This window comes from Haliotis rufescens, unplaced genomic scaffold, assembly GCF_023055435.1.
Source record: "Haliotis rufescens isolate VD_foot unplaced genomic scaffold, xgHalRufe1.0.p SCAF_138, whole genome shotgun sequence".
In the NCBI taxonomy this organism is placed as follows: domain Eukaryota; kingdom Metazoa; phylum Mollusca; class Gastropoda; order Lepetellida; family Haliotidae; genus Haliotis; species Haliotis rufescens.
This window is the reverse complement of record NW_025963822.1, coordinates 268,919-401,605: the sequence shown is the minus strand read 5'-3', so window position 1 is coordinate 401,605 and position 132,687 is coordinate 268,919. Positions and strand designations below refer to the sequence as shown.

General features: G+C 40.5%; 4 protein-coding genes and 1 non-coding gene across 22 annotated transcripts; 2 read left to right on the top strand and 3 right to left on the bottom strand.

Annotated features, from left to right (window-relative positions):
- Positions 1 to 5,891: 5,891 nt before the first annotated feature.
- On the bottom strand, positions 5,892 to 16,170 carry LOC124137846 (replication factor C subunit 2-like). Its single transcript, XM_046504320.2, has 9 exons — positions 16,063 to 16,170; positions 15,048 to 15,159; positions 13,465 to 13,571; positions 11,326 to 11,427; positions 10,594 to 10,694; positions 9,661 to 9,818; positions 9,186 to 9,251; positions 8,295 to 8,489; positions 5,892 to 6,908 (listed from the first exon to the last, which is right to left on the bottom strand). Exons 1-9 carry the CDS (start codon positions 16,155 to 16,157, stop codon positions 6,789 to 6,791), a joined length of 1,056 nt encoding a protein of 351 aa, XP_046360276.1. The 5' UTR covers positions 16,158 to 16,170; the 3' UTR covers positions 5,892 to 6,788.
- A 205-nt stretch (positions 16,171 to 16,375) lies between these two features.
- On the top strand, positions 16,376 to 16,449 carry Trnai-aau. Its single transcript has one exon. It is a non-coding gene; the product is annotated as a tRNA-Ile (tRNA).
- Positions 16,450 to 24,490: 8,041 nt separating this feature from the next.
- Positions 24,491 to 77,576, bottom strand: LOC124137847. 18 transcript variants are annotated; one of them, XM_048395015.1, is made up of 38 exons: positions 77,465 to 77,576; positions 69,273 to 69,479; positions 68,609 to 68,653; positions 67,823 to 68,029; positions 67,138 to 67,179; positions 65,611 to 65,847; positions 63,432 to 63,689; positions 62,349 to 62,621; positions 61,582 to 61,878; positions 58,740 to 58,958; positions 56,209 to 56,901; positions 54,915 to 55,160; positions 53,935 to 54,150; positions 52,414 to 52,665; positions 50,649 to 50,867; positions 47,941 to 48,183; positions 46,894 to 46,941; positions 46,286 to 46,333; positions 42,962 to 43,012; positions 40,705 to 40,758; positions 39,713 to 39,757; positions 38,304 to 38,354; positions 36,684 to 36,734; positions 34,548 to 35,930; positions 34,291 to 34,341; positions 33,952 to 34,005; positions 33,462 to 33,515; positions 32,712 to 32,765; positions 31,952 to 31,993; positions 31,340 to 31,390; positions 30,974 to 31,015; positions 30,494 to 30,547; positions 30,136 to 30,192; positions 29,209 to 29,256; positions 28,065 to 28,286; positions 27,183 to 27,245; positions 26,672 to 26,681; positions 25,880 to 25,964 (listed from the first exon to the last, which is right to left on the bottom strand). In XM_048395015.1, coding segments are annotated over exons 1-38 (6,285 nt in total). In that variant the 5' UTR covers positions 77,562 to 77,576; the 3' UTR covers positions 25,880 to 25,963. The 18 variants fall into 18 exon arrangements, with proteins under 18 accessions (XP_048250962.1, XP_048250963.1, XP_048250968.1 ...); XM_048395005.1 differs by lacking the exon at positions 26,672 to 26,681 and having other exon boundaries at positions 24,491 to 25,964; XM_048395006.1 differs by lacking the exon at positions 26,672 to 26,681 and having other exon boundaries at positions 24,491 to 25,964; positions 30,136 to 30,189.
- A 351-nt stretch (positions 77,577 to 77,927) lies between these two features.
- On the bottom strand, positions 77,928 to 86,840 carry LOC124137893. Its single transcript, XM_046504369.2, has 4 exons — positions 86,689 to 86,840; positions 80,379 to 80,741; positions 79,631 to 79,687; positions 77,928 to 78,528 (listed from the first exon to the last, which is right to left on the bottom strand). The coding sequence occupies exons 1-4, from the start codon at positions 86,720 to 86,722 to the stop codon at positions 78,296 to 78,298; spliced, it is 687 nt and encodes a 228-aa protein (XP_046360325.1). The 5' UTR covers positions 86,723 to 86,840; the 3' UTR covers positions 77,928 to 78,295.
- A 29,398-nt stretch (positions 86,841 to 116,238) lies between these two features.
- LOC124137848 lies at positions 116,239 to 129,862 on the top strand. The gene is made up of 5 exons (XM_046504322.2): positions 116,239 to 116,692; positions 119,143 to 119,297; positions 120,140 to 120,228; positions 121,417 to 121,609; positions 127,881 to 129,862. The coding sequence occupies exons 1-5, from the start codon at positions 116,398 to 116,400 to the stop codon at positions 127,995 to 127,997; spliced, it is 849 nt and encodes a 282-aa protein (XP_046360278.2). The 5' UTR covers positions 116,239 to 116,397; the 3' UTR covers positions 127,998 to 129,862.
- Positions 129,863 to 132,687: the final 2,825 nt, after the last annotated feature.

The window sequence follows — 132,687 nt, the reverse complement described above, 5'->3', positions numbered from 1 at the left end:
ACGGGTCACGTAAATAGCGAGAACTAAGATCTGATTTTAATGAGATTAAGGTCCCATTAATTTATCGAAGTTGGAACACAGATGCATAAACACCTAAATAGATAAAACCTCAGATCTCTGATGACTGTGTCATGATTTTACATAAGGTAATGACATATTGCTGTAATAGGAACATGTGCACATTATCTTGAAGTACCCACAATTTGATGACCTCACACCAAAGAAAGCATGACAAATTACACATAACACAGGGATTAGTGATGTAGTGTGGTACATTAAGCTTACAGGTATTGAGTGTGTTCAAAAATGATGAAACAGGTTATTGTTTGTCGGGCACAAATTTGAAATCTTTTCACGTGCACTTGGTGCATGTAGACATAAATGTTAGGTTGCACTTATCAATAAATGGTTGCACTGGTGCATGTTTTAAGTAGCCCCGAGGTTACACAATTGATTGTTGATTTACGGATGTTTTTTATATTAACCAAAAAGCTAGATGCGGTTAAAATAAAAATATAAATTTGTGTAGCTCAGTTTATGCTACACACAAGAAGTTGAACACCCAAATTTGTTCCTTTGTAGTAGTATGTGAGTGAGTATGGTTTTACGCCGCTTTTAGCAATATTCCAGCAATATCACGGCGGGGGACACCAGAAATGGGCTTCACACATTGTACCCATGTCGGGAATCGAACCCGGGTCTTCGGCGTGACGAACGAACGCTTTAACCACTAGGCTACCCGACCGCCCCTCCTATGTAGTAGTATGTACTATCATTAATGTGTCATGGTCATGATGATATATTTTATTGTATGTTGCATAAAGTGTTATGGTTAGTAGGCTTATATGGTATAGTGGGGAGAGTGTGAGTTGGGTTTAACGCCGCTTTTAACAGTATTCCAGTTATATCGCGGCGTGTCAGTTTAATGTGGGAGGAAAGCCCGAAGTGATGCAGGTCTCAGACGTTTTCCACTTCGGTGAAACCCACGAGCACAGGTATGGTGCTGACAAACCTAGAAACATAATCGTGGCGAACTGGGATTCAAACCCAACATCATAGGTTTCTGGCGTGCCCAAAGGGCACTCTGCACAGGGAATCACAGCGCCTAAGACGACTGGGCCACCGGTGCCCCCTATAGTGGGGAGAAAGAATGCTAACATTGTTTCGAGTGTAGGATGTTAACAATAATCTTTCGATGTTACAAGAAATTCATCTCTTAATCACTTTTTACCTTGTGTTCTACTACTGTTTTCTAATCTATCAGAGATGAGTGGTATTGCCAAAAAAAATTTAATTTAGCTTTTGATTTTGGTTTTTGAAAGAATATGCCAATCTAAGTTCACCCATGGTTAGGACTCAAAGGACCAGCATAGGCGGATCCATGGGGGTCCAGTAGGCTCTGACGCCCCCTCTTTCGAAAATCAAATGTATGTTGAAGGCAGTACAAATTGACTGAGAGAGGATTTTGATATTTTGGACCCCTCCCTTTTTAAAATGCTGGAGGGGCGGTTGGGTAGCCCAGTGGTTAAAGCGTTCGCTCGTCACGCTGAAGATCCGGGTTTGATTCCCGACATGGGTACAATGTGTGAAGCTCATTTCCGGTGTCCCCCGCCCTGATGTTGCTGGAATATTGCTAAAAGCGGCGTAAAACCATACTCACTCACTCACTAAAATGCTGGATCTGCCCTTGGACCAAGGAGTTCACAGGTTCCATTTGAATACTGAATCTTCACTTCGTATGAATAAAATAGTCTTTTTCATTGTATGCTGTGTGTTAAACACACCACACACATTTACACATCCTGTTGATGAAGCAGAACAGTAGAATGGAGTACTGGTTACTGCTGTGTTCAGTAAATAATTGTATGTCAACACGAGAGTCAGAGTGAGGTGTCAGTATGTGATATTCTCATTACACTGGTAAATAATTGTATGTCAACACGAGAGTCAGTGAGGTATCAGTATGTGATATTCTCAATACACTGGTAAATAATCATTTTTTCTCTGGGGTTCATACAAATTTTCATACCCTATGTATGCTTCCATTTTTATTTATTCCCTTATTTTTTTATCAGTATATTTATATTGGACTCCGATCTATGGACTGTATTTGGTATATGGCTAATAGGCTAATTCAGAATATTATTTTGGTGAAAAAAACAGAGTTGAAGGATATAGTTCATAGTTTATGCTGACAGCCTGAAATGTTTATATTACGACAGATATATTTTTGCAGAATTTAATTGCCCATATTTAAGGTGCATATAACACACAAGTGTATATTATACGCGAATAAATAAGTCCAGTGTACATTGATCAATCGGAAGGGGTGTTAACTGGGATTGTTCACTTGCCAATATATTGGCAAATATCGCCGTGGGCGCTTATTGTCGAATACGGTATGTTTTTTAAAGTTTATGAACTCTATTTTTTCCAGGTGCTAAATAAAATCTCAATTAATGAGTAAATAAAAAAATATCAAATGTTTTTGGCCTTTACTATTGCAGCCCTTGAGCACTAAAATTACACTATGTGACCAGATTTACAACCACCAAAGAACCGTCAATGCAAAAAATCCTCAAGCCAAGAAAATTTGCCATGTCAATAGCAGTGGAAACAGTTCTAACACGCAGTCTCTTTTGAACAATTATATCATGTCACTGACACTGTTAATTTTTTTTTTAATGAAATATATTAACAGACAAGGACTTTTCTTTATATTTTAGTTTTATTCGACGTCGTGAAATTTAGTTCAGATCCAGCAAATAGACTTAGGAAATATGCCCAATATCCGAGAATCCTTCATGGGTCGGAGTCCTCCCATGGATCTGTGCGTCATGTTCATCTACTGTCTTTTGTCATCTTCCCGAGGCAAGAGAGTTAACGGACTTTCAAAGTCCAGTTTCCACCCTTGCCGAACTAGGCTGGAATTACTGGGTTAAATCGTAGCACCACCCGTGGCTATTACCAGTTATGTCCCTTCTAAGCCTCTCCTATGGACCAATCAGATTCCACTTCTCGTATCACTCGTGTTTGCTTCACACAAAATGGTGGCGCCCAGTCAGGACGATCTGATCGATAATAAAGATCTATATTGTGATAAAACGGGTCTTACATCGCGAAATGCATCAAATCACGTGAGCACATTGATTAAAAACATGAAAAGATTTGGAAAATATCTGCTGACAACGAGTTGGCGGTGCACATGCTTTGCAAATCCTGCAGTCAACTGAAATCTGCACGACAGTTTACGAACCGGATTTTGATTTCGGTGCGCGATTTTGATTGGACTATGCATAGACTCGTTAGCCCAGCCAAAATGTAACTCCATAATACCAGCCTAGTTCGGCAAGGGTGGAAACTGGACTTTTAAAGTCAGTTAACTCTCTTGCCTCGGGAAGATGGTCTTTTGTATGGGAGAGCTTGACACTGTCTCATTCAATATACTCCATCTCTTGTGTACAAGCTCCCTCTCTGCCTATCATCTCCACATATTATATAGTGTGTTCTGATTCTATTTATTCCTGTTTGACATGCTGAAGTTGTGTTATGATTATAAATATAATTTGGTGTGTGAATGAAGGAGAGTAATTTGCAATAATTGTATCATATGCATGACTAATATCTTATAAAGCTGACACAGGATGGAGGTTGGAGTTTAAGTTTATTCAATTGAAGGCCATTTTTTTTTTTTTTTTTTTTTTAAATTTTTTTTTACAAGCAACAAGAACTAATGATAATAGCACTTATGTTTTCAGATTTAAGACAATTACAGGATCAAGGTTCATTTGGCTGAAAAAGTAACACCATATTCGGTTCTTGAGCAGTCTCATTACTATCAGACATTTGTACCACTATGCCCTGATTTTAATGAGATTGGTTTTGATATTTGCAAAAATTTGTGTAGGCAGATAGGTCAAATCTTAAGGGTGAAAAACTTCCAAAAAATCCCTGAAGGTAGAGAACACAAAGAAAAGTTGATGAATAAAAAGTAAAATAATCAAGGCCTGCAATCATGTCAATAACCATATTTGGGGGTGGGGGGGGTAATTTTTTATGAAGAGTAAACAAATTATCAATTGGTTGGCATAAAGAAGAATAATGCATTCTTGTTAAGGATGGAGTAAGTCCTTGCTACGAATACTGTATTAATAACTACCCCATCAGCATCCAGTAGGCTGGATCTGGCCTTCAGCTTTATGTATAGTATTCGTTAATCAGTAGGCAGTTGGGGAATATTAAGGCAGGAAGTACATGTTGACCAATGCTCGTACTACAGATCTGAAACCTGTTTGTCATGGACCCTGTGTCATTGTTGAAGGTTTTGTATACTTGGTCTTGTTGGATAGTGACAATGTCAATCTAGGATTGGTGCTATTGTCCGATTCATTCTACTCCATCTCAGCTGTTTTCATTTTCTTTTGTCTGTGATACTTTCAATACCACAAAGATGGCCTTAGAGCGCACCAAGATGCTATGTCCCAGGTATCCTTCAATAAAACCCTTCAACCATTCACTCGCCTTTTTGTTTCTGTATCTGTGTTTGTTTGTTGTTTAACGCAGCACTCAGCAATATTCAAGCTATATGACGGCAGTCTGTAAAAAATCGAGTCTGGTCCAGACAATCCAGTCACTAATAAACCTACTGGCTGTTTGTGTAACTCGATATGGAGTTTTTGAAATTGTGGTAACACCTCGTAGGAGGTATTACAACGAATGTAACACCTCGCAGGAGGGCTTACAATCATTGTAAACCCTCAAAAACAAAAACTACGAGACGCACGTGCAGATTTCGTGCCATTACGAGACGCACGTGCAGATTTCGCACCGTTGCGAAACCCGCGTGCTGAGGTCACCGGTTTCACTGAACCGAGTTCACGACTGCAGGCGATATTTCATCTCCGATACAGGTTATACATTTGAGAGTTTTTATTACAGTTATTTAATTAAAAACGTTGTCTACTTCATGGGAGGGTTTACAATCTCTAGTAATCCCTCGGAGACATGGTTTCTCCTACACTGAAATCATGATCATCGATCTACCCCTTTGGGATAGGATGACCAGTTTAAACCAGATCTTCAAGGGAAGTTTCTGTATCCAATCAGTGTCAAAACAAAGACATCACTTGTAGATAGAAGTTTGATCATCTGAGGCATCCAGATCTGTTTGACCTGACAACTCATTCCATGAAGATCTGGGACAGAACTGGTCTTCAGGGGTAGCCGAGTGGTTAACGCTTGTCACACCAAAGATCCAGGCTAAAATGTAAAATTTCTGGTGTTCCAGCCATAATATTCCTGGAAAATCGCTAAGCGTGGTGTAAAATCCAACTCACTCACACCTTTGAGAGAGATCCAGTATTTCAGCAAGTGGTGAAGGTGAGTGTGTGAGGGAATGCGGTTTACGCTGCTTTTAGCAATATTCCAGCAATATCACGGCAGGGGACACCAGAAATGGGCTTCAAACATTGTACCCATGTCGGGAATCGAACCCGGGTCTTCGGCGTGACGAGCGAACACTTTAACCACTAGGCTACCCGACCAACGTGAAGGTGAGGTGAAATGGGGTTTAACGTTGAGTCCAAGATTATAGCACTTATATAGCGACTTGATGCCTGTGCTTGTTCTAGTCCGGACTGATGTCGATTTTTAAGTGCTACCCACTGAGATACCATGCCGCAGGTTCACATGAATACCCCACTAAGACACAGTATACTGACTCCGAGCCGACCAGTCCTTGTTTTGACCCTTCTTTAACAGATTAACAACAAGTACAATCTTTTAACGTCTTTTGGTATGACACGGCCCGGGATCAAACCCAGGACTCTCCGGGCAGATGCTCTACCAATAGACCATGGAGGCCTCCATTTCAGCAAGTACAAACACAATCCTGGAAATGGTACATGTTTACTAAGAATGAGCATTATTTACAACAATGATAACAATATGACAAGTACAGAATTACATCAACATGTGGGTTGTACATGAACTTGACAGATGTCTACAAATCTCTTAAGATGTAGACGAGATGTTTACAGATCATTTTGAGAATGTTAATGAAATATTCATGAAAAGTAATTTTTCCCATCGTATGGACCATTCACGAAGAGGCTGATGTTACATGTAACCATGGTAACTAGTGGTGGGACGATACACTGATGCATCGGTGGATCGTGATTTTTTACTTCTCGATACAAGTATTGATCACAATTGCACACAAGTAAAATGTATCGATTCTTTCTTAAATGTATTCTTTAATAAATCTTACACCAAACACTAATTACTGGAAATGAGCAGTGAAAACAATTATTTTCATACATTGTGACATACTTGACACTGCTAAATATAAATTGTAAATGTGCCAGGTATTTGGCCATCCTGTGTATGACAAAGATGGCTTACGCATCACAGAGCACATGCAAGAATCGTGACACGTATAGGATCGTGAGCAAGGTATCACGATACGTATCGGATAGCACAGTTGGTGTATCGTCCAAGCCCTAATATTAACTCCATTGTGCAACATAAAAAGACAGAAGCTGGAAACTGTAAACATAGATGATCAAATGTAAACAAGCATTCTTTTGACCTCTCATGAATTTGATCAGTTTGTAAATCATGATACACGTCTGCAATTTGGTTACAATCATGATACAAGTCTGCAATTTGGTCACAATCAAAGTTTTCTATCACAAGCATACAAGTTCTTCCCAGAGCATTATCCTTGTGGTCCCATAACCCAGCACTAGGGATGCTGTCTGATGTGAGAGCGTTGTTGCTGATGCAGGTCACTGTCCCACTGCCGTCCCTGGAGTTGCAGATAGTTTACACAGCCTGGCCAGCATCCCCGCCATCTGCAGCAGCGAGTCCACCCCCTCCACTATCCGCATGTGGGTGTAGCCGATCTCCTGCAATATCAAATACATGTAATAGGCTTATCAAAATAAAAGAATTGGTTCACAGGCAATGTTTTTTGAAAACATACTGCAGGCGTATGGCATCTTTTTTTTCTGTTGTTGTTGAAACTCGTATGTAACCAAATAAACATTTGTGTATCTAAATAAAAAGCTGTGAACAATAAAACTGGAAAAGGGTCTCCCTACATAAATGTATTCCTTGATGAGTAAAATACTGGAATACAGTATTTGACTCTAGTTGGACTTGGAATATTTAAGGATTTTTCGGGTTTTTTAGAAATGGAAATAAAAACAAAATGTGCTGCGGACTTTAAGATGACGCAGGCGGTGCCTGATAACCAAGATTATTATTTTTTTGTAGTCATAGGTATCATTTTTCAATGATTCAAAGAATACTGTCGTCGGTTACATCAGGAGTAATCCCACCAACCTCCCCTATAATCTGCATCTAGGTTGCTGATGCTGGATTGGACAGACGTGAGGACTAACTTCCCCGAGCAGGAAGTTATTTCAGTGCTGTGTTGAATGTGAATGAATAGTAGCAATATAACAAGCTTGAATATTACATCCTTGACAAGGCTTAAAAAAATAAAAGAAATGGTTCTCAGGCAAAGGCTTTTGAAAATATGGTGCAGGCGGGCGGGTGGGTTTTAGGGGGGGTTGTTCAAACTAGAACCAAATGAATAGTTGTTCCTGGTAACCTGGGAAAGGGCCTACCTACATAAATGTATTCCTTGATGATTGGTTGGTTTGTTGTTTAACGCCACACTCAGCAATATTCCAGCTATATGAAGGCGGTCTGTAAATAATCGAGTCTGGACCAGACAATCCAGTGATTAATATCATGAGCATCGATCCACGCAATTGGGATCGATGACATGTATCAACCAAGTCAGCGAGCCTAACCACCTGATCCTGTTAGTCGCCTTTTACGACAAGCATAGTCACCTTTTACGGCAAGCATGGGTTGCTGAAGACCTATTCTACCCCGGAATCTTCACGGGTCGTATTCCTTGAGGAATAAATACTGGTTTACAGTATTTGATGACCGTTGGTCTTGGAATATTTAAGGATTTTGGGGGGATTTTTAAAAAAGGGAAATAAAAATGAAACATGAGGCAGACTTAATGATGCACAGTGCCTGAGAACCAAGACTATTTTTTTTTCAGCCTAAATAGTGAGGACAATATTTGATGGTTTTGAGGACTGAAAGGCTTTCAAGTTTTCTTGTGACAACTTTCAAATTGTAACCAACTTTCAAATTGTAACCGATTCAGGATCAGAAACTCCCTACCAAATTACAAAAAAAATATCTTAAAAAGAAAGGATGAGAACAAACAATTAATCTTCTGTAGCTTAGATTCTGTTTGCCCTTACTTTGATGAACTCGAGTTTAAGAAATTCCGGCATGTTCTGGTTCTTGCAGACCCTGAAGATGATGGTGATGATGTCATGGGGGGAGTACCCGAGCCCCCACAGGTGCGCCATCATCTTGTACGCCTCGTCCAGGTTGCCTGTGACGCAGTGGTCCAGCATGTGCTTGATTGTCACAGGGTGGGGCTCGTCACACACCTGCATCAGAGAAACACCTCACTATTGTGCGTGTTGTTAAATGCTGCTTTCGGCAATGTTCCACCTATGTTATGGTGGCCTGTAATGCCCCCATTTTACTACGACTCTGAATATCCCGAATAGGAAATTTTTCATGTTCGTGGATAAATCTCAATCATTTCTTGAAGTTCTTAAATGAATCTTATTTGATCCCCAAACATTCGTACAGTCCGCATGAGTTCGTCGAATCCGCGAGAAAGTTTTTGTTTGTAAAAACCTTTTGTGGAAGGGTCTACGAATTGCAATTTATTCGTAATCCATTCGTAATCCATTCGTAATTAATTCTTATGTTCCTTACCAGCTTCGAAGATCGATTCTTTTGCATTCTTGGCTATCTTAGCGATTCGTGGCCACAAAAATTTCTTGTCCTCAACCAAAAAACATCCCGAAACAGCCACAATATTTTAGCAATATTCCAGCAATATCACGGTGGGGGACACCAGAAATGGTCTTCACACATTGTACCCATGTCGGGAATCGAACCCGGGTCTTCGGCATAAAGAGCGAACGCTTTAACCACTCGGCTACCCGACCACCCACCACTGTACAGCGATGCAGGGAGGAAGGGGGAGGGGACATAATTTGAACAGGAGGAAAATCCCTTCACAATTAGCTCAGTATTCTTAACCTAGAAACAGAGAGACAGTTTTCTGGTACCTTAAATACATTTTCTGTACTGACATGGCCAAACCCCTGGAACGTTGACTGTAAGTTGTTGATAGCCTGCAGGAAAAACAAAATGAAGTTAAACACAATGTTATTTTCATCTACTATTTAGCATCAGAAACTGTCTAGAATACAGCTAGACAGGTAATGACAGTCATCTAATGACGAAATGACCAAATACTTGACACAGCACCAGAAAATAACAAGTCTTACAGAAATAGCCAACAAATCAGAGTGTTCAACACATTTCTCTCACCAAACCACATGTAAACTACACATAATTCTGCCTAGTGCCATCCTTTCTTTCTGGAAAGAAACTATCATCAGTGCACTAGACTTGTTTTTTTTCACAAGCCAGTCAGACAATTTAAGTTTAAAATGACTGGTCCTGATCAATATCGACCAGCATTGGTCCAGCAGGCCAGAGCGTTTTTTGAGCGAGGATCTCCTGGACCCCCTGACTCACCTGTCTCATGTCCCCCTGGGCGGTGAAGATGATGGCCTCCAGCCCCTCGTCATTGAAGCTCACCCCCTCCTTGTCACACACCTCCAGGAGACGCGCCAACAGCTGGCCGTCTGACAACTTGGAGTAGCGCAACACCGCACACCGCGACTGGATGGGTTCTACAACACAGGAAAACATACTGAGGAAATGGCCATGTCGTCCTCTGGGGAGAGGTGAGGAGGGGGAGAGGTGGGGATGGGTAGGTGGGGATGGGGGGGGGGGGTGGGGGGGGGGGGGGGGAAGAAAGAAGACTGTCACTACAAGCTTTTTCTTCTCTGAATCTGAAAACAGTAGGTGATTAATATTCTACGTCAGGGTTTGAAATTGTACTGGTCTGGACTAATACCGAGTTTATAATGCTAGCCCACCGGACTAATACTGAGTTTATAATGCTAGCCCATTGAGATACCATGCCACAGTTTAACAGGAGTATCCCACTCAGACACTATACTGATTCCGAGCTGACCAGTACTTGTTTTAGTCCCTTCCTGCCAAGGTCCAGGCAGGGTAACAACAAGTACCATATTTAAACTTCTTTTGGTATGATGCGTCCAGGGGTCAAACCCCTAACCTTCTTCTCCCCGGGTGGGCGCTTTGCCCCTAGACCACAAAGGCAGTCATCACTTGAGGACAGGTATGGGCAGGGTTGGGCTCCTTTTCTAGGACACTGACTTATTGTAACCCAAAATTTCCAATAGATATTTTTCAAATTTGGTAGAGATACAGAAGAATGTTCTATCAAAAGTTATTGAAGTCATGAAAACGTCCTAATTCCTTTTGTCACGGGCAATCCCTGATGGACCAGTTCATAAGCCAAGGGACGCAACTCTTTTCGATGTCCAGCACTTTGGGCCTCACATCACAGCTGTGGCTGAAGGTTCAGCCTGTGCTCACCTATTATTTTTTCGGAAGAGTTACAGGCCAGTGCAAATCTGGTTGTTTTTGAGTAGATCTCCATAGTCCTCCTCAAGGCCTGCTGGGCTCCCTCGGTCATACTGTATAACACACAGGACAGACATGCTGTAGAACGCTCAGATTAACATCCACTGACACAGCTCCAAATCCACGACAGTGTTCCTGATTATTGGTAATTACCCGTCATTTACTTGTAAAATTAGGCTTGGACTGGTAATTAAAAAAAAGTACCTTATAAATCTTTAAACATAAACATGATAAGCGCCCGGGGCGCGCTCAAAATTAGAAATGGGGGGCTCTTATTAGAATATTATTTTGGCGGAAAAAACAGAGCTGAAAGATAAATTTTGTGGTTTATACTGACGGCCTTAACTGTTTATATACGACAGATATATCTTTCCAGAATTTAATTGCCCATAATTAAGGGTACATATAACACACGAGTGCGTATTATACACGAATAAATAAGTCTTGTGTACATTGATCAATCGGAAGGGTGCTAATTGGGATTGTTCACTTGCAAATATCACCGTGGGCGCTTATTACGTTGAATACGGTAAGTGTAATTTTTTAAACAAAGTCAGCTTGTCTGTTACCATCAGGGTTTCCCTTGTGTATTATTAGTGCAAGAAAATATCAATTTCGCATTGCTACCTACTGGCTATCTGTTGGTCCCTGTCACCTGAAACCAGTATGTAACTCCATCCCTACCTGTCAGCTTCATCCAGGATGATGACTTTGTGTCTTCCTTTGGGGAGTGTGACTTTCTGCTGTGCAAACATCTTGATTTTATTTCTCACTACGTCAATACCTCTGAAACCACAACACATCATCTTCATAATGATAACTGTATTAATACATCTCTTGTCTGTACAGTGTCTGAAGTATTTGTAACTTCTATAACAGGTGGAAGAGTCACCAAAAAACATGACAGTCTCTGAGGAAGGGTCATAAAAAATAACATATATTTAGTAGGGTTGTGATAAAAATGTCAAAGGAGTGAGTGAGTGAGTATAGTTTTACGCCGCTTTTAGCAATATTCCAGCAATATCACGGCGGGGGACACCAGAAATGGGCTTCACACATTGTACCCATGTCGGGAATCGAACCCGGGTCTTCGGCGTGACGAGCGAACACTTTAACCACTAGGCTACCATCGCCCCAAATGTCAAAGGAAATGGGTCCTCCAAAAATATGACAAGCATTTGGGGCTGGGTCATTATTTTCAGTGCATTAGAGCATTATAAACCTGTAGTTTGTTCGTTTGTTGTTTAACGCAGCACTCAGCAATATTCCAGCTATATGACGGCGGTCTGTAAATAATCGAGTATGGACCAGACAATACAGTCACTGACATCATGAGCATCGATCCACGCAATTGGGATACGATGACATGCATCAGCCAAGTCAGTGAGCCTGACCACACCATCCCGTTAATCACATCTTACGGCAAGCATGGGTTGCTGAAGACCTATTCTACCCCGGATCTTCACGGGTACCAACCCTGTAGTAAATGATAGGTCCCCAGTAATTTTGTGCAGACCTCTCCCAACAGAAATCAGACCGGTGACAGCAAGAAGGCATCTATCTGAGACACTGCGACTGTAATCAGTTTGACTATTCTTTGTGTTCGCAAAATGTTTCTTGCAGTTTATTTACTCTACTATGGGCGTTCCTGAAAAGTCAGAATGTTACCTAAAATTGGAATATTACGACACTGATTGATCATTCAGAGATTGAAAATCACAATAACCATCTCTGCTGCACCTTCGGTTCCAAATTCAATTTATCAAGGATAGATCAACAGGCAACCTAGTTCTACATTGAAAACACAGTTTGTTTATCTCCAAAATCCACAAACGCATTTGGTAGTGATTGATATCACAAACATGACAAGCCACGCCCTACTCTGTCAGAGTACATGGACACAATGGAGTCACCGGATCTAACCACCAGATCCAGTACGTTGCCTCAGATGACAAGGATAAGAAGCTGGGGACCTATTCTAACCTGGAAAGTCTACACAGCATGTCTGTATCATGTGGGAGGAAAGCCAGAAGTACCACAGGGCAACATTTCATGACTCCAAGATAAGTGAATCCTGGCACAACTAAGGGGGGTAACTCTGCAAGGTAACTGCATCTAAGAGGGACAATCCACCCCTGCCATACTCAGGGATTTACCTAGGCTTCAGAACTAATACATCAGGAATAAATCGTGATATTTTCAGATTTGGATATTTTTACTCTTATTTTCGTAAATTCTGAGGAATTGGAAAATTTCCAATTAGGAATTTTTACTGTCATTTGCTTCAGACTCAGTGCAAGTCTAGATAAATCTCTGTCCTACCTGACCAACCTGCGACTTTAGCCACTAGTGCGGAACCTAAGTAAAGCAAAATTTCTTCTGGTCTGGTAACATAAGTAAGATCACATTATACTAATCCATAAACTAAGACTAAAATATACCAAAAATTATGTCAAACTACATTTTCCCACTAGTAGACTCAAGGTTTTGGGGACAGACTGCCTAGCCCAAGTACTTTTGTTTGTTTGTTTGTTGTTTAACGCCGCACTCAGCAATATGACGGCAGTCTGTAAATTATCGAGTCTGGACCAGACAATCCAGTGATTGATATCATGAGCATCGATCCACGCAATTGGGATCGATGACATGCATCAACCAAGTCAGCGAGCCTGACCACCCGATCCCGTTAGTCGCCTTTTACGACAAGCATAGTCGCCTTTTATGGCAAGTATGGGTTGCTGAAGACCTATTCTATCCCGGAATCTTCACAGGTGTCCCAAGTACTGGATACAGATGCAAAGATAACACCTGCTTCTGACTCACCTGTCATTGGAAGCATTGAGCTCCAGCACAGCATCTCGGAATGAGGTCCCCAGTAGAGCCCTGGCCAGACAGAGGATGCTTGTTGTCTTGCCTGTTCCTGGAGGACCCTGTAACCATATCAACATATCAGTAACTATAGTAACACAGTAATATGTGTAGTAACTTCATGCTATGATAATAAAAAGAATAGCAAGTGAATCAGTATTCGAAATGATAGCGGGTCCTTGAGTGTTTCTCCTGTGGTATTTGAATCTATATGAACTATGGACTCATAAACAGAGCTCCAGATAAGCTGCGTCTCTGCGTGAAATACGCATCAGAAATGCAGAAATATGCAGTAAAATATAATCCAAGCGTATCAAATACGCAACGAACATTACAGATACGCTACAAAATAAAACTTATGCGTATCATCAAAATATTGTGAAGTAACCCTACGTATTCGATTAGCAAATAAGCAACTTATTTTGAAAATATAAACAGGCATTCCGTCAACCTTGCCAAACTCCACGATGACAGTTACATCATGATCTTTTTCCATCACACTTTCTTGTGGAAGTATCGTGGTATTTTTGAGTCTTATAAAGCTCTCGAACCCACACGACACCAGTTTGCAGGGACTAGATGAATAGTGTTTTAAATATTTGACTTAAATACCCACATGTGTAAAAACTAGTGGGTAACAGAAATTTGAATACGCAGATAGAATTACTGATACCCAATGATTTTAAAATGCATGGGTAAAATACCCACAACACCAAAAGCTTATCTGGAGCTCTGCATAAATCTTTGACATTAAGCATGAGGATTATGTTTGTTGTTTTATGTCTCATTCAGCAATAACAGAGACCAGACAATCCAGTGACTGACATCATACACAATTGGGATACAATGGCACGCATCACCAAGGTCACAAAGCCTGACCACCCAAACCCATTAGTTGCCTCTTATCTGTTTGATTGTTGGTTGACGCCATGCTCAGCAATATTCAAGCTATATGACAGCAGTCTGTTAATAATCGAGTCTGGACCAGACAATCCAGTGATTGATATCATGAGCATCTTATCTACACAATTGGGGTACGATGACATGCATCAACCAAGTCAGTGAGCGTGAGTACCCGAACAAAGGGCAATAACTCTAACATTTTACAAGTCCGGAGGGGTTGTAATGACTTGCGTAAAGTCAAATTATCATAAACTTTAAATTGACCCTGCATTGACCGTAATAATATAACAAAAGCTAAGCGTTGTCTATATTATGCTGTATTATTGCACATTAAATGTGAAAATTAGGGATTACACTCACTACAGTAAGCTTAAATTGACCAAATAAATAACTGACTACAGACTTTGAAAACACGGTCCCAAGCCCCCTCCCTCCCCTCCCCCCATCAGGACCCTCAAGCATGGTCTAGTATCAGGAAATATTGGGTACCTGAGTCCGAATCTGGTTTGAGGTGATGAGTACTCGAGTCGCATTCGTTTTACCCATTAGAGCCCTAATCCCCATTATCCACTACTTTACAAGTTTGGAAGTTGTGGCACTGAACCATTGCCATGACAGCAATGTAGATTACTTACTGCGATAATGACGTTTGGCACATTTCCTTCTTTCGCAAATACTGAGAGTCTGCTGATTGTCTCTTCATTGCCGACAATTTCGTGCAGTTTAGTTGGTCGGTACTTTTCTACCCTGAGCAACAACAAAAGTGACATTCATTATTTTTATGTGTGGTTTTGCATCAAACAAACATAACTGATCCTCTCTTTGAGGCACATAAACCAATATTCTAGGTGACATGTTAATCATAAGGGACTGGGAATTTATCATAGTGTGTGTGTGTGTGTGTGTGTGTGTGTGTGTGTGTGTATTATAGGAAAGAGATGAGGGATTTGTGTGAGTGTGTAAATATATTCTAATTTTTAACACTATTTAATGAATGGACTCTTAACGGTTACCGATCAAATACGTATCACAATACCATGCTAACGATCCGATATGTACGTATCACTATCACTGTACTTGCATGTGCTTTTATCTGTGGTGCAGGCACAGTGACGATTTCAGTTGACAGTATTAATTGTGGCACAATGGATGAAAATATTTACGTTTTCACTACTAATTAGTGTTTGAAGCAACAGTTATCATAGCAAACATTTAAGGTAAGAATCCTTTTTTACTTAGTGTGTGACTTGATCGATACTTCGATACACCAAGGCAGTTGTCACATGTGTAGCTGTACAATGCAGTGATTTTGCTCATCGCATCATAAATTGTAATTTTCATTTTTGGTAGGACATTCTTCGCATGTTATTGTTGAAAAGGAAAGTTGCACTCAGCAACTTAACCGGTCTGTCCCTCCCTGGTTTACTCAACGCACGGTGAGACGGTCGGATGGCGTGTATGGCAGGGTTGATAGGTTGTGTGGACAAAATTAGGCCTCGGCGACATGGCTCTAGATTTTTGTAGTTTTAGTTTAGACATTTGATGGTGAACGAAAACAGGTCAAAACAAGCCGTCGGACGCACTGTCTGAATAACAAGACGTGATATAAGATGTAATCACGTGATAAGTTCCACGTGAGTTAAAACTAACCATGGCATTTCATAACCAGTTGATTTGACATTTTCTTTTGCAGGTTTCACTGGAGTTGCCACAGCTTCCACCTCCATAGCTTCTACACCCGCCATTTTCTTAATTCCCGCGATTTTGCGCCATCTAGGGGAAGGGAGCTAACTCTTCGTTCCATAAGCGTGGAAGGACAACATAATTTGCTTGTTTACAAAAACAAATTTCCCAATGTGAAGTTAAACATATTAAACACTGATATACACGTGTTCAAAAAGCAGTAAAATGGACAATAATTATATTACCTAAAATACTATTTTTTTACCCAGACTTATCAGTTGGCCGATTAGCTCAGCTGGTTAGAGCGCCGTGCTAATAACGCGGATGTCATGGGTTCGATCCCCATATTGGCCACGGAAATTTTTGTTCTCTCAAACCTTAAAGTGCTTTTTTTTCTGGTTGCAACAATCCATGTCTACATTATGCTTGTGAAACTGAATTATATTTTGGTGTATCTCAAGATGTAAATATTGTCAATTATATATCACTGGTATCTAGATCTCGTATCCAGATGGCAATGAACTCAAAGATATGATCAAGGGCTTTCAGAACAAATGGAATTTTCAAAATGTGCTGAAGCAATAGATGTGACTTATATCCCAATAACTGCCCCACATCATTGTCACTATGATTACGTAAATAGAAAAGGATGGTATTCAAAAATACTCAAGGCTGTTTTTGATGACAAATATAAATTAACAGATATTTGCGTTGGGCACCCGGGTCTCGTACACGACGCAAGGGTGTTCTCAAACTCAGCTTAACGTACGACTGCAGATAGTTGACATGTTCTCAGACAATATCCCGAATGGAACATACCAGTTGGTATTCCTGCTTTGTTTGTTTGTTGTTGAACGCCACACTTAGCAATATTCCAGCTATATGACGGCGGTCTGTAAATAATCGAGTCTGGACCAGACAATCCAGTGATTGACATCATGAGCATCGAACCACGCAATTGGGATCTATGACAGGCATCAACCAAGTCAGCGAGCCTGACCACCCGATCCCGTTAGTCGCCTCTTACCACAAGCATATTAGCTTTTTACGGCAAGCATGGGTTGCTGAAGACCTATTGTACCCCGGATCTTCACGGGTCCAGTGTTATCGTGAAGGCGTGGCTCAACATCAAGTCTATCATCACCTTCTTCCTGGTCATGTCATTGGTCATCTTCTATAACGAGATCAGTGTGAACCTCTGCAGCGCCAGTATCAGATGAATTGTCAGTGGTTGATTTACTGGCTTTGATTGTCTTTTCCAGGTGACGTTGCCGGTCTTGTATTCAATATTTCATTTAGCTTAGCAGATAACTTTCTTAGTTTCCTAAACTGGCCACTGGGTGCCATTGTATCCCCGAACTGCCCGTTGGAGACTTTTTCAGTGTTTTCATACGTTCTTTGCTTTGGATAGACGTTTTATCACAACCCTTGTGTTCCTTTGTCTTGCTGACTTTAATAAACAGCAGTGTCTGCTTTGGACGTTCTGTCCAGCTGTGTGTGGATATATAACTCTTGACCAAATGCGTGACAAGATTTACCTTCTCGGGTCAAATTTAGCCCCAGTGGTAAAGGGTTGCATATAAACAAGGCTTTAGGTGTGACGTCCCATATTTACAAAAGCAAATACATGTCACAGGGGATGAACAAAATACAGTCCGATTGGATGACGATGTGGTTCATGACAAAAGTTGATGCTACAAATAATTTCCGAGAGCTAGAAAACCGTGTAGAGGACTGAGAGAGACGGAGCATGAGACATGACAACATTATTGAGGGTATCCTAGTCTGTCTTACAGACCCTGATACAAATATAAATCAAATACAGCCCATGCAAGTCTAATGTTTGGCAAGTCTAGATTACTGCAGTATAATGAAGAGAATCACTGGGCGCCCTTTTTATTATATTTTTATTAAGATAACTGAGCAACTGTTTTTTTTCTTTACGATATGTTCATTTCAGAGACTAGATGTTAGTCTAAGGGTATCCCAGAAGGTACAAATAAATCCTACAATACATACAAGTCATAAGACTAGAAGTTATGAATTGTTTGATTGTCTTTTTCAGTAAAAAAATAGAATCTCTAGGGTCAAGTTCTCGTATCTCCCAGACTCCAACCTTCCAGGTGCGACCCCACATCTAAAATGCGCCTGTGCTCGTCTGTTTTTTCGAGTCATATTGCGCATAAAGGTCACAGGGTAACTGCTCTTAAAGTTCTGTATAGAAGTACAGTAAACTACGGTTATAACGAACACGCTTATAACGAACTGACGGATATAACGAACTTACTGTTTGGTCCCGACTACTTGCTGTAGTCATGCTGTATATGTACTTATAACGAACAACGGTTATAACGAACTAAAATTAGTAGTCCCTTTGAGTTCGTTATAACCGTAGTTTACTGTAGTTTGTTCCCCCCCCCCCCTTCCTCCTTGTCCACTCTCCTTCTCCGACTTGCTTCCACTCAATGTTATTCTTCCTCATTTCCGCAAATACAATTTTCAGACCTATATGACGCTTATCGTGCTTGCGTTCGATTTGAAAACCGTTGATGACCCAGAGTTACGAGGGGCGTTCAATAAGTTTTGCAACTTCAATATAAGACCAAGTCGCAGAATACCTTTTGCACTTTTATTTTTCAATATAATCTCCATTCACCTCAATACACTTATTCCATTTGTCCTTCAAGCTTTTAACACCTCTTTTGTAGAAATCCGCAGATTGGCCCTCCAACCACGCCTCTGTGGCAGCCTTTATGTCCTCGTCATCCTGGAAGCGTCTTCCACGTAGGGCAGATAACATTTGCCGGAACAGTAAATAGTCACTGGGGGCTAAGTCTGGGCTGTAGGGTGGGTGATTTAACTGTACAGCCAAGACTGAGCCCCCAGTTGCCCACACCTACTGAACCCCAGGGTGCGGTACTCCCGTTAGCAGCCTCCAAGTGACGTCATCAGTAAAGAAAATTAGTTTAATTTCGTGATTCACTCATATAAAAGCATATTATTGACTAAACGTAACTATAGGCTATATGTTTTCTGTTATGCCTCAAGGAAATTTAACTTTCGATTGTTGATATAAATACTTTACAATTAATTATGCAACTTTGATGATGGTGTTGCATGTCGTTTGATTTTACAAGCCTTTTTTAAACTTTCTTTTTGTTTAATATGCATGAACCTCTCATAGTTATGTGTTGTTGCACATGCCTGTTATGTTTCTCCGTCTCCTGCAACTGACAGCCATCATTGTATCTTAGGTTGCATTTTATGCGTTTTATTTTAGATACTGCCTGAGTTAACTCAGGTTAAATCTCGTAAACTCTGGTTGCCAGAAATGCCGCGACCTCGACTGACTCAGGTCACTCAAATTTTTATACTCGAACGCACCTAGTAACGTACATTAATATTTAAAAAGTGGGACACTTATGGAATACTACAAGGGACGTTGTTGCGTTGTCGCATTGTCTCATTGTCGCCCTTCCAAAAAACAAGCAAAGAGTGCCAAAATTAGCCAAAACGGGACAATGCGACATTTTGGCCATTTGTCGCATTGTCGCAAAGGTCGCGCTTAGAGTAATCTTTTTTCTTTTACAAAAACGCGATAATGCGACAACGCGACATTTTCCAAGGTCAAAATATGTCGCGTTGTCGCATTGTCGCCCCATCCAAAATGTGTAAAAAAGGCGTTTAAATGCGCGACAGCGCGACACCGCGACATTTGAGAATGTTGCATTGTCGCGTTGTCGCCCTTTTCGATTAATGGTGCGCATGCGTAGTAAGTTAATTAATCTACGCATGCGCCGAAATGGTTATACTCCTTTTCAAACTAAACTGGTCATTTGTCAGTTCCAATGGTTCTAAAACCAAAGTAGCAAAGGCAATGTGGTTTGCTTTTCTCAAAATGAAAACAAATCCTTCATCGTTGCTTCAGACATAAGTTCATATACCGTTATTGTCTGTGTCGGCTTTCATAAACCAAACGGGTTTTTTCACAGCAAAAAACAAACAAATGTTCTTTACTGGTGTACACACATGCATCCTGAAAGGTCAACATGGAACAACAAAACTGTGGTTAGTAAACACGGAATTAATCTATTCCAAGACAAGTTATTAGATATTGTAGAAGATGCTGGAGATACAGCTTGTGTATTAGGTGGTGAGTTTAATGCAAGGACAGGTAGAGAATGTGAAGATGTAGAAGAATATATTTTTGAGTACTCAAGGGTAATAAATACGGATTTTGCGATTTGCTTCTAAATACGTTTGATTAACTGCGTTAATATGCATTTGTTATTGTTAAGTTTGATCAATTTTGATCTTTGAATGGCATTTACAAGTGAAAGACATAAGGAAGAGAATTTATGGATGTCAACTTCTTTATTATGCAGAACACAACGTTTCTAAGTATATACTTACTCCTTCATCAGGTAAATAAATGCTATAAAGCAGAGAACATATACATGCACTTTTAAGAACAAAAGAAAGAAAGAAATATGGTAACAAAGGTAGAAACTTAACATGGTAAGGCAACAGCTAATGGGCCCTGATAGGTGATTAGCAAAGGACAACTGGAAGCCAGAACTTAAATTATCACTGATTGGTAATTCAAATTGAAACCTTTGGAAATGATCATAAAGAAAGTTATTTTAAATTTAAATAGGATTATATAATGGAATGAGTTCTGCTAGATACTTTTTTTATGAATCACTATTTTTTTATATCATAACCAGAAATAAAAAGAAATATATTTGTTGAAAGAATAAGCAACTGTTCTTGGTTTTTTAAAAGAATTTTAGACATTCTAGAAACCAGTATTTCACCTTCAAGGAGTTTTGGACAGCACCGAAAAAAAACACGAAATATAAATGCTATCGATATAAAAAAAATGGTTTAATTTTGTACTGTCATTATATGCCTGAAAACAAGCACCACCAATTCTTTGTTTTCTTCGCGAATTTATTTTGGAAATATCTACATATGACATAGATCTCGGTTTGATAGAGGCCTATGAAACAATCGGTACCTGCCGTTAGGTTGGTACAAGATCACTGTGTGTTTCGCCAGATGGCCACAGGTGCTGCGTCAAATCGTATGATTTGATATAAGGGACGCATTTGAAAAGTCAAGTAGTTATTGCCATTGCACAGCTACAAAACATCTCATTAGACAATCGATTTCGGTTTCTGTGTTTCAATGTGATTCATTTTCATGACACAACGGGTTTGTTTCGTCAGAAAAATATTACAGGATGCGTATTTAAGGACCGTTTTGCTTACCCTTTTCGCGAACACCTGGTGTCATTACTGACTTTTAGTGATCCATTCATGTACTTTTCACTGCTATTTTGCCTTTTACGCCCAATGGAATCTGTTCGTCGGATAATTGAGACTGGTTCTTCTCTGGTTTTGACGTTATATATTTATATGGAAATATATAGTAAATGAACTTTCTTCAAGGCTTCTATTTAAGCACATGTATTCGGTGTTGCGAGGGGCAGCCTGCAGGAGTAGCTCCTGTCGTGGTCCCCAGTGCCTCTCGCGAGTCTCACCCATACGACCTGTTCATTGGAATATTTTCCGTCCAATTAGTGAGTGAGTTGGGTTTAACGCCGCTTTTAACAGTATTTCAGTTATATCGCGGCGTGTCAGCTTAATGTGGGAGGAAAGCCCGAAGTGATGCAGGTCTCAAACGTGTACCGCTTCGGTGAAACCCACGAGCACGGGTATGGTGCTGACAAACCTAGAAACATAACCGTGATTCGAACCAACAATCATAGGTTTCTGGCGTGCCCAAGGGACGCAACTCAGCACAGCGAATTGCGGCGCCTTAGACGACTGGGCACCCGTGTCCCTGATACAAGAATGAAAATATACGACCTGTTCATTGGAATAGTTTTCGTCCAATTAGTCCTTGAGTGATTCTAGGGGGAGTTTTCCCAAATCATGGAATCACATTCGACTGATTGGTATTGATTGGTTGGTTAATGGATACATGGAAGGATGATGGATGGATGTATTTAAAGGTTCTACAGATTCGAGTGATTTCTCCGATCCATAACATGTTATGGATTGATACATAATTTGTTTATGATTTTCAAACCGCCTCCGTGGTCTAGTGATAGAGCGTCCGCCCGGAGAACGGAAAGTTTGAGGTTCGATCCCTGGCCGCGTCATACCAAAAGACGTTAAAAAATGGTACTTGTTGTTACCCTGTCTGCCGCTCGGCATTAAGGGGCTTAAACAAGGACTGGTCGGCTCGGAATCAGTATACTGTGTCTGAGTGGGGTATTCATGTTAAACTTCGGCATGGTATCTCAGTGGGCTAGCACTATAAATCGGCATCACTCTGGATTAGTACAAGCAGCCACACACACACATACACGTGCATGCACGTCGCTATATAAGTGCAATAATCTTGAACGCGACGTTAAACTCCAGTTCACCTTACCAATAATTTTGAATATGTCCTGTGGTTGCGTCAGTGTTACTTGTAGAAATGCACGTTCAGAATGGCCAGTGAATTATTTGCCATGAATCTGATATGACGAGGGAGGTTGCTTGGAACAGCCTCGATTGTGGTCCTCAGTGTCTCTTGTGAGTCAAACACACAGTGCGACCTGTTCATTTGAAAATGAGGTGAGGCGAAATGGAGTTTAACATGAATACCCCATCCAGACACAGTCCTTGTTTTAGCCCCTTCATGCCGAGCGTCAAGCAGAGTAACAACAAGTACCATCTTTTAACGTCTTTTGGCCAGGGATCGAAAGCGGCCAGGGATCGAACCTCCGACCTTCCGCTCTCCGGGCGGACGCTCTACCACTAGACCACGGAGGTGGTCCTTTCACCTTAATATTTCCCGTACAATTAGTCACTGAATGATTCTAGAGGTAGTTTTCCCAAGTCATGGAACATACAATACAAACAAAGAAGAAACAATAGGTCGTTTGTTTTGATATTGATCCGTTGTTTGGTTGGAGGAATGAAGGTTGGATGGATGAATGAATGGATGGATTGATAGATAGATTCATCTATAATTATGTAATGGAAAAATCACTTAAATCTGTTGTTTCCGGAAGACGAATCGAGTTATTTCACCGACTTGTTATGGTTGATATGTAATTTCCCTATAATGTTGCATAAGGACACGTAATTGCATCAGTTTTTTTTGTTTAAAATGCATGTTCAGAATGGCCAGTAAATTCTTGGCTCAGAATCAACCGCAACAACAACCGCACGACGTCATCATGATTGTTTAACACTGGGGTAACGTTTGTTCCTGCCCTTTTGCATCAATTTCAAGATAGGTTATTAATATTTCATTGCCCGTCTACATTTGATAGTTTATGGTCATTGTGTATTATCCCATACAAAGTCACAGATCTCAGGAGAACTCCCCGCACGAACAAAACAATTGTCTTCATAATGACAGAACCGAGGAATCCTTTGAGTATAATAAGCTTTTAGCGTCGCTTTACATACGCCTTCAGAAACATGCTGTTGCCTCTAACAACGGTTCCCCATACTGGCCATGTCATCGATTTCCAGGATACATTCATGTCAAGGGTATTCTATCTATGGTTGGATGAAGAAGCTGATAGGAAGGAATTAGTGAGTGAGTATGGTTTTACGCCGCTTTTAGCAATATTCCAGCAATATCACGGCGGAGGACACCAGAAATAGGCTTCGTCCATTGTACCTATGTGGAACATCGAACCCGGGTCTTCGGCGTGACGAGCAAACGCTTCAACCACAAGGCTACCCTACCACCCCTGATAGGCAAGAGCAACCCTTAGTACAACGACGTAACAATCGCATACACACATGCTGAACTGGGTCAGGTGAGGAAAGGTGAAATGGGGTTTAACGTCGCGTCCAAGATTATTGCACTTATATAGCGACGTGCATGTACGTGTGTGTGTTTGTGTGGCTGCTTGTACTAGTCCGGACTGATGCCGATTTATAGTGCTAGCTCACTGAGATACCATGCCGCAGTTTAACATGAATACCCCACTCAGACACAGTATACTGACTCCGAGCTGACAAGTCCTTGTTTTAACCCCTTAATGCCGAGCGCCAGACAGGGTAACAACAAGTACAATCTTTTAACGTCTTTTAGTATGACGCGGCCGGGTCACGAACCCCGGACCTTCCGCTCTCCGGGCGGACGCTCTACCACTAGACCACGGAGGCGGTCGTGAACTGGGTGAGATACGAATACGACTGTCTGAAAGTGTATCAGTTGTATGTTTTCAATAAAGTCTGGTCATCAATGTATTAATGATCAGCGTTATCGGGGTGACGTGATGACGCTCAGTCACCAATAACTGTGATGGTCAAATGATAAGTAAAAACAATATTCAATCTCATCTGAATGAAATCAAGAAAAACATAACACATAATATTATTCAATATTTTTATACAAAAGTTAGGATAAAACTATACAATGTAAAAAGCAAGTAAAAAAACTAACAAAAACAATACTTCACAAGCAATATACAAAGTCATGGCTTCATATTGAAACACAGTGTTGTCGTCATGGTTCACTAAATTCAAAATCTTAATCGTGTATACATGCATACAGATCATAAAGGAAAAGATAAACTAGTTTGAAAGGTGCCCCTTGAGACGGTAACCCAGGTCAGCATAATACATCATCCAATCTCATTAAAATCAGATCTTAGTTCTCGCTACCGCTAAACAAAGATCTGAGGACATCCCATTACGGGTCACGTCAGACCGACCTTGGGCGAACTTTGACCGACCAATGGAACGACCAATCAGAAGGCAGCTTTCTCGTGCTTTACGGCACTAATTTCAAATTGGCGACTACGCTTCGAAACATATTTTGACAAGTTCTCGATTACAAATTTGAAACCTGAACAAAAGAACATTCTGGAATGTTACTATCGTTTGGAGTTAAAGTTTTCGAGGCTGCATGATCAGAAATCACATTCCGACTGTCACTTTCATAATCTGGTAAGCGATGCTCTGATTGGTCGAATGAAAGATCGTTCTGACGTGACCCGTAATGGGATGTCCTCAGATCTTTGTTTAGCGGTTGCGAGAACTGAGGTCTGATTTCAGTGAGATTGTACATCTTCTTACCTTTTGTACTACACAACACTATGTATGTACCCGTCTCTTATTTCTTTATATTTGCCAATTTAAAGGATATGCACCTCTAATTTAACCACACAACATGGAGCTATCTTAATACTGCTTTGACACAAGTCCAGATCCCAAAGAGCCCCTTCAATTACAAGAGATATATTTTGAGATTATATCGTCAAATCTTAGGCCACTATGCATTTTTCAGGAGTTTGGTGTGTAAAGTTCTTCAGCATCCTCAGACTGTACCAATTAGTCGTTTCCTCCATAACATAGAGGATCATCCACGATCTGTATAAAAAGCTGCAGATTATAGAAAAGCATTCACTCTTTGAGGATGTTGTGGGACTATTCAGTAGATTGTTTTTCCTTTGTAGAAAAATAAAGAATACTGAAGTATGTTCTGTATAGTCACCAACGCTATAGTGCACAACACACTTGGTAAGTTGGAACAGGGTTATGTCCCCTTCTTCAAGGTCGCGTGTCAATGCACTGGACCTTATAACGTCACATATCGCGTTAAACTTCACAGAAACCCGTGGAATCCCACAACCCGAATTTGAATGGTCGTCGTCGACGTGGTTTAGTCGTACCGAATACAGACCACGTTGTCGCTGTAATCACATGTCTTTTTCTCCATGTTGTACGCAAGGTCCTTTGGACATGTCAACACCATGGCGGAAAAGCGCGCGCAATACAAAAACTTGGAACAGGAAGATGGATGGGGGAATAACCCGTCCGACTCAGGGCACGGGGGGACTGGTTCTGTCAAAAGAAAAACAACAGTTTTAGTCAAATGAAAAAAAATATTAAAAAATGATCTCACGTTCAAATTACGACAATCTGTTATGTGATTCCTTGAATGATGAAAACATAAATTTGTTTTCCAAAAGTAAATGATTTTGGGGTAGAACAGTTTTCACTTTAAACTTATCATTGAAGTCTTCAAATAATAACAATGAGTGATCGAGTGAGTTAAATTTTAAGGTTACATCGACCATACATAAAACAATATGGTATGTTTAAACTTATAACACTCCCGAAAGAGCAAACAAATAATCAGTGAAATGTATATAAGAAGATATGGATCATCTAACATCTTATTATCTAACTTGTACAAATATCGAACGTGAATTTCAGAGATTCCATTGGGCGTGAAAGGCAAAATAGCGGTGAAAATTATATAGATGGTTCACTGAAACTCCTTGAAACCACCAGTTCCAAACCAAGGCGTATAAGAATCAGAATGCCTCACTCCCTCTGAACTGTTATATACATACACATCTGTACAAACCCACCATATAAAGAGCAGAAAGAGCCTGGATATATAGGTAATCACCAAGTTATAGAGGGACATTGTATGTGACGCTTGAATACATTGCCTGTTACCAATATCATCTTAAAAGGACATTTTACAATGGCAAAAATTCCCAAACACAATCCCTGAATACCAGAAATTGCTTTGTACTTACCAGTCCTCCCCTGAAAAATTATGGTTTGATCAGCATATATTAGAGATTTCAGTGTGACTTGTCAGTATTATACGGATGTGATCCTCACTCCCCGTTCCCCGTGGTACCTTTTCGACTAGAAATATACACCTTTCCCCTACCCCACCAATCCTCCCCACACACACATCACCTAACGGTTTTTCTGCCTGATACACTCTTCTTAACAATTACCAACAGTCTGAATGGTATCTGATTGCTTTTTGTCTATTGTCTAACGCCACACTCAGCAATATTCCAACTACACGACGGCGGCCTGTAAGTCTTGACCAGACAATCCAGTGATCGATGTTATGAGCAGCAACCATCGCCATCAACTAAGTAGCCGAGCCTAACCCGGAAGGGGTAGCAGGAATTGCACAAATGCCTGGTAAGTTTATGGCTATTCCCCAAGTCATGGTCTCAGCACGGTAATGGGAAAGAAAGTTTTTTTGAGCTTCCAGCATGTTATTCCCGTAGGATGACACCAACATACCTGCAGTCACAACAGCCGAGACCTCAGGAACCATCATTGGTTCATCTACTTCTTCTGGTGCATCTGAAATACAACCGTGGTTCCTTTATTACACTGTACTGGTTACACCAGAAGTCACCATACTCTAGTTGCTACCCTAGGGATAGAACTGAATGCATTATAGTCAATATAGGTCCTTAAGTTCGTGCCATTATTATCGGAACTCACAAGAGAATTCACAACTAAAGAAAAAAGTTATACTGCCGGGCAAAAAAGTACAAAACCATGTTTGATGGTGACTCAAATGAAACAGCAAGAAATGTTTAATCGAGCGTGATATATTTGATATGGGTATCACAGTTGTGTTGTGGACGTGTTTCGGCGACTGTTTTTAGCCAAGTAACGTTTGGATAACTTTTATACTTATTTTTATCAAATCCAATTTTTCAAGTGTTTCTTTTGCCTGTCAGTTTATGTTAGAGTGAGTGAGTGAGTATGGTTTTACGCCGCTTTTAGCAATATTTCAGCAATATCACGACGGTGAACACCAGAAATGGGCTTCACACATTGTACAGGGGCGGTCGGGTAGCCCAGTGGTTAAAGCGTTCGCTCGTCACGCCGAAGACCCGGGATCGATTCCCGACATGGGTACAATGTGTGAAGCCTATTTCTGGTGTCCCCCGCCGTGATATTGCTGGAATATTGCTAAAAGTGGCGTAAAACCATACTCACTCACTCACACACTGTACCCATTCAGATGATCGAACCCAGGCTTTCGTCGTGATAAGCAACCACTAGGCTACACCACCGCACCCAATAATATAAGCGTTAATGTATGAATAATAGGCACAAGATACGTATATCTATATCCAGTGGATGAAAGAAGAACCTTTGACATCGTACCATTGCCCGCCTGGGAAATCCTAAGGCCGCTTGATGTACACTCGGACACCTTCTCCTTGAAGTTACAGATGAATCGTCCATTGTCAAAGAATGTCCCGGAAGGACAAGTGAAGGAATACTTCTTGTCCCCCACACACCTGTAGAATCTCTGGCAGTAGATCGGATCCCCATAGAAACCGTCAATTACTGGAGGACATACAAACCCAGTATCTCCTTGCATTACTGGAAAGAAACATTGGTAGAAAATAAGATCATGGCTACTGGAGAGTTGGCACCTTTGTAAGGTCTGATTGTTGGCATTTTGTTCTTGTATTTACATTGCTTGCATTTGTACTGTTTCTTGCATTGACAAACAGTCTTGCATCTTCATTAAATAGAGAAGGAACATTCTTCATTCAATATCAGAAAATGATGATTTTAAGAGTCATGTAGCTGCTGAAAAGGAATGAGTTAACGCCAACCACTGTAGGAGTTTAAGGAACATGAAAGCAGGCGTATGTACCAGAACCGAAATCAATAACGAAGTACACCATCTGTGAAAAGAAAAGGGTAACAAAAACATTGGAAGTCAGGTTATATGTAGGTAGGCATGATCAGACTGCAGTACATTGACCAGCTGCTGACAACTCAGCCACCGATGGTGAACAAAGATGAGCCACCGTTAAAATAGAGGTATATCAAACCAGTAAGCAATATCCATGTATATATCACCTGTCACGTTCCATATCATCTGTTACGGGTCATAGCACCTGTCCTTGGTCAGAACACCTGTTACAGACCATATCATCTTGTCATGGGAAATAGAATTTGTCACGCGCCATATTACCATGCCATGGGCCATAGCACCTGTCAGACCATATCACCATGTCACGGGAGATTGCATTTGTCACGGGCACTATCACCATGTCACGGGAGATTGCATTTGTCACGGGCACTATCACCATGTCACGGGAGATTGCATTTGTCACGGGCACTATCACCATGTCACGGGAGATTGCATTTGTCACGGGCACTGTCACCATGTCACGGGCCATGATCGCTGTCTTATATAAAACCAAAAGCTAAAATGAACCATGGTATCTGTTCTCCGTATACATATGCACCTTCCCCGAATATACCACAAAGGCAAGTGTGTGGATCTTACGTTCTCCTCCTGTCTTTGTCTCTGTCTCAGACACTAAACCCGCCTTTGCTAAAAGAGAACATGATTTCATCTAAGTTATTCAATTCTGTATACTATAGTATAGTACAGTATAGCCTCAAATAATCCAGTCTGTACAAGACAATCCAGTGACTGGCATTATGAGTATCGATCTATGCAATCGGGATATGATGACATACATAAATTAAGTCAACGACTCTGACCACCCGATCCCGTTGGCCGACTCTTACGACAAGCACAGTCGCCTCTTGTCACCGCGTATCAATTATTCAATGCATTTCAATATATTTGATGACTTACAACGTTCACCACAAAGCACGCTTTATCATTTTCAATAACCCGTTCTGGTTATTAAGCTGTAAAAAACATACTAAGGTAATATAGGTCACAATACAAACTCTCAGACAAATCCAAGCCAAAATCATGCAGCCACCAAACTTATCCATAAGGATCAATCTCCTCGAATGATAAGGTCAATAGGATACCACTACCAAGGAGAGTCAAGTTCAATTCCCAAACTGTTTGTCTTAAACCTCATCAAAACAACCATCACATTTCCAAAACCATGTCCTGGTACCGCATCGTATTCTTCAATGTGGAATCGTCAGTTGTCCCCCTCCAAAATGTTCCATTACAAGCTTTTGGATAGAGGAGGTATAGCTCACGTGTTTTTACAAATGAGAACCCATCAGATAACAAACATTGGAAGGATGAATTGAAGAAGATGACGGTATTATGATTATCTGATGAATAACAGATGGAGAAGAACGTTGATGTTATTTCAGCAACGTTTAAGTACAACGTTTTTGTTTTTTTTACGTTTGCAAAACTGGTGTGAGTATCCAATGTTTAGCCTTTCTGATGGATAGGGGGATATACAATTTATTCCACAACCTAAAAACTGCTTACAGACTGTTTCCTCCCCTCCTTGCTTCTCGGAGCCGGTAGATACAGCTGGTTCACCTGCTGGACCAGGAGCGACAGATATACAACACATCCCCGTGAGGTCGTGATGCAAAGGTCAGTCACACAAAGGGAATTACCTGAACACTATTTACATGTGGACTTTACAAACAACAAAGAAGTTTGAAAGTTTTGCTAACTTTGCACCTGGAGTTGGTTATTTTAAAATGTTTGTTTATAAGTTATCGAACTTACAAAAACACTCCATTAGGCGATCCAGAGGGATTATCAATTGGGAAATGCATCACTGAAGGTAATGACAATTAGTATTGCTTATAATCCAGACGGTGAAGCGTTGTCTTACTTTTCACGTTGCTTTCAGGTGCAGATCCAGAGATTTTGGAGTCAGCCCCACCAGCTGATGTACAAATGTAATAGATGAGATATATATCTCTTGCAAAACATACATATTGCAATCGCAAGATGATGCACAAAAATAGCAGATGAGAGATTAGATATATATATACCGGAAGTGCCGTTGAGTGGCGAAAGATCTTGTGTGAATAATGGAGTTTTGACAAGCACAACTATCTGGACTCTAGTATATCTAAAGCTTACACCTGAAGATATCACTTGCATATATATATTTCAATGAAACCTACGTATTGCGGCATTAATTATTTCTGTCATTGCTTTCTTTTATAGGATTACTTTCAATCAGCTAATTAAACATACATTGAAATGGTATGCTCTCCATGTTGATGGTCATGTCTCAGTATATTAACCCTAATGAAATAATATAAATAACATTCTTCCCTTGAAAGAGAAATGATGTTATTCTTACATTCGGGTTCCCATTTCGCTTCGCTATTATTTTCTCCGTCAGCTGAAATATAGCTTCGTGAAATTACTCTATGATGATGTGACATTAGATGTAGATTATATTACTGAACCATACTATGCACTGAACCTTGTCAAAAGAATGTTTGCATATATGATTTTATAGTCATGTTCAAAGACACATTTACATGTATCGCCAAATTAATATGCTTTTGCTGCACATATGTTTATATCTAAAAGATCCTGCAAAAAGGACCATTAAATATATGAAAAGAGTGGTTTTACGTGAAGTATATGTTCATAAACATTGGTGCACTGATTACAGACTTCAAAAATATTAACCTAGGTGGGTAATGGTAACATTTCTTACAGAGTTTTTCAGTTTCCTCTGCGTCCCAGGTACTGTCATACTCTTCCTCAGCTGATGAACATAAATATGTTTGTAAAATGTTCCTTCTGAATTAACATAAACATGTTTGTAAAATATTACTTCTGAATTAACATAAACATGTTTGTAACGTTTTAATACCGAATTAACATAAATATGTTTGTCAGATTAACTACTGAATTAACATAAAGATGTTTGTTAGTTTTTCGAATGAATTAACATAAAGATGTCTGTCGGGTTTTCTACTGAATTCAGACAAAGGTGAGTGGAAAAGTTTTACCACTGAATTAAATACAGATTTTCGTAAAATGTTACAAATGAGTTACCATCAAGATGTTTGTGAAATGTTTCTACTGAATTAACATAAAGATGTTTGTAAAGTGTTACTACTGAAGTCTTCTTTTCGGTTCTCCAAAGCAGGTAATCTATTGTAATCTATTGTTCCCGATACGGGTATGATAGTAGAAATTCGAAAGACATAGCACACTGTTTAGGTTTCAATTATTACATCATTTCATTGAATAAACGTACGTACGAAATATATTTACAAATAGTATCCCATGCCATGTAATGAAATAGTCAAGATAAGCTTACTTTCTTCATTATCACTTTCGATGTTAGAGTCTGTTCCATCAGCTAAAAAGGATGTTTACAAAACGTGAGCAGTAATATACGTGTATGCAACATGCATGTCAGATTTCTTATTTACAACATCACCTTTACTGCGTGGTAACAATGCAATGAAACCTCTTCAACTCGAATACTTCGAGTTAGAAAAAGCCCAACCATTGTCCAAAATGAGTAGTGCATGCTTTTTTTTGGATATGTCATCCGTTAGCATACAAAACCACTATAGGTCGGGCTCTCTACATTAGGCGTGATATCTTGAAAGTACAACATAATACGAACATGAGACAAACAAAACACAGCTTCTTCCATTTACTCGACTGAGGTAATGTCCAATACTGCTCTATAATTAGTATGGCCCCATAACCGTAAGTAACATACACCAAGCCTTATGTGGTGTTGTCATTGTGAACGAGTGAGTTGGGTTTAACGCCGCTTTTAACAGTATTCCAGTTATATCACGGCGTGTCAGCTTAATTGTGGGAGGAAAGCTCGAAGTGATGTAGGTCTCAGACGTTTACCACTTCGGTGAAACCCACGAGCACGGGCATGGTGCTGACAAACCTAGAAACATAATCGGGGAGAACCGGGATTCGAACCCACAATCATAGGTTTCTGGCGTGCCTAAGGGACGCAAATCGTGATTACACAAGTATTATTATAAGGCGAGACATAAATTACTGTTGTCAAATATATATAATGATAGACAATATGGTTATGAACTTACAAGCAGCTGGAGCTTTCCCGTCATCTGAGTCACTACCTCCACTGCCCTGACCAGCTGAAGACACCACATACCACGTCAGACAGAATACAAGGACATTGTCGTACGTGTCAAACGTTTGTTTGTTTGTTGTTTAACGCCGCACTCAGCAATATTCCAGCTATATGATGGCGGTCTGTAAATACTCGAGTCTGGTCCAGACAAGTGAAAGACATCATGAGCATCAAGCTAGGCACTACCATAAGATGACATGCATCAACCAAGTCAGCGAGCCTGACAACCTGATCCTGTTAGTCGCCTCTTAAAACAAGAATTGGTTGCTGAAGACTAATTTTCACGGAACTATGTCAAACGGAGGCATAATTTATTCAGCAATTAATTCAGATATTCTATTTGAAACAACATGGAATTATAATCAGGGAATAGGAAAAAAAAACATTCAGAAAAAAAGTTGGACATGGGAATTTTGCACTGCGGAAATCCGTCCTGATGGGATTATAATCAGGGTGGACTGTAACCAGGAAGGACTGTATGTTTATTGAAATAATCGACCCAACCCAATCTATTATATACAGATTGTTTGATATTGGGTCTATAATACATCATTGATGAAACGTGGTGTCCATCTGGAAGTTGGAATTAATTGAACGAAATTACTATTTTGCTTTTCAATAACTGATGTACTTTGATATTCGCCAGATATTTCTGTGATTTAAGATGCTCCCTATGAAACCATGGATATTACAAGCTTACATTTCCCGTCACTGTTGCTCCCGGGTTCACAGTCTTTGGGATCTACTTCAGTGGCTTAAATGCAAATGGATCGGGTGAATATACATTATTGTTAATCAATCTTTCTCAATTGTTCACGAAATTACTTAGAATACATGAGTACAGTAAATTACGGTTATAACGAACTCAAGGGACCACTAAGTTTAGTTCGTAATAACCGTAGTTCGTTATAAGCATATATACAGCATATATATAGCAAATGGCCGGGACTACAAACGTTCGTTATATCGGTCAGTTCGTTATAAGCGTGTTCGTTATAAACGTAGCGTACTGTACCTTAAGAAGGTGTTCAGCATGTGTAGATTTCTTCCAATTCACAAACAAAAGTTTAAAGGATAACTCAGTGACAGTTGTTGAAATTTAACACATTTTTACACGAGGACGTTTATGAGTGTTATACTGCTTAATCATAGTTTATGATTATGATGTTATTGCATATGACTATGCTTACATATTCCACCATCCTGACCATCGGATCCACCGCTGCTTGAGTCTGTCTCAGCGGCTGTATCAGATAAGACATGTAGTCTTAATAGAAACATTCTTCTACTTATTACGTGATTACATTCCTAGATAGTGATTATTATATTATGTAGCTTATTTTCTGTCTTCAGTTATTGTACACTAAGATCATCGTTATTACACTTGGCTGTCAACCTGTTGTAATAATGGAACACATACCAACACTCATGACATGCTGGCCTATAATGGTCTAGAAGTTGTGAGACATCTATCAATATAGACGGTTGATATGTGCATATTATGTTTATATGTATATTCAGTCTCTTACGTGATTCGTCATTTTTCTCGTCACTCCAGCCACTCTCGCTTTCCCCTTCAGCTGGAGTTGAAGAGCGAACTACTTCAGAATCTAATATTATTTTTCGGCTCAAATCATGTATTTATACGTTTTGGAAATGGCGAAATAAAGCATAAAATGCATGTTAATTGTTTATGGAAATTTATCATATGTTCTTTCATCATCATAATTATGCTTACATTATTTTTTTATTTCTATCTTTGATGAACTACTTTCATTTGAACTACCTTCGGTCGGACCGCTTTCACTGGAACTACCTTCGGACGGACCGCTTTCACTGGAACTACCTTCGTTCGAGCCGCTTTCACTGGAACTTCCTTCGTTCGAACCGCTTTCACTGGAACTACCTTCGTTCGAACCGCTTTCACTGGAACTACCTTCGTTCGAACCGCTTTCACTGGAACTACCTTCGTTCGAACCGCTTTCACTGGAACTACCTTCGTTCGAACCGCTTTCACCGGAACTACCATCGTTCGAACCGCTTTCACCGGAACTACCTTCGCCTGATCCACCTCCAGTAGATCCACTTTTACCGGAACTACCTTCGCCTGATCCAGCTCCAGTTGATCCACTTTCACTGGAACTACCTTCGCCTGATCCACCTCCAGTTGATCCACTTTCACCGGAACTACCTTCACTCGAACCACCTCCAGTTGATCCACTTTCACCGGAACTACCTTCGCCTTTTCCACTTCCAGTTGATCCACTTTCGCCGGAACTACCTTCGCCTGATCCACCTCCAGTTGATCCACTTTCGCCGGAACTACCCTCGCCTTTTCCACTTCCAGTTGATCCACTTTCGCCGGAACTACCTTCGCCTGATCCAACTCCAGTTGATCCACTTTCACCGGAACTACCTTCGCCTTTTCCACTTCCAGTTGATCCACTTTCGCCGGAACTACCTTCGCCTTTTCCACCTCCAGTTGATCCACTTTCGCCGGAACTACCTTCGCCTGATCCACCTCCAGTTGATCCACTTTCACCGGAACTACCTTCACTCGACCCACCTCCAGTTGATCCACTTTCACCGGAACTACCTTCGCCTGATCCAACTCCAATTGATCCATTTTCACCGGAACTACCTTCGCCTTTTCCACTTCCAGTTGATCCACTTTCACCGGAACTACCTTCGCCTGATCCAACTCCAGTTGATCCACTTTCACCGGAACTACCTTCGCCTGATCCACCTTCAGTTGATCCACTTTCACCGGAACTACCTTCGCCTGATCCACCTCCAGTTGCTCCACTTTCACCGGAACTACCTTCGCCTTTTCCACTTCCAGTTGATCCGCTTTCACCGGAACTACCTTCGCCTGATCCACCTCCAGTTGATCCGCTTTCAGTGGAGCTACCTTCGCCTTTTCCACCTCCAGTTGATCCACTTTCACCGGAACTAGCTTCGCCTGATCCACCTCCAGTTGATCCTCTTTCACCGGAACTACCTTCGCCTTTTCCACTTCCAGTTGATCCACTTTCACCGGAACTACCTTCGCCTGATCCAGCTCCTGTTGTTCCGCTTTCAGTGGAGCTACCTTCGCCTTTTCCACCTCCAGTTGATCCACTTTCGCCGGAACTACCTTCGCTTGAACCATTTTCACTTGATCCTCCAGCTACATCACAGGGCATATACGATCATAATGTTATACATGTAGGTGATACAACTTTATATCACACAAGAGGCTCGGTAGTTCAAGTATATGACCGAACATAAGCCCCCATGTACATAGATGTATTACTACTATTTTTGACACTAAGAGAAACCGATTACTCTTCAGAAATTGTTAAACTCAGCAGAGGGTGTTAATTGGGTTAATTGAACGTGGTTATCAACTGGATATCGTACACTCCTCCCAGTTTCCTTGGCACCCATCCACTATCGCCCTCCCCTTCGGTGAAGTTATGACGGAAGCAAGATAACCTTAGAGATTCAGTAAGCTTTGAACATCCACCTGGCACCATTCTAACTTCCACAATAGCACAAGATCAATATTAAATTATGGTGATCCGATTGTTAATATAATTTTGCTTTATTGATAGTTGTGTATGCTTATATTCATCATTATCAGTGGTCACTTCGATTCACCCACTACAATTTTCTTCACCAGGTGAATGACAAGAATATTACAGCAGAAAGAAAAGACCTCATTACCAATTCTCTTATCCTCGTTATCTTATCCTCATCATCTCAGCCTCATTTAAATCATACAGTAACTGATTCGCCAGGTTACTATTCGTCATACCAAACCTAAATCAAGAAACCCAGGGAACAAATGCTGGGACAAAGTTGAGTGTGTCATATCTTATTACAAATATTAAATGATCTATGACAGATTTGTAACGATTGGATATAGATCAAATCTTACAATCAGCGCCATTCTTGTCGTCACTTGAGCCTCCATTATCTTGTACACCAGCTACACAAATGGAACGTAGAACTTATCAGGATATTTATAGAATCATGACAATTGCAACTGTGTAAATAGTAGGGTCTCCGTGTGTATTTATATGAAAAGGGGCGGTCGGGTAGCCTGGAGGTTAAAGCATTCGCTCGTCACGCCGAAGACCCGGGTTCGATTCCCGACAAGGGTACAATGTTTGAAGCCCATTTCTGGTGTCCCCCGCCATGATATTACTGGAATATTGCTAAAAGCGGCGTAAAACCATACTCACTCACAAAAAAACCTATTACGTTCAGAAAAAGACAAATCTGAATTCTATCGGTACGACATTATATATCGCAATGTATCTCTGTTTAGTCTTTCTTTTACTCTATAAAACAGGTAGTATCCAAGAAAAACCTTATTCACCTCAAGCAATGTTAATATTGGTACCTACAGAAATATACACACACAATAGGTATACCTATATCAGAATTGCCATGGATGAGGCAAGAAAGAGAGACGCATAAAATGTATGTCTTCCAACTTCAAGTATCTATGCATATTTGTATATTTTTAAATGAATATTCTGCTTACTTATACTATATACTCATATATACTATCTACTTACACAATCTACCTACATACATCTACTTATACTATGAACTTAACTTTAATGTCTACTTGCTTATACTATCTATTTACACAATCTACTCACTTATACTGTCTACTTATACTATGTAGTATGTAAGATTCAATAAAGCTAACATTCTTCGGTTGTTTCTTGGCTTGAACTACCGTCGCTCTTTCCATCGGCTAAACGTAACGGTACTGATTTGTCAGACAGGGATAAGGCATACGTTAACCTAAACTGGCGGGCAAAGGAAAATATACACCCATGTTCGATGGTGGCAAAAATGATCAAAAACCCATAGAAACGTTATTTGATGGTTATGAATTTGACACGGGTATCATGGATGTGGGGCGGTCGGGTAGCCCAGTAGTTAAAGCATTCGCTCGTCACGCCGAAGACCCGGGTTCGATTCCCGACATGGGTACAATGTGTGAAGCCCATTTCTGGTGTCCCCCGCCGTGATCTTGCTGGAATATTGCCAAAAGCGGCATAAAACCATACTCACTCACTCACTCATGGTTGTGTTTTGGATCTTGAGTTTGCAGTGTTTCCAGCCTAGTAACGTTTTGATAAATTTTATAATCTTCTTGGACAAATTCAATTCCCATGTGTATACTTTCCTTTGCCTGGCATTTAAGAAAATATAATAAATTTACCTTACACACTTAGGAACACTATTGATTTACAAAGAGAAGAAGCATTACGATTACATTCGTCACTACTATTGTCATCTGGATTGGTGCCTCCCGAGATTTCGTCACTCGCTATAGTGCAAATAGGTATTTCGTTAACTAGATTGAATGCAAATGTTGTGATTTTTACAAAACATCCCATCTTATTTGAACTTATCTTAACTCTCTAATGCGTGGATACGTGTTGAAAGTTTTCAACTTTGGCCATCTTATAACTTAGTTCATTTGAATTTGAATTTGAATGTTAATTGGTTATGCTTGGTTTACGAGAAGTCTTACATTTGCCTCCGCCTTTTTCCTCACTTGACGCAACGCTACTTGCTGCAGAAGCTAAACATCGAGACAAAAGATATGATATATATGTATTGGATATATATGCGACTATGATGAAAAAACATCAAAAATGAATATTTACACTTGAACGTTCTGGAAAATAGATTGCAGTCGGATAAATGGAAGTTATCTTTATGAGGACCTACTGCTACCACTACTATTACATAGTGCGTGCTGCCTGAATGTCGTTTACGTGACATAATATTTATAACACACGAAGACCTGCCTAATGAAATTTGAGATCATGGAGACTTTTTTCACGTGACATAATATATATAACACCGGAAGACCTGCCTAATGAAATTTGAGATCATGGAGACTTTTTTCACGTGACATAATATTTATAACACGAAGACCTGCCTAATGATATTTGATATTATGGAGACATTCTTAAACGTACTATTTGGGCATGTAGGGGCATCATTAATGCTATTTGAGCACATGTGACATGTTTAATACGAAATACTTTGAACACATTTCACACGTTTTGGGCATTTGGGGACATCTTTGATGGTATTTGAACACACGTGACGAGATTAATGCCAAATACTTTGAACACATTTCACACGTCATACGTTTTGGGCATTTGGGGACATCTTTGATGGTATTTGAACACATGTGACGAGATTAATGCCAAATACTTTGAACACATTTCACACTTCACACGTTTTGGGCATTTGGGGACATCTTTGATGGTATTTGAACACACGTGACGAGATTAATGCCTAATACTTTGAAGACATGCCGTGGGATGCTTACATTGTATACTACTTCCTTCTTTAACGTTGGGTTCTATCGTGCCAGCTACACTGAAATACAGCATCTGGGCAACGTCAAACACTTCGTACATTTAATCAGGTGTAACTCTGGATATAACTTATTGTAAACATAGCAGCGAGGCCAGACGGTTTTGTTGGTGTTGGTTCGCATTGTTTGCCGAAGGATGAAAACGTGATTTTTCTGTTAAAATATTACTTGAGAGATCATGGACACCGATATTAAAAAGGTGATTGACCATGTTGACATTTCTAATTTCGTTTTCTAGTAGTTGCAAGTAGGGGGCTATTTGTGTCCTATAACATTCTTGTGAGCCGATAGCGAGATATAGTTTTAAGATACTGGTTTTAAGCATTACTATAGATATGACAGGGTTGGTTGGTTTGTTGTTTAACTCCACACTTAGCAATATTCCAGTCATTGTGATCTGAACGTGAAACTGCCTTTGGTGATGGGATCAATATTTGGACATCTACAATTCCTATGCTTTTATGAACAATGAGATCTTCATGTATGCATGCAATGTTATACAATATGATAATACAAATAGCGTATGTTGTATAAGAAACATATCTTACTAGTTCCAGGATCTGTTCCCTGTGAGCTTGTGCTTTCCTCTTCACCTATATGTCATTGCATAAACACTAAGTATGCATTCTGATTTAATGTATGTTATTAACTATGATTACACTTCTGGAGTTTAGATGTATTTTGCTGAAATAATATGTGAGTCAAAGATAAGATAAATGAAACAATTAATGTAGTAGGCTAGTATAATGTCTTGTTGAAGACTATGAGACATTATGCAATACAACTTCCCATACCAATGATCATAAATTTTATCATCCGTAAACATGTCTCTCAAACCCGTGCATCCCAACCTGCACCAAACCAGATAATGCAAACCTCCAAAACATAACCGTATCCCATTGTCAATTATCCAGTGTATTATTACACTGAACAAAAAAATTAGGGATCGTGAATATTTTGGGGTTATTTTTATGAAATCGTGTGCTCACTACAAAAAAACATATTCCCCCAAATAGTCATGATCCCTGACCCTTTTGGTTCGGTATTTATTTAAATGGAGACATAAAACACAGGATGCTTGAGAATGACCATATCACCATGATATTCTTCTTTAAGTCACTGTGAAAACGACGGAAAGTTGGTTGGTTGGTTGGTTGTTTAACGCCGCACTCAGCAATATTCCAGCTATATGACGGCGGTCTGTAAATAATGGACCAGACATTCCAGTGATTGCCATCATGAATATCGATCCACGCAATTGGGATACGATGACATGCATCAACCAAGTCAGCGAGCCTGACCACCCGATCCCGTTAGTCGCCTTTCACGACAAGCATTGTCGCCTTTTACGGCAAGCATGGATGCTGAAGACCTATTCTACCCCGGATCTTCACGGGTCACCACGGAAAGTGCGTCCGAGAACCACCAAGCCTATATATATAATGTAAACCGATAATTTTTTAAACCGAGGTGAATACACATGCTCGAAGGAGGTATCCTTGCAAAACACCACCAGGGGTATAGGCAACAAGCGTCTTACTGGCATCATCACCCATCTCACTAAGTATACAATCCTCAGCACCGATTTCCGCAGCTGAACGCAGAGAGAAAGAACTGTCACAATTAGTATATCTTGGAGCAATATTTGGTTGATAGAGAAACATAATATTAACCATATTCTTCCGTGACACTGAAGAATGCTTGATTCTGATTGGTCAAACTAACATATTCTTCCATGACACTGAAGAATGCATGATTCTGATTGGTCAATTTAACATATTCTTCCATGACACTGAAGAATGCATGATTCTGATTGGTCAAACTAACATCAGAATCAGGTATCTAATTCCATTAGATGCATAAAACACATTTTCACACAAAAACATGTGTGTGAAAACATCCATCTGTTGATGGCAGTACGTGGCATACATGAATGGTTGCCGATAACTCATGTGGAATCCATTCGTGCGATATTTGAACATTATCATGTCTTGTCATAACTGGTACGTTGAAAAAAACAATTAAGTAAAACATACACTAATTACTGTATCTGGTAAGGCCGACTTGCCTTTAGCTATAAACGGCGGTATTCAGACATACTTCAGAGTGTTTCAGTTGGAAATGGTTGAGCCTGCGGTCTCATTGCCACCAGTAAATCATCAGGTTAATGTTGAACGTTACTACAAATCGGGATTGTCCACTGGTTCATGCAATTTGTAAAGAACACTGACACCATGAACAACTGTTTTGGTACCGTTATAGAGTACCGTCTTTTAGCATTCATTTCGTCACGGGAGAATGTAGATAAAATGTTATGAAAGTTGAGGTTGTACATGTTGAACAATGCGCTAAAGCGTTCTGTTCCTAAATAAAAAAGAAGTATCTAATCTACTGTTAGACTACCTCAAATTTCAAACCACGGTATGTTTATCTCCTAAATAAACATGCACCGATCAATCAAATGCCATGTGTTATATTGGCATCACTTTCAAAGAGTTCAAATAAGCAATTGATATGAAAACCTGCATACAAATGCATACAAATAGATGAAAATCTGTATATATATTTCATGCAAAAAAAGTTTGTTGTTACAAACATAAAACAAATACAGTCATTTACTGTTGACCTTTACCACACAATACTCCTTCATACGTAGGACGCACAGTTTGAAATTCGTCCCATTCATTCAGAGTATAAAACAAAAACTAAAAACACAAAGTACATGTGCTCGCCTTACACATGCCACCGTCTTGAGCATGAGGTCCTTATATTTGCAAATATTGCACTGCCACATTGTTCAAATATGACAAAATGTTTTAAATACCCAATAACGTTTGACTTAATGCTCTTCTTATTGTAAAACAAAGTGTCAAATACCACATTGCATGATAGACCTGAACATAAACACGAACGGCAAGAGAAGCACAGTCAAGTTGTACATGCATTACTGGGGCATGCAGCAGGAGAGAAAAGAGTGAGGACAGCGAACAATACTTGGTTTTACCAGAACAACAAATATGATTGTTTATAGCTTAAAATCAACATTTCTGTTGAAACTGTATTTGCCAGTGCCGCCGTAGTTAAATGTATTATCCAACAAACAGCCGTGTGTATATATACAAAGCTTGCAGCATTCTGTGTACCTAGCAATGACACCACGGACAAACACTATAAGCTGAGGGTGATCCCTTGCAGCTTAAATTGAATCCCTGAGATTGGCAATGTGTAGGTGTGGTGCGGGGTGAATGTAGTGCACTGCGCGGGGGTTGACGTTTCACACCACTGCTGTCCTGATTTTTACACTCATCTGCCAAAACTTGATATCTTCATGTTGAATGTAAATTGAAAAAGTGTGTTTTTAAATGTTCTTCACACGTGAAAGGTAATGGTCATATTGTTTTACATCGCACCAGTTTGTGTGCAACATGTTTACATATGAATCAACAAGTCTCTGAATAAGTAAAATACGCCAAATAAGCAAATAACGTTGACGAAGGGAGTTTTTGTGATATGAATGAAATGAATTCATAGCTGTCAAATCGACATTAGCGCTTACAGTTCACTACACAGCAGGAGTATATTTTCCAAGCTCTGAAATTAAAAGCATCTTTGGCCACATGCACAAAGCGATCTTAGCGTTACAACTACTTCAGTGCTGATGGTGGGGTGCACGGTATTTGTAGTGTTACGAGCGCTTACTGCAAGTTAGCCCTAGTGTTAACAAAGAGTTTAAAGTTTCAACTGTGTGCAACATAAATATCAAGCCACAAGCATGGTATTATGGACGAAATGCTTACTTTCACTCTCAACCTCTGGTTTTTCTTGGTCATTACCAGCTGGTCCGGAGGCTACAACAGGAAAACAACCTTAGATATCTCGAATACCCTTAGATACCTCGAATACTTTAGATACCTCGAATATTCTTAGATACCAAGAACACTCTTACATACTCGAATACTTATATACAATGTATACCTGAAATACTCATTCAGGGTATCGTCATACCATCACATGTTGCAAACATGTATTTTTGAAATGAGCAAGTTGGGTTTCAGCCATTTAACCAGTGTTTCGGTTACACCACGGCATGTCAGCTTGATGTTGGAAGAAAGCCCTAAGTGATGCTGGCATTTGATGGTTACCCACGACCAACGAATGGTGCTGACAAACCCAAATACATGATCAGGGCGAACTAGGATTCGAACCATGATCACAGCCTCCTGGTATGCCTAAGGGACGCAACTCTGCACTGCGAATTGCAGCGCCTTAGATGACTCAGATTACCGTGGTTATTGATTTAGAAGGGGCACGGGTGGCCCAGTCGTCTAAGGCGCCGCGATTCGCGGAGATTACGTCCCTTGGGCACGCCAGAATTGGGGGTTCGAAACCTGTTCGCCTTGATTATGTTTCTAGGTTTGTCAGCACCATACCCGTGCTCGTGGGTTTCACCGAACGTCTGAGACCTGCATCACTTCGGGTTGTCCTCCAACATTAAGCTGACACGCCGCGATATAACTGGAATACTGTTAAAAGCGGCGTTAAACCCAACTCACTCACTACTGATTTAGAATGACGATTGTTGATGTGTCAGATAAGAAAAGTCGTGTAGCTGGAGAACATCCACCATTGCATGCAATAGAGTTTAAATAATTCCTTGTGAGAATTAACCACCAATGGTATCAGCAGATAAGCGAGAGACACACAATTGTACTGAGATGTCATAAAGAAAGACGCTTGACGCCAACGTACTTCCGGACAGAAAGCCTCGTGTGCTGACTGTACAAAACAATTTTATTTTTTCCCTGGTTAGTTCGTAACGAAATAAAAACATTATGGCCAAACATTTCAGCATACATGTCAACGTTCAGTTAATCAGGCATTACATATAAAAACTGCAATCATCACAGAAACAGTTATGCGTCTGTAAATGGGACTTTGCAGAACATATTTGATGCCATGTATCTCTGCCAATATGAACTGCAGCTTATGATTTCTTTTAGTTTTAAAATATAATAAGAAGTCAAAATGTGATTTTTTTCACCCATAAGTTCCCTTATCTCATGGTTGGGCAAATATAATGTTTTCCCAAGAACGGTAAGGACACGTGGGCCAGAAAATGAACATATTGACATGAATAGTAATAGTCTGATTTCAGTGGAAAGAGGGGCGGTCGGGAAGCCTAGTGGTTAAAGCGTTCGCTCGTCACGCCGAAGACCCGGGTTCGATTCCCGACATGGGTACATTGTCTGAAGCCCATTTCTGGTGTCATCCGCCGTGATATTGCTAAAAAATGCCAAAAAGCGGCGCAAAACCATACTCACTCACTTCAGTGTTAAGATGAAGGTTGGAGTGTAAGTGGGCTGAAGTCGTACTCGACATGAATCTCGATTCAAATAAAGAGTTCCAGGGAGGAGATTTTCGGACAATACCAAAACCTCTGGCACAATGATTAGGATGAGCCACCAGAAGCATATGCCATATACCATGAACAATTTCCCTCAACCAAACTAGAACACAACTCAGCATCCCCTCCCGACCCTGGATCCCCAGATACCACACTCGTCCTGATAGAAACATCGCTTTAAACTTTCATTTTGTGTACGTCTTTTGTCCTGATTTCCAAATCAAAGTGTTTCACAGATCTCATTAAAACCTGTGTCTGATCAGACTAGAGGGGCGGTGGGGTAGCCTAGTGGTTAAAGCGTTCGCTCGTCACGCCGAAGACCCGGGTTCGATTCCCCACATGGGTACAATGTGTGAAGCTCATTCCTAATGTCCCCCGATGTGAATTTGCTGGAATATTGCTAAAGCGGTGTATAACCATACCCACTCACTTAGACGGACTAGTAGCTCTTATCGCGACTATATATTGTCTGGAACAAGGCACTATATGCACGGTGTCTATATGAGAAAAAGGGGGCACGGGTGGCCCAGTCGTCTAAGGCGCCGCGATTCGCTGTGCAGAGTTGCGTCCCTTGGGCACGCCAGAAACCTATTATTGTGGGTTCGAATCCCGGTTCTCCCCGATTATGTTTCTAGGTTTGTCAGCACCATACCCGTACTCGTGGGTTTCACCGAAGTGGTAAACGTCTGAGACCTGCATCAGTTCGGGCTTTCCTCTCACATTAAGCTGACACGCCGTGATATAACTGGAATACTGTTAAAAGCAGCGTTAAACCCAACTCACTCACTCACTCTATGAGAAAAGGTGGACATTTTAATAAATGTATAGTCTGACTAGAAGTGTTCGCGATACTGTTTCTGTGAAAATTCTCCCTGGCAATAACCCACGTAGCATTAGATGAAATTCTTCTAATTCAAATGACGATTAACTATATGAAATATATTTGAAATACAGTTAAATTCCTTATTTCTCACCCCGGTGATCCTAAACACCCGCCTTCGGGAGATTTATTCCTTCTACATAAACAAACCCACGACTCGTTTATCCATACATTTGGTAAACCGAACGATATTACTGGGAAGTCTGGCGCCCAGCTTAACGGAGTTTCACTGTTTGTAACTAAACTTGCAGGAGATTAGATTTGAATTAGTAGTCCGCCTAACTGACCTTATTAGCAATGAAAAAAACGGATAGGAAGTTTTTTCCAAGACTACAAGGGGCGGTCGGGTAGCCTAGTGGTTAAAGCGTTCGCTCGCCCATTTCTGGTGTCCCCCGCCGTGATATTGCTGGAATATTGCTAATAGCGGCGTAAAACAATACTCTCACTCACTCAGACTACAATCACTCATTCCACAGGTGAAGATACGGGGTAGAATAGGTCTTCAGCAACTGATGCTTGCCGTAATAGGCGACTGACGGGATCGGGTGGTCAGCCTAGCTGACTTGTTTGATGCATGTCACCGTATCCCATTTTCATGGATCGATGCTCATGATGTCAATCACTGGATTGTCTGGTCCAGACTCGATTATTTACAGAACGCCGTCATATAGCTGGAATATTGCTGAGTGCGGCGTTAAACAACAAGCAAACAAACAAACAAACAATCATTCATTCAACTCCGGTATTATAGGTTATATGACCAGTCACCTCGGTCAATATATGTTATGTGACCACACCTCGGTCAATATACAATATATGACCAGTCACCTCTCTTACCTTGCTCCGACGCGCCGGTATTACTTATGCTCTGCTTATTCTCGGTTTCTACACAGTGATGTAATCAGTGTCACAATATCAAAACAGTTACTGGATGAAAAGCATTGAGTTATATCGTAAAAAGTACCCGTCATTAAATATAATAAAGATGGCGCAACGCATGTGCAACCGTTAACAAGTCTATCTGAGAAGGTCTTCAACGCAGCATGACACATTCTTTACGCATATCGTGTTACAGAAACCGCAGTTACAGATTTCGCTGTGTGGTTAATGACGTGCACACAGAACAGTGATGTAACAATTATGGTGGGTGAGGCTGGGAAGGCTGGGTAGACTAAGTTAAAACCAACATTCTTTGAGGTCGTAAGAAATAGAAAAAGATAGAGGTGAGTAAAGAGGGACGAAATCTCCCTCTTGCACTACGATTCTTTTGCAACATAATGTAATAAATGGAGAAAATTCCTTTTCCACTCGTATTGTTCAATCAACTATTCTGTTACATAGACGAGGTAAACGAGACAGACACGTTATTGTGTTAACAACACGTGGTCCCAACGGCAGTAGTAGAGTTGTGACGTAAATGGCGAAACTTCAGTGTCAAGACTCACCTTTCTCAACCGATTCCCCAAACTCATAGTCACTGCCAGGCTCTTGTGCTACAAGCCGTACAGACACGACATCACATACAACAACACAACAGTACACAACAACGCACAGCTGTGAACAACTGTACAGAACAACATAGTACAACAATTTCCACATGCTACGCAACAATTCATTTAAATCACTTGTTATATAAATGTTTGAAAATTATAATTTTCAAATTCTTTTACAGGCACAAATTGCACATATCAGAACGAACTTATGCGCGTATCTTGGACGTTATAGAACTAAAAAAGGGATTCGAACCCTCGATAGTTGCAAAAAGACAGCTAAATTATGCAACTCTGCGCATCGAATTGATACACCTTCGGCCAATCGGCCACCCGTATCCCATCGATGAAAGTAACTCAAGTACTGCCGGTACAGATACACATCCTGACAACGTGTTTGTTTGTTTGTTTGTTTGTTTGTTTGTTTGTTGCACTCAGCAGTATTCCAGCTATATGACGGTGGACTAAATAACCAAGTCCGGATCAGACAACCCAGTTGATATTGTGAGCAACGGTAACGCCGTTGGGGTACGATGACACACAATCAACCAGGTCACCAATCCTGACCACCCAGGTAATTTGGCGGCCACTTACGACCTGCCGAGGTTGGTGGGGCCAACTCTAACCCGGAATGCCTACGGTGAGTGAGTGAGTATGGTTTTACGCCGCTTTTAGCAATATTCAAGCAATATCACGGCGGGGGACATCAGAAATGGGCTTCACACATTGTACCCATGTCGGGAATCGAACCCGGGTCTTCGGCGTGGCGAGCGAAGGCTTTAACCACTAGGCTACCCGACCGCCCGGAATGCCTACGGGAGTGCTGCCAATTCATGTCTCAAGAACATCATATCTTATCGACATATAACAAAAACGACAGCTGATTATCAGAGACAGGACATTTTACACAGAACACATTCACAGAGAAGCTGTATCTAAACACAAAACATAATCTGAGAAACTTAAACACTATTATACATATAATGCCATCACTCGACTCACCTTCGGCTGGTGGCGCAACTTCAGACATACTCTCTGACGTAACTTGGACTGTTGGGGCGTCATTCTTCTCCTCACATCCGGGCACCAGGTGAGGCCAGGTGCAGAGACCCTTCTCCTGACTGAACACTGTATTGGGTTTACACTCATGCCGGAAGTAGACGCCATCTTTACAGTGGTAGTACACAGAGCAGTCGGACTTCTCCCGGAAGTAGCCATCGCTTGGACAGTCAAAGTGGGCGGTTTCTGGGAAAGGAATGTCGTAATAAGTTCGAAATGTTGTCGTTTTCCTTGGATTGGTTCAGGACACTCTCGCCTTTTCGCGAACACATGGTATCATCACTATTACATAGTGATTCATAAGCACATGCTTATGATACACTCTCACCTTTTCGCGAACACATGGTATCATCACTATTACATAGTGATTCATAAGCACATGCTTTTGATACACTCTCGCCTTTTCGCGAACACATGGTATCATCACCATTAGATAATGATTCATAAGCACATGCTTATGATACACTCTCGCCTTTTCGCGAACACATGGTATCATCACTATTACATAATGATTCATAAGCACATGCTTTTGATACACTCTCGCCTTTTCGCGAACACATGGTATCATCACCATTAGATAATGATTCATAAGCACATGCTTATGATACACTCTCGCCTTTTCGCGAACACATGGTATCATCACCATTAGATAATGATTCATAAGCACATGCTTATGATACACTCTCGCCTTTTCGCGAACACATGGTATCATCACCATTAGATAATGATTCATAAGCACATGCTTATGATACACTCTCGCCTTTTCGCGAACACATGGTATCATCACTATTACATAGTGATTCATAAGCACATGCTTATGATACACTCTCGCCTTTTCGCGAACACATGGTATCATCACCATTAGATAATGATTCATAAGCACATGCTTATGATACACTCTCGCCTTTTCGCGAACACATGGTATCATCACCATTAGATAATGATTCATAAGCACATGCTTATGATACACTCTCGCCTTTTCGCGAACACATGGTATCATCACCATTAGATAATGATTCATAAGCACATGCTTATGATACACTCTCGCCTTTTCGCGAACACATGGTATCATCACCATTAGATAATGATTCATAAGCACATGCTTATGATACACTCTCACCTTTTCGCGAACACATGGTATCATCACCATTAGATAATGATTCATAACCACATGCTTATGATACACTCTCACCTTTTCGCGAACACATGGTATCATCACCATTAGATAATGATTCATAAGCACATGCTTATGATACACTCTCGCCTTTTCGCGAACACATGGTATCATCACCATTAGATAATGATTCATAAGCACATGCTTATGATACACTCTCGCCTTTTCGCGAACACATGGTATCATCACCATTAGATAATGATTCATAAGCACATGCTTATGATACACTCTCGCCTTTTTGCGAACACATGGTATCATCACCATTAGATAATGATTCATAAGCACATGCTTATGATACACTCTCGCCTTTTTGCGAACACATGGTATCATCACTATTAATAGATTTTTTATGAGTATGGAACTGTTTTTTTGTCTCTTTTATTTCATGTATAGCTTTTCATCGCCAGACAGATGATAAGTTTGAGCTTTGAACACATACCCGATTATACAGTGTATTATATCACCATTCAATTATGATAATTACGGTTTCCTACCATAACTGTGGCCACGGCGGGCCAGTCGTTTAAGGCGCCGCGATTCGCTATGCAGAGTTGCGTCCCTTGGGCACGCAGAAACCTATGATCGTGGGTTCAAATCCCGGTTCGCTCCGATTATGTTTCTAGGTTTGTCAGCACCATGCCAGTGTTCGTCGGTTTCTTGAAGTGGTAAACGCCTGCGACCTGCACTTCGGGTTTTCGTCCAACATTAAGCTGACACGCCGTTATGTAACTATAATACTGTTAAAAGCGGCGTTAAACCCAACTCACTCACCCACCATAGCTTCTTATTGAGCCCGATTCGAATGGCATGGCGGTAAAATAGCCGTCCATCAAATTACTCTTATGAGCGAGAGAAGTCCTGCGCTAGGTTGGTAGGAGAGATGTAGATAGGACGTCACCTCCGACACGAAGGTGTTCTTGCGGAAGGGTCAAGGGTATTTGTCGTAACAGAATGGCATATAGTACTCTGGATAATCGAGGATGCTTTGTATTTCAACAATATCGTACTTTCAGACTTATGTGGGAAGAAAGCACGAAGTGATGCATGTATTAGACGGTTAACAATTTGGAGATCGTTTGGATCAAGAAAGTTCGATTATATACGAGCTTTAAAAATGCCCAAATGTTCTTAATAGAGAGGACATTGATTCGACACCTGTGAATCTATCACTAACCTCCTATCTTGTAGATACAACAATGAAAATACAGAATTAAGATTTATTTGCGAAATGATGAAGTATCGTGCTCAGGGTTTGTGTCAATTCATTTCGATGAATCAAAGTTCATAGTTTACTAAACCCCTAACGAGACAACAGAACATACTTGGGTTGTATACCCCCTAGGGAGATGGGAATAAAATTTAAATGCACACCGATTCGTTGACATGGCTTATAATATATGACAGGCTTTGAGTATGCATGTGTGAAGTTTGTTAATATTGAGACAATAAGACAATTATGAATTATGATCAATTCTACCTTCAGTTGTCGCTTCAATCAGGGGAACCTTCGGGGCCACGTCACAGCCAGGAACCAGTTCCGGGTCAACGCATTTCAATGCTTCCAGGTCAAACACGTGGTTGTTAACACACTTGCCACGGTACGCCACGCTCTTCACGCAGTGGTAGAATATAGAACAATCACGGGGGTCACGGAAATGACCACTGGGCAACGGACAGGCAAAACCATTGGGATTTTCTGGAATTGGGATTCACATGAAAAAGGTTATTTGTCGGTAACGAAAAAGTTACAAAGTTTATATTATTTTTAGAACGAATGGTGTTAATGATAGTGGTTATAGTTTGACGGTATATTGTAAACCAACCAGTAGAAAGAACACCCTGAGCCAACAATCACCAAGCATCTCAATGACATGAACATGGTTTAAGGTTGTATCACATACACCATCCCTCATCCCGCACCGAGCTTCCTCATCACCAGTTTGTTTACGGTAAATGATCTTTAGTTACCTGCTATCCGAAAGGCTACAATATATCAAATTGCAAATTTGATATTTTGTGAACATGGTTATTTGCAAAAAAACAAACAGATACACACATGATGAAACAAAAGCTACAAGTACAATGTTACACTTAAAGCATATTCGGAATACCGCATTGTTGTGAATGTATGCTTGCCGTAAAAGGCAACTATGCTTGTTGTTAGAGGTTTACTAACGGGATCGGGTGGTCAGGCTCGCTGACTTGGTTGATGCATGTCATCGTATCCCAATTGCGTGGATCGTTGCTCATGATATCAATCACTGGATTTTCTTTTCCAGACTCGATTATTTACAGACCACCGCCATATAGCTGCGTTAAACAACAACCCAAAACAAACGTTGTAAATGCTGTCGCTAGTGCGTTCCTGGTTGAAACTGGTCGGCCTACAACTACCGCTGTGACTACATTCAATTCTCCGTCTACGAATACGACAACGCCACAGTTTCAATACTTAGTTTAAGTGCAGGTTATTGATTTGTTCCATCTCGTTTGAACTCCGTGCCCTTACTTGTGACATCCATAGGTATAGGAATATACTTGAAGTGCCATTGTGGATCTCTACTACTGCTACTACTACTACTACTACTACTACTACTACTACTACTACTACTACTACTACCACTACAACTACTACTACTACTACCACTACTACTACTACTACTACCACCACTATTACTACTACTACTACTGCTGCTGCTGCTGTTCCTACTACTACTTCTAGTTTCTATTGACTTTGGTATCTCCACTACAGTGAGTGAGTGAGTGAGTTTGGTTTTACGCCGCTTTTAGCAATATTCCAGCAATATCACGGCGGGGGACACCAGAAATGGGCTTCACACATTGTACCCATGTTGGGAATCGAACCCGGGTCTTCGGCGTGACGAGCGAACGCTTTAACCACATGGCTACCCGACCGCCCCAATAATAATAATAACAACAATAATGATAATAATAACAAAAGCAATGTTGCTACTTCTTCTACTACATTCACATTAATAGCACTTTGCTATCGCCACTACAACAACTTCTAATAATAACAATGTTTCTACTTCTTCTTCTTCTTCTTCTTCATCTACTACTACTACTACTACTACTACTACTACTACTACTACTACTTCTACATTCACATTAGTAGTACTACTGCGTCTTCGCCTCCTGTCGCCTTAAGCAGCACCTATCTATCTGTTCTAACACTACATCACTGTGCACTACGTCTACGTCTACGTCTAACGACGACGTACTTTCAAGCTGTTGCGGCTCCTTGTTACTGAAGAGAGTCTGATCGCTGGGGATGACCCTCCCGTACACGTCGCAGTCGGGGACCAGCTCGGGCCACGTGCATTTCTTCTTCTTATCATCAAACAAAGTTTCGGGACCACACGATTTAGACTTGGGAACACCCTCTTTACATTCATAGAACATTGTACAGGTTTTGGGGTCCCGAAAATATCCCTCTCGGCTCGGGCAAACAAATGGTCCCGATTTCATCATTTCTTTAAATAAAACGAATAATATATATTAGTGACACTTCTGTTATAGTTCTATTCTTATACGCATACATTCTGAAATAAATATTAGATCACAACATCGATAACTTGTTATGTGTACATGGCAATGTTATATTTGTCACCATGGCAACGTTACCAAAAAGCATTGCATATTTATCGATTATTATAAATATGAATATCCAACATTATATATGTTACCTCATGTGCACCAATTACCTTTTCACAAAAATCCCAGTTTGGGAAACGACTGCGTATTTAACTCAGATTCCGATCCCTTTTACAAACTTGGAATTCTACAATCATTTAATATACTGACGGGCAAAAGAAAGTATGCAATTTGACATTGGATTTGAAAAAAGGTTACAAACGTTATCAAAACGTTTGTAGGCTGAAAACAGTCTACGAAACACTGAAAACTGACACCCGTGTCAAATATGTAAAAAAATATATCGAAAAACCATTTCTTGTTTGTTTCATTTTTAGCCACCATCAAACATGGTATACTTAAAAAAATATTTTTCCCGGCATTTTATTATGTTAAGGGAATGGGGTGAAAACAAATCGAAATATTTTTGTATCAGATCTATCGGGAACCTGTTGTCAAATATGCATGTCCTTTCCCAGTACACTTTGTATTTATGATTTGTTAGGCAAACATACACCAATAAATAAATGCTATACACTACACTGTACAACGATATCAGGACGAAACAATGTACGAAACATGATAAGGGCCATATGACCTACTGGAACCTATTGCTCTAATGTCAGAAATGTTATTAGTTTAAAATAATATCGCGAACATTCACATAGTCTTAATTTTTCTCATCACTTGCAAGTTTTAGACTTATCACAATATGAACAAGGTCATTTTATAAAAAATACTTAAAGACTTAAAAACATCACCCAACTCTTTTTTCCAAGAGTCTGAATATTCTTTTCCTACAAGACCGTCTTACCCACGTTGAAATGGCTTGATAACTAGTTTGCCTTCTTTAAGTGGCATTTAGAAGTTGGTGTGATGAAGTAAGACAAATAGTTTGCGACCACTCGCTACTTACATAACATTTGATTTGTCAGATCGAAAAACAATGTGGCCAGAATGGGCTCATATCCTACCTTGTAATTTGCATGAGCGAGGTTAACAATCTTTGTGAACACATAGTCCATTTGATTAAGAAATAGGCAATGGGTTTCATTTTTTTTAAATGTTCAGTTAGCCCTCTATCAATATTGAGTGTTGTGTCTACTCACTGCCCAGTGTCTCCTTGACCGCGTCCTCCTTGACCGCTGATGGACACTTCTCGCTGACCTGGTCCCACGTGCACTTCTCCTTCTTTTCGTCAAAGTAGGTGCCGGCGTTACATTTCCTGTGGTAGGCATTACCGTTGATGCATTCGTAGTAGCCTGTGCAGTCGACGTCGTCGGCGAAGTAGCCATGAAGATCGGGGCATTCAAAGTCGCTGGTGTCTAGAATTGGAACAGTATTGCTTTAAATTAAATCGGATAATCAGAATTAACACGTTTTACTTACAATGTAAGTTATGACATTTCGCGATATTATGATTACGTGGGGTATGATAACAGAATATTTGATTGGATGACCAAGTTTTGTGGTTAATGTTCCAATAAACCGAAAAATAATTAAGCCACGCCTACTACCTGTCGACTGCTTCCTTATTGGCTAATACAGTGTAGGCGGGACTTGCATTATTGCGCTGATGGACGTCACTGATTTCGTATTTCTGTCTTCAGTGTTTAGTGTTAATGAATAAATATTAAAATAAACAGTATGTGAAGTTATGATTACTTAATTATTTAAGAATTGACTTCAATATGTTTTGGCTATTATGGGGGAATAAAACCTGTGTAAACATCCGCGGATTTACACAGAATGTACGACGATGTTTACTTTTATACCAGACCCGTGAAGATCCGGGGTAGTATAGGTCTTCCGCAACCCATGATTGCCGTAAAAGGTAAAAGGCGATTATGCTTAAGAGGCGACTAACATGATCGGGTGGTCAGACTCGCTGACTTAGTATCCCAATTGCGTAGATCGATGTTCATGATGTCAATCACTGGATTGTCTGGACCAGACTCGATTATTTACAGACCGCGGTAATATAGCTGAAATATTGCTGAGTGCGGCGTTAAACAACAAACAAACAAACTTTTATACCTCCACATACGCCAACACTATTTGTCAACTTAGATCGACGATAAATACTCACAGCTTTTGTAATAGTCCTTGGTCCACTCAGGGTAGGTTGTGTCTTCTGGTGTGTCGTCGTCGTAGTTGCAGTCGGGGACGAGGTGGCCGGGGATACACGTCTGGCTGAGGGGCGAGTAGAAGTCCCCCACGCCACACTCCTTCTTGTAGGGAACGCCGTGCTCACAGTGGTAGTAAGACGCGCAATCCTCCATGTCGGAGAAGTAACCTTCATTGTCGGGGCAGGCAAATGGCGACTGGACACTCGCTGAAATACAGCAATGTTGATGCTATAAAACAGGCACCTTATTATCATAAGTCGTTAGAGGGAATGAGGTAGTATTAGATTGAGCGAGTGAGAGAGTTGGGTTTAACGCCGCTTTTAACATTATTCCAGTTATATCACGGCGTGTCAGCTTAATGTGGGAGGAAAGCCCGAAGTGATGCAGGTCTCAGACGTTTACCACTTTGGTGAAACCCACGAGCACAGGTATGTTGCTGACAAACCTTGAAACATAATCGGGGCGAACCGGGATTCGAACCCACAATCATAGGTTTCTGGCATGCCCAAGGGACGCAACACTGTGGTTTTAGAAATATTCCAGCAATATCATGTAGGGGGACACCAGAAATGGTGTAAAGATGAATATAAGTTCGGTATGTTAAACTTTTAAAATCAAATGTTCTGGAACCAGCGTACCCCAAGCCACATTCTTGATTAACCAGTGTATTATAGCTCCATTCGTTTCTATAAATAGTACTGTTTCGCCATATGTTTCTATAAATAACCGACCAATGAAATTAATGTCATGGGCGACAGAAATCCTGTGCTAAGTTAGAGATAGGAGAGTCGTCCCTTCCGAAACGTAGTTTGGTGCAGGACATTTATCATAACAGAATGGTTGAGGTGAAATTGGGTTTAACGTCGCGTCCAAGATTATTGCACTTATATAGCGATGTGTGTGTGTGCGGCTGTTTGTACTAGTCCGGACTAATGCCGATTTATAGTGCTAGCTCACTGAGATACCATACCGTAGTTTAACATGAATACCCCACTCAGACACAGTATACTGACTCCGAGCCGACCAGTCCTTGTTTTAGCCCCTTTATGCCGAGCACCAGACAGGGTAACAACAACGTCTTTTGGTATGACGCGGCCGGGGATCGAACCCCGGACCTCCCGCTTTCCAGGCGGACGCTCTACCACTAGACCACGGAGGTGGTCCCATAATAGAATGGAGATAAATTACAGCGGTTGATGGAAGACGCACAAAACAAACCGTTGTTATTCCACTAAATAGAAACATGAAACTTACTTCCAAATTTGTACGTATCACTGCCTTTACTATCAGTGTTGATGACGTGACCGAAACCATCATTGGCAGAATGACGCTGTGTAACCTTCGGCGTCTTTGTTGTTGGAGCAGATGTTGTTGAAGTCGAAGGAGCCGTTGTGGTTGATGTAGATGCATTCTGACTTGCAGTCGTAGCCTCCGTTGTAGATGTAGTTCCTGACGTCTCAGCCTTGCTTGTGGCCCTGCTTGTGGCCATGTTTGTAACCCTGCTTGTAACCTTGGTTTTAACCCGGCTTGTAACATTCTTCGTTGTCTTAGCTGTGGTGCTTCTGGCCTTTCCAGTCGTCGGAGTAGTCGTAGCAGGTGCAGGTGTGGTTTTGGTAGGCAGTGTCTGGAATGTCGTCTCTTCTTTTGTTTTATTTGTGCGGCTATATGTAGCTGTGGTTGTTGCGGTAGAGTTCTTGTCCGTCTTTCCGTCCACGTTGGCTTGTCTCTGGGGCGTGTTGATGAAGGAGCTGGCGATCACTTCCCCAGTCTCCGTACAGTCGTGGACCTGAGATGGCCAGGCACATACGCTGTTCTTGGCATCAAACAGAGTTCCCGGGGTGCACTTGTAAGCGGTCAACTTCCTCTCATTGCACCGGAAGTAGGAGGCGCAGTCAGTGGGATGTCTGTAATAGCCGTCTTCACGGGGACACATGAATTCCTTTACTCCTGCAAGGCAGATGAAGACAGTTGATAATAACAATTCTACAATGAATTTGGAAATTACTCGATTCTGATTGGTCAGTCAGAGATTGTTAAATCACAATAAACCCCCTCTGATTGAAACATCACCGCGGAAGATAATATCCATAGAATAGTACTTAAGTACTTTAGGCATACTTAAATAATTATATTGTAGAGTACAAAATGCAACGTTGTGGTTACTTTAATCTTCAAAGGATGTGTAGCAACACATTGCGTGCAGAAAACACGATAGAAATCTACAAAGAGAATTGATTTTAAGTTTTGGGGACAACTGAGAGCTTGGAATTTGGCGTTTTTCTATATACGAGTGTGACGTCATATCATTTCAGTGCTTTGCTTTCGGTTCCAAATTCAATTGAGCGCGTTTAAATGCACAGGTAACCTAGGTCTACATTGAAAACAGAGCATGTTGACCTCCTTAATGTCCTAGTACATATAGACGTGGCGTTGTTAGCCATTGGCCTTATAATGTTTGTGTCTGCAGCTTGGCTTGCTCTAGCCACTGACATAGAATGATTACAATGAACTGCTTGTAATGTTATTTCCACAAGTAGTGGTAATGTTACCTGATTCGATTGCAAAAAGAAAAATGAAGATTGATATTTGATCATGAACAGTGAACAGTTATCATTGATAAGTGAGTGATTATGATTTTACGCCGCTTTTAGCAATATTCCAGCAATATCACGGCGGGGGACACCAGAAATGGGCTTCACACATTGTACCCATGTCGGGAATTGAACCCGAGTCTTCGGCGTGACGAGCGAACGCTTTAACCACTAGGCTATCCGACCGCCCCATTGATAAGTGATCAGTGCAACACGAACAGTGAACCATTCATATAATTTCCACTGCAATTTTGCCTTGTACGCCCAAGGGAATCCGTTTCGTCTGATAATCGAGACTGGTTATTCTCTAGCATTGACGTTTTATGTAATCGTGAAATGAATAACCTTGTCTTCAGCTTTGTCATGAAAATATTGAAATGTTCATCGTTTCACAACCCCAAATAAGATTTCCGGGCAGAACAGGCCTCCAATTTCCCGTAATGTTAGAGCCGACAAAAGGATCTGATGGTCAAACTCTGGTGATGCGAACTGTCTGATTGCATGTCCTCGGTCTCGATGGATGCGATCACTGGTGCCATGAGTAGTCAAAGTTGTCAGGTCGCCACGATGCAGCGAAACAGTGCTGACGGCGGCGTTAAAGAACATTCATTCACCACCTCCGATAATCATCTTCCCGAGGCAAGAGAGTTAACTGACTTTAAATGTCCAGTTTCCACCCTTGCCGAACTAGGCTTGAATTCATGGGCTCGATCGTAGCGCCACCAGTGGCTATTACGAGTTATGTCCTTTCTACGCCTCTCCTATTGACCAATCAGATTCAACCTCTCGTATCACTTGCATTTGTTTCAAACGAAACGGTGGCGCCCAGTCAAGACGATCTGATCGATAATCAAGATCTATATTGTGATAAAACGAGTCTTACATCGCGAAGTGCATCAAATCACGCGAGCACCTTGATTAAAAACATGAAAAGATTTAGAAAATATCCGTTGACAACGAGTTAGCGGTGCACATGCTTTGCAAATCCTGCAGTCGACCGAAATCTGCATGACACTCTACGAACCGGATTTCGATTTCGGTGCGCGATTTTGATTGGACTATGCATAGACTCGTTAGTCCAGCCAAAATTAACTCCATAATACCAGCCTAGTTCGGCAAGGGTGGAAACTGGACTTTTAAAGTCAGTTAACTCTCTTGCCTCGGGAAGATGCCGGTAATTGAACATGTACTCACTGGACTGGTAGGGGCTGTGGGAAATCCGGGAACCGTCCAGGTCACAGTCGGTCACTTGAGAAGGCCAGGTGCACAGCTTCATCTTGGGGTTGAAGAAAGTCCCATTGGCGCAGCTGTACTTGGTGGGCTTCCGGCCGACACACCAGTAGTAGGAGGTGCAGTCGTTGGGGTGGCGGTAATACCCGTCCATGAAGGGGCATCGGTACCCTTTGAGGGGTGCTGTCGATATAGAGCAATATATGAGGGACTTGTTCAGAAACTGACACGGGTGGGGCAGGGCACGCCCACCTTTTCGTGAACATTTGTATCAGCACTATTTTATAGCGATTGATTTTTTTTTTTTTTTTTGTGTTTTTGTTTAACGCCGCAGTATTCCATCTATATGACGGCGATCTGTAAATAATCGAGTCTGGACCAGACAATCCAGTGACTGCTATCATGAGCATCGATCCACGCAATTGGGATACGATGACATGCATCAACCAAGTCAGCGAGCCTGACCACCCGTTAGTCGCCTAACTGTTACTCTTAGGGATAATTCGAACTACAGTACACTATGGTTAAAACGAACTCCAAGGGACGGCTAATTTTAGTTCGTTATAACCGTAGTTCGTTATAAGAATATATACAGAATATAAAAAGCAAATGGCTGGGACCACAAAAAAATATCCGACAGTTCGTTATAAGCTTGTTCGTTATAACCGTTGTTTACTGTATATATGGAATTAAATTTTATACAACTTTTTGCAGTTTTAGACGAGAAAAGTGCCAAGATAAGACATAAGTGCATATAAGGATTCAAGTTCAACCATGATATAATTCGTATTAAACGATGTAGTGCGTTAATAGTTCGAGTTTACAATGTTCCGCCATGTTTGTTTGTTTGCAGACTATTTTGGCTGCGCGCTCTATTAATAAGCAAGTTTAGACCAGAAAATTCATTGATTGACATCACGAGCATCTTCATTGCGTTTAGAACACAAACACTTGTTACATGAAAAGAATCATATTTTAAACCAATCATTCAAATAAAAAATATACGAATCACAACGTGCTGTTATGAACATAGATGACAATCATGGATATCAATGATTAACTGAAAGCTACGTATGGCCTTACTTTACCCTTCACTGCATTCGTAAATACAGTAAATGTGTTATCAGTAGATGTACAGTAAACTAAGGTTATAACGAACTCAAAGGGACCACTAATTTGAGTTCGTTGTAGCCGTAGTTCGATATATGCATATATACAGCAAAACTACAGCAAATAGTCGGGACAAAAAAGTAAGTTCGTTATATCCGTCAGTTCGTTATAAGCGTGTTCGTTATAAACGTAGTTTACTGTATATGTTTAAAAAAGAAGAAGTATAATTACTCTGTGCTGCCCAATGTGACCGTGTTATGGATGAGCACCGGTTTACTACTTAGTCCCTGATTTATGATATCAATATTGATATGATTGATATCACAAATCCGATTTTACATTATGAAATAACTATTTGTATAAAAAAACATATTTATAATTACATGGAAAAAGCTCGTGGAATCTTTCATGGATAATTCCAAAACACACGTAAACTAATATATACGTTTAATACACGATATGTATATCTTTTTGACCTGTTACTTATTTACTGAGAGAGTGAGTATGGTTTTACGCCGCTTTTAGCAATATTTAGCAATATTAATTATTTACTGCGGAATGATTTCGATTTCAATATATTTATATCTAAACATACATCGATATTGATTAGATTGTGTGATATCAATAAGTGTATTTATTAGTATTCATATCTGTAACATTGAACATAAAATGGGAAACAGCTCTGATAGTTTTGTCAATATTTCCTGATAAACAATTTATTCAGACTTGGCGTCGTTGTGATGACCAGCGTATTGTGCTTGAGAGGACGATGTGGTCAAGTAATTATCAAATATTATGCTAGGTCTTACATCAACAAAACTTGTTGACGGTTGGCCAGTATTAGTCACTGGAGACTGACCCATATTAACAATCAAGCTCCATTAACGTCCCCAAACACAACACGTACAGCTCCAATTACGTGTGTTTACAGTTGGCAAGTTTCAAATATTTGTTGAATAAACATATTTGACTGAACAAAGATGGCCGAGTGCGTCTGACAGGCGCGTACTGAACTGATGATAGATACGGAGCATGCCCACACAGTTGACATTGACCTTGTCAAATCACTGTCAATATGACCTTGAGAACAAGTCCACCGTCGACAATAGGCTGGTCATAGGCTGGTCATAGGCTGGTCATATGCACTATAAGCATCTACAGAGTACCCTAGTGATAAATGGCGATTGCATGTCGAATTCAACTGACCTTAAGGACTAAACTTCCGACATTCTTTCTCTGAACAAAGGAGTGAGTGAGTTGGGTTTAACATTTTAACTTTTAACAGTTATATCACGGTGTGTCAGCTTATTGTGGGAGGAAAGCCCGAAGTGATGCAGGTCTCAGAAATTTACCACTTCGGTGAAACCCACGAGCACGGGTATGGTGCTGACAAAACTAGAAACATAATCGGGGCGAAGTTAAACATTTGTTTGTTGTTTAACGCCGCACTCAGCAATATTCCAGCTATATGACGGCGGTTTGTAAATAACTGAGTATTGACCAGACAATCCAGTGATTGACATCATGAGCACCGATCCACGCAATTGGGACACGATGACATGCATCAACCAAGCGAGCATGACCACCGGATCCCGTGAGTCGCCTCTTACAAGCATAGTCGCCTCTTACGGCAAGCATGGGTTGTTGAAGACCTTTTCTACCCCGGATCGTCACTGCCTAACATGAGGTTGCTCACCATCCTTCTGTCCAGGTGCAGAGAAAATACTTCTCCTCCTCCGCTTGACCAGTGGCCTTCTATTGCCTTCACTGTCGCAGTCCCGCACCTGATCCGGCCAGGAACACCCGAATATACTGGGGTTGTAGAACGTTCCCGGGTTGCACGCGAAGCGGGTGGATTTACCCTGGGTACAGCGGAAGTACACGGAGCAGTTCTTCTTGTGGGGGTAATAGCCATCAGTGATGGGGCAGGGGTAGGTTTCTTCTGGGATGAAGAAGGGGAGCTCAGAATCCTTTCCATGAGAGCGGTGATTGTCTGCAATGTGGACATGCATAGACATGAGAGTTGTTCAATGTTGGTTGTATTGGGAGTGGAAACACCCCATAAGGGTTTATACCATTTATGGTAGTGAGCAAGTTGAGTGAGTGAGTGAGTATGGTTTTACGCCGCGTTTAGCAATATTCCAGCAATAGGACACAAGAAATGGGCTTCAAACATTGTACCCCTTTAGGGAATCGAACCCGGGTCTTCGGCATGACGAGCCGACGCTTTAACCACTAAGCTACCCTTCGGCCCAAATGTCAGTGAGTGAGTCAGTGAGTATGGTTTTACGCCGTTTTTAGCAATATTCAAGCAACATCACGGCGGGGGACACCAGAAATGGGCTTCACACATTGTACCCATGTTGGGAATCAAACCCGGGTCTTCGGCATGACGAGCGAACGCTTTAACGCTTAAGTTATGAATGTCCCCTTAGGCCTGAAGTCAGTCCACGATCTACTCACCTCTTATCTCTTCGGGGAAGACGCTCCTTCTTCTCCTGTGTGGCATCAGCTTGCCCTCGCTGTCACAGTCGATCACCTGGAAAGGCCACGAGCACCCGAACATGGCCGGGTTGTAGAACGTCCCTGGGTTACACTCGAACCTGGTGGGCTTGTTGTTGGTGCATCTGTAGTACACTGAACAGTTCCTCTCGTGTCGGTAATAACCATCTTTCTCTGGGCAGAAGAAGGGCTCATCATCCAGGATTGAGGTGGAGCGTGCTGATCGTTCATTATCTGGGATTAAAAACAAACTTCTATATTATGATGTCTTCAAAGAAAACCTATCTATGGCTGTGAGTGTGTGAGTGGGTTGTGTTTTACGCCGCTTTTAACATTACTCCAGTTATATCACGGCCTGTCAGCTTAATGTGGGAGGAAAGCCCGAAGTGATGCAGGTCTCAGACGTTTACCACTTCGGTGAAACCCACGAGCACGGGTATGGTGCTGACAAACCTAGAAATATAATCGGGGCGAACCGGGATTCGAACCCACAATCATAGGTTTCTGGCATGTCCAAGGGACGCAACTCTGCACAGGGAATCGCGGCGCCTTAGACGACTGGGCCACCCGTGCCCCTTTCTATGGCTGAGCATGGTCCAAACTCACTATACCACCGACTATGTCCCTACACTGCCGGGAGCTATCGATGGCCCAGTGGTATACGATACCGCAATTTGCTGTACGGAGTTGCGTGCCCTTGATAGTGGCAACAAAATTCTGACCCATTGCCTTTCCCATTGAAATGTGTCCCTTGTGTGAAACTGAGATCGACATCGTCCTAGTAATTAGTGATTTTCATTACAAGGTAAATACATCCTTCATTCGGGACGGTCGGGTAGCCTAGTGGTTAAAGCGTTAGGTCATCACGCCGAAGACCCGGGTTCGATTCCCGATATTTCTGGTGTCCCCTGCCATGATATTGGAATATTGCTAAAAGCGGCGTAAAACCAAACTCACTCACACCCTTCATTCTACTCTGAAATTGTTTTGAATCAACAGTTTAGGCGGCTAACCAGAATTGTTTAACAAGCGCACCAATCGCACCTTCCGTATATGTCGACTTCAGGTAAGCGCTCCTTCGTTTTCTAAGATAGAAATCCTTGACGGTTCCGTCTTCGCTACAGTCATGGACCTCCCCTGGCCAGGAGCACACTAACGTGGAGGGGTTGAAGAACGTGCCAGGACTACAGCTAAACCGCGTGCCCTTGCCCCGGTTACAATGGAAGTAGATGGAGCAGTTTTTGGGGTGCCCCCACAGGCCGTCCTCCTCGCCCTCACACGTGTACTCGGGTTCCTCTACTTCTACAACATACCAGCCAAGGGGTTTATGTACAGTGGGTTATTTCTATTTTGCAGCCGTGTATGCATAGCCGAAAGCCCATGGACGCATATTCCATGTTTTGTGGCCCAAGCCTAGCGATAAGCATTGGGTCGCTTAGAGCGGAGCGCATTACATCAACCGTTATTGCATTCGTGTTCAGTGTGAAAGACAAAGTCGAGTACTTTAATAATTCACTTATACAAAAATGACGTTTCGTGGCACTGGTTGACAATAACATAAATAATGGTTTCATGGCATAACGAATAACATACAGTAAAGTACGGTTATAACGAACTCAAAGGGACTACTAATTTTAGTTCGTTTTAACCGTAGTTCGTTATAAGCATTTATAAAGCATAACTACAGCAAATAGTCGGGACCAAAAAAGTAGTTCGTTATATCCGTCAGTTCGTTATAAGCGTGTTCGTTATAACCGTAGTTTACCGTATTTAGAAATCCATAATTAATTCTGAACATAACGGTAACCTGCTACATATGTTGCTGTGGTTGCTGCAGTATACTTGATAGTGATTCATAAACACATGCTCATGATATACACAGTCGGAATCTGACAATGGACTCTGCCTTCAGCATATATTTCTTATGCTTTTGGAAATGGTTTTGTAGCTTTTTTATCAATGGGATTTTATCCTGCTGTCTGGATAAAAGCAATGGCATTGTAGGCAAAGCTCTGACCAGGCGTGCTCCTGGTTAAAGAAGCCTCATGACAACGTACACCCCGGTAATCCAGACACCCTGAACCCTATAGTCCAGGATATAGTCCTATAGTACTGTTACCACTGGAAACGCCTATCGTTTCACAAATTGACATTTCTACATACCCATGATCGATTTACGTAATGTGTTTATCAAGAAAGGAAGAGACATGATAAATTCTATTTCTGGCGCTCTGTAATTTTTATCGTTAAAAATACGTTGTTCAAATGAACAAATGAACTTTATTCTCTCTTAAACTTTCAAAGTTGTGACGTCTGAATGATCCAGTATACATGTATGGTAAACTGACTGAAAAGTAAACCTTTAACAAACTACGAGCAAGCTTGGATCAAAGACTTACTCATGTTGATAGATTAACTTCATGTATGAACCTTTTTGACATATTTTAGCCTTACCGCAACATTTGGCGTAATTATGAAAGTAACAAACCGACTTCTCATTCATATGAGTTAATAAGGTTTTACGCCGCTTTTAGCAATACTCCAGCAATATCACGACAGGTGACACAAGATAGGCTTCACACATTGTACCCCAACCCCGGCCTTCGGCGGACGCTTTAGGTTACCATATCATGCCTCATTTATATAATTTGGTTTGGTGTTTAACGCCGCACTCAGCAATGTTACAGCTATATGACGATGATCTGTAAATAATCGAGTCTGGACCAGACAATCCAGTGATTGGTGTCATGAGCATCGATCCACGCAATTGATGACATGGATCAACCAAGTCAGCAAGTCTGACCACCCGATCACGTTAGTCGCCTCTAACGACAAGCATAGTCGCCTTTTACGGCAAGTATAGGTTGCTGAAGACTTATTCTACCCCGGATCTTCACGGTAATTCATATGAACACATGTGAACGCATAAAGGCTTCACAAAGGTTTGCTCATTTCTTAACTCTATAAGAGTGAGTGAGTGAGTGAGTTTGGTTTTACGCCGCTTTTAGCAATATTCCAGCAATATCACGGCGGGGGACACCAGAAATGGGCTTCACACATTGTACCCATGTCGGGATTCGAACCCGGGTCTTCGGCGTGACGAGCGAACGCTTTAACCATTAGGCTACCCGACCGCCCCTAACTCTATAAGACCTTGACCTTTTATCGCTACGGGTATCGTCCAGATTAACGGGGTGTACAAGCAACATGCGGCAAGCCATACCCATGCCTGCTGGATGGAGCCCCAGATGGGAAAAGGGGGTCCTCTCTGGCTCGCTCCTCCTGTCTCCTCCACTGCATCCTTTCACTTGGGAGGGGAAGTTGCATCTCTTGATGGTGATGTCGAACACGCTTCCGCCGTTGCATTCCATCAGGTTGGGAATGCCATCAACACACCAGATGTACTGGCGACAGCTTGTTGGGTGGCGGAAATATCCATAGGAGTTAGGGCACTGGTAACCTGTAGTCATATATGATCATGGCAGGTTTTGTATGCAAGATGGTAATATTTAAGTATGGTGCTTGCATAAAGACCTTTTTGTCCTAAGTGTTTGTATGATAAATGCTACAAACCCTTTCCATGATCATAAGAATTCAGTGTCAAGCAGAGTCCATTGTACGATTCCGACTACAGTAAACTACGTTTATAACGAACACGCTTATAACGAACTGACGGATATAACGAACTTACTTTATTGTCCCGACTATTTGCTGTAGTTATGCTGTATATATGCATATAACGTACTACGGCTACAACGAACTAAAATTAGTGGTCCCTTAGAGTTCGTTATAACCGTAGTTTAGTGTATATTATGAGCATATGTTTATGAATCAATATCAAATAGTGGTGACACCAGGTGTTCGCGAAAAGGTGAGGGTATCCTGCCCCACCGGCGGCACCCGTCACAAACACATGCAAAGGCAAGCGAACTGTTTATCTAAAACACGGGAACATATGGTACAATCAAAATTGGGAACTGACCGGACATCCCTCATGTATGTCACGGATGCGTTAAATGTGGAAATGTCATCCACATGTCTACAATAAAACGTTTTGAAAGATTTACCGAGGCTTTGAATGCTGTAACCTTCATAAATCAACTTTTGAGAAAAAACCGTAAGATGCTTTTTTTGTAATCTTGGAAGAAGGAGCATGCTCACTTGTACCTCAGAAGTTGTGAATGGTAGCCACCAATCTCTTTATACCATGAGGAGTTTCTTGAGACGTAATATCTTTACAGTCCTGTTGTTTTAGTGGCTGGATTTAAAGGATTGTTTGTTGTTTAACGCCGCACTCAGCAATATTCCATCTATATGACGGCGGTCTGTGAATAATCGAGTCTGGACCAGACAATCCAGTGATTGGCATCATGAGCATCGATCCACGCAACTGGGACACGATTACATGCATCAAGTCTTGACCAGACAATCCAGTGATTGACATCATGAGCATCGATCCACGCAACTGGGACACGATGACATGTATCAAGTCTGGACCAGGCAATCCAGTGAGTCATTACATGAAGGAATGAGCTTGACATTTATATATGTGTGTTGAATAAAATGTAGTTATATCTCGCCTAATGTTTATTCATGCAATGTACAAAATGGTAAAATAAAGTCTTCAGATGGGGTTCTGGTACTATTCGCCCGTGCGTGCAGTGCATGTGTCATACACTATAACAGAGAGGGTCTGAACTTGTCTGTTCAATGTATGAACTAACAAAGAAGGATATCATAAAAAACGTACCACGGACGATGCTGCGCCTCTTTCGTGACACTGCGGGTGAAGCTACAAAAGACATTAGTAGGTTATGCCAAGGAGACCACTGATGATTTCTGAAAACATTTTAACAGTCACACATACCCATACCCTAATAAACAAGCATGAACTGATACATGTCTCATACAATTACATCAAAAGTAATAAAATTACGTTCCATACAGTGAAATACGTTTATAACAAGCACGCTTATTTTAAACTGACGGATATAACGAACTGTTTTTTAGTCTCGGCCTAGATAGTTATATGAAAGAACCGGGTGTTTTAACTTATTTTGAGTAGTATAGATAATTTGCGTTAATTATGTCCTCTTGTTAATACGAATTTCCATACCCCCGAGCCATTTACAGTAAAGTACGGTTATAACGAACTCAAAGGGACTACTAATTTTAGTTCGTTTTAACCCTAGTTCGTTATTAGCATATATACAGCATAACTACAGCAAAAAGTCGGGACCAAAAAAGTAGTTCGTTATATCCGTCAGTTCGTTATAAGCGTATTCGTTATAACCGTAGTTTACTATAAGTGTACTCATTTAAGACAATTAGAACACAATCCGCTAAAAGCACCAAAACCTGTAGTGCAACAAATAACAATTATTTAAGTAACTCTACAGGGTAAGACAGTTTTCTGGGATAAGAGAAGGAAATACCTTTGAATGAACTGCTTCTTTGGCTTCTTCTTCGGTTACCATCGCAACCACCAACTTTACTGGGTACGTCGCATCGCTTTATGTCGTAATTGAAGAGATTATCTCCCAGACATTCCTGGAGATGGGGCACACTGTCCACGCACCAGACGTACTGGTTGCAGGTGGTGGGATGACGGTAGTAGCCGTAGGAGGATGGGCACTGAAAGTCTGCAACGTGGATTGCCGTACATGAATGGTTGAATTGGAATTTATGATTATTTTATATGAATGATTATCAGAGTGAGTGACTGAGTGAGTGAGTATGGTTTTACGCCGCTATTAGCAATATTCCAGCAATATCACGACGGGGGAAGCCAGAAATGGGCTTCACACAGTGTACCCATGTCGGGAATCGAACCCGGGTCTTCGGCGTGACGAGCGAACGCTTTAACCACAAGGCTACCCGACCGCCCCAATTATCTTAAGATACGAAATTATTTCCACTATTTGGGGTCATATTAGACGCTTATAATCAACTGACGAATATAACGTTTCAGGTCTCAGACGTTAGACGTTTACCACTTCGGTGAAACCCACGAGCACGGGTGTGGCCCTGACAAACCTAGAAACATAATCGGGGCGAACCGGGATTCGAACCCACAATCATAGGTTTCTGGCGTGTCAAAGGGACGCAACTCTGCACAGCGAATTGCGGTGCCTTAGACGACTGGGCCACCCGTGACCCCTATGGAGAACTGAAATGCATTTACAAATATGCACTTGAAATATTCATTACTAAAGAATTACCTTTCACAAAACTTCGTTTATTTCTCGACAGGCTGTGAGGGGATGCTAAAACATAAATGATAGGTTCTGAGTTGAAAAAGTACAAATACAAAAATGAAATATCATCTCAAGAACCTGCTTCCCTGGTGTTCATCTGCAGCTTTCTAGATCTGTGAGTGACAGGTTGGATATGTGATACATAACAGTGAGGACCACTTGCTTGATAACGGTTTCAGAATCTACGTCGTTGCGACATCGTCAATGTATCATACATGCTATCATATTTGTTACATTCTCCAAGACCAAACACTAACGGCATCTGATTTGAGAATAAAATATACAATAATTTAAAAGTAATGTGCACTTGTTGTCAGATTTTATTATGTCTATTTAACTATCGCTCATTCCTGCAACAATTTGTAAAAAGTAATCTGTGGTAATTTTGTGTAAAAATAAAATTGGTTCTACGAAGACTGGGCTAACAAATAAATTTGCAACCACATGACCCTGTTTGAAATGTTGTAAATTTGTGCCGAAAAAAAGCAAATTTATTGATTTTTCAAAGATAGGATGTCTGAAAGACCAATCAGCAGATGTGTATTATGCTAATTTTTAAAAAAAAAGAAGAAAAAAAAGTTTGAAATGAAGTAATATTCCAGTTTTCTGGGATTAGAGAAGGAAATACCTTTGAATGAACTGCTTTTTTGGCTTCTTCTTCGGTTACCATCGCAACCACCAACTTTACTGGGTACGTCGCATCGCTTTATGTCGTAATTGAAGAGATTATCTCCCAGACATTCCTGGAGATGGGGCACACTGTCCACGCACCAGACGTACTGGTTGCAGGTGGTGGGATGACGGTAGTAGCCGTAGGAGGATGGACACTGAAAGTCTGCAACGTGGATTGCCGTACATGAATGGTTCAGGTCTTTGAAAGGCGTTTAGAAGTGATACACATAAGGAAGAGAATATATGGATGTCAACTTCTTGATTATGAGGAACACAACGTTTCGGGGTATATGCTTACTCCTTTATCAGGTGAATGAATACCGTAAGTGCTTCGGACTTATTGCTTTGATCTTTGTCGGTGCTAATTAAAGTAAAGTACGGTTATAACGAACTCAAAGGGACTACTAATTTTAGTTCGTTTAAACCGTAGTTCGTTATAAGCATATATACAGCATAACTACAGCAAATAGTCGGGACCAAAAAAGTAGTTCGTTATATCCGTCAGTTCGTTATAAGCGTGTTCGTTATAACCGTAGTTTACCTGACTGGCTTCCATTTGCCCTTTTCTTGTCCATTCTTTCACCTATCAGTGCTAATTACCCCCGGCCTCCCGTTCGCCCAGTGTCCATTGCCTATTACTTATCTATGATAACTTAAGTACTGGCTTCCATACCATCAGCACTAATTTCTGTAAAATGTTGGCTTCCATTGTCAATTGCTAATCACCTATCAGCACCAATCACCTGTTGGCTTCCTTTGTTAGTTTCTACCCTTTGTTGTTTTCCGCCTTTTGTTGTCTTATAATTTTTGTTGTACTTACCTGTACATATATATGCTCTCTGCCTCATGGCATTCATTCACCTGATGAAGGAGTAAGCATGTACTCCGACACGTTGTGTTCCTCATAATAAAGAAGTTGACATCCATTCCTTATGAATGGCTGAATTTGAATTTATTCATATTTTATATCAATTATTAGTAGATCCGAACTTATTTCCACAGTTGAGGTCATATTAGACCGGGGACATTTGAACTATTGCAACCGTTAAATAATGATGTTAATATAAAACATTGAGTTTTGTTTTCGCCGCTTTTAGAAATATTCTAGCAATATCACGGCGGGGAACACCAGAAATGGGCTTCACATAATGTACCCATGTGGGGAATCGAACCCGGGTACTCGGGGTGACGAGTGAACACTTTACCCATAAGGCTACCCCACCGCCACCTTAATAAAAACAGATGGCATCATGTATACATATATATATTGTCACAAAGATGGGGATGAAGAGTGGCTTTGTTAGTAGGTATACATACAGGCCTACAGATAATTATATTTGTACAATTAGTCATAGTAACGGCTTGATGGGTGCATTTGTGTGATCAAAATGAATGTATCGTGGCTAGGTTCAACAAAATACCACCGCCTAACATGTCCACCATAAACTAGATTGAAAGTCTGTTTTTTGTATACATATAGAGTTGGCTTTGTTTCTGTTTTATTTTATCAGGCAACCTTATCCTTTGTTTTGTTGTTAATCCCTCTCATGTAAACCCTCATGTTTTGCTAATCCTTATTAGGACCGCTTCTGTGGCCTATGGTAGAGCGCCCTCCCGGAGAGCAGAAGATCCAGGGTTCGATCCCCGGCCGCGTCATACCAAAAGACGTTAAAAGATGGTACTTGTTGTTACCCTGTCTGGCGCTCGGCATTAAGGGGTTAAAACAGGGACTGGTCGGCTCGGAGTCAGTATACTGTGTCTGAGTGGGGTATTCATGTTTAACTGCGTTATGGTATCTCAGTGGGCTAGCACTATAAAATCGACATCAGTCCGGACTAGTACAAGCAGGCACACACACATACACGCACACACAGTATAAGGATCTATACCAAAACTAGAATTATAGAATTATATAATAAAATCTATCGTCTTTACTGTCACTTACCAACTTCTTAAAATGTCAATCAAATATTTCAAGACTTGTCAAAATTTCAGTTATTTCACAGCTTGTCAGATTAATACAGGAGAACATACAATCCCAAAGAATAATCAGCCGAAACAGATTCCATTGAGCGTTACAGGCCAAACAGCGATGAGTGAGTGAGTGAGTGCGTTGGGTTTAACGCCGCTTTTAACAGTATTCCAGTTATATCACGGCGTGTCAGCTTAATATGGAAGGAAAGCCCGAAGTGATGCAGGTCTCAGACGTTTACTACTTCTGTGAAACCCACGAGCACGGGTATGGTGCTGACAAACCTAGAAACATAATTGGGGCGAACCGGGATTCGAACCCACAATCATAGGTTTCTAGTAACTCTAGACAGCGAATCGCGGCGCCTTAGAGGACTGGGCCACCCGTGCCCCCCAAACAGTGATAAAACTGATATAAATGGATCACTGAAAATCAGTGATGACACTTGGTGTTCGCGAGAAGTGTGAGCATGTCCTGTTCTACCGGTCGCATCCACCACAATTTCCATTACAAAAGTGTTTGTTTGTTTGTTTGTTGCCAGACACCGAACTGAGCAACAGTCCTGTCCAATAACGGCGGCCTGTAGACAATGGCGTCTGGACTAACCCCCAAACCCGAACTTTGGTGAAACTCAGGTGCATGGGTATGCTACTGACGAACCAACGATCATTATCAGGGCAAATCTCGGAATTAAACCCACGATCATAGTATCCTGACACGCCTAAGGGACGCCACTCTGTAGAGTGAAATGCAGCACCTTAGGCGACAGGGCTACCCGTGCACTCTTAACCAGCTACATTTAGATACGGTCTGTTAGAGCGTCACGAACCTATCTCACCAATCAATGTGCATTTTGTAAAAAAACAAAACACGAAAAGTAAAAAACAATACTTAATATAGTAAATAGTATTAATTATCCGTTTTTGATTTTCACTTTATAAAATCTATCGCAACCGTAGATAGTCTCTCTTGTGGTATTGTACAACTATTGTTTCAAAATGTTATCGTCGCATTGCCATCGGACCAAGAACAGTTACAACTCGTGGCTTGATATACCAGTTCAACATACATTTTATCAACTATATGTTGTGACTGTCGGCGTTATTAAAGTTATATTATTAATTCGTACGAAATAATGATGATTTTGTTGTGTATAATTATACAGAGAAAACAATGACATTTATGATAAAAAACAAACTTGAAATGAATACATGTATGTACATTTTACGATAATTTTTAAAAAATAATAGTACAAGTGACACTCCCCTTTCCATAATAAGAAGCAGAGTCATTTATTCAATTCTGTCTGTATCATAACTACATGTCTATCACTAGGTGTTCGCTTAAAAGTGAGCGTACCTGCTCTACCGATCACAAACACATGCAAAGGCAGGCCAAACAATTACAGTATTAAAACACTTATTTCCTGAAGGCTACTCGGCCACATCATATCTCTCTTCCAGCGATGGAATTATTCTCTTTTCAACATATAAGTTTCCCGAAGGCAACAGTTAGAACTGTGTCTCGATTTAGGTTTATAACAACATGTCAAATTTGATTCTTCATTATCACTATTCGTAGCCATAATATTTTTAACCTATTTTAATCAAGTCGTAATAGGAAAATAGTATTACCCTTTATTACATATTCAGTGATAAAATACCGTAATTATGTAAATATAAAATCTATTTTTCACTCGAGTGAAATTTTCTCCGTCCGCCTCAATGAACCTATGAATACACAGTAATTACAGGAGATAGTATTGTTTTACGTCGCTTTTAGCAATATGTCAGCAATATCATAACGGGGGACAAAGGCGATGGGCTTCACACATTCTGCGTGACAAGTGAACGCTGTGAACACTAGGCTACCGTACCGCCCCAACTATTCAAGAAAGTAGACGCCCCGATTATGTTTCTAGGTTTGTCAGCACCATACCCGTGCTCGTGGGCTTCACCGAAGTGGTAAACGTCTTAGACCTGCATCACTTCGGGCTTTCCTCCCACATTAAGCTGACACGCCGTGATATAACTGGAATAATGTTAAAAGCGGCGTTAAACCCAACTAACTCACTCCAGAAAGTAGAAGATGATAGTACCCCTCACAAACTCTCCATACATCACTTGTGTGTATACAAAATTAGATAATTATAAGTTCCATAGAGAAAAACATACAAACTCGTATATGTAAAATGTTTCAGTAACCAATTAAATTCTCCGTCACTCACTGTGGTTTCCCCTAGTGATGAGAATCCTGGAAGTACCCGCAGACCGTGTTTATAGAAGTACAGTTAACTACGGTTGTAACGAACTCGAAGGGACCACTAATTTTAGTTCGTAATAACCGTAGCTCGTTATAGGCATATATATAGCATTTATACAAAAAAAATGGTCGGGACTAAAAAATAAGTTCGTTATATCGGTCTGTTCGTTATAAACGTGTTCGTTATAAACGAAGTTTACTGCAGTACATTTACATATGTTTCCCTCATAGTCTTGTGTGTATACCTACCAACATAACACAGCCCTACTGCACCCCTCAACCTTGTGACGATGTATATATGTATATATAAACTGCCGGGCAAACAAAAGAATAAATTTGAAAACAGGGCTTGAAAAAATGACAAACATTATCAAAACGTTACTAGGATAAAACAGGTACCGAAACACCGCAGGCTTGAACTCCAAAACACAACTATAATACCTGTACGACATACATAAAAAATGAATCACCATTTCTTTTCTATTTTTCATTAAAGCCACCATAAAAAAAGTGTATACTTTCTTTTCCCCGGCAGTTTAACATACTTGTCTGTCGACAGTCACCCTATGTTTTTCAAATGAAAATATATGAATTTATGTCATGTAAGTAGACACGTGTGTACAACTATCACGCGGACGCATATATTTCCCCGATTTACTTTCTTAATGTGAACAAAACTACACATAAAATTTTCGTCATAATTTAAATAGCCGGTACTCTCAAATACAGTCAGAACTATGTTTTACGCATGCATACGAAGGCATTAATTAATATAAAATTTAATGTATAAATGTAATATTAATTCCACACGTGTGAATACTTGTCTCTCGAAAATGTATGTAACCGTCCGTATATTGAGCAAACATAAAAGGACATCTAGAATATTTTCATGTTTGACAAGGCTGGTGTTCGCAACCACAGACGGGAGTACAATGTAAGTATGCCTAGGAATATATATAACTGGACAAGCTGAATACAGATCAATAATTTGTTCAGGCGCCGATTTCGGAAGCAAGCATCCCAACAGATTATCACAGATGAAAGAAATCTGTTTGCTTCGGTTTTACCCTCAACGGAATCCCATTATCTTAATCCCTATTCCCCTACCTGCAAACTCTGTAAAAAGACCACACCAACATTTCAAAAATTCTCTCCGCCCTCAAGAATCTTCTATTCCCAGCATGTGTTGTCGATCAGATTAGCCCCACTTGTTTGATTATTTGGGTATCAAACACCGCCTTCGTCCCACATCCCTAAAGTAAAAACAACGTCCACAGATCGATAACCACAAGTTCCTCAGATTGTCTCGCTAACTGAACATGTGTTGTCCCGACCGTCAGCTGCTAACAAATAGCATCCAAACTCGACAGCATCAACCCCTAAAACACACTGTTTTGGGCCGAAACGTCGCGTGGCGCGCGGAGCCGTCAAGGTCAGCTAAGACGTCGGCGTTGCCTTGTTTGGTCGACGTCATTTTGTCTTTGTGAATGGAGTAACTGTCAGTGACGTTTACTGGAGCAAAACAACCCGATTTCTTTTAATTCAAATATTCTTTATGCTTTAGCTTATGCTAAGCAAATTGCGGTTTTATGACATGTGTGCAATGTGCGCGGGAAGCCGGAAATATGCATTCAGGCACATTGGTTACGTGATAGCGTTATCAAGGTCACGCTGTATCCCCCTTGCACATAAACACAAGCCAAACACTCAATTGCCATGAGTCCTATGCGACGCATAAAGGCTGTTTCAACAGTCAAACTCATGACAGTTTCCTTCAGAGGATCTGACAATATCTTGTCATGTGATATTTCATGCAATCTGAGGCGGTCGGTTAGCTTAGTGGTTAAAGCGTTCGCTCGTCACGCCGAAAATCCGGGTTCGATACCCGACATGGGTAAAGGGTGAAGCCCAATTCTGGTGTCCCCCGCCGTGATTTTGCTGGAATAGTGCTAAAGGCAGCGTAAAACCATACTCACTCACTCATGCAATCTGTTTGTGTATACAGGTACTTGTAAACAATGACAGAGGCTTCCTATGATGGTACAATAATAGTGTTGTCAATAATATTATTAATCGATATGTTTACTCCAGCGTATCTTAACTAAAATTGCAGAACAAAATAAACTGCCTTGGCAAAAGAAAGATACACTTGAAAACTTAATTCGACCATAAAATACAAACGTTATCACAACGTTATTGGGATAAAAACAGTCGCTGAAACACTACCAACTTAAGGTCCCAAACTCATCTGTGATACCCGCATCAAATACATCACCATTGAATAACAATTTCTTGTTGTTTCATTTTTTAGCCATCGTTAAACATGAGTGTATTCTTTCTATACATAGTTTTCATAAATACCATTGTTTACATATATTCATGGCTGCAGACCTAACCTTTTTAACTAAATTCAAAACTCATTGTCATCCCTATGTGGAAATTACTTCAAAACAACAAGGGAAATAGTACACAATGTAAGAATACCTCTGATATTTGGACAATGTCTGATTTGAAGAGATCTGCTCAATTAGTCATTATAATGGTACATCTGCTCTTTGGTAGTAGATAAACCTACGTTTATAACGAACACGCTTTTAACGAATTGATTGATATAACTAACTTATTTTTTAGTCCCGACCATTGGATGTATAAATGCTGTATATATGCTTATAACGAACTACGGTTATTACGAACTAAAATTAGTGGTCCCTTCGAGTTCGTTATAACCGTAGTTAACTGTACTTCTATAAACACGGTCATAGATGTGACGGGTAGAGAGGGCGGATAGATGTGACGGGTAGAGGGGTCGGGCAGAGAAGGTGGGTTTAGAGGAATGGTACGATAATTACAGCCCTTGATATAATACAATATTGTTTTCAACACTTATTGTTGTTTGTTAATTATGACATGCAACCATGGAACGGCTTTCTTTAAAATGGGCGCTCGCTTATAATGACAGGTCAAGGGTACACCGCAGCCCATATTGGAGGATTAACGGTAAAGCTATTTATACAGAACTAAGGTCCAAGTTATCATGTGGAATAATTAAAATACATCGGCGCTTGTGAAATCATGTATTATTGCGTGCGAACATGGGTGGATCTAAAGTAATAATAAAGTACTTATCGCTTACAAAGGTCAGGTCAAGGGGACGGAAGTGTCTCTTTTTGAGGAGTAACGGTAAACACTTCATGCAGAGCTACGTATTGCTGTATTTTAAGAAAAGGCATACAAGAGTTTATCTTGCAAGCGTGACAAATTCATGAAATCTTCTTGTTTGCTTAATCTCAGGTAAATTGAGAATGACAGAATAAATAAATACAACTTAATATACGTGTCACCTTTTTTTGTATTAAACAATCTTCCATACCATCTGTGACCCATACAAAAGAAGCAGCAGACAAAACGACCACTATTACCTCCCAATCACAATTTACAGATTGATAGTAACTCCCATCCAAGCATTTTCCGCAACATCACCAACTATGCATCTTCTGCAGTTCATGTCGCTGTTTCGAGAAGCCCATTCCATCCAGCGATCATAAACATAAGCACACACACGCACGCACACACACACGCACGCACGCACTCGATGGTACAGTGCAACACAAGGGCATTGCAATGTTCGCCTTCTCCCGTGTGAAATGGGTTGCGCTCAGATTCAAGTAACAATGGTGGACAATGAAAAGGCATTGGAGCTTGTGAAATCATGTGCATCAAATAATTACTGCAGGCTAGGTGGTGATATTTTGCGTGTGAAAAGCGTGGATCTAAACTAATAACAAAGTGCGTAAATATATATCCATGTCGTGAAAAGCAACCAAACACAGTGTGCAGCACAAAGACCTGATCCAGTGAATAGCCAATACCTTCCTTCACCTATTTACATTGTGCAGTTTCACAAAAGAGATTACCTTTAACGATGCTTCGCTTATGTCTTGCTAATTCATGTGAACCTGTCAAATGAAAAATCAGGATAGAATCCAGTTCACATAATAATATGTAATCCATTATCCGCTCCGGTCGTACAAGCATTGCCAGTCATATGCTTGCCTTGATATACGCTCCATCTACGTTAGCCTTCATTTAACTTTGAATAAAGTGACAGTTGTATGACATATACGCAATTAGTTTTATAATGTGTTGACATAATCCAATTTCGAAATTCATGTCAAATGAAAACATGAAAATACAAATATGCTGACTATGCAACATTAGTATGGTCACTGTTATTTCAAAGTTAAGGTCACTGTTATTTCAAGGTTAAGTCAAAGCAACGTCAATGACATCTACAGGTCAAAGGATGCTCTCTCAATTTGAACGAGTACGAGTGTTAGTAAAAATGTTAGTATTTCATTCAATAAAAGACTCACTGTATCAGCTGTCTTGTTTTATTTGAAACATGAGAGTGAAATACATCTATTTTCAATGTACAGCGTAGTTTCGCCTTTTAAAATTAAAGTAAAGGCCTTGGGGTTATATGGATAATACTGTGATCTACAAATGATTGACGTTACATTGACTTGTAAGAGACAACGTCCTATTACACGGACATGAGACAAGAAGAGTAAAGAAAACGGCTTCTCGTGACATTGTAGAGATCTCAGATGCTTCATACGATCTTGAGGTAGTACATCTCGATTACTCAAATCGACAAACTGTCAATTTTGCTCTGGGTGAAACTATTAGAATCGGGGAAAATGATTTAGGCTGTTTTCTTTCCCTTGAGAATATTGCGGATCAACTTATTGCATACTTTTACTCTTATATGGAAGGGTTCTTTTTCCATCAAAGCTGCAGTCAGATACAGATTTGGCCCAGGAGCAGCGACGGATGACGGGGTCAAAGAAGAGTCCCCCCTGACACATCTGAATACGAGGGACACCATTGATGCACCACCAGTACATGGTACAGTCATCGGCGTGTCTGAAGTAGCCATCATCTCCTCCACAGATGTCAAATCCTTGGTATGCCACTGCTGAGAAGTAGAAAAGTATGCATTGACATCTTCATCAACAATACTTTGACATCAAATGAACTACGGTAAAGTACGGTTATAACGAACTCAAGGGGACTACTAATTTTAGTTCGTTATAACCGTAGTTCGTTATAAGCATATATACAGTATAACTACAGCAAATAGTCGGGACCAAAAAGGTAAGTTCGTTATATCCGTTAGTTCGTTATAAGCGTGTTCTTTATAACCGTAGTTTACTGTATTTGGAAAATGGTTTGTGTAACGTCACTTCAGAGATTTCAAAGAGCGTCATATGACTGTTGCTCAGAAGTTGTTTGAAGGTTACAACATTCAAGGCTTCAGTAAAGCTTTCCAAAAGTTTTATGGTAGACATGTGGAGGACATTTCCATTTCCATTTTGATGCATCAGTGACAAAAATGATGGCCAATGCAATTGTCTATTTTGACTTGTACCATATGTTCCCGTGTTTTTGCAGGTGAAGAATTGACTTGCCGTTGCATGTGTTTGTGGCGGGTGCCACCGGTGGGGTAGGATACGCTCACCTTTTCGCTTTAAGGATACGAATAAGTACGAATGACAGATTTGTGTAGCCCGGTTACAATCCCGAGTGGACGTACCATACGACTGTTGCTGATGCTATCAACCGTTGAAGGATCTGGTCAATAAGTAATTATTGCTACGCTGCTATCATATAGCTGGAACATTGTTCACTGCGTCTAACCACAGCATTCACTGACTCAGATTGGTGCAAATACAATTTTGATGCACACGTTGAATAGTATAGTGATTCTTATTCTGAAAGGTGATATGTTTGTTATAATAAGAAATATAATAATAATATCATACATAGGAAATATCTGCTGTTAGGAGAATCCATTGTACGATTCTGAGTGAGTGAGTGAGTATGTTGGGTTTAACGCTGCTTTTAACAGTATTCCAGTTATATCACAGAGTATGATTCTGACTATATCATGAACATGATCATAAATCACTTTCCTTTAGTTCGCAAAAAGATGTGCGTTCTCTGCCTTACCGGTGGCACTCGTCACAAACACATGCAAAGGCTGGTCAACGTTAAACAACATTCACACAGGCACTAACCTTTCATGTCAGCTTCACGCTTTTGTCTTCCACTTGTCTTGACCTTTGATAGAGCACCTTCAGAATAAAATTGAGAAATAAATCCCTGTACATATTCCAATATGACAGTATACTAGATTTGATAACCGCACATTCCCCCATATTTCTAGTATTTCCCATGATAAACGTTTTTACAAAACCCACACAAACCATTCCTGAACAGAACTTAGTAAAGTAATTTAAAGAGTGCAAACTACAGTATAATCAAAACAAAACTACGGAATAATCAAAGTCGTTGACGATTTAACTGGTACTCCTAGAAATCAGAATTTGGTTTGTAACCATAAATTCGCTATATCCGACTTAATTACATTCGAAGTTGACTAACAATAATAAATAATACTAAAATAAATACTAAATAAATATTAGAAATAGTGAGTGAGTTTGATTTTACGCCGCTTTTAGCAATATTCCAGCAATATCACGGCGGGGGACACCAGAAATGGGCTTCACGCATTGTACCCATGTCGGGAATCGAACCCGGATCTTCAGCGTGACGAGCGTACGCTTTAACCAATAGGCTACCTGACCGCCCCAAATATTAGAAACAACTAGAAATTATATTTTGTTTCTGAATTGGGTTCATTGGAGACAAATATTTGCTCTCTCAGAGTAAAGTACTCCGGGGTTGACTGAATGCTATTTCATGACAATTTCGCTGTGTTAATTACGATTCACTCAAAAAATGAAAAAAAAGATTTGAACTGACCTGTCAAAGCTTTGGCCATGTAGCTGTCCCAGCCCTGGTCGTTCCACCTGTGGTTGTCCTGCTCCCAGCTGTTGAGATGCTGAGGAGGCTGACGTGGTTGCTGTTGGGGAGGCTGAGGCTGAGGCTGAGGCTGACTCCATCCACCACCTCCGACATCAGTCCTTGCTCCGTCATCGCTACATCCAGACACGGCGTAGGGCCAGTTGCAGAAGTTGGTGATGGTGCTGAAGAAGGAGCCGGGTGGGCAATGGCTGACGTGCGGGACAGCGGCGACACACCAGTAGTACATATCGCATCGGGTCTCATGCTGGAAGTGGCCATCTGATTCTGGGCAGTTGAACGCTAGTGAGAAACCCAGAAGGCCTGAAAGGACAGATGCCAGGATAAGTTTCAACGTGCCAACAGTGTCAGTTATACGGAATGTAAGTTTATATGGGAAAACAAAGAAAGATGCAGATCCTTACAGATAGGAAGGGACGCAACTCTGGATGAACAGCTAGGTGCGACATCATTATCCACTGGAGCACATGTGCTCCCGACCCGTGAAGATCCGGGTTTGAATAGGTCTTCAACGACCCATGCTTGCCGTAACAGGCAACTATGCTTGTCGTAAGATGCGACCAGCGGGATCGGTTGTCAGGCTCGCTGACTTGGTTGATGCATGTCATCGTATCCCAATTGCTTGGAACGATGCTCATGATGCAAATCAGTGGATTGTCTGGTCCAGACTCGATTATATAAAGACCGCCGTCATATAGCTGGAATATTGCTGTGGGCGGCGTTAAACAACAAACAAACAAACAAACAAACAAACATGCGCTCCCAACAATAAAAGAGAATAGCTTCGTGAATGTGATATGTCGTCTTGTAACCAGAACTCTACGAGACAGGATTCTGTTGACCAATCAACAGAATGGTTATATTTACATTCACATCCATTAAATCTTTAATGATAGATCGATAATACGATAGGCGATGATGTACAATTAAACATGCATTTCTACCTGCTGCCGTAATAAGAAATTGGGTCCCATGATCGGGTACTTTCAACAGGCCAATAAGAAACCGATAACATTTTAGCATACTACCCATCAACACTTAAATCAGTATCGTAGAAGAACTACATCCATAGCATTATAATACATTTTACTATATATTAAACCAATTTATGGGCATATTATCAATGTTCCAATAAAAAAATAGTTCGGTATATTTTCGAAATAGAGAACCAGTGAGTTTGGTTTCCTGCACTTTTTAGTAGTATGTCAACACTGCTTGGGAACCAGAAATGGGCTTCACACTTTGTACCCAAGTTGTGAATCGAACCTGAACAATGTAACAACTTGACAACCTTATCTACACCTTCCGGGAAAAACAGAATCATCAAAAAGAATTGGCTCACAATCATAATGTTCTGCCCTGATTTGTCACGGCTTACTAGTAGTCATAGTTCTCAAGAAAAAATACACTTAAGCTATTATTTATGACATCATTGAGCTACTAATCCCCGGCCTTGGACCATCCTTACCCTATGTAGTGTGTAAGAAGAGTACAAAAGCATTAACTGTGACGTCAGAAGAGTACTCCGTGGTAAGATGATGAAAGTTGCACGTTTTAATATTTGGAAGTATCTAACCCTAATACAGAAGGTAACTTCAAAGGCATTTCCATCCAGAGAGATCACAATGACAAAAACGCATTCCTCTTTTTGAGAAACAATGCACACAGATCCCCTTGTTTGTTCACATTAGAGCGCCGTCATTTTTTCCCCATGCCCTCGTGTTTGTAGTATCTTTGACAAAGCGTGTTTTGTTAGCGAAAGTCATGTATGCGATCTGGCAGTGTTTGCACAGTTAACTCTGAAAACCAGAAGAGTTTTGAAACTTTACACAATCCTTCAAGAACATGACTTGTCTTTGATTTCAGAATATCGTTGGTAGTTGATATTTGAGTCTAACCGGCTACTCTAGAAAAAAGACCGAGATGTTAGCCATCTGTTAGTGAGCTGATTCCAGGAAGGTGTCAGATGAAGACACTCTTGCAGGTCTTTTTCCGTGCCGAGGGAAACTAGCAAACTCAATATTTAAACTAACTGTCTCAGACACGTTCCCTCTAAGAATTAACCCTGACGATCCACCAGTTAACAACAGTTCGAATTCGAGTGACATATTTGCTGGTAAAGTGTCCTTAGGCCACCTGTCCCACGCATGGAATGGTTGTTGAAGGAATTATACTCCTCGGGGAGCTGAGAATACAAATTGAATGGGTTCTGTCCGTATACCGTGATAATAGCATCATGAACATGTGTTGTGGTAGTTGGTAGTATACATATGTACAGATAAGTAATTACAGTAAACTACGGTTATAACGAACACGCTTATAACGAACTGACGGATATAACTAACTTACTTTTTTGTCCCTAAAATTTGCTGTAGTTATGCTGTATATATGCTTATAACGAACTACGGTTATAACGAACTACAATTAGTGGTCCCTTTGAGTTCGTTATAACCGTAGTGTACTGTATGTGAATCCTGATTCAATGATAAGCGGAAAATTATACACTTTCACTACGATTGCAACCACTGATCTGGGTATATAAAAAGCGACAAAATCATTTCCATAATCATCAAATATCATTAGAGCCCATTGTACGATTCCAATTTTATTATTATAATAACCATGTGTTATGAATGAAACACACGAACCAAAACACGAGAACAGATGGTAAGGTAACAGCAGGGCGTTACATCGGACTTCAGTTTTGTTCTTGATGCGTCAAATTTGGTTGGTTGGTTGTTTAACGCCGCACTCAGCAATATTCAGGCTATATGACGGCAGGTCTGTAAATAATCGAGTCTGGACCAGACAATCCAGTGATTGATATCATGAGCATCGATCCACGCAACTGGGATCGATAACATGTGTCCACCAAGTCAGCGAGCCTGACCACCCGATCCCGTCAGTCGCCTCTCACGACAAGCATAGCAGCCTTTTACGACAAGCATAGTCGCCTTTTACGGCAAGCATGGGTTGCTGAAGACCTATTCTACCCCGGATCTTCACGGGTTGCGTCAAATTTGGATATTGTCCTTTCATAAAACATTTTGAAACATTTACTAAGGCCTTGAATTGTGTCACTCTGATAAAACAGCGTTTGAGCAAAAAGTGTATGACGCTCTTGAAGTTACTGCAACATTTACAACATAGAAACACAGAAGTGGAATTCGTCATGAATTCGTAAATTTATAGTTTCTGAAGTGGGAATTGTCCATTCATATACTGATAATTTTCACAGTTATTTCCCCCTTTTACACCAAATGGAACCAAACCGATAATCGAGACTGGTTATTCTCGTGCATTGGCAGTTTATATTGCCCTTTCTTGCGACATAAAGGGGCGGTCGGTAGCCTAGTGGTTAAAGCGTTCGCTCGTCACGCCGAAGACCCGGGTTCGATTCCCGACATGGGTACAATGTGTGAAGCCCATTTCTGGTGTCCCCCGCCGTGATATTGCTGGAATATTGCTAAAAGCGGCGTAAAACCATACTCACTCACTCTTGCGACATCTAAATATTGACATAATTTTTTTTATTTACAACAGGAATTTCATTGCAATGCATGCATGGGTAGGTTAGCATCACGTTAACATTACATAATCTACCCTATAGATCTACGCTGAAACCGCCGTGCTGTTTAGTGACGTCACAACTGGAGTGGCTCCGGTAAAGATTTAATGACGTCGTACCTTGACGCGCAAATCGCTGCTCAAGTTTTAAACAATTTGTTTGTTCCCGCAGGTGGAATATATTTCAGACTGTCTCGCTCATCTTGTTGAAAACGAAGTACATACTTGTTATCAGTAAATAACGTTCATCCAGCACTGGCAGATTGATTTATCGTTAATCGACTCATTGAATAAAGTTTAATCAGATAAAGCACATATACACACATTAAATTTATATATGGAAAACATGAAATTAGGCACGATTCGGTCTTTTTCACAAAGTGACATACCATAGGATATAGGATATCGTTTTCACATTTACGCTAACACATTAAAATATGTTAATTATTGGAATGAGTGAGTGAGTGAGTGAATTGGGTTTAACGCCGCTTTCAACAGTATTCCAGTCATATCGCGGCGTGTCAGTTTAATGTGGGAGGAAAGCCCAAAGTGATGCAGGTCTCAGACGTTTACCACTTCGGTGAAACCATCGAGCACGGGTATGGTGCTGACAAACCTAGAAACATAATCGGGGCGACTCGGGACTCGAACCCACAATCATAGGTTTCTGGTGTGCCCAAGGGACGCAAATATGCACAGCGAATCGCGGCGTCTTAGACGACTGGGCCACCCGTGCCCCCAAATATTAGAATGAAGAAGGGTCGCAAATGAAACTGATTCGATTTGGCAGAAACAAAGAATACGATGATACTCGTCACAAAGTGAACACTATTAATAGAAAACAACTTCTTGATTTTAGTGAAATGGCGACGTTTCGGTATAGATCCTCATATCGTTGTAAAGCATGGCTGAATAATGAACATGGTACCGAAAAATCGCCATTACAGTAAAATAAAGAAGTATCTATCCTTTAATTTTGTCCTCTTTGTCATCCGTCAACTTCTAAGAATGCCCGTCAAAAATTGATACTCGACACAAACATGTCTGTTACAGTGACATATCCTTTTAGCCACAAGTAATGTCTCTACAAAAAACAACCTCTGATATATATTGCTGTTGAACGTATTCTCTTCACCGACGTTACATTATTAAATATAGTTTAAATGCATGTTTATGAATGAAACATATAACATTTGTGAAAAAAGTTCCAAAAAGTTTCAAAACGTTCTGTAAAAGAATATTTCCTTGTGAATACCCTGTGCAGTATTTGATGACATGTGACTATTTAAGCGTAATTTTCTACAAAATTTATCCGGCCAGAATTGTTTTATGGAATACGCAACATATATTTCTAGCCTTTGTATTCAGAGCCAGATTTAATGGAGTAATCGCGATAAACATTGACGTCCGAAAACGTATGTTGTCCGAAAACCTATGATCCGACGAGATATCAAAACCACGACAATGCAAACATATAATGTTCTGAAGTGGTCACTTTGGTACATATATACTTCGGCAAGAGCAACATATTTGTCAAATTTAGTCGATATTTTAAAAATCTCTACCAATATATTGACGAAAGGAGTGAGTGAGTATGGTTTTACGCCGCTTTTAGCAATATTGCAGCAACATCACGGCGGGGGGCGCCAGAAATGGGCTTCACACTGACAAAAGGAAATCAGCTGCAATAACAATCTTTTATGTCAATGACAATCCTGATCTGACAATGAACACGACAACTGAGAAACATAACGACAATAGGCCAACACCACAGGTTTGGCAAATGAGTACAGATATGGCAATATCTTATCTTCAAGTACAAAGGAGACAGAAGACCTTTTCAAAATAGGAATTTCTCCCCGTACTAAGCATCCAGAAGAAAACGTCATCCGAAATATCACTCAACGCCAGAAAATAAGCAGTCTGTTGAAACGCATTCCATTTGGGCACAACAGGCAAAATAGTCATGGAAATTATAAGAATGGATTACTGAAAATCAGTGATGACACTCGTCGTCATGTAGCAATACGGATAACCGAAAAACATAAAGACATATTTCATGTCGGGGAAAAAGAAGAGCTATGCCATCTCCTTGTACTAATCATCCTACTAAAACCATCCTCATGTAGCAATACAGTTGACAACCAAAAAACAAGAGGGCATTTTTACGCAAGAATAATAAGAAGAGCTATGCCTTCTCCTTGTACTAAGCATCCTACTGACCCTATCCTCATGTAGCAATACAGTTGACAACCAAAAAACAAGTGGGCATTTTTCACGCAAGAATAATAAGAAGAGTTATGCCATTTCCTTGTACTGAGCATCCTACTGATCCCATCCTCATGTAGCAATTCACTTGACAACCGAAAAACATTTTTTGATGCAAGAAAAACAATAAGAGTTATTCCATCACGTTGTACGAAGCATCGAGTACATAATTAGCTCCTAAACTAATCCTGGTGTATCAATACAAATGACAACCAAAAAAACATATGTATATTTGTCCTTTTAGAGAAATAAATATAAAATTTCGTCGGAGAATAATCCGTGTCAATTGTCTGCCGAAACATATTTCAATGAGCGGACATAATAGAGAAGAGAATAAAAATAAGAAGAGTTATGCCATCTTCTTGTACTAAGCATCCAGAAGAAGCCACAAAGTTGAAGGCAACAACCCACTCACCTGATAGGACAACCAAAGTGAATGAGACGCCCATATTAACTGCAGTAGGTCCTGGGCTCTGACCGTTCTCTGTGACAAGGGGCAATGACAATGATCCACTCCTGAAGCCAATTGCTTAAATACCCAGTCCTCGGCGAGTTTTTATTTTGGGAAAGCTAACATGACAGAGGACGCTAGCTGTGCGCAGTCGCAGTCGGAATATGCATCACGGATTTTCATTGGACGGAAGGGGGAAAAAAGGGCCACCTTTGGTGCAGCACGTTTGCGTCACTATGTTATCCGTCTTGTCAAGTACAAAATCCTCATTTAACGGGTAAAGCTAACATTACGAGAATATTGTATCAACTCGCTCCGTTTGTGGAACCAGCGTTGAGAATCTTGTTTCGGATTGCGTCTCGTCCCAGCGTACAAAAATAACCACGAGTTGTCGGTGGCATGTTCACAGCAAACTGAAAACGGATTGTTTGTAAACCTGAATGAATAGGTGTCATATTTTACCATTGTGCATAAATTTAAAAAGGTTTGCTCGACGGACTAATTGCAGACTCTGGTGTATTTATGACTGGCTTTGGTTATTTTGCCCACTGCGTGTTTGATAATCCACCTGCTGGATACATATTTGCAATAGCTGGCCGAAGTGTGACCCCCTCCCCTTTTTCCACAGCTGACAATAACCCGCATTAATATTTGCATCGTCCTACAAGGCTCACTGATCATTCGTCAGTAGAATGGCTTGGAACTCAATGGAGACGCCACAACAAGCATTGATGTGTCATTTTCGTCAAGAAGTTTCGTTGGACCTATATTTGCATGTAATATTTAGAAATAGTAAACAGGACAAATTTGAAATGTTTTTGTGAATGTTTCTTTTGATGAAAAGAAATGATGGCAAATTAAAAATATCTGCCAACAAGGAATAAAAAGAACAATCTTTCTTCAAAATGTATCGAATTCATCGTTCCGTGTGAAGTGACATGTTAAATAATATTTGTATACACACATTTGTGTTTGAACAAAACCATCCACGTTCTCTTCTTTGCCTTCAAAGTGTCGCCCAAGTTTGTTATGTTTGTAACAGGTTTTTTCATAGATGGCATTGAAATTGAAATGCTTTGTTGACATTATAAAACACCATTGTTGGAAGAAAACTTTTCCAATCAAACATGACTGAACGATCTGACAAAATGGCAAATATGCACTTCACCAAAAAGTGAGACGAAATAACGTCGGAGGTAAATGTTCGCCCTGTTGACTTCCTGTATTGAAGGGCAGGGATTTAGGTATAAATTATGTGCAAGCTGACACCATCTACATGTACACCGCCAAACAGATTTTCTCTATAAATGCATTTAATCATCATTACAAATATCCCAGTCGTGAGAAACGAAGGGACACTTGGTCTTCTGACAGGAGTCTACATGATGAAGTCAGCGTTACAGAGATTAGAAACAGATATGTACACATTGCTATGAATTTCGTGGCCAGGTATTCTGCCAAACATCACATTGTAAGATATTTTAACACTCTGTGCACCTACGACTCGCAGGTTTCAAGGTTACGCGACAAACGCTGCAACAATTTGATACTTAAAACATATTAAAATCAAATATGTTTTTAATGTCCATTGTGTGTTATAGGAATGTGTAGGTGATGCAGCTTGAATTTTTAGAATAATCCCTAATATTGCGTTTATACATATTATTTATTATGACATAAGGTGCCCAATACATTTGGTTGTATGATCATATCTATTATGACATGGAGTGAGTGAGTTGGGTTTAACGCCGCTTTGAACAGTATTCCAGTTATATTCCAGCGTCACAGAACGTAGATAAATGATAAAATGAACTCAATATGTATTCACACGTTTAAAACGAATAGTGAGTGAGTTGGGTTTAACGCCGCTTTGAAGAGTATTAATATCACGGCATGTCTGCTTAATGTGGGAGGAAAGCCCGAAGTGATGCTAGTCTCAGACATTTAAATCTGTGGATGAACCCACGAGCACGGTATGGTGCTGTCAAACCATCTTGGAGAACCGGGATTCGAACAACACACTCATAGGTTTCTTGCGTGCGTAAGGGGCGCAAATCCGCACAGCGAATTGCGGCGCCTTAAACGACCGCCCCCCCCCCCCCCCCCCCCCCCCTCCTCCTCCTCCTCCTCCCCCTTTTAAAGCGAATAGCCAGAAAAAAATATTTACGTTATATCGAGATATATAGATTGCTTTGTTTGGCAAAACCAGTCGTTTTACCAAAATGAGACTCAGAAATATCAACAATAAAATTATAAAGATGAGTTCAAACATGTTGACGCTAATATATATTGGTTGATACAATAAAAAATAAATAAAGCAAAATGATGCCTATAGTCTATGCACTTGAATTAGTTTTAGACATATCTTTTTTTGTCTTCTTGTTTGTTAGTTCTGGAGGAAATGGGTCTTAAAAATTCATCTGGATTCTCAAACATGGATGTGCCATGTTCTGACTCTAACCACAATGCACACAGACGTTGTGTTAGGAGATAAATGTTCACGGTTTCTCAAATAACTCTTCCTGTCCATTAATTAAGATAATAATATGTTTGAAAACCAACAAAAAGCATCAGGCTTTCGAAAGCAAATTGCTGAGATAAAAAGATGAACAAAAACACAATGTACGATTGCTAGCCAAACAACAGGACCCAAGCCATGACAAACACAAAGATTAAGACTGCGTACTGAATACAAGTATCTCCGAAACGTGACGAGAAAAGACTGATATTTTTGTGTGTGAGTGTTCATGGGCCCTCCAAAGCTTCATTTTGCAAATGTATGGAGAATGTGTCTGCTTGTGAATTTAAAAACGTTAAGGAGTCCGAAAAGCCCATGTATTAAATGAAGAACACTCGCCGAGAATAGTCTTATATTGTTATTTTTTTCGTTTGACTTTTTGCTGTCTTTGCATTATTTGTTGAACCGGAATGTTCATCGTCTTTGTGGATTATGTTATTTGACTTTGACTTTGATGTTCCCATTATCAACTGTCTATACGTCATGGTGATTGCATGTGGTTCCTATGATAGGTTTGTAAGTGTACATTGAAAATATTAAACGTCACATTCACGATGTTTCTTAAATTGTCGTAGAAATCAAACTGCATAAAACATTACATGTGTATTATATATGATTGTATAATTAAGTCTTTGATGTGCTTTTAGAAACTAGAAATACAAGAAAACATCAAACTTTTTATGAATAACAATTTTCACGTCATCAAAAAAGCTGAATGTCTTGATCATGGTATAGTGTTCAAAATACAATGGCGAGCAGTCTTTCTTGAGTCAATTTGTAAACTGTCGGGCATAATATATACACTTAAAAATTGGATTTGATGAACAAAATTACAACCGTTATCAAAGAGTAACCAGGTTGAGAACAGCTGCTGAAAGACTACGACCTTAAGGTCCAAAACACAACTATGATACCGGTATAAAAATACACTACCAACACAACCACTTATAACCATTTCTTGTTTGTTTCATTTTAGGCACCATCACACATGAGTGTATATATTTTTTTTTAGTTCAGTCGTAACTCACGAAAGACAAGGGTTGAAAGAAATTGTAGATAAAAGCACGAATATGTACACGTTAAATTCATTGAATGAAACTATGCAGACAAAAGAGAGAATCGGACATTTTCAGTATTTTCTTGAAGTTTCACATCAAACGTCTCGTCAGCGCCTCGTGTGGCATTTTACATCAGTGTTTCGCATTTAACAGACAGATAATGTTTGCTTATTTTTTTCAAAATTTCCCAATATTGTCTGAGAATACAGTTGAGCACAGACCTGAGCTGAAACTGCCAGTTGACGTTGGTTTATCTCATTAAGCATGTCCCCTGCAACAGGTCTTCGTGTGGCACAGGGTAAATATTGCACATTCTTGAAAAGTGTGTTATAGAAATTAGAGTGTATTCTTAGTTTCTGTCTCGTTGGCTAAGATAAACGAGCCAAACACATCAATAGAACTGCGTGGAGATGTGTTGACAGTGATGGGGTAAATCTTAATCATGCACCAACAAACGCTTTATAAATCGCTTCGATTGCACATGTGTAGACGGTGGTGTCTGTGACAATTGTTGAGGAATAATATTTTCTGGAACTGTTGTCTTGATTTCAATAGAAAAAAAACCTTGCATGATATATTACAGTTAAGTGAGTGAGTGAGTTGGGTTTAACGCCGCTTTTAACAGTATTCCAGTTACATCACGGCGTGTCAGCTTAATGTTGGAGGAAAGCCCGAAGTGATGCAGGTCTCAGACGTTTACCACTTCGGTGAAACCCACGAGCACGGGTATGGTGCTGACAAACCTAGAAACATAATTTGGGCGAACCGGGATTCGAACCCACAATCATAGGTTTCTGGCGTGCCCAAGGGGCCCAAGGGGCCCAAGGGACACAACTCTGCACAGCGAATCGCGGCGCCTTAGACGACTGGGCCACCCGTGCCCCCAATTACAGTTAAGAGATGTGTGTACGTAACTTAAAGCGACAAAACATTTCCATTTTTATAATAAAAATCTCTGCCACAAGCAATTGCGACTGTCATGTGCATTCGTCCATGAATTACCATCAAATAGTGATGGCACCAGGTGTTCGCGAGAAAGGGAGTATGCTGTCCCTCCGGATGCATCCATCACAAACACATGTAAAGGCAAGTCAACTGTTCACCTTTGAAATATTCGTAGAAAGAGCATGATATATTGTGCCTCAAAAGTTGTGACAAGTAGACACCAAGGACTGGAGCTGCTGGAATATTGCTTGACACAGAGGAAAAGTTGAATGTGGCGCTAGTCTCGTTACTACTTAAAGCTATGCAAATACCGTCGGAATACGCAGTGTGGGTTTGCATGTTTTAATCATGACTTTCAAACGACTGATATTCGGTGACTTCTGTGAGGTGGCCTCTTCAATGTTGCCTACTATAACATTATTGACCATGTAGACAATATAACAACACTGATTTGTTCAATTAGCCACGGGTGGCCCAGCCGTCTAAGGCGCCGCGATTCGCTGTGCAGAGTTGCGTTCCTTGGGCACACCAGGAACCTATGATTGTGGGTTCGAATTCCCGGTTTCTAGGTTTGTCAGCACCATACCCGTGCTCGTGGGTTTCACAGAAGTGGTTAACGTCTGAGACCTGCATCACTTTGGACTTTCCGCCCACATTAAGCTGACACGCCGTGATATTACTGGAATACTGTTAAAAGCGGCGTTAAACCCAACTCACTCACTCACTCACTCAATAAGCCAGAGTGTAACACAGAGACCAATGGTTTAGGGATGTAAACATTAATAAGTGATTACCATCCATCTTAATTAATCAATTTATTTATTCATTTATCCATTTCACTAAATAATTTATATACAATAGATTTGAAAGCTAAAGACGTAAGAACCTAAATGTAAAAGTTCAGGAACTCGAATTCCAGTAACTTGATATATAGTTTAAGGAGATGCCATTTTTAAATCCAGGCAGAATTCGTGTTGGCACTTTGGTCAAATGTACGGAAGCCTTTTAGGGCCATTTGGCTTTTTTGTTTTTTTCGATACCATCTTGAAATTCCAAGATACAAAGTTGAAATTTCAAGATAGTATCTTGAAATTTCACCTTCTATATCTTGTGAGCTAGGTTGCGGTGCAAGTTGTCTTACGTTTTTACATAGCAACCAAAGTACCTATTTGTACAGCTGTGTCGTCATAATGTTGATCTGAATCTGTATTGCTTTTGAACGTATAGCTTTCGTGGGAGAAGTATTGAATTGTCTTCAGGATATTTACAAATCTTTGTAAAGCCATTTCTGTATGTTGTCCGAAACTCCTCCAAATAGCCTCCACCCAGTCAATACAGAACCCCCTCGCCGCCTAGTGGACCAGCTTAAGCTCTTATCGACCTCGGCGTTGGTGGGGCTAACAGGGTCTTCAGGATTGTGCTGGCATTGGGATTGTCCTACCACATTCTTTGTGTCTAGGTGGCAAACTGGTGTTTACGGTTCGTCCCAGAAAGCGCTTTGACGGGTATTTTTTGTACATTCACCTTGTGTGCCTGAAGCAAAGTATGCTTTTGTCTATAGAAGTGAATGTCAAGTTTTATGGCTTTGTTGCTTAAAAGGTCACATACTTTTGTTCGCATATACACACTCTCTAAACCAAGCCCTCGAAATACTTACAAGATACTCTGCAAACCACCTTGACATACGGCTGTTGTCATCGGACTTAGCCTTCCAGTTCGAATAGGACGTCACACTCAGTATATGTTGTAATATTTGTATAATTTAATGAAAAAGACACTTGCTTATCACTGACCTTCAAAAGTACTGAATACAACAACAAAATCCTTTTATAACCTTTGGGTTATACCCGTCTTTAAGACTTGAAAGATCTTTACGAGATTAGTTTGTTTTGTAGGTTTGAGGGATGGGATCCACATTCCTGGTAGCAGAAACAATGCATGTCTTGCGACACTGGTATATAAGGTCAGTAAATACACGTATGATGTATTTGATAGATAAAAAGTCCATGCTGGTATAGATATAAGTAAAACCAATGCAGCCCTTTCATTGAAGGGGGGGGGGGGGGGGGCTTTGGGGCGGTGTGGGGTAGCCTGGTGATAAAAGCGTTCACTCGTCACACTATCATATGACGTAATATTAATACAAACTATATCATAATACACTGCGTGAATCGCAGAACGATTTAAAGAAAAATTGGTCACAAACACATGCAATGGTCAATGTTCATCTTAATAAGTACAGGAACGTATACAAACGTATGGTCCAAATAGGCAAAATAGGAAAATTGCATCAGACGTAATTTTGGTCACTTATGCGTCAAATTTGTCTTTTACATGTGGGGGCGGCCGGGTAGCCTAGTGGTTCAGGCGTTCGCTCGTCACGCCGAAGACCCGGGTTCGATTCCCGACATGGGTACAATGCGTGAAGCCCATTTCTGGTGTCCCCCGCCGTGATATTGCTGGAATATTGCTAAAAGCGGCGTTAAACCTCACTCACTCACTTTCACATGTGTACGATGAAGGTTGTTGACCGCTTTACCAAGTACAGTGGCTTGAATGTTGTAACCCTGATCAAACACGTTATGCCCAAGCGTCGGATGACATCTTTTATGAAAGAGCATGTGACATTGTACCTCAAAGATTGTGAAATGTAAACACCAAAGGTTAGAGCTGCAGGAATATTGCTCGACATGAAGGGAAAGTTGACTATTGGGAAGTTGAAGTCATCCTTCTTGTCATACAGTCTTGTGGAGAGTGTTTTGTCTCTCTGAATCTTTTTGCATAGATGAAAATATGAAACAGAAGTGACGGTCTCACTGGTCTCCTTTGTTTCACCATGGACAACATTTAAAGCAACCCTAGCACCTAATATGTTATATTCAAGAACTCTATGCTTAAGTCTTCATTCTATGGAATGGCAAAATATAAAATATACCATGCTTATTTAGTGACCAAGAGTGGTCCATTTATAGTCCAGTGGTGCATTCATATTACTTTCAAGACCCGTGAAGATTCCGGGGTAGAATATATAGGTCTTCAGCAACCCATACTTGGCGTAAAAGGCGACTATGCTTGTCGTAAAAGGCGACTAACGGGATCGGGTGGTCAGGCTCGCTGACTTGGATGATACATGTCATCGATCCCAATTGCGTGGACCGATGCTCATGATTTCAATCACTGGATTGTCTGGTCTAGACTCGATTATTTTACAGACCGCCGTCATATAGCTGGAATATTGCTGAGTGCGGCGTTAAACAACAAACCAACCAAATTTCACAGCTATTTTGCCCTTTACGCCAATAATCTGTTTCCCCGGAATGGAATCTAGTCAGGTTATTCTCTTGCACTGACAATTTATAGTGAGAATGCACAATTGTTAACAACGTCTGGAAGGATTTAAAACAATTCTTATGTGATGTACACGGGAATATTGTTTTATTTACTACCTAAGACTTTTTGGAGGACTAAATAACAACCCTCTTGTCCTGTGGATATTGTTTTGGTAACTCTGAATCTTTAGACATAGATCTAAACATGAAACAGATCAGGCGGTTTCACTGATCTCTTTTATTTCTAGCTCAGTTGGTTAAACCAGTGGACGGGAATTGGATGTTTGACATTTTTGAACGATATTAGAACATCAATATAACGTAAACTTAAGTTATATAAACTTCTTGGCCAAATGATTTAATACGAGCCAATACGAGCAGAAATTCTGTTTCGCATGCATAATGAATTCGAAACAGACCAGGGAGGTCAGCATTCATGGGGATGCCTTACCTTAATGTCTTATAGAAATTCTGCCTCCCGACAATGACTGATAAAGAAATACTTTTTTCTATTTGATATTATCTTCAAATCGGCTGTTTCAATCAGAGAAGTTTGTTGTGGTTGTTTGGTTGTTTTGTTGTTTAACGCCGCACTCTGCAATATTCCAGCTATATGACGGCGGTTTGTAAATAATCACTCTTGACCAGACAATACAGTGATAAATGTCATGAGCATAGATCCACGCAATTGGCATCGATGACATGCATCAACCAAGTCAGCGAGCCTGACCACCCGATCCCGTTAGTCGCCTTTTACGGCAAGCATGATTTGATACCTCTGATTGACTAATCAAAATCGAGTTTTTCCCAAATTCAAGGTAGAATGAGTGAGTGAAGCGCCATCTTGGTGTAATAATCGACATTGAAACGGCGCTATATGCAATAAACCAGAAATTGTTATCAATAAAGTTGTTCGTTTTTATAACAAACATATACTTTTATGCGAGTTTGTGTGAGTGGCGGGTGCTGCCGGTAGAGCAGGACATGTTTAGCCGTTTTGTGAACAAATGGTAGCATTACTGATTTTCGGTGATCTATTCACCCAATTGTCACCGCTATTTTGTTTCGGTGGATAATCAAGACTGGTTATTCTCTGGCCTTGACGTTTGATATAAATAACATGGTATTTAAAGCAGCCTTCAACCAACTCACTCTGATCGCCAGGAAGGGTTTGCTTGCTACATTGGCTTATGAAAGCAATGTTTATTCTGATCATATGGAGTTTTCACAGTGATCACATAACTGCTACTGCATCTTGCCTGTGACACATGTTGCATATGAATCATCATCCTATATTTATGTGAAATATGCATGTAAACGGAGATAAAGTCACAAGGTCCATGTCGATGTCATGGGTCAAAAGAATAATGATTTTAAGATTATAGTGAACGTGATATATTTCTGTTTCAGAAGAACACACTTGTCAATGTCAAAACAATTCCAAACACATCTTTCTTTGGGCAGTTAGCAAATTTACACTTACAAATTGTCTGAAAATGCGAGCTGTTTTATTTAACAGTTTGCCATTGGAAAAAATAAACAGCATGGAGAAGAGTATGTTAATCTGTGTTGACTTTAACTGACATAACAAACGTTGAACAAGAGCGTTGGGTGACGAGACGCAAATGAAACAACACCAACTGCTGTGAACTATTACCTGCTCAACGCCCTGCTTAAATGCAAGATTTTAAGATGCTTGTACATATAATCGTTGCCTACCACCAATTATCACCACCTTTTACCGGCAAGACTGATCTTTTTACAAAGTTCTTTATTCTTAACTTTCAAACCCATGGCCATGATTCACAAGACCGCATGGACGAAAAGTCGGTGAGTGGCTTTAGCAATATTCTTGCGACAGGGGACACCAAAAATGGCTTCAAACGTAGAGATATGTTATTTATGTTGGGAAACGAACACGTGTTTTTAGCGAGAGGAGCAGATGCTTTTGACTATAATGATATGAAAACAAAACATATTCCATAATTATAAGAAATATCCACTAAAAGCAGAGACCATTGCATGATACCGGGTGTTCTCCCCATCCGTGGCACCCGTCACAAACACACGCAACGGCAAGTCAATTGTTCACCTAAAAACAATGGTACAAGTCAAAATAGGGACTTGCCTCGGACATCATTTTTGTCACTGATGCGTCAAATTTGGAAATGTCCTTCTACATGTCTTCCATGAAACTTTTGAAACCTTCACTGAAGCCTTCGGTGATTAAACATCTCTTTGATATCTTGGAAGAAATAGCCTTCTTTATTTTTACCTCAAAAGTTGTGAAATGTAATCACCAAAGGCTGGAGGTGTTGGAATATTGCTCGACATAAAGAGAATGTTGACTATTTGAGTAATGAGGTGGTGAGGTAAAATTGGGTTTAACGTCGCGTCCAAGATTATTGCACTTATATAGCGACGTGCATGTACGTGTATGTGTTTGTATGGCTGCTTGTACTAGTCCGGACTGATGCCGATTTATAGTGCTATCTCACTGAGTACCATGCCGCAGTTTAACATGAATACCCCACTCAGACACAGTATACTGACTCCGAGCCGACCAGTCCTTGTTTTAGCCCCTTAATGCCGAGCGCCAGACAGGGTAACAACAAGTACCATCTTTTAACGTCTTTTGGTATGACGCGGCCGGGGATCGAATCCCGGACCTTGCGCTCTCCGGGCGGACATTCTACCACTAGACCACGGAGGCGGTCTATTTGAATAATGAAGTCACCCCTCTTGTCGTACAGTCTTCAGGAGAACGTGTTGTCACTCTGAATAGTAATGCATAGAGCAGAATATGAAACAGATGAGACGGGCTCACTGGTCTTTTATTTCTACTTCTTGCCTGAATGTCTTACCTACAAATCTTACATAGATGTTATCAATGCGGAAGTCCAACATTTCACATATAGTTTTCTCAGTAAACTTCACTAAACAAAGCGACAAAAGCCTTTCCATATCCAATAGAAAACTCTGCATAAAGTAGAGTATATTCTAGCTATATGACGGCGGTCTGTAAATAATCGAGTCTGGACCAGACAATCCAGTGATTAATATCCTGAGCATCGATCCACGCAATAGGGGTCCGGGGTAGAATAGGTCTTCAGCAACCCATGCTTGCCCCAAAAGGCGACTATGCTTGTCGTAAGAGCTCGAGGCCACTAACGGGATCAGGTAGTCAGACACGGTGACTTGGTTGATGCATGTCATCCTATCTCAATTGCGTGGATCGATGCTCATGATATCAATCACTGGATTGTCTGGTCCAGACTCGATTTGTTTACAAAACGCCGTCATAGAGCTGGGATATTGCTGAGTGTAGCGCCATTGGGATCGATGGCATGCATCAACCAAGTCAGCGAGCCTGACCACCCGATCCCGTTAGTCGCCTCTTACAACAAGCATAGTCGCCTTTTACGGCACGCATGGGTTGCTGAAGACCTATTCTACCCCGGATCTTCACGGGTATTGTGTCCTGGACCTGGGTACCAGTATAATAAAGCTTCTTGGAGAAATTGCCTTTTTGTCTTTCTTTTTGTTGCAGGAGACGTGATATACCATTATACTGATTAATTCTACACCTCATCCACGCCAAACAACCGAATACCGACAGATGATGTTCTTTTGTGACAAAACGTTGCACTTTTGTCTTTTTCATATTGCATGCGAGTGCTGGGCACTATTATGTCACGCCCTCAACCTCGGTCAATTCCAGATCTGTGGCAAATTCAAACAGAATGTGTATTCTGACCTAACCTGCGCCCAAACAAAACATCACGCAAGAAAATCTTTTGTAATCTGTGCAAATTTTGTTTCACACCTAACAGATCGTTCTGACAATATTGGTCAGTGGCCGTACGAAGCATCATCAAATGTCGGCATGTAGACGGTCGGGGGGATGCATTCAACATGGACAATATTTGAATGAGCGAGTAGCCATACATTTAACCTTTCAACTCACATTCCGAAAGGCTCGGGTTTGTCCTGGCCCTGTTTGTGTGGTGTGTTCAGATTGTGTGTGTGGTGTTTACTTACAACAAGGGATTCCAAAATCAATTGACAGACGTTGAACTTGTATATATATTTTTTAATGTTTTTACAACGGGAATTGTGAAAATGTTATGATTATTTTATGACGTTGTATACCGTTGATTGTGTGTTCCAAACCAACGATGCTGATGAATAAACTTATTCAAAGAATCGCCTTTAATAAATACCTTCAAACCTGATTGAAATTTTAGTAAATCTTCAAACTGTTCAATGATTGAAGGTGGCTAAATGTGAAACCAACAAGAAATGGTTAGTCGATGGTGATATTTGATACCGGTATCCCAGTTGTGGTTTGGTTGGTTGGTTGGTTTGTTGTTTAACGCCGCACTCAGCAATATTCCAGCTATATGACGGAGGTCTGTAAATAATCGAGTCTGGACCAGACAATCCAGTGATTAATATCATGCGCATCGATCCACGCAATTTGGATCGATGACATGCATCAACCAAGTCAGCGAGCCTGACCACCCGATCCCGTAAGTCGCCTCTTACGACAAGCATAATCGCCTTTTACGGCAAACATGGGTTGCTGAAGACCTATTCTACCCCGGATCTTCACGGGTCTGTGGTTTGGACCTTACATTTCGCTTGTTTCGGCGATTGTTCTATTAAGCTTATTAACATTTTAATAACGTATGTATTTTTGGGGTCAAATCCAATTTTCAAGTGAATATTTTCTTTTGCCCTGCAGTTTACAACAAATGGACTTCTCGCATTGTCTTTTGAACAAGAAAACCATGATGTAGGCATTCCCTTTTTTTATGGATAACATGGAAGTTGTTATTCGTTTGTTTGTTGTTTAACGCCCCATTCAGCAATATTCCAGCTATATGACGGCGGTCTGTAAATAATCGAGCCTGGACCGGACAATCCAGTGATTGACATCACGAGCATCGATCCACGCAACTGGGACACGATGACATGTATCAACCATGTCAGGAAGCCTGACCACCTGATCCTGTTAGTCGCCTTTTACGGAACGCATGGGCTGCTGAAGCCCCGTTCTTGTTTTCCGTAAAAAGTATCATGTCTCAATGTATTTCTAGTTTCGAAATGCATTTCGAAACGTTATTAAATATATCACTATAATATATATCACATTAAGTGAATGAGTGAGTGAGTTGGGTATATTATTATCATCGTGTGTTACGGCATTGTAACTATCATATATAAAGAATAAAAAAGGCTGCTACAAAACAATTTGTATTCCGATATATGATATTTACCTTACGAAAACACACATGGTTAATAATCTTTATCAACTCCGGGGCAACATAAAGTATACACTTGACAATCGGATTTTACTAAAACTTTGCAAACGTTATCAAAACGTTACTAGGCTGAAATTAGTCACGAACTTCAGACCTTAAAGAGTTGGTGAGTGAGTTGGGTTTAACGCCGCTTTTAACAGTATTCCCGTTATATCACGGGTCAGCTTAATGTGGGAGGAAAGCCCGAAGTGATGCAGGTCTCAGACGTTTACCACTTCGGTGAAACCCACGAGCATGGGTATGGTGCTGACAAACCTAAAAACATAATCGGGGCGAACCGGGATTCGAACCCACAATCATAGGTTTCTGGCGTGCCCAAGGGACGCAACTCTGCACAGCGAATCGCTGCGACTTAGACGACTGGGCCATCCGTGCCCCCTCACATTAAGTGTCCTCGTCCTTTTACTATAGTAATCCATGGCAAAACTACACTTCATTACATATTGTGGTAGAGCATTTTTTTATTAGGAGTAAGGTGGTGTGGACGTATTTGAATTGTGTAGAAAAAATAGTCTTTCTCTCACTGCTTAAAGACGCAATCCATCTTTCTTTCACAGTTGTCAGATCAAACCGACAACGCATCCCGATATGAAATAGCCGGTTCCTACAAAAAGAGAAATAATGATCAACCGGAAAACATTAGGCGCATACGTTGATAGGAGTAGTTCATTATAACAGTAAGGACAGGTTGGTGTGACGTTGATTCATATTATTTGCATACTGGTATATGCAAGGGGCCGACGTATGGTTCTCAGTAGGAGGTGACAACTTGGAGACGATGGCTTGCGGTATATACAGTTTTACTTTATACAGGTAGATATATACATACAAAAGACACTATGTGCCAGGTCAGCACATAGTGGTAGCGGTTGTTGTCTTGGTGCCCCGGAGCACCCAGCCTAACCTAGCTAGGCTAAGGGTAAGACCTTTCTCTCGCTCTCTCCCGCTGATTTTCATCTGTGGAACAAGGCTTATATAGCCAAGGTTACCTGACATATAGTAAGTCATAAATATAAACAACAGTAATTCATCAGTGACATACTTGCACATCGCGTTCATGATGGCAGACAATCGATGTACAATACAGTGGGGATTTGCATCTTAAAAATAATGGCAATCAAGTGTTTCAAGTCATATCGATGTCATGGCTCCAGGGAAATTAGCTTTTGGAATTAAATGTTCATTCAGACAATTGGTGTCCCAAATCGGTGGCTATGATTTTCATTTGCATGGTGAATATACAAAGAACTGTATGTACTAAGTAAGTACAAGATATATGGGTGAACAACTTCTTTATTACAATTAGGAGCGACGTTTCGGTGTAGGTCCTAACACCGCAATCAAGCAAGTGTCGTTAATATTTGTAATAGCGAAGTTGTTCATCCATATAGCTTATCCTTACCTAGTAACCCAACTTCTAAATGCCTCTCAAAGAAGTTAAAACTTGATGTACCTTTACAAAACTGAAACACTTCCAACCGTTTGTTTATTTAGTAAACAAAATGTTTACAAAAGCAATGTCAATCCAAACAAACCGAGGTAAAGTAGGATGAAAAATTTATAAGGTCAATAAAGTCGGCATATTTGTTTATTTTGGAAGCATTCGATTGAAATTCTTTCGATTCGTCTCTGTGGTCATAATCAGTGCGACATTATACATAGTTACATAAGACCTTTGAAGATCCGGGTTGCAGCCAAGCTCATACTCAAATGAAAGGAAAATTGAAATTGCTTTTTACGCCTCAGACTCGGTCACAAAAAGCACTATGACAAAGTTTGTTCATCTTGCAATCAGGCTAAAACCATTGATCACGTGTTACTAGAATGTCAAGACCATGCCCCAGCCCGGGCTAGGTTAAAACAAGAAATGCAGTTAGATCCGCTATCTGTCATAGATCTCCTAAAGCATGCAATAGCGAAGGCCAAACTAGCTCTATTTCTGAGAGAATGGACAGCTACTCGAACGTATATAAACAGAGCAGCCGAGGATAGAAATGAAATCATATCAATATAAGAAAATAGAAATCATATCAATACAAAAACAGAAATTATGTGAACATCAAACTCACAATAGATAGGTGTACCCTACTCACACACAGGAGTCCCAAAGAGGGACAGGTCAGCCGAAATTGCCTAGGCAGAAGGCGACCTCCTAAACACTTAATGCAACAACAACAACAACAACAACAACAACAACAACAACGAGTTGTAGTAAGTAGAGGCGACTAACGGGACATGGGGGTCAGGTTTGCTGACTTGGTTGATGCATGTCATCGTATCCCAATTGCGTGAATTGATCCAGACTTGATTACATAACGCCGTCATATTTCTGGAATATTGCTGAGTGCGGCGTTAAACAACAAACAAACACAGTAACATAGATATCTCGAACCCCATTAACCCGATACGTCGTTTGTGGTTGCCCGCAGTGTCACGTGACCCTGTGTAGACTAAACGCGCACAAATCAGGCAAAGTTAAGCAATGTTAGTCGCGTAGAGTAGGTGGATGGGTGACGTGTTTGGCAAGCTTGACTCCTTGCAATGTCTAGGGCTTCGGTCCGCTTAACCAAGATTGCCTACGTCCACCAGAACTTAGTTGGTAGGCGGTAGGATGAGATAGTTTGTTCTGTTTGTTTGTTGTTTAACGCCACACTCAGCAATAGCCCAGCTATATGACGGCGTTGATGCTCTGTATACTGGGTAATAACACATCTAGCTCTTTGAACATGCTTCATTAAGTTGGTGTATTATAAATGACACATTATTATAGTATCGTTTAGAATCATTACGATGTATTCTTATAAACTTTTTGTAACTACTCTCCACGTGTCTCGAACTACGCGTAACTCGATACCCTTCCAGTGTTCTCGAACATCGAGTAAAAAAGGGTAGTAAGACACCAAACCTAAACCTCATCCGCTTTTGGTTTTGTTCACAATTCCAGAAATGACATACAATCCATATAACGTTGGAAAATGGCGCCTAACAATAACCACAAATCTTCCCATATTTCAATCTTCCCAAATAGTCTGCACCGTTTGCCCCAGACTCAACTCTTCACGTCCGTCGCAGCAGCAGCAATGTGTAGCATTTGCCTCTGAAACATTTGCCCCCGCTTGTGTCTCCCTTCCAAAATAACTTGTTCATCTGTCTAAATGTCTTGCTTAGCTAACCAATACGAAAGGTTCTGAAGGCAAATATGCATGCGTGTTTTTCTACCGTTCCAAGCATCATAACACGTGTTTCAATGTCCATATCGCTACAGAGAGTCAAGCCCCGGTTCGGAGATGCTCCGTGAGTTAATATGTGGCGGGGATGAAATATCTCCATTAAATACTGGGTCAACAAAACACATAATTGAGCAAGCCTTGTCAACGTCTGTTACATTTTTTCAAAACAAGTGCTTTTGTATTTCTTTCTGCACCAAAGGGCATACGGAATATTTTGTTTGGATGTGAAAGAGATTGATGGTTTGAGTCCGTCCTTGGGTCATGTAACTGTATGGGTTTTTATATCACATGTTATCTTTTCAGAGTGGTGGCTTCAATCACGAGACTAAATACACAGTTTGATGACTGGTAGTACTTTTTGTAAGTAAGGGTTGCTAAAGAATTGTATACCTACAGATTGAGATCTCCTTTTTGTATTTTGCTCATGCTTCAGACTCTTGTCGGTTGTCTCTATTTTTCAGTACTCACACAATACACTCACAATATACTCACAATATACTCACACTATACTCACAATATACTCACACTATACTCACACAATACCCAAACAATACGTTCACAATATACTCACACTATACTCACACAATACCCAAACAATACGTTCACAATATACTCACACTATACTCACACAATACCCAAACAATACGTTCACAATATACTCACACTATACTCACAATACGCTCACACTATACTCAAACAATACGTTCACAATATACTCACACTATACTCACACTATACTCACAATATACTCACAATACACTCACAATATACTCACACTATACTCACAATACGCTCACACTATACTCACACTATACTCACACAATACTCAAACAATACGTTCACAATATACTCACACTATACTCAAACAATACGTTCACAATATACTCACACTATACTCACACAATACTCAAACAATACGTTCACAATATACTCACACTATACTCAAACAATACGTTCACAATATACTCACACTATACTCACAATACGCTCACACTATACTCAAACAATACGTTCACAATATACTCACACTATACTCACAATATACTCACAATACACTCACAATATACTCACACTATACTCACAATACGCTCACACTACACTCACACTATACTCACACAATACTCAAACAATACGTTCACAATATACTCACACTATACTCACACTATACTCAAACAATACGTTCACAATATACTCACACTATACTCACACAATACTCAAACAATACGTTCACAATATACTCACACTATACTCACACTATACTCAAACAATACGTTCACAATATACTCACACTATACTCACAATACGCTCAGACTATACTCAAACAATACGTTCACAATATACTCACACTATACTCACAATATACTCACAATACACTCACAATATACTCACACTATACTCACAATACGCTCACACTATACTCACACTATACTCACAATATACTCACACTATACTCACACAATACGTTCACAATATACTCACACTATACGTTCACAATATACTCACACTATACTCACAATATACTCACACTATACTCACACAATACTCACACTATACGTTCACAATATACTCACACTATACTCACACTATACTCACAATATACTCACACTATACTCACACTATACTCACACTATACGTTCACAATATACTCACACTATACTCATAATATACTCACACTATACTCACAATATACTCACACAATACTCACACTATACGTTCACAATATACTCACACTATACTCACACAATACTCACACTATACGTTCACACTATACTCACAATATACTCACACAATACGTTCACAATATACTCACACTATACGTTCACAATATACTCACACTATACTCACACTATACTCACAATAAACTCACAATATACTCACACAATACGTTCACAATAAACTCACAATAAACTCACAATATACTCAAACTATACTCACAATATACTCACTATACTCACAATATACTCACACAATAAGTTCACAATATACTCACACAATACGCTCACAATATACTCACACCAACTCACAATATACTCACACTATACTCACACAATACGTTCACAATATACTCACACTATACTCACAATATACTCACACAATACGTTCACAATATACTCACACTATACGTTCACAATATACTCACACTATACTCACACTATACTCACAATAAACTCACAATATACTCACACAATACGTTCGCAATAAACTCACAATAAACTCACAATATACTCAAACTACACTCACAATATACTCACTATACTCACAATATACTCACACAATAAGTTCACAATATACTCACACTATACTCACAATATACTCACACTATACTCACACAATACGTTCACAATATACTCACACTATACTCACAATATGCTCACTATACTCACAATATACTCACAATATACTCACAATATACTCACACTATACTCTCAATATACTCACAATATACTCACACAATACGCTCACAATATACTCACACTATACTCACAATAAACTCACACTATACTCACACTATACTCACAATATGCTCACTATACTCACAATATACTCACAATATACTCACACAATACGTTCACAATATACTCACACTATACTCACAATATACTCACAATATACTCACACTATACTCACAATATGCTCACTATACTCACAATATACTGACAACATACTCACAACATATTCACTATACCCACAATATACTCGCTAAACACTCACAATACACTCACAACATACTCACAATATACTCACTATATAATCACAATACACTCACAATATACTCACAATATACTCACAATATACTCACAAAACAGAAAACAACTGGTATAGCGATTGTTGCCCGTGCGTGTTTGGGTATCGTTAATACATACATTAGGAATAACAATTGTATTTTGCGAGCATTTAGCGAGCCTTTAGCGAGCAGAATACATATTTTTTTTCATTCTTAAAACACTAGACCGCCTCCATGGTCTAGTGGTAGTGTGTCTGCCCGGAGAGAGGAAGGTCGGGGGTTCGATTCCCGGCCACGTCATAAAGAAGACGTCAAAAGATGGTACTTGTTGTTACCCTGCCTGGATAAAATGGGTCGACACGGAACTGGTCAGTATACTGTGTCTAAGTGGGGTATTCGTGTTAAACTGCGGCATGGTATCTCAGTGGGCTAACACTATGAAATCGGTATGAGTCTGGACTAGTACAAGCAGCCACACACACATATATAAGTGCAATAATCATGAACGATGCTTCGACAGACGTGCTGTATTGAACTAGCACGTTTTTATACGATTTGATCGTAATGCACGTGCTTAGAATTATTGCTTGGATATGATCTTTGATCAATGCATGGTTGTAATCCGATCAAGGAAAGTAGGTAAGTAGACTGCCAGTTCGTTTCAGATAATCTACAGTTGAAACAATAGAGTGACGTTGACTTTTTCTCCGACTACCTTTTAATCTGCGGTAAATACTTGATAAACTCAACAAATCTTCTCAACATTTCTCACGCCTTTTTCAAATGAAGGCAACTCCCGACGTTGACCCTCCTATCAGTAATCAATGCTAGCGTCCATGTTCACGCCGGCGGTGGATGAGGCGTTTGTGACCAACTCGTGTTGTTCCGGGACAAGCCGAATAGCGACTTGTGCCCAATTCGCGGCCATTTTTGCACAAACGGGCTTAGCTGAAACAATTGTCAACTTGTTGCGCAATGATTCTGTAATATATCCCAAATATATCTTATATATTCCAGATGCTAGTTTAACACATCGGGACTTACAGTACTATACAGTATTATTGAACATGTTTTACTGTATGTTGGGTACATTTTGAGATGCAAGACATTTGTAAAATCAAAATTTATTCCTGAGGGATTCTTGAATGCATTCTGATTGGTTTGTCATTTAATGGTCTGTTAGATCTCTCCGTTGTTTGGTTCGCATTACTATATGCAGATGATACTGTTTTGTTAGCTTTTAATCATCAAATTTTACAAAATATGTTTGATATTTATTCACTTTACTGCATAAAGTATATCAATACTAGTAAAATAAAAATTATAGTTTTTGGTGGTACAAAAAGAGACAAGAGTAATCATATATTATTAAATGGCCCACCAATCGAAGATATCAAAGATTCTAAATATCTTGGAATTCTCTTTACAAATAAATACTCTTTCAAAACTTCTATAAAAGCAAATTGTGAATCTGCCACTAAGGCCATGTACTTTGTATTACGTAAAAGTAGAAATTTAATCTATCCATAAAATGTCAATTATATCTCTTCGATGCTATGGTAAAACCAATTCTATTATATGGTTGTGAAATCTGGGTTATGAAAATTGTAAACAATTTGAATCTGTTAACAGTAATTTTTTAAAGTAAATTACTTCCCATTAAGAAAAGTACACCCTCACACATATTGCATGGAGAACTTGGAAGAGTACCTTTAATTAATTCTATAAAATATCGAATGGTATATTTGAGGGTTAAGGTCTTATCTGGCAAAGGACAAAAGTTATAAAGAATTCTATATCAAATGTTATAATGAAGTATGTGCAAACAATAGCTGTCAAAAATGGATTAACATGTTTGGAAAGTATTTTCAATGAAACGGGCTGTATTTTTATTGGTTAAGCCAACAAGCAGTCCCTCCTAATGTCCTTAAGTCTATCATGTCGTTAACATTATCAGATATAGCAACTCAAACATGGAATGCAGAGATTACACATTCTTCTAAAGGTATCACATATCGCATAATTAAAACTGAACTCGTCCTTGAAAAGTATTTAGTAGTCCTCCCTTTCTCGTGGGCTGTAAAATTCCTTTTGTTTGGAACCTCATGCTTTACCTTTTGAACTAGGTAGGTGTCACAAAATCCCTGCCAATGAACGAACGTGTAAACTCAAAGACATGAGCGATGTTGGTGATGAATTCCATTACATTTTATTTGTCCTTTTTCTAGACACCAACGGAAACTATATGTCCAAATTTCATATGCTAAAACCCCAAATATGTTTCAATTTAAAGAACTGTTAAATTGTAAAAAAATAAATGTTATTAAAAAATTCTGTACATTCTGTAATGTCATTATGAAAACTGTAAAATCTTCCATGTGAGCCACCCCGCCATCTTATGTATTTACTGTTTGCAAATATGTACGTCATATGCCGAGGATCCCGGCCAGAGTGTAAATAAAGTGCTGTTCTGTTCTGTCGTATTTTCGCACGTCTTTCATTGGTTGAGGTAAGGAGCGAGTGGTGACGAAATGCGGTGGAGGCTGTCTTTCTGATACTGCCTGGCAGTGGACCCTAAAGTTCATTTTTTGATAAGAATTGTGTTTCTTTGAAACGCAGTTGAGGTTGGTTGGTTGGTTGTTTAACGCCGCACTCAGCAATATTCCAGCTATATGACGGCGGTCTGTAAATAATCGAGTCTGGACCAGACAATCCAGTCATTTATATCATGAGCATCGATCCACGCAATTGGGATCGATGACATGTATAAACCAAGTCAGCGAGCCTGACCACCCGATCCCGTTTGTCGCCTTTTACGACAAGCATGGGTTGCTGAAGACCTATTCTACCCCGGAATCAAACATAGTTAAGGCGGCTGTGTAATGTAAACTGATGTTTACGTAAATATCGTTATATATTTCTATACTACGAGGCTTTATGTGGCATTAATTATTTATGTGAGGAAATAAGACTAAGAGAAACATGACAGCCTTTGCAAAGAATGTTTTATTTGAATTAGTCGTCATTAGAAAAAATAAACAACTTGTTATGTAAACCCCAATACTCCGCTTTGTTAAGTTCCAGAGAACGTGGGAGGTTAATTTCCCTTAGTAAACAGACAATGTATATATACGCATGCATACGCCTTGATATCTACAAACGATGTTCACTGAAGCCACAGACTTTGATGCAAGTTAGATGAAGTGTACACACAGCATACAAAACGCCAACGACAGAGAATAATCAGTATTGAATAGGGCCTAGAGGGAAAATAGTGAGGTGAGTTGTATAAATGCATCACTCAGGATATTGTAAACATTGGCGAAAACATCAACAAAAGCGGCTAGCGAAAGAAAGGTTGGTTGGTTGGATTGTTGTTTAACGCCGCACTCAGCAATATTCCAGCTATATGACGGTGGTCTGTAAATAATCGAGTCTGGACAAAGACAATCCAGTGATTGACATCGTGAGCATCGATCCTCGCAATGTGGGATCGATGACATGCATCAACCAAGTCAGCGAGCCTGACCAGCCGATCCCGTTAGTCGCCTTTTACGACAAGCATTGTCGCGTTTTACGGCAAGCTTGGTTTGCTGAAGATCTATTCTACCCCGGAATCTTCACGGATCGCGAAAGAAAGGGGACATGGAGAAATATGGATCATTTTTGTTTTTTCTTCATTACTTCGTGTTAATTCATTGATAGTTTATATATACGTTGACTTAGTTACGTCCTACGTGTATGCAGTTTCCGGCGTAACGTTCTCCCCGACGCTTTTAGACCCGTGCTCTTCCATCCCCTCGACGGAGGAAAAATCTTGATTCGTCGCTGAGCCAGACATCTCTCCATCGCAGTTGAGACCATACTCTGTGTTGACGACACCAATGCAGTCGTTGTTGACGATGTTGTCGACTCAATATGACACGGTAGGTGTCGCAGTCGGATGTAGCGGGCGGGGGTGGTTACTCTTCATGTTAATCTTGGCATGTTGTTGAACTGTCACTGTGCGATTGACGCAGATGCCAGGCAATCAAAAACCCTGCGCCTTAATACCGTTCATAGTACTGCTGCACGTGCAGTACGTGCAGCTCCATGGCCCTGTTGTTAATACACTTTTTCCGAATCGTACGTGTTTCCCGTCTAATGGATTGCATGTCCTTGTTGTGATCATTTTGATCCGGGAAATTTGTCACTGACACTATGACAAATTAAACCTCTTCATTTGGAACTTCTTGGTCCGCTAATTTTGCTTATGGCCAAAAATATCCGTATTGCTTTTCTTTACTTTTTGAGAGAAATCTATGACCATTACAGTACATTTTGAGCAGATATGGCTGTGAATTGGCCATAAATAGTTTTTCAATAGGTGGCGGCAATATCAAAACTCATACTCGAACGTCTTGAAAAAATTCAGATATCATCACTGGTTGGAATAAGCATGGGACGTTTTGACACCATTGGTCCCCAGGTTTCTCAGGAGAGGAACTGCAATTTGAGTTGGTTGGTTGTTTTACGCTGCACTCAACAATATTCCAACTAAACTGGGCGGCAAAAGGAATGAGCTGTATCTGACGGTCTTCCAGTGGTGTTGTCACTCGGGGTCGTCCGGTTCTGGGCCTGTCCTGTGTCCTCCCTGTCTGCCTGTACCGTTGAATCAGCCTGGCTACTGTCAATGGTGTACAACCAAACCCTCTGGTAATTTGGACCTGTGCTGCCCCCATTTCGGCCATACCGATGGCTCTCTGCTCATGTGCCAGTCGTTGCATTTCTTTTGTGTGCTTTCATCACATGTGGTTATACCCTGCAGACGAACGCATTTATACAGCTAACATGCACGTGCAGTTTATGCCATAGGTGGGAAACCTGTTTCACCCTTTTTTTGTCACCGGACGAGCGCCGTCAAAGGTGGCGCGTTCGAGTGAGATGTTTTTGTGTACCTGTTCCTGGGCAGTCATATTCCCAATACCCACTTTCCACAAGTGATCGCTGTTTTTAGGAAAATTACAAATTGCCAACCTATACTTTTTTGGCCGCTTAGTTTATATGACGGCGGTCTGTAAATAATCGAGTCTGGACCAGACAGTCCAGTGGTTGATATCATGAGCATCGATCCACACTAATTGGGATCGATGACATGCCTCAGCCAAATCAGCGAGCCTGTCCACCCGATCCCGTTGGTCGCCTCTTACAACAAGCAATTTGAGAACCTTTAGGAGCATGGTCAAAGTGAAGTGCCAAATAAGGTTCAAAATTGAAATAACGTTAATATTTGATACTATTAAATAGCACATGTGTTGTACCTCACTACTGACTACACATGTAGCAACTTTCATTCCATCTTGAATCAAAATGGCAGAGTGATGAATTAGCTTGTTCAAATACGGATGTCTTTCAGGCAAGGTGAGCTAACAAGAAGATTTTGACAATATTTTCTCATCGTCTTTCGGGGTAATTTTCTTGTATGACAACGATGTTAAACACGTTATGAGAGGGACGGGAGACAACAAACAAAGCACAAAACACCAAATCTGTATGGTAATGGACATTTGACAAGATGCCGGAGATGACAACCATCGGTAAACACATTAAGAGAGGACGGCGCTGACAATGGTCAATGAAATGGTCAGGTGACAAAATGTGATTTCTTGTGAATTGGTTCAGTAAAAAATACCAGACTTCTGTCCTTGCCTCTCGGGAACACGCACTCTGTGAGAGTGATCGTCATCTCTACCAATGCATCATAATGCTCACCTGTATTGAGTGTGTGGGTTTGGTTAAACGCCGGTTTGGTTGGTAAGTTTGTTGTTTAACGACGCACTCGGCAATATTCCAACTATATGACGGCGGACTGTAAATAATCACACAATTGGGATCGATGATATGCATCAACCAAGTCAGCGAGCCTGACCACCCGATCCCGTTAGTCCCGTTAGTCGCCTCTTACAACAAGCATAGTCGCCTTTGACAGCAAGCATTGTCGCCTTTTACGGCAAGCATGGGTTGCTGAAGACCTAGATTACCCGGAACTTCAGGGTCAAATGCCGTTTTGAATAACGTGTTTTGATGACGGCGGGTCAGGTTAATATTTGAGAAAAGACGAGGTTGAAAACATAACGATTTTGGTATGGGTTTAGCAATGCTAGCAGACCAAGCATCATCAACAGCGTATCTAGGTTTTGGCCAATGTTTAGCGGATCCTGGCACGGCTAAGGGACGCAACTCGATCTGAATTATACAGTCTTACTTGATGTAAACCCTAGCTGCTCTTGATTTCCAAACAATTAAAATTCACCCTGACTACTTAATTCGATGACACGTGTGTTATCGTGGTCGCCATAGACAGGTCCTGGTTTAATCGCCGAAGGCTGCATTTATCCCCATGAGGTCCAATATATACTTAACATTCGACCCAAAACAATAAAGTCCAAAAAGGAGACAATAATTATCCGGAAAAATAATACAATGAAATAAAACCCGTGGAGATCCTGGTTAGAACTGGTCTTCACCAACCCATGCTGTGGAAATTCAAAGAATGAACCTCCCCATGAAGATACGGGCTGGTCTTCAGTAACCCACGCTTGGAGTCTAACGGGATCGGGTGTCAGGCTCGCTGATGCGTGCCATCGTATCCCAACTGCGTAGATCGATGCTCATGTTGTCAATCACCGGATTGTCTGGTCCAGACTTGATTATTTACAGACCGCCGCCTTATAGCTTGAATATTGCTGAGTGCGGCGTTACCCTCTCAAAGCAAGCCGTTTTACCCCGAGTAGAAACCACATAGTTGATATGACAACTCTCATTCAGCTCGTGCACCATTTGTTATGCTCTCGGTAGGGATACAAACACCACTGTGCTGAGATAAGGAAAATATACGAATACACAAACCCTTCATACCCTACGTTGGGGCACGGGTGGCCCAGTCGTCTAAGGCGCCGCGATTCGCTGTGCAGAGTTGAGTCCCTTGGCACGCCAGAAACCTGTGATTGTGGGTTCGAATCCCGGTTCGCCCCGATTATGTTTCTAGGTTTGTCAGCGCCTGCATCACTTCGAGCTTTCCGCCCACATTAAGCTGACACGCCGCGACATAACTGGTTCGCCCCGATTATGTTTCTAGGTTTGTCAGCGCCATACCCGTCTAAGACCTGCATCACTTTGAGCTTTCCTCCCACATTGAGCTGACACGCCGCGATATAACTGGAATACTGTTAAAAGCGGCGTTAAACCCAACTCACTCACTCATACGCCACGTTCAGTCTCCTGCGTTGTTGAATGAAAGAGTTACGGCGCTTTTAACATTCCAATATCACGGCAGGGGACACAAGAAACGGGCTTCACACAATGAATGTGTTCAAAAATATCGAATAAGGTGACGAGTAAACGCATTAACCTTTAGAATCCCGGAAGGGACATTGTCGCGTTATCACATTGTCTCCCTTACAAAAACAAGCAAAATGTGTCAAAATTAACCAAAACGCGACAATGCCATTCTAGGATTCCATATTAACCTCGAGGCAATCATCAAGCGATCCGGTTGTTGGGCACCGGTTTGGCAGGATACGCTCAGTGTTTGGCGAACATCTTGTATCATCACTACATGACAGTGATTCATAAACACAGCCATGCTCATGATTCAGTCGGAATCGTACAATGGACATCCTGATCTGTCGGCAACATCCACACTACGTGAGGTCGTGGGCATATCCTGACCTGTCAGCAACATCCACACTACGTGAGGTCGTGGGCATATCCTGATCTGTCGGCAACACCCACACTACGTGAGTTCGTCAACATATCCTGATCTGTCAGCAACATCCACACTACGTGAGGTCGTAGGCATATCCTGATCTGTCAACAACATCCACACTACGTGAAGGTCGTCAACATATCCTGATCTGTCAGCAACATCCACACTACGTGAGGTCGTAGGCATATCCTGATCTGTCAGCAACATCCACACTACGTGAAGGTCGTGGGCATATCCTGATCTGTCGGGAACAGCCACACTACGTGAGGTCGTCGGCATATCCTGATCTGTCGGCAACATCCACACTACGTGAAGGTCGTGGGCGTATCCTGACCTGTCAGCAACATCCACACTACGCGAGGTCGTGGGCATATCCTGATCTGTCGGCAACATCCACACTACATGAGTTTCGTGGGCATATCCTGACATGTCAGCAACATCCACACTACGTGAAGGTCGTGAACATATCCTGATCTGTCAGTAACATCCACACTACGTGAGTTTCGTGGGCATATCCTGACCTGTCGGCAACATCCACACTGCGTGAGGTTCGTGGGCATATCCTGACCTGTCAGCAACATCCACACTACATCAAGGTCGTAGGCATATCCTGACCTGTCAGCAACATCCACACTACGTGAGGCCGTAGGCATATCCTGACCTGTCAGCAATATCCACACTACGTGAGGTCGTGAACATATCCTGATCTGTCAGCAACAGCCACACTACGTGAAGGTCGTGAACATATCCTGATCTGTCAGCAACATCCACACTACGTGAGGTCGTGAACATATCCTGATCTGTCAGCAACATCCACACTACGTGAGGCCGTAGGCATATCCTGACCTGTCAGCAATATCCACACTACGTGAGGTCGTGAACATATCCTGATCTGTCAGCAACAGCCACACTACGTGAAGGTCGTGAACATATCCTGATCTGTCAGCAACATCCACACTACGTGAGGTCGTGAACATATCCTGATCTGTCAGCAACAGCCACACTACGTGAGGTCGTGGGCATATCCTGATCTGTCAGCAACATCCACACTACGTGAAGGTCGTGAACATATCCTGATCTGTCAGCAACAGCCACACTACGTGAGGTCGTGGGCATATCCTGATCTGTCAGCAACAGCCACACTACGTGAGGTCGTGGGCATATCCTGATCTGTCAGCAACATCCACACTACGTGAGGTCGTGGGCACATCCTGATCTGTCGACAACAGCAAAAACAACATTGGCATAAGTTTTATAACCAGGGTGGCATTAAAGCTAGTGAATATTGCACAGTGGAAATCCGTTCTGAGAATAACATGGCATTATAACCAATGGTGTAATCATCACCAGATCTACAAAAGAAGACGAACACAACTCACTTGAATCCAGTGATGTCCTTCCTTCCTCTACAGACTGGAAATATACTTCCATTAGGAAGCTTTTGAATAAATCATTGCATCCCACGAGTCTTGCTTAAAACGGCTTGTTTGGCAGAAATAACACATAGTTGTGTAAAGAAGCTTATTTCTTTATCTGCTAAATATCCGTTATTTGCTGGCACTTAGGGTACCCGGGGTAGACAGATTCCCAGGAGCGGGTGGCAGAAGGCCACAGGATTGGTCAGTCTCAGTGAGTCATGCTCCTCGAAAAATGCGAGGCACGTGGTCAGAATAGGGTTCGGCAGCTTGACTCCTGGGAAGTTTTTAGGGCTTCCGTATAGACTAGATCCAGTTTAGGAGGGGTTTATATCTATACGAGTTGTATTAGTGTCTTGTATTAATCTACTTCGTATATAATCCACATGTAGCTCTCATCTCTTCCCTTCTAAATGCTAATCTTCATGAGTTATTGCTGTTAGTGTTTCGCGAACACCTGGTATCATAACGGATTTTCTGTGATCAGTTCATATCATAATCACCGCTATTTTGCTTTTTACGCCCAATGGAATGTTTCGATGGATAATCAAGACTTGTTTATTATCTAGAGCTAACGTTTTATATTCAATATTTTTTGCATAGAAGCATTCTGTCCCTCCTACCCATGTGTTTTACAGACTACTGTATATACACTTGGATGATTGTGGCATGAAAACTAATGTCCTGGAACGTTCCATGACGACAATGACATTTCTTGTAGTCATGGTATAATCCATCGATTGCCACTGTCTTCTATCTTTTTTTATGCTGCCGACATGTCAGAATATACTGACGACCTGAACATTCTTATATGGTCGGAATCGTACAATGAATTTATGTCCGATGCAATTCCCTCTTTCGACTTGTAACATATGTTCCCATGTATCCTTGGGTGAATATTTGACCTGCATGCGTTTGAGACGGGTGCCAGTGATGGGGTAGGAAACGCATACCTTTTCGCGAACACCTGGTGAGTGAGTTGGATTTAACGCAGCTGTTAGCAATAGTCCAGCAATATCACGGCGTGTGTGTGTGTGTGTGTGTGTGTGTGTGTGTGTGTGTGTGTGTGTGTGTGTGTGTGTGTGTGTGTGTGTGTGTGTGTGTGTGTGTGTGTGTGTGGGTGGGTGGGTGGGTGGGTGGGTGTGGGTGGGTGGGGGGTGGGGTGGGGGGATCGTAGAATAGGCTCTGCTTTAATATTTCTTCTACGACTTTAAACGAATTAATATTAATAATGTTTGTGTATATTTGTGGCCATAGAAACCATGGTTTGTATATAAAGACAACGGTCTTCACGAGTGATTGTTGCGGGGATCAATACGTAGTTAAAAAGAATCTGGCAGTCTGGAGTGTTGAAAAGCAGGTTTGTGAAGAAGCTGGATATGTGGTTCATAAAAACATTGCTCCTACTTCTTGGTGTTTTGGAAGTTTTCTGTGGATGTGATTTTAATATGACCCTGTTCCACTATACAGGATTAGACAACTATGTATTCAGTGGAAATGAGCTGTCCGACGAAATGTCTTTGAATCGCCTTGATTGTATAGTTGCATGCGGACTGAACACCTACTGTCGACAGGCTTCCGTGTACCCTTCAACCAACCGGTGTAAGCTGTACTCCAAGCCTTCTTGGTCGCTGGACGATGCCACCACAGAGGGAGGATGGATCACATATGTCGGTATGTCCAAACACTTTAAAACAGATGTCCTAGTTTAGAAATTCAAAACCGTGATATAATCGTGTCATGAAGACCCCAGGTGAAAAGAATATAATTATACACAGAGTATTATATAGTAAAACTTTATAGTGGCACCACCGTCTACTGTACTGTTGCCTTATCATCTTCTCTGGGTATTATCTCCGTCTGACATTATCTTCTTCGTGCATTATCTTCTTGATGTATTATCTTTTTGATGTATTATCTTCTTGATATATCATCTTTTGTCTTGATATATATTCTACTTAATGTATTATCTTCTTGGTGTATTATCTTCTTGATATATATTCTACTTAATGTATTATCTTCTTGGTGTATTATCTTCTTGATGTATTATCTACTTAATGTATTACCTTCTTGGTGTATTATCTTCTTGATATATATTCTACTTAATGTATTATCTTCTTGGTGTATTATCTTCTTGATGTATTATCTACTTAATGTATTACCTTCTTGGTGTATTATCTTCTTGATATATATTCTACTTTATGTATTATCTTCTTGGTTTATTATCTTCTTGATGTATATTCTACTTAATGTATTATCGTCTTAGTGTATTATCTTCTTGATATATATTCTACTTGATGTATTATCTTCTTGATATATATTCTACTTTATGTATTATCTTCTTGGTTAATAACTTCTTGATGTATATTCTACTTAATGTATTATCTTCTTGGTGTATTATCTTCTTGATATACATTCTACTTGATGTATTATCTTCTTGATACATTATCTTTATCTTGATATATAATATTCTTAATGTATTATTTTCGTGATATATTATCTTCTTGATGTTTTATCTTCTTAATGCATTATCTTCTTGATGTATTATCTTCTTGGTGTATTATCTTCTTGATTTATTATCTTCTTGATGTAATATCTTCATCTTGATGTATTTTCTTATTGATGTATTATCTTCATATTGATGTATAATCTTCTTTTTTGCCTATGATTTTCGTCTTGATGTATTATCTTCTTTGTGTATTATCTTCTTGATGTATTATCTTCTTGATATATTATCTTCTTGATATATTGACGTCTTCATGTATTATCGTCTTGATGTATAATCTTCTTGATATAGTATCTTCTTGATATATTATCTTCTTGATATATTATCTTCTTGATATATTATCTTCTTGATATAGTATCTTCATATTGATGTATAATATTCTTCTTGGCCTATGATTTTCATCTTGATGTCGTATCTTCTTGATGTATTATCTTCTTGCTGTATTATCTTCTTGCTGTATTATCTTCTTGATGTATTATCTTCTTGATATATTATCGTCTTGATGTATTATCTTCTTGATACATTATCGTCTTCATATATTATCTTCGTGATGTATTATCTTCATTTTGATATATTATCTTCTTGATGTATTATTTTCTTGATATATTATAGTTTTGATGTATTTCATTCTTGATATATTATCTTCTTGATATATTATATTCTTGATATATTATCGTCTTGATGTATAATCTTCTTGATGTATTATCTTCTTGATATATTATCTTCATTTTGATGTATTTTATTCTTGGTGTATTATCTTCATCTTGATATATTATCTTCTTGATATATTATCTTCTTGACATATTATCGTCTTGATGTTTTATCTGTTTGATGTATTATCTTTTTTATATATTATTTTTTTAATATATTATCGTCTTGATGTATAATCTTCTTGATGTATTATCTTCTTGATATATTATCTTCATTTTGATGTATTTTCTTCTTGGCCTTTTATCTTCATCTTGATGTATTATCTTCTTGGTGTATTATCTTCTAGACATATTATCGTCTTGATGTATTATCTCATTGAAGTATTATCTTCTTGATATATTATCTTCATTTTGATGTATTTTCTTCTTGATGTACCATCTTTATATTGATGCATAATCTTCTTCTTGGCCTATTATTTTCATCTTGATGCGTTATCGTCCTGATTTTGTTATCTTCGTGATGTATTATATTCACCTTGATGTATTATCTTCTTGATGTATATCTTCTTGATGTATTATCTTCATCTTGATGTATTATCTTCATCTTGATGTATTATCTTCTTGATGTATTATCTTCATCTAACTGTATTATCTTCTTCTCGGCCTATTATTTTTGTCTTGATGTATTATCTACTTGCTGTTCTTATCTTATCTTATCTTCTTCTTGACGTATTATCTTCTTCTTGATGTATTATCTTCTTCTTGGCCTACTATCTTCGTCTTGGTTTATTATCTTCTTCTTGGCGTATTATCTTCTTCTTGCTGTATTATCTTTTACTTGGCGTATTATCTTCGTCTTGGTGTATCATCTTCTTTTAAGTATTATCTTCCAACGTGATGTATTATCATCTTCCTCGTGTGTATCTTCTTCTCACGGCCCGTCCTTTCCTCTACTGTATGTTTTACAGCTGACTGTTCTTTGAACGTGTCGATGGTGATGTCACCCCTCTGCCGGGATGGAACGTCGTTCTTGTACCCCGGAGTCCAACAGGAGTGCCTGGCCAATGGACGGTGGAACCGTCTTGGGGTTCGGGATTGCGTCCATTCATTTGAGCATGACGCAGTGGGTATTCTGATCATTTGCATGTGTCTTGAATCTATCAGGACAGCCATTGATTCGATATGGTCATCTGCTATTTGTAAACGTAACGAATATAAATATATATATATATATATATATATATATATATATATATATATATATATATATATATCTGGAAAAAAAAAACAAACAAAAAAAACGTAACGAATATAAGTGGGCCTTATGAAATGATTCAGGAACACGAATCCGACTTAAGTTCAGTGATGCTCGTTATACATCGGCATAATATCTCAGTAATATCTTTGAAAAACGATTTCAAGTTTGCAACGTTTACAACGGCTGTTGTCACGAACGTTTCACAAACATACGATTCCTTGGTAACTTAGCTATGGAAGTTCAAAGAATGAACCTCCCCTGAAGATGCGGGTTAGAAGTGGTCTTTAGCAACTAACGGGATCGGGTGGTCAGGCTCCCTGAATTTGTCAATGCATGTTATCGTAAGCAAGATTGTCTGATCCAGACTCTATTATTTGCAGACCGCCGTCATATAGTTGGAATATCAAACTACGAACAAGCAAAAGAACAAAGCAAAAAATCCGCCGCAGTATTGCTGCAATATTGCTAAACGCGGCCTGAAACCATATACACTATTTGAGTTTACAGGGACGTCTCTATCGACCAAGGGGCGGTCGGGTAGCTTTGTGGTTAAAGCGTCCGGTTGTCACGCTGAAGACCCGGGTTCGATTCCCGACACGGGTACAATGTGTGAAGTCCATTGCTGGTGTCCCCCGCCGTGATATTGCTAGAATATTGCTAAAAGCGGCGTTAAACCATACTCACTCACTCCAAATATTTCATTCCAGGTGGCTGATACACACACAGTCCACTTCCACTCCCAGATGCACGCAGGAATGACCCTGACGGTTCTCGCACAATTCGACGGTGTCGCCAAGTATTCATTCTCCTCAATCATTTTCTTTAGCCTGTATCACTTTACCTCAGAGACGTGAATATCCGGAATAGAATAGGTCTTCAGCAACACATGCTTGCCGGAAAAGGCGACTATGCTTGTCGTAAGAGGCGACTAACGGGATCGGGTGGTCAGGCTCGCTGACTTGGTTGATGCATGTCATCGTATACCCTTTGCGTGGATCGATGCTCATGATGTCAATGACTTGTGTGTCTGATCCAGACTCGATTATTTACAGACCGCCGTCATATAGCTGGAATGTTGCTGAGTACGGCGTTAAACATCACACAAACAACAACAACAACAACATGCTGTACAAAACACTGCCACTTGCACATAAAATTGCTATATACCTTTGTCATACAATCAGTATGACAAACGAAACACCGCCATGTCCATAGAAGCACACACTAAGATATTCGTTCCAGGTAGCAATCCTGTAGTTACATGTAACAGTTCATAATATTATGCCTGTACATGTTTTGTAACTAGCGCATGCGCAGGGGGTTTATTCATGCCATATGCTATGGAAAATAACAGAATAAACTACCTGATGATCCTGTCTAATTGAAACCAACTTGTAGACCAGAACGAAACATACTATAATATATGAGATTTAATGTTCGGAGTACACAGGTGGCTCAGACGCCGCAATTCCCTATCCAGAGTTGCGTCCCTTGAACTCGCCAGAAACCTGTGCTCGTAGGTTCGAATCCCGGTTCGCCCCGATTATGATTCTAGGTTTGTCAGCACCATACCCGTGCTCGTCTGTTTCACCAGTCTGAGACCTGTATCACTCTGGCTTTCCTCCCAAATTCATCTGACACGCTGTGATAAAACTGGAATACTGTTTAAAGAGGCTTATCGTAAGAGGCGACTAACGAGGTCGGGAGGGCAGGCTAGCTGACTTGGTTGATGCATGTCATCGTATCCCAATTGCGTAGATCGATGCTCATGATGTCAATTACTGAATTGTCTGGTCCAGACTCGATTATTTATTAACCGTCGTCATAAAGTTGGAATATTGCTGAGTGTGGTTATAATAAGAAACAAATCAAAGAGGCGTTAAACACAACTGACTCACTCACTCAAAATATAGATCATATCAATTTGCATAAAACAGAGCAAAACATAAACCATTATATATCACAAACTGTTTCATTGTTTCAGTGCTGAGTTCCGTCTGTGTTACAACGGGGATATCCGGTCTCTTGTAATCGGACCAAGATTTTTTTGTACGTGCACAGTTTTCAACACTTACGGTACAGATTGGGAAGCGGAGGAATACATCCGGGATGAATTCCCGTTTGTGGCAAATCAACAGTTTAATCTTACAATCCAAATAACGGACACCACGTTTGAGGTAAGCAGACGGTTAATTGCATTGTGATGTACATTCGTTTGTTGTTTTCTCAGCAATATTACAGCTATATCACGTCGGTCTGAAAATAATCAAGTCTGGACCAGACAATCCAGTGATGAGCATCGATCCAAGTCAGGGTATGAACAAATAATAGTCAGTGAAGACTGGGGTAAGAAATGAATTTCCAACCACATTGACGCTACCTTGTTTGAAATGTTTGTCCCGAAAAAAGTAAATTTAAAGATAAGACGTCCAAGGTATCAACAATTGTGTATTAAAAAGTGTTTTTAAAGTGATCTCAGGAATGTCTTCAGCGCTGTCCATCAGCAGCCATGTTATTGGAAATAGGGGATGTATAATATATTTTATATGATAAAGTGAGTGAGTGAGTGAGTTGGGTTTAACACCGCTTGTAACAGTATTCCAGTTATATCACGGCGTGTCAGCTTATTGTGGGAGGAAAGCCCGAAGTGATGCAGGTCTCAGACGTTTACCAATTCGGTGAAACCCACGAGCACGGGTATGGTGCTGACAAACCTAGAAACATAATTGGGGCGAACCGGGATTCGAACCCACAATCATAGGTTTCTGGCGTGCCCAAGGGACGCAACTCTGCACAGCGAATCGCGGCGCCTTAGACGACTGGGCCACCCGTGCCCCCCGTATGATAAAGTCAACTGACTGGTACAGTATCAAAATCAACTGAGAGGAACAGTTTCTTTCGATCCTTAGTTAATGTATATGGTATATTCTCAATACATAAATCATTGACATTATATGCCCTAATATTTAAAATGTAGTCAAATTGTTTGTTATTTTCCGGCACTGATCATGACTGGCACATCATTCCATTTGTTTCATTGGGGAACGGACCTGTGAAGATCCGGGGTAGAATAAGTCTTCAGCAACTCAAGCTTGTCGTAACAGGCGACTATGCTTGACGTAAGAGGCGACTAACGGGATCGGGTAGTCAGGCTCGCTGACTTGGTTGATGCATGTCTTCGTATTCCAATTTCTCTGAATTCTCGTGATGTCATTCACTGGATTGTCTGGTCCAGACTCGATTATTTACAGAGTTCCGTCATATAGTTGGAATATTGTTGCCTTCGGCGTTAAACATAAAAAACCCCATCATGATGGAACGTCCATTTACTATTCTCAGGGCAAGTTTAATTCATGTTGAATTGTAATGTATAAGAATTCAGGTCCAAAATCAAAACTATGTCCAATTGGAGCGATTGTTTATTTAGCATTTTCTTGAATCTAACCCACACAGGGTCGTTCGTAACGAGCTCGAATGAAATTGATAACGATGCGTTGATTTAGATCGAATGGTTTCACTGAGAATCACAGATATTTTTTTCTGAATCTGACATTGGATCGGTTGTTTTCAATCTCATTAAAATCGTATTCAAGTTCTCGCTGCCGCTGAGAAAGCAGCTTTCTCGAGCTTTACGGCACTCGTTTCAACCTGGCGACTTCCATTTCAGACTACGCGTAAAAATATGTTGACATAGTTCTCGATTAAAATTTTCAAAACGGAACAAACGAACAATCCGGAAGGTCTAATATATGGTTACGAGTGTATGGCAGTGCTTACCACGTACTGTACAACGCTTTCTCCGTTCAAATGTTTATACCACGGAAGCGAGAGACAGACGATAATTTTGACGGAATCAGTCGTACGGGCCTTAACTGTCGTTCGGAATACCCCGTTTTAACGTTTTCGAGGTGGTATGATCAGAAAACACATTCCGACTGTCACTTTCATGATCTGGTGAGGTCCTTCTGACGTGACTCGTAATGGTTTGTCCTCAGACCTTTGTTTAGCGATAGCGACAACGAAGATCTGATTTTAATGAGATTGGCTTGTTATTGGCTCGCTTATCCAATTGGAACTACATACAGTAGACAGTGTGCTGCATTAGTATTTCATACATGTGACATTTTGCTTTAATTCATCCCGGGGCAAGGGCGTAAACTGACTATACAAGTCAAGTTTCCCCTTTGCCGAACTGGGCTCGAATTCCGTGGCCCGATCGTAGCCTGATGGTGTCGATTACGAGTAGTGTCCCTTCTATGTTCCTCCTATTGACCAATCAGATTCCACCTCTCACTTCACTTGCATATGCTTCAAACAACATGGCGGCGCCCAGTTAAGATGATTTGATCGGTAATCAGGATCTGTATGGAAATAACGGGTCTTACCTCATGAAGTGCATCAGATCACTTGAGCACCTTGATTAAAAAGATGAAAAGATGTGGACAATATCAGTCGCCACTCAGTTGACGGGTTACATGTTTTGCAAATCCTGCAGTCGATCGAAATCTGTACGTTGAATCCATGTTGTTTACGCACCGGATGTCTTGTTCGTTACGCGATGTTGATTGGACTATGCATAAACTCATTAGTCAAGCCAAAATATAACTCCATAATTCTAGCCTATTTCGGCAAGGGTGGAACTGGACTTTTATCGTCAGTCAAATTCCATGCCCCGGGAGGATGTCTTTTACTTAGGTGAAGAACCCGATACAGTATCGGGACATGAAGGGGTGCTACCCTCTCATCCCTTAATCTCGAATGCTGTATTTCTTTCATTCGAGTCCTTTTTGTTCAACTTTGGATACCGAATACTATCAAAGACAAAAATTATATGTCAGAATTCACTACACAGAGGCCGAATGTCAATTCCAGACAAGCCAAATGAACACGTGCCTAGGTCTTAAAAGGGAGATATCTGAAATAAACAGAAAACAATATACTGAAAAACAAGTATATACATGATTTTTACACGCAAGGCAATATTTTGGTAAATCTTGAATCAATGTTCCAAGTAAGACTATATTTGCGTCTAGATCCCGCGTACCACATTTAGTCCTGAATACTCTCTAAATGTACCCCGAAGCCCGCGTATCACATTGAGTCCTGAATACCCTCTGAATGGGCCCCGAATCCCGCGTACCACATTTAGTCCTGAATACCCTCTAAATGTACCCCGAAGCCCGCGTATCACATTTAGTCCTGAATACCCTCTAAATGACCCCTGAATCCCGCGTACCACATTGAGTCCTGAATACCCTCTAAATGTACCCCGAAACCCGCGTACCACATTGAGTCCTGAATACCCTCTAAATGACCCCTGAATCCCGCGTACCACATTGAGTCCTGAATACCCTTTAAATGTACCCTGAATCCCGCGTACCACATTGAGTCCCGAATACCCTCGAAACGGGCCCCCGAATCCCGCGTATCACATTGAGTACAACAATACAAATATAGACATAATTATGTACATGAATCTATGTGGCTGAATAGGTGAGATCGCTGACTTCGTGTGCTGGCGATTAGGTGCCTCACTCTGGCAGTGTGGGTTCGAATCACGGACGGGACTCAACCCAAAACGCAGTATGAGAATCTGTACTTTACTAAGAAAGTGTTATCTCAAATATAACTTGTGTTACATAGACATAATTGTTTATTAGCTACACAGCGCACCTATTGGTTTGTTTGTTGTTGTTTAACGCATCATCACCGGTGCGTCTCTGTTATCATTTACGTGTTAGGTTTCATGGCAACGCTGTAACAAGTCATCGATTTTTTCATTTTGCCGTTTTTTACAATTTACGTCGGTATATTAAAGTCAATAAATCAGTTAGAAGGCCTTCTATAAATGCTTGTAGCGTTCACTTATTCACTGAGCTTTAACAAGACAACACTAGTTCAAGTGTAGAAGATCAGTCATGTGGTCCACTCACTGGAGTTCAGTGTAACAATTCATCGATTGTTTTCATTTTGTCGTTTTTTACAATTTACGTCGGTAGATTAAAGTCAGTAAATCAGTAATAAGGCCTTCTATGACTGCTTGTAGCGTTCACTTATTCACTGAGCTTTAACAAGACAACACTAGTTCCAGCGTAGAAGATCAGTCATGTGTCCACACTGGAGTTCAGTGAGGAGAAGGTGGACGAGGTCGTTCTTGATGGTTGCGGTTAAAAATGGAACCTTCCTGGCTTTAGTTCAAGAGGATTCCTTTGGTAGTTATCAATAACCTGCTCAATAGTATTTCTTACTTTCATTTGATCAATAGATTTCTAAGACAACCAATAAACCAATTGTGACTTCCAGGAATGTATGCTTCTGTTGTTTAAGGTTGACAAAACAAGGAAGCTTATTGATTAGTGAAACAATAGAGGATTTTTGCGATTCACATTTTCGATGGTGAATTAAGTTCACCCGAATATATGCATAGGCGTTTCCTAAAAGGACGTGAGGTGAGGTGAAATTGGGTTTAACGTCGCGTCCAAGATTATTGCACTTATATAGCGACGCGCATGTACGTGTGTGTGTTTGTGTGGCTGCTTGTACTAGTCCGGACTGATGCCGATTTATAGTGCTAGCTCACTGAGATACCATGCCGCAGTTTGACATGAATACCCCACTCAGACACAGTATACTGACTCTGAGCTGACCAGTCCTTGTTTTAGCCCCTTAATGCCGAGCGCCAGACAGGGTAACAACAAGTACCATCTTTTAACGTCTTTTGGTATGACGCGGCCGGGGATCGAACCCCGGACCTTTCGCTCTCCGGGCGGACGCTCTACCACAAGACCACGGAGGCGGTCGTTTCCTAAAAGGAAGATGACAAACTAGACAAAGGTTTATAAAATAACAACTTCTTTAATGCACTTTTGTATTGACGTTTCGGTGTAGATTATATCGAATTTTAACTAAGTTCAATTTCATTGATGATATTCTCTCAATTGTGGAACTTCAGCTTGGCGTTAAGAGTTCCTCTTTGTGTCAGTATGGCTGGTGTTCAGGTTAACGTAGGGTTTATTTCGAACAGACTCGGTGGTCGAAACTTGGCCTTTGAAGCGTGCAAGTATCGTATCACTGCTTAGTACCACACGAGGATTTGGGATTGTCGAATAACTTTCAACGTTTTCCAGCGTTCATTCCATCACCCCGAATGACAAACAACGTCGATGGAGCTGATATTCTAGTTTTAATAATCTGGACCCAAGCCATCCAGACCTGTAGCTGAAAGTTGCAAAACAAAATGCTTAAGGAATCCTTGCCATGCAGACCCTTAAACGCCACCTAAGCAGAAAACTTTAGGGAGCTTGATAACGCCCTGCAGACCCTTAAACGCCAGCTCCAAAGTGACACCAACCACTTAGCACTACCACTGCGTCCAATTATGATGGTTTATGTTTGTAAATGTGCTCATGTCAAAATACAAATCCGATCCAACTAAATTTGTCGCCGAAGTACCCCCCAAATACTGCCCTCCACGATTGTTTGGAATATAGCGAGGCACTTGTACGTTTGGAATGTTGCCATCCCATGCAATAGTGTAAACAGTTCAATCATAGCGCCCCGTTTCAACAATGGACACACTTGTATTTTAATGTGTCTCATAAGCCTAATAAGGCTGGATGTACAAGCTTTTGTTTTGAACTCGTATTATGCCAAATGTTTTTACCATGACGGCTTGTGCGTCTGACACAAATATACAAATATATAACATTTCTCTCTCTCTCTAACATCTAAGTTACACCTGCCCTTAATACCATCTTTCCTTGAAAACTTAGTGGAGGGGGTGGGGGTGGAGGGTATTTTATGATATATTTAATAAAGTATATAAAGTATCCTACAATATGATATATGATATAGTACATTCAAAGATGGGAACTAGTTCTTGATTAATCGTAGCCCCCACAGACATAATATATCCTCAAAACAAAAATGGTTCCAATACAGTATTATTCATAGAATTATACCAACAAACGAGTTAGTGTACAAATTGGGATGTAAATAATCATTTCTTTGCAATATTTTTAACGAGAAAAACAAACCTTAGTGTGCATGTTCTTTGAGTGCAAAATTGTAAAATATATCTGGAAAAACCTTTCAAAATGGATCAAAGACAAAACTGGAATAGAACTAGAAATTTCAAAACTGACAATTTTATTAGGATATCAACCAAAACGAAATGATGTATTAAATCATATTATAACTGTAACAACAAACAAACAAACAAACAAACAACATTGCAGCGAGGCTATACATGCATTGCAATTTGTTTCTGATTTGGGAAAAACCTTCCACGACCTTGTGTCTGATCCGTGACTGGAATCGTCACATTCTTGTGTAACCTCCACTCGGTGATATGACCGAAATACTCTTCATTGCGGCGTTAAATCCAACTCACTCACTCAAACGTTTTATTCTATGTGTGTTAATATTTCCTCTGTCTTGTCATCTCAGATCTTTGTGGATGAGGCTCACTTCAAGTCCTTCACACAGAGAAAAGCCCTGCATCCAACCACAAGGCTGATGATGGAATTCGTTGACGCCGTTAATGAAGTCATTATAAGCACATAGACAGTTTATGCAAAACTACCCAGCTACAAATTACTTTTTACAAACTGGTTAAGAGAAAGTCAAATTTAACAGTTCTTTAAATTTTCAATTACACGAAACGCCTCATCTTCACGAGGCAAGGTGTCCACAAGCCTAGTTTCTAGACTTTGATACAAAACGGCTCTCGTAAAGGCTCTTGCCTCGGGAAGATGAAAACACCCCAGTTTATTATACAGTAAACTACGGTTATAACGAACACGATTATAACGAACTGACGGATATAACGAACTTCTTTTTTTGGTCCCGACTATTTGCTGTAGTTATGCTGTATATATGCTTATAACGAACTACGGTTATAACGAACCAAAATTAGTGGTCCCCTTCAGTTCGTTATAACCGTAGTTAACTGTACATGAAGTTGACACTAAAGACAGGAGGCCCGTGTACCTGCCGTTGACAAAACCATGCGTCCATTATATCCGACATTGACATCAAAGACATGCTTCAATTATATCTGACGTTGACATCAAAGACATGCGTCTATTATATCTGACGTTGACATCAAAGACACGCGTCCATTATATCTGACGTTTACATCAACCGCATGCGTCCATTATATCTGACGTTGACATCAAAGACATGCGTCCATTATATCTGACGTTAACATAAAAAACATGCGTCCATTATATCTGACGTTGACATAAAAAACGTGCGTCTATTATATCTGACGTTGACATCAACCGCATGCGTCCATTATATCTGACGTTGACATAAAAAACATGCGTCTATTATATCTGACGTTGACATCAAAGACACGCGTCCATTATATCTGACGTTGACATCAACCGCATGCGTCCATTATATCTGATGTTGACACCAAAGACATGCGTCTATTATATCTGACGTTGACATCAACCGCATGCGCCAATTATATCAGACGTTGACATAAAAAACATGCGTCCATTATATCTTACGTTAACATAAAAAAACATGCGTCCATTATATCTGACGTTGACATAAAAAACATGCGTCTATTATATCTGACGTTGACATCAAAGACACGCGTCCATTATATCTGACGTTGACATCAACCGCATGCGTCCATTATATCTGATGTTGACACCAAAGACATGCGTCTATTATATCTGACGTTGACATCAACCGCATGCGCCAATTATATCAGACGTTGACATAAAAAACATGCGTCCATTATATCTTACGTTAACATAAAAAAACATGCGTCCATTATATCTGACGTTGACATAAAAAAACATGCGTCTATTATATCTGACGTTGACATCAAAGACACGCGTCCATTATATCTGACGTTGACATCAACCGCATGCGCCAATGATATCAGACGTTGACATAAAAAAACATGCGTCCGTTATATCTGACGTTGACATAAAAAACATGCGTCCATTATATCTGACGTTGACATCAAAGTCATGCGTCCATTATATCTGACGTTAACATACAAAAACCGCGTCCATTATATCTTACGTTGACATCAACCGCATGCGCCCATTATATCTGACGTTGACATCAAAGACATGCGTCTATTATATTTGACGTTGACATCAAAGACATGCGTCCATTATATCTGACGTTGACATCAAAGTCATATGTCCATTATATCTGACGTTGACATCAAAGACATGCGTCCATTATATCTGACGTTGACATCAACCGCATGCGTTCATTATGTCTGACGTTGACATCAAAGTCATGCGTCCGTTATATCTGACGTTGACATCAAAGACATGAGTTCATTATACCTGACTTTGACATGATGCCATATGTGCATTCAAGATTTTACATCATACAGTTTGTGTATACACTAGATGCTTTATCGTACATGTTTTGTACACACACACACACGCACGCACGCGTCGGAATATGGGTTACACCCCATTTCACCTCCTCACCTCACCCGTGAACATCCGGGGTTTGATAGATCTTCTAACGGGCGACTAACGGGATCGGGTGGTCAGGCTCGGCGTTAAACAACAAACAAACAAACAAACTATTAAGTGATTTGCTTCTGAAGCAGATCTCGCAAGTTCCAAACATCCACAATAGCTTTGGGCACTCTTCAGGAGCCCTTGGAATGAGTAGAAGGAGCACATACCCAACCGAGTTATACACACTGTGTCCAATAGGTACAGATATGTATATGTGACTGTGTAAAGGCAGAAAGCGTGCTGGCCTGCTACCTTGACCACTCTGTCAACACAGTGTTTGTTTCACAGCTGCAGGGGGATAGAAATAACACCATCGCTGTGAAGACGTGACTCAACAACTCTCTCCCCAGGGTCCTATTGACCCCGGGGGTTAGCGGACTCACACGAAATAACTCGAGATTTGATGCGAACTGAAAGAACAATGAGACGTGATCTAAAAAACACAGGGCATGCTTGGCAGGAACCGCAACAATGTGCATACCGGTTATTGTTGGTTCATGTTGGTGCTTTTTCGTCTTTGAGGATCTTACTTCATATCATCCCTGGAATATCAACCATTAAAGTCTTGAAAACCATGCCTTATATAATAGCGTTTTGTGGTATTATTTATGACGATATTTGTTTGTCCTCTTTGGTATTGAGACTTTGTTCTTCATACAAACATCCTTGTGTGCCATTTGGGGCTGGTACTTCATTTTATACATTCATCCATTTTATTCTTTGGAACAATAATAAATATCCAAGAGATATGGATTCAAAAATGTTTTGTTTTAATGTGAAAAATTAAGTCCTTTTCATGTCTATTTATCAAAGCAGAGGGGCACGGGTGGCCCAGTCGTCTTAGGCGCCGCGATCCGCTTTGCAGAGTTGCGTCCCTTGGGCACGCCAGAAACCTATGATTGTGGGTTCGAATCCCAGTTCGCCCCAATTATGTTTCTAGATTTGTCAGCACCGTACCCGTTCTCGTGGGTTTCACCGAAGTGGTAAACGTCTGAGACCTGCATCACTTCGGGCTTTCCTCCCACATTAAGCTGACGCCTTAGACGAATGGGCCTCCTTATATCTTGAAGAGCCGACTGAAGAATTTTAAATGGGCAGCCTTTAAATTCAACCGTGACATAGCTTGAATGTGCGAACATTTACACAATCACTCAACACATGCTTTGTAATGTGGATTCAAACTGTATCCTTTTTTTTCATGGACGTCAGTTTCGCGGTCAGTCCATCTTGTAATGTTTGTTTGTTTTTTAACGCCACACTCAGCAATATTCCAGCGGCGGTCTGTAAATAATCGGACCCGTGAAGATCCGGGGTAGAATAGGTCTTCAGCAACCCATACTTGCCGGGAAAGGCGACTTTGCTTGTCGTTGGAGGCGACTAACGGGATCGGGTGGTCAGACTCGCTGACTTGGTTGATGCATGTCATCGTATCCCAGTTGCGTGGATCGATGCTTATGATGTCAATCACTGGATGGTCTGGTCCAGACTTGGTTATTTACAGACCGCTTACTACTGTTTTGAATAATTTGATACACGTGTTTTGAAAAAAAAATTTTTTGTCTGTTGGTTGTTGTTTAAGCCGCGCCAAGCTATAGTCAATCACCATGGCGCCGTTGGGTTGCGATGACACGCAATGAACCAAGTCACCGATCTTGACAAAATCTCCTCGTATAACAAGCAATAGTAGAATCCTCACGGGGATTTTAATAAACAACATACTGTCTTGTTATATGACAGTGTTATTTATTGTTAAACAATTATTGTAACTGTATTACATTGTTTCTGTTGAGATTATGTAGAAGTTCACTGCATTGTATTTGCCTGTCTTTTCTCACATTTCATCTCACATTACATCAAGACCAGATCACTTTTCACCCTGGTGTTCGGCCTAGGACTATCTCAGAAGCTTGACCAGTGTTGCGGTGAGGTGATTATTATTCTTGTCAGTCATTTCCGCTGCTCTTACATTTTACACTGCCATTGAATATTGTGTTACCCGTCTATTGTGTCATTGTAATTGCTGTGAGGTAATTTGTATTTATTTGTAAACCAAGTTAATTTTGTAATACAACTGTTGATTGCATACCAATGGTTGGTTGTTTGTTGACTTCACACTCAGTTCTTTTACCTACAGATAACTGGGTTAACATATTGTTTCAATTTGGGAATCGACAGATAACAATCTGAAGATCTAACCCAACTTCCGGCCATATTTATCTACCGAGGTGTTTGCTGGGATGGAAAGATTTTTGCCAGTGCCTATAAAAGGGGTCTTTGACAGAAACTGTTTGCCTATAATTGGTGGTAAATATGAAGATAATATAAAGCTAAAAGGATCTATGTACAATGGGATTAGGTCGTGTGTATCTGCTCCATTCTTAACTCCGCTGGTCTAAGCCAAAGAAAAATTTGCCACCTATATTATTCCTGTTTGTTTGTTTCTTGTTTAACGCTGCACTCAGCAATATTTCAGTATATGACGGCGGAATGTAGATAATCTAGTCAAACAAACAGACGTTCGTGTTTGTTCAGTATTTCTGCCTTGTAGCCCAGAGTACAATTCAATGAACTAAATATAGTTGTAATAAATAATCTTGTCTTGACCAGAAAATCCAGCGATTGACATCATGAGCCTCGATCTACGCTATCGGGATACGATGACATGCATCAACTAAGTCAGCGAACCTGATCACCCTATCCTGATAACCGCTTCTCACGACAAGCATGGGTTGCTGAACACCTATTCT

What these genes read in the sequence shown, in the direction of transcription:
- LOC124137846 (XM_046504320.2), bottom strand. Translation starts at nt 16,157, where the DNA reads ATGGCGGGTGTAGAAGCTATGGAGGTGGAAGCTGTGGCAACTCCAGTG. An exon ending in CTCAATGCTTCCAATGACAG is followed by an intron (nt 11,428 to 13,464) that starts GTGAGTCAGAAG and finishes TTGTGGTTTCAG; the next exon opens with AGGTATTGACGTAGTGAGAA. An exon ending in ATCCTGGATGAAGCTGACAG is followed by an intron (nt 10,695 to 11,325) that starts GTAGGGATGGAG and finishes TGTGTTATACAG; the next exon opens with TATGACCGAGGGAGCCCAGC.
- LOC124137847 (XM_048395005.1), bottom strand. Translation starts at nt 77,561, where the DNA reads ATGGATTACATATTATTATGTGAACTGGATTCTATCCTGATTTTTCAT. An exon ending in CTTCCCCGAAGAGATAAGAG is followed by an intron (nt 61,879 to 62,348) that starts GTGAGTAGATCG and finishes TCCACATTGCAG; the next exon opens with ACAATCACCGCTCTCATGGA. An exon ending in TACCGGCGCGTCGGAGCAAG is followed by an intron (nt 43,013 to 46,285) that starts GTAAGAGAGGTG and finishes TTCCTGTTGTAG; the next exon opens with CCTCCGGACCAGCTGGTAAT.
- LOC124137893 (XM_046504369.2), bottom strand. Translation starts at nt 86,722, where the DNA reads ATGGGCGTCTCATTCACTTTGGTTGTCCTATCAG. An exon ending in CACTTTGGTTGTCCTATCAG is followed by an intron (nt 80,742 to 86,688) that starts GTGAGTGGGTTG and finishes CTGTCCTTTCAG; the next exon opens with GCCTTCTGGGTTTCTCACTA. An exon ending in GCGTGAAGCTGACATGAAAG is followed by an intron (nt 78,529 to 79,630) that starts GTTAGTGCCTGT and finishes TCTACTTCTCAG; the next exon opens with CAGTGGCATACCAAGGATTT.
- LOC124137848 (XM_046504322.2), top strand. Translation starts at nt 116,398, where the DNA reads ATGTGGTTCATAAAAACATTGCTCCTACTTCTTGGTGTTTTGGAAGTT. An exon ending in CAATTCGACGGTGTCGCCAA is followed by an intron (nt 120,229 to 121,416) that starts GTATTCATTCTC and finishes TCATTGTTTCAG; the next exon opens with TGCTGAGTTCCGTCTGTGTT. An exon ending in TAACGGACACCACGTTTGAG is followed by an intron (nt 121,610 to 127,880) that starts GTAAGCAGACGG and finishes TTGTCATCTCAG; the next exon opens with ATCTTTGTGGATGAGGCTCA.